Raw genomic sequence first — 101,387 nt, 5'->3', positions numbered from 1 at the left:
AGGAAATGATTCGGCCCATCGAGCCTGTTCCAGAATTCTGTTCAGACATGGACTGAAAGATGGAGCACTGCAGGATATCCTAATCCCAACATCCTAATCCCAACCCCTTGGAGTTTTAAGGGGAAACGGGCAGTTGAATTGTTTTTGAGATAACCCGCCCATGTCCCAGGGAACTGCACCAACTGAAATCAGTAAACTTAACGGCCTGTGTGTTATCATCTGCTGGGGGATGGGGGGAGGTAGAGATGGACAGATTCAAATTCAACTCTGCTGTTCAAACAATAATATTAGATTGAGATGATTCCAAACCCGGGCAATTTATCTGGTCTGATCACTTTAATGAATTCACTGCCCTGTAATTACTCGCATACCTGTTATTTTTCATTCAATGGTGATGAAATGTAATGAGAAACACTCAGTTGTTTTTTCCCTCAAGATGCTGCCTGACCTGATGAGTATTTCCAGCGTTTCTGTTTTTATTTCTATCGTTTCCTTCCGTTTAGTCTCCAGCATTTTACCAGGACCTAACTTTCCTTTTTAATTATCTGAAACTAATGAGATATAATTATTTGCATGTTCCTTACATTCTGGATCGGGAGGTCGCGAGTTCAAGTGCCGCTCCAGTAGCTTGAGAGCACATAACTTAGGATGACACTCCAATGCCTTTCTGAGGGAGTGCTGCATTGTCTGAGGGGCAGTACTGAGGGAGTTTTTTACTGTTGGAGGGTGAGAACTGAGGGAGTCCTGCATTGTCAGAGGGTCAGTACTTCCTTCCTTCCATCATAAGGCCAGGTGTGGGGATGTTCGCTGATGATTGCACAATGTTCCGCACCATTCACGACTCATGTCCATGTCCAATTGCAGCAAGCACCTGGACAATATCCAGGCTTGGGCTGACAAGTGGCAAGTAACATTTGCGCCACACAAGAGCCAGGCAATGACCATCTCCAACAAGAGAGAATCTAACCATCACCCCTTGATGTTCAATGGCATTACCATCACTGAATCCCCCACTATCTAAATCCTGTGGGTTACCATTGACCAGAAACTTAACTGGACTAGCCATAAAAATATTGTGGCTACAAGAGCAGGTCAGAGGCTGGGAATCCTGTGATGAGTAACTCACCTCCTGACTCCCCAAAGCCTGTCCACCATCTACAAGGCTCAAGTCAGGAGTGTGATGGAATACTCCCCACTTGTCTGGATGAGTGCAGCTCCCACAACACTCAAGAAGCTCGATACCATCCAGGACAAAGCAGCCCCGCTTGACTGGCACCCCATCCACAAACATTCATTCCCTCTACCACCGACGCACAGTAGCAACAGTGTGTGTACCATCTACAAGATGCACTGCAGGAATTCACCAAGGCTTCTTCAACAGCACCTTCCAAACCCACGACCACTACCATCTAGAAGGACAAGGGCAGCAGACACATGGGGAAAATCACCAGCTGGAAGTTCCCCTCCTAGTCACTCACCATCCTGACTTGGAAATATATCGCCGTTCCTTCACTGTCGCTGGGTCAAAATCCTGGAACTCCCTCCCTAACAGCACTGTGGGTGTACCTACACCACATGGACTGCAGCGGTTCAAGAAGACAGCTCACCACCACCTTCTCAAGGGCAACTAGGGATAGGCAATAAATGCTGGCCCAGCCAGTGACATTCACATCCCGTAAATGAATAAAAATAAGTGCTGAGGGAGTGCTGCACTTTCGGAGGGTCAGTACTGAGGGAGTGCTGCACTTTCGGAGGGTCAGTACTGAGGGAGTGCTGCACTTTCGGAGGGTCGGTACTGAGGGAGTGCCGCACTGTCGGCGGGGCTGTCTCCTGTCTACAAGTATTTCAAATTATCTTTGCAAATTCCGGCTTCCTGAGCTAACTCTGATATTGGTAAATAAATGAAAATATCCCTTACTTACATTAAAAAGTGACAGACAATTCTGGTCCGGAATATGTGAGTCCCGCGCTGAACCTGGAGAGGATCAGAATGATCTTTTCTCCTTTAATACTCTCCACACTTAATCTGCTTGAGCAGCCTGTGCTGCACACACTGACTGTTTAGTAACTGCCTGATTGACTCAACCTGATCTCCACTCCCGCCTCAACTCAGGTCAAGTTTAAAGAATCGTTTTGGCAAATGTGCTGCCCCCTGGACTCTGCAGTTTACTCTCGGACCGAAGGGAGGAGCTGATGTGAAATTAGCTTTTAATCACTGGTTCCTGGGACACAGGATTTAGTCACTGGTTCCTGGGACACAGGATTTAGTCACTGGTTCTTGGGACACAGGATTTAGTCACTGGTTCCTAGATCACAGGATCCGAATCTTGTAAAGATTGATAAGATCAGCCGAATGAAACTCCGAACTTGTCCAGATGCATCTCTGAATGTTTGATTTGAAAGCAGGAGCTGGGCGATTGAGTCTGGAGTAAGATCACCGTGTGAACTGTGAAAAACTGCACATGCCGCTGTCTGAAATGTTTTTAAATTCCAGTGTAGTCCGGGAGCGATAGCCCAGTTTATCCACTGTTACTGCTCAAAAGATCAGGAAAGGAGTTCAGGCATTTCCCTCACAACAGTGTGTGTGCCATACTAACAGTGTGATACTACTGTGGGTGTCTCTCCGCTCTGATAGTGTAACACATTCCATACTATAGCAGGAGTGACACTAGTGACTGACTCTAATGAGTGTGACGGTGTGACACTAGTGATTGTGACACTAATGAGTGTGATCATGTGACACTAGTGATTGTGACATTAATGAGTATGATCATGTGACACTAGTGATTGTGACACTAATGAGTGTGACCGTGTGACACTAGTGATTGTGACACTAATGACTGTGACCGTGTGACACTAGTGATTGTGACATTAATGAGTGTGACAGTGTGAACTAGTGACACTAATGACTGTGACCGTGTGACACTAGTGATTGTGACACTAATGGGTGTGATCATGTGACACCAGTGATTGTGACATTAATGAGTGTGATCATGTGACACTAGTGATTGTGACACTAATGACTGTGACAGTGTGACACTAGTGACACTAATGAGTGTGACGTGTGACACTAGTGATTGTGACACTAATGAGTGTGCTCGTGTGACACTAGTGATTGTGACATTAATGAGTGTGACTATGTGACACTAGTGATTGTGACACTAATGAGTGTGACAGTGCGATGCTAGTGATTGTGACACTAATGAACTGATGCCTCCTATTCATGCTTCTTAATGGAAGGAGATTGGGCGAGGAAACACACTGGACTATTTACCTCATAAGGTCTCTGCACTGGTGCATACGGTACAATATAAATGGTCCATGTGCCTTTAATAAGGTTTAACTGTATTCTGTGCATTGTGTTATATTGACTTTATATTGGGATTAATATTGTGACGGAGGTTCTGATAGTATCTCTGTTAGTCCGTTTACAGAGGATTATTGCTGAGATGATCACTTTATAGTTCAGGAAGATTAGTGATGTGAAGCTGCTGGTGATTAGTTTGGGCTGCACTCTCAGCAGCTCAGGAGAGGAAATAACTGGTCTAAGAAACAGAAAATCTCCAGTAGACCAAATAATGGCTGTAACTGTAGGGCCACCTTCAGTGAGGCCAGATAGTGGAAGATGTGAACAAGTCACTCTGGTAATGAATTGGTACTAAATCCTGAATCATTTTGTCTAGTGGTCTCAATCTCACTAAATACAAGAGTAGCGGCATTCCTGTAAAGAGATGAATAACTAATGGAGACTGGCCAGGAAACTCTGCTCTTTGCTGTAGGACCTTACTGTCTATCAGGAACATAAGATCTGGCAGGAGGTTTAAGGCTTGTCTGAGGGGCAGCACCTCTGACAGTACAGCATTCTCCCACTGCTGGACTGAAGTGTCATCTTAGACTAAGTGCTCAGTCCTGCAGCGGGATTCACATTAATGGCCATCTGTCTCAGGAAGGAACTGTGCAGTATTTCAACTGTTTAATTCTGATGTTTGCCAAGAACATCCCTAAATTCATGAAATCTGTCTGGATTAATGCAAATAACAGCAGCTCACAGGATAGTATAAACATAGGATAGGAATGGAAACTTAAGGAAATACAGGCCCTGAAACAAGCAGCAGTAATAATATAAAGACGGAGACACAGGCAGTGGCACAGGCAAAGATGCAGACATAGACAAGGACAGTGATGTGGGCAGACACAGACAATGATACAGACAGAGACACAGACAATGATATAGAGGTACAGACAGAGACACAGACAATGATACAGAGACACAGACAACTTACAGACAGAGACACAGACAATGATACAAATAGAGACACAGACAATGATGCAAACAGAGACACAATGATACAGAGTCACAGACAGAGACACAAACAATGTTACAAACAGAGACACAGACAATAATAGAGTCACAGACAGAGACACAGACAGCGACACAGACAATGATACAGAGACACAGACAATATTAGAATCACACAGAATCACAGTGCGAAAGAGGCCCTTCGGCCCATCGAGTCTGCACCGACACGTGAGAAACACCTGACCTATCTACCTAATCCCATTTACCAGCACTTGGCCCGTAGCCTTGAACGTTATGACGTGCCAAGTGCTCATCCAGGTACTTTTTAAAGGATGTGAGGCAACCCGCCTCCACCACCCTCCCAGGCAGCACATTCCAGACCGTCACCACCCTCTGGGTAAAAAAGTTTTTCCTCACATCCCCCACAACCTCCTGCCCCTCACCTTGAACTTATGTCCCCTTGTGACTGACCCTTCAACTAAGGGGAACAGCTGCTCCCTATCCACCCTGTCCATGCCCCTCATAGTCTTGTACACCTTGATCAGATCGCCCCTCAGTCTTCTCTGCCCCAATGAAAACAACCCAAGTCTATCCAACCTCTCTTCATAACTTAAATGTTTCATCCCAGGCAACATCCTGGTGAATCTCCTCTGCACCCCCTCCAATGCAATCACATCCTTCCTATAATGTGGCGACCAGAACTGCACACAGTACTCCAGCTGTGGCCTCACTAAGGTTTTATACAACTCCAACATGACCTCCCTACTTTTGTAATCTATGCCTCGATTGATAAAGGCAAGTGTCCCATATGCCTTTTTCACCGCCCCACTAACATGCTCCTCCACCTTCAGAGATCTATGGACACACACGCCAAGGTCCCTTTGCTCCTCAGAACTTCCTAGTGTCATGCCATTCATTGAATACTTCCTTGTCAAATTACTCCTTCCAAAGTGTATCACCTCACACTTTTCAGGGTTAAATTCCATCTGCCACTCATCTGCCCATTTGACCATCCCGTCTATATCTTCCTGTATCCCAAGACACTCAACCTCACTGTTAACCACCCGGCCACAGGCAGAGACACAGGCAGAGACACAGACAATGATACAGAGACACAGACATAGATGCAGACAATGATACAGACGTAGACACAGACATTGATACAGATATAGACACAGACAGAGACATATGTATCCTATAAACCTTTGAGCTGTCTCATTATTTCTCCTTTTGGCTCATGTGAATATATTTTCCTCCTTTTAACCATTGCCTGTTCACTACCTTTCTGTGGTTGCTGTGTTTCCCCTCTCGCTTCCCACTGTTTCTTTTTAAATGTTGTTCATCTGTCAAATCTCTCAGTCATGAGGAAGAGCCTATACCTGAATTGCTGAGAGGACTCCATCCCCTCCTGGGCTACTGTCTCAGGCTGAAGCAGACTCCCCACAATCTTACCCCCAGCTGAGCCTCCAAACTCATCTCGGCTCAGTCACAAAGACCCCCTGTTTCCATCTCAACAACATCAACTGACCCCACTCCTGTCTCAGCTCATCTGCTGCTGAAACCCTTTATTACTTCCAGACCTAACTGCCCCACTCTCTGCTGGCCAGTCAGCTTCATTCTACCCTCCGTAAACTTCATCTCATCAAAAACTATCCTAATTCACACCAAGTTCTGTTCATCCATCATCCCTATGCTCGCTGATCCGCATTGGCTCCTGGTGAGTTACCCCTTCAACTTTAAAATTCTTGTCTTGTTTTCAAATCCTAACATGGCCTCCGCCCTCCCTATCTCCAGCCCTACACTCCTCTGAGATCTCTGCGTTCCACTGACTCTGGCCTCCTGTGCATCCCTTTTCTTCTTCACTGGTGCCTCCCACACTCTGGAATTTCCTCCCTAAGTCTGTCCGCCCTCATAAAACCTCTCCCTTCAAGGTGCTCATTAAAAACAAACTCTTCCACCAAATTATTGGCTACCTGTCCTAGCATCTTCCTGTCTCAATGTCTTTCTTTGACTGATTGAGTCTGGAAGTGCTTTGGGATATTGAAGTCACTATATAAATGCAAGTTAGATTTGTTTTTCTATCTCCAGAGATGCTGCCTAACCTTCTGAATATTCCCACATTTTCTGTTTTAATTTCTCGGTTGAGATTATCTGATAGTCTTTGGCAAAGTTTGTGTGGGAGGAGTCTGAATTTGGTGACTGTAAACAGCAGGTGCCTGCAGCTTCCCCAGGACAGCAGACGTATAAAGATAATTGTTTTGGAACTTCTTTTTAATGTCAAAGGTAACTTTAACAAAGTGAAACCTGCACAGCCAGATATAGGAAGAATCAATTTCACAGCAGATTTATATAAATTTAAACAGAAGCAAAATACTGCAGATGCTGAAAATTTGGAATAAAAGTATAAAATGCTGGAAACAGTCAGTGGGTCTGGAAACACCTGTGGAAACAAAGTTAACCTTTCAGGCTGGTGACATTTTGTTTTTCTTTCCACACACGCTTCACACCCTTGGGGTGTATCAGTCATTTATTATAACATATAACATTATCATATATAACATGTGTGCATCAAACAGCATCAACACAACCATGAAGCTCTGACTCTACATGTCCATAGTAGTACCAATCGCAGTCTATGCCAGTCAGACATGGAAGAGAACAGCAAATCACGTCTTTCACTAGCGCTGTCTTCATAAGATCTTGGGCATCACATGGAGAGACAGCATCACCCATGAGGAGGTACTTCAGAGGACTGGTTAGAGATTCCTGTGGGACATCATGATGGATAGACAACTGAGGATAGCAGGCCATATCCTTGGTCTCCTGGATGTACACCTTGCCAGAGTGGCAGTAGAATGGACACCAGCAGGCAGGAAAAGAAGAAGATGGAGCGACCAAAGAAGAGCTGGCAAAGTACACTTAAGGTGAACCTCCAAGAGCAGGACACCAGCACCTGGGCTGGAGAGAACGGGATTGTGATGGGCTAGGGCCGGTGGCAGAGTCTTGCTGCCCATTGTCCCACATGGGACCAGAGGAATTAAGTCTAAACAATAACATTATTGGGTATAATTATATAAATATATATATGAACAAGGAGTAGGAGTAGGCCTTTCAGCCCCTCGAGCCTGCTCCGCCATTTAATACGATCATGGCTGATCTGATAGTAACCTCAAATCTGCATCCCGCCCACCCCCAATAACCAATCACCCCCCTTGCTTACCAAGAATCTATCCACCTCTGCCTCAAAAATATTCAAAGACTCTGCTTCCACCACCTTTTCAGGAAGAGAGTTCCAAAGGCTCACGACCCTCTGAGTGAAAAAAATTTCACCTCATCTGTTTTAAATGGGCGACCCCTTATTTTTAAACAGTGACCCCTAGTTATAGATTCTCCCACAGGTGGAAACATCCTCTCCACATCCACCCTGTTAAGACCCCTCAGGATCTTATATGTTTCAATCAAGTCGCCTGTTACTCTTCTAAACTCCAGTGGATACAAGCCTAGTCTGTCCAACCTTTCCTCTTAAGGCAACCCACTCATTCCTGGTATTAGTCTGATAAACCTTCTCCGAACTGCTTCCAATGCATTTACAACCTTCCTTAAATAAGGAGACCAATACTGTACACAGTACTCCAGATGTGCTCTGAACAACTGAAGCATAACCTCTCTACTTTTGTATTCAATTCCCCTCATAATAAATGATAACATTCTATTAGCTTTCCTAGTTACTTGCTGTTCTTGCACACTAGCCTTTTGTTTTTCATGGACTAAGACACCCAGATCCCTCTGCATCTCAAAGTTCTGCAATCTCTCACTATTTAGATAATATGCTTCTCTTTTATTCTTCCTGCCAAAATGGACAATTTGACATTTTTTCCATGTTTGTTTTTTTTATTTGCCAGATCTTTGCCCACTCACTTAAGCTATCTATATATTTTTGCAGCCTCCTTATGTCCTCTTCACAACTTACTTTCCTACCTATCTTTGTGTCATCAGCAAATTTGGCAACCATCCCATCCATCCCTTCATCCAAGTCATTTTTATAAATTATAAACAGTTGAGGTCCTAGCACTGATCCCTGTGACACACCACTCTTTACATCTTGCCAACCTGAAAAAGACCCATTTATGCCTACTCTCTGTTTAATGTTAGCCAGACAATCTTCTATCCATGCCAATATGTTACCCCCTACACCATGAGCTTTTATTTTCTGTAATACCCTTTGATGTGGTACCTTATCAAATGCCTTCTGGAAATCAAAGTACAGCACATCTACTGGTTCCCCTTGATCCACAGCACATGTTATTTCCTCAAAGAACTCCAATGAATTGGATAAACATGATTTCCCTTTCACAAAACCATGTTGACTCTGCCTGATGACCTTGAACTTACCCAAGTGCCCAGCTATAGCTTCTTTAATAAAAGCTTCTAACATTTTCCCTACGACAGATGTTAAGCTAACTGGCCTGTAGTTTCCGGTTTTCTCTCTCCTTCCCATTTTGAATAATGGAGTTACATTCGCTATCTTCCAGTCTAATGGGACTTTCCCCGAATCTAGGGAGTTACGGAAAATTAAAATTAAAATTTAGTTCAGCCTATACCAATTGACCTTAGTTCTTTCAACTCCTTAATGTATAACTGGTAGCAGGGGCAGGCTGATTTGCCCCTTCTTGGCCCAGGGACACTGGTATTTGTCACCTATTCGAATTGGGAGGGATTTTCAAAGGTTTTTGTCGCAATTTCGCGGAGCGGATTCGAGGCAGCGCCGTCTGACAGTCTGAATGACCTGATGGGCATCTTTCCCTTTGTTCATTTAATAGCCCTGCCAGAAAGATGTCAGGAAGATGTCAGAAAGATCCCACAAAGATGTCAGGCTGCAATTCCCCGACTGTCCACTCGGCGGCAGGGTTCAGCAGCTCTGCAGTTCCCGTGGTGGCCGCTGGTGGCGGGCTTGAGCTGGGCTGCAGTTCCCGTGGTGGCCGCTGGTGTCGGGCTTGAGCTGGGCTGCAGTTCCCGTGGTGGCCGCTGCAGGCGGGCTTGGGCCGGGCTGCAGTTCCAGGGATGGCCGCTGGAGACGGGCTTGGGCCGGGCTGCAGTTCCAGGGATGGTCGCTGGAGGCGGGCTTGGGCCGGGCTGCAGTTCCGGGGATGGCCGCTGGAGGCGGGTTTGGGCCGGGCTGCAGTTCCAGGGATGGCCGCTGGAGGCGGGCTTGGGCCGGGCTGCAGTTCCCTGACTGTCCACTCAGTGGCGGGGCTCAGCAGCTCTGCACTTCCTGGGGTGGCTGCTGGTGGCGGAGAGAACCGGGCTGCATTTCCGGGTGTGGCCTCGGGTGGTGGGCCTGAACCGGGCTGCATTTTCCAGGGTGACCGCTGGAGGCAGAGCTGAGTCGGGGCTGCAATTCCCGGGGTAGCCGCGGGTGGCGGGCTTGAGCCAGGCTTCAGTTCCCATAATGGCCGCTGGTTGCGGGTTTGAGCCGGACCGCAGTTCTAGGTGTGGCCGCGGGTGGCGGGACAGAGCCGGGCTGCAGTTCCCGGGGTGGCCGCGGGTGGCGGGACAGAGCCGGTCTGCAGTTCCCGGGGTGGCCGCTGGTGGCGGACCTGAGCCTGGCTGCAGTTCCTGGAGTGGCCGCGGGTGTCGCGCTTTCCCACTCTCCGCGGACTCGCCGCCATTTTGTGACCGTGTCTCCGCCGTGGCCCCGGATCCGGCTTCTTTCGCTCGGTAAGTCCCGCCACCACCTTCCAGGGCCTCGCCTCTCCGCAGCCCCAATACTCTCTGCACCCTGATTGTCCCTTTGAACCCGAGCCAGGCTCATTGGCCGCTTGGTTGTAGCTCTGGGCGGCTCATTTTGGGCTCCCGGGATGAGGGAGTAGGAGAGCCCGAGGCTTTGTGGCCTGGGCCCGAGCCTTGGCCAATTTGAGGAAGGGGGGGAGTGAGGAGGAGAAAGGCCAAGCCCTGGGCCTGGGATTGAGCACAATTCTGCACCCTGAGTGTGGGCACCAAGATTCACCCCGTATGCCAACACGCTGTCGCCTTGGCAACGGTGCCTTCGAATCTGGGGGCTATTGTTACCGTGGGCAACGGCGATGGGGGTCTTACCGCCACCGTCTCGCCACCGCCTCCGTTGCGATACGGTAACGACAAGGAATCCGTGCTGGATAAACACAGGGACAAAAGGAAGGGTTCGGCCCTTAAAGGAAATGAGCCAATCTTGGCCATTTCTCAACGTCCTGGGTCCTTTGGCACCCAGCTTCAGCATCGGGTAACTTAGGCACTTTGTTTTACTTTTTCCCGGTGAGGGACAGACGCTCAGTCTGAGGGATAGGCACTGGAGAAAGTAGAGAGTGCATGGGCTCTGCACTGGAAGCCTGAAGGTCTTTGTGCAGTTTCTGCATTTGTGCTGATTGTTTGAGTGAAGCCGGGAACAATAAGAAAGAAAAGAGAAATACTGGCAGCCTGTGCATTCATATCGCATCTTGTTGCCTGGAGAGATCTCAAAATATTTCATGTAAAATTAGTCACTTTCTATAATGCAGCTGCTGCTGGGAAAACCAAAGCTGACAAAATCCATTCTGTGCATTGGCAAGTCACCAATGAGCTAGCACTACATTTGCAATAATTCACCATTTTCAGCAAGTGATTCGTAAGCATGCCCTTTCTCGCCAAGTGTAATGAACAGCATGGAACAGTAATACGCATTCTGATTGTTTACCGTGCGGTTTGGAATCAGAATTTTTCTCCCTCAATATGATTTGGTTCAGTAAAATTGAAACGTCCACTTATGAAAGTTTGCTAAAGGCCCCTACTGCACTGGACAGGCACCCATCAGCGACAGTGAACTGTGTTGCTCAGTACTGCTTATTCTTCATTCCTACTCTTTGTTTTACAGTATACAGAAGGCGTCCTGCCCCTGTAACACTCACTGGGTAGAGTCTCATGACGTTTAAAGATGAACCTCTGCTTCTGTGCAACAACTTTTGCCAACATCTTAGCATCAAGGCTTTTCTCGTGTTATGAAGTAAAATCGGTGTTTTGCTCAGGGTTTTGTAATATTTCGGCATACAGCGGTTAGCTCTGCAGCATTATCCTGTCTGTAAGAAGCAAAAGTTTGGATTTGATTGATTAGGATCACAGCCTGGGGAGGTGGGGGGAAGTCTGAGACTCTCCACAGAAACTGACACCAGTTTGATTTCATACCAGTAGACGCACAAAAGGTGACTTACATGGGCAAGTAGTGAGAAAGAGTATTCAGAGTGGACTCATGGTTCCTTCAGATATCTTGCTGATGGGGAGGGAGGGGGGGGAATGGAACACAGTGCTAACCTGTGGCATCACGTTTAGCGTCTGGCACCCTATTTGACATTGTGAACCTCTTAGCACCAATCTCTCATTGTTTTATTGGATGTGCTTCAGATGAGAGACTGCTGTCTCATTTGTCGAAGAATTCTCCAGAGTAAGACCCAAAGTGCCTGTCCTTCAGTGTTTCTGCTTTGAGAAAAATACATGCCTGTTTTCAGGGGAAGAAAGGGGTGAAGATGCAGGGTTATTGGGAACTGAAATGAGCAACAAACAGTCTAGTGAATGGACCTGTGATTACTTGTGGAATATAGCAACCAGAGCAGTGATTTTCAATGGTTTACTCACATACCGTAAAAGATTCCATAGTACTATTCAAAGATCAAAAACCTACAAATGAACTGTTAATTTATTTCAACACTGTTTATGGGATTTTGCTCTGCACAAATTGACTGCTGCCTTTCGTACGTTACAATAGTGCGTGCCCTTCAAAGCAATAGCATTTCATTGGCGGCAGACGGACTTCCTGAAGCGCTATGCAAACAAATTCATTCTTTCTATTTGACATGGTAGCTGAGTTTAATTGGTAGTATCCCATAAAGTGAGTTGTGTTTACCTCGAGGTAGTCGGTAAAGTGACTGTTTTCTGGAGTAGTGAAAAGGAACTTTGTTTACTTTAAGAAAGCTTGAGGTGTATTTACTGGTGGTATCCAAGAAAGATGTCGAGAACAACACTAGGAATTCTTCATTGCATTCATCGACCTGACCAAAGCATTTGACTCAGTAAATCGCAAGGCTCTGTGGATTGTGCCCCCAAAATTTAGTTGTCCAAGAAACTTAATCACAATTCTGCAATTGCTTCGTGACGATGTGACTGAAACTGTCTTGAGTGGGAAATCTGAAACAGACGCCTCTAGAATACAGACTGGGGTCAAGCAAGGCTGTGTAATAGCCTCCATCCTGTTTACAATTACTGAACATTGACCATTCACCTTGTCAAAGATCAACTACCCTCTTCTGTCAGTACTAAATACCGTCTAGATGGAAAACTCTCTCATCTTGGTTGTCTTCATGCCAAAACTAAACTGACCATCATAGGCATACATGACCGACAATTTGCGGATGATTGCAATGTTGTTGCCCTCTCCTGGTGGATGTGCAAGCCACTCTTGATCTTTTCAATTCTGCATACAGAAACTCGGCCTGTCCTTGAATGTTGCTAAAACAAAACTCCTATCAACCCGCACCTGGTCAGCCAAATATTCCACCTCCCCCATATATGTTGAAGGAGAGATTCTGGAATATGTTGAGCACTTCCCATACTTTGGCAGTTATCTTTTTCAAAAGGCCAAGATTGGCCAAGACACGCAAGAGTTCTAGAGAAATTCCACCCCCAATTCCTCTGCCGCATTATCTGGACTCAATAGGAGGACTGTTAAACAAATGTTAGTGCCCTTCTTGAAGCCACCCCTATGAGCATTCAGGCAAAACTCCTACCAAATCAACTGCGATGGACTGGACACTGTCCAGATGGTTAAAAACTGTCTCCCCCTCCATTTCCTGTTCTCTCAGCCCTCAAATGACCAACATTCTAGGGGAGGACAAAGAAAACACATCAAAGACAATCTGAAGCTCTCCTTGAGGAATTGCAGCATTGACCTTAATGATTGGGAGGAGCTTGTTATCAATCGCTCAGTGTTGAAACCTGTCTACCGAGTTTCAACACATTTTGGGTCCCAGCGCCTTAACAATGAGGCAGAGCAGTGGTAGCGAAGGAAAGAATAGGAAGAAAATCCTGCACTCTGGATCCCACTATCCCATGGGTATGCCCCATGTGCCCCAAGATCTGTGGGTTGGGAATTAGCCTGTTCAGTCACACGAAGACCCATGGCAGAAACTCACAACCCTGAGTGGACATCATCCTCAAATCGATGGTAACTTGTGATGGGAGCTGTGATGAATAGTGACATCTGGTGATTGGAGATGTCTTTACTGGGCATATTTATCGAGGGGAATTGACAATTGCCACTCCATCCAACACCTTAAACATTCACTGCCTCCACATTGGCTTTAGTGTGTACCGTCTACAAGATGCACTGCATCAACTCGCCAAGGCTCCTTCAATAGCATCTTCCAAACCTGCGATCTCCACTACCTAGAAGGACAAGGGCAACAGGCACATGGGAACACCACCATCTGCAAGTTTCCCTCCAAGCCACTCGCCATCCTGACTTGGAACTATATCGTCTTTCGTTCCTTCACTGTCACTGGGTTTAAATGCTGGATTTCCCTAACAGCATTGTGGGTGTACCCACACCACACGGACTGCAGTGGTTCAAGAGAGTGGCTCACCACCACCTCCTCAAGGGCAATTAGTGATGAGCATTAAATGCTGGCCTAGCCAGTGATGCCCACATTCCAAACATACAAAAAATAATTAAAGGAAAAGATGGGAGGTGAGAATGAGGAAGATTAAAAGCAGTGATATGAAAAATGAAAGACAAACAGATTAGAAGTGAAGGAGAAAGTGGAAATGGAAAGACTGATGGCTGAGTGAATGAGACAGAAAGACTTGTTTAATATCCAGCATCTTGATCAGCCATGATCTTATTGAATGGCAGAGCAGGCTGGAGGGACTGAATGGCCTACTCCTGCCCCTATTTCACATGTTTGGGTGTAGTTTACTGCTGTGTGACTATGTGAGTCACTGAAGGAGCCTTTGCAACTATCGAGCTTTCCAGGGAGGTTGGGTGCTGTGGGATATTTTGTCCTTGAATTAATTTGTGCAGAAGTTTCACCTGGATCCAATTGCACATGAGCACCATCACAAAACAAGTACTGTTCGAGCAGTGACTGGAGACCGTACATCACACTAGTTACTTATGAGGGGGGTTCTCAATTCCACTGAAACGTGCTGAGGTATTACTGCTGTGGGAATACTTCATATTGACCCTGAACAAAAGAAATAAATATCCTGAATTATTTGAAAATCCCCTCACTTCAACCCAAAATAAACCAAGAAGGGACTCTTTTGTCTATGCTGGGAAGATTTTGATGCTGAATTAGAAAGTGAGAGAGTTATGTCTGGAGATATTGGCTCACCCTTCCCTCGGCACATTCCTACACCATCAGCAGAGCAGCTCATTGTTCAGGCACCATATCACCACTTAAAAATGACTGGTTATTTTGCAGCACCAGTGTGCCTTAGACACTGCTCATAATACAGAATAAAGCTACGTACACTTACGATACACAGAGGTGCGCTGTGATGGATTAGGTAGAAGCTTCCACTCCGCCATAACGCCCAAAAACATTACACCCAGAGATCTCTGTTTACATTCTTTACAATTCTCACCCTTGGCTCAGTTGGTGGCAGTCTCATCCCTGAGTCACAAGGTTCCAGGACTTGATCACAAGTTTACTCTGGTGCTCCAGTGCTGCACTGAGGGAATGCTGCACTGTCAGAGGTGCTGCCTTTGAGATGAAACGTTAAACCGAAGCTCCATCTGCCGTCTTGGATTAATGCAAAAGATCCCATGATACAATTTAGAAGAAGAGCAGGGGAGACCAATATTTATCCCTCAAGCAACATCACAAAAAACTGATCATTTGGGCTATATCACATTGTTTTTTGTGGGATCTTGCTATGCACAACTCGGCTGTTGCATTTCCTACATTACAACAGTGACTACACTTCAAAAATACTTAATTGGCTGTAAAGCACTTTGAAGATGTCCAGCGGTTGTGAAAGGTGCTATAGAAATGCATGTCTGTATTTCTTTGAAATGCATTATTTCCAGGGATGTCTGTTTATATTCTGTACAAATACATCATACCCAGAGATTATATTCTCTACAAATACACTATATCCCGGGATCCCCGTTTAATTACTTTGCAAACACACTATACCAAATGTCTCTGATCCCTCAAATTTGTCGGTTGATGTTTTTGTTGAAGATACCAAAACTCTCAGAAGAACCATTGTAATATTCTTGCTAATGATTGTGTGCGTGTCTCTCGTATGTAGATCCACTTTGCCCCTTGATAACAGGAAGCTCATGACCAAAACATTCATCATGCTAGCTTCACTTTCCTGGCCTCAGTTTTATTCAAATTTTAACAATTTCAATTCGAAAGATACTGAAACACTAAAAAAACGCTGATTTTGATCAAACTAGGAATCGGTAAAACAACCCTCTGCTGCTTGGAAGCCTAACTTTATACCACCCTGACAGGGTAAATGAAGAAATAGAAAGAAACTAACTCTTCACTCCAGCTCAGTGAGGATACAGAGGGGAAGAAGAGTGTGGATTACAGTGTAGATTTGTGAATTGGATTATATTGCCCTGAAATGTGGCAGCCAACATTTCTGCCTTTTTACCAACAACAGTTTGCATTTATGTAGCACAGGCCTGCTTCAGCAAGGCAGATTCAGACAAACTGGACGGCGAAGCAAAGAGGAGATCGATATTAGATATTAGGAGAGATGGACAAAAGCTGAATGATAAAAATGGATTTTATGGGGTGGTGGAGTAAGCGAGAGGTTTTGAAAGAGAGTCACAATGTGTGACTTAAAGCATCTGAAGGACAGTGACAGAGGATCAGAGAGTTCTGGAGATTACAAAAATGGCAAAGGGGCGAGGCTGTGAAGGGATTTAAATATGAGGATGAGAATTTTAAGGCTTTGGGAGCCTGATAGCCATTATCAGTTAGCAGAGACAGAGGTGATGTGTGAGCGGGACTTGGTGTGGAATAAGATCAAAGCAGCAGAGCTTTTGATGAGCTGAAGTTAATGGAAGGTTCAGGATTGGAGGTGGGCCAGGAGAACATTGAAATAATTGAGTGTAGACATGTTAAAAGTGTGGAAGAGGTTTCCACTGGCTGCTGAGCTGAAGCTGCAGCATTGGCTGGCAAAACATTGGAGGTGGACATTGCTAGACATTCTCTGGTTACAATCAGATTGAGAAGAATGGAATCAACTGAGGGTAGTCCCACTGGATGTTTTCGAGACAGTTTTTTAGAGCAGCACATCTGGAACCAACCAGAGAGCAGGTTATATTAGACTTGGTGTTGTGTAATGTGACAGGATTAATTCATGACCTCAGAGTAAAAGCGCCCCTAGGTAGCGGCAACCACAATATGATTGAATTTTACATCCAGCTTGAAAGAGAAAAGTGTGGGTCTAAGACTAGTATTTTAAACTTAAATAAGGGCAACTATGTGGGCATGAGATCTGAGCTAGCTGAAGGGAACTGGGAAACTAAGCTAGAGGATAGATCAATAGAGGAGCAGTGGGAGACATTTAAGTGGATATTTCAGAATAAGTATATTCCTTCTATAAAGAAATATTCTAAGGGGAGGACCCACCATCCATGGTGAACTAAAGAAGTTAAGGAAAACATCAAACTTGAGGAAAAAGCGTATAACTGTGCAAAGATGAGTGGCTGGTCAGATGATTGGCCAGAATATAAAGAATGGCAGAGAATGACTAAAAGGTTAATCAGGAGAAAGAAATTAGAGTATGAGAGGAAGCTAGCTAGAAATGTAAAAATGGATCGCAAGAGCTTCTTCAGGTATTTAAACAGGAAAAGTAAGTAAAGTGAGTGTTGAGCGCCTAGAGAGTGAGATTGGGGAGTTAATAGATAATAAGGAAATGGATGAAATGAACAAATATTTTGCTTCTGACTTCACTATAGAGGATTCAAAAAACATTCCAGTAATATCTGTAAATCAGGAGGTGGAAGGGAGAGGGGAACTTGGTGAAATGACAATCACTGGGGAAGCCTTACTGAGCAACCTGAAGGAGCTGTGGGCTGACAAGTCTCCGGGTTCTGGTGGACTTCATCCTAGGACCTTAAGAGAGGTGGCTAATGAGATAGTGGATGCATTGATGTTAATTTTCCAAAAGTCGCTAGATTCTGGAAAGGTTCCATCAGACTGGAAAGTAGCAAATATAACCCCTCTATTCAAGAAGGGAGGGAGGCAGAAAACAGGAAACTATAGACCAGTTAGCCTGGTGCCTGTTGTGGGGATGATGCTAGAATCGATCATTAAAGAGGTTATAACTGGGCACTTAGAAAAACTCAAGGGAAGAGTCAGCATCGTTTTGTGAAAGGGAAATCATGATTAACCAATTAATTGGAGTTCTTTGAAGGATTAACTTGCACTGTGGATAAAGGAGAGCCTGTAGACGTGCTGTACTTGGATTTCTAGAAGGCATTTGATAAGGTGCCACATCAAAGGTTATTGCAGAAAATAAAAGCTCATGGTGTGGGGGGTAACAAATTAGCATGAATAGAAGATTGGCTGCCTGGGAGAAAACAGAGAGTATGCATAACTGGGTCATTTTCTGATTGGCAGGATGTAATGTGCAGAGTCCTGCAGGGTACTGTGCTAGGGCTGCAAATTTTTACAATTTATACCAATGACTTAGATGAGGGGAGCGAAGGCATGGTGGCTAAATTTGCAGATGGCACAAAGATAGGTAGGAAAGTATGTTGTGAAGAGGACATGAGGTTGCAGACCTATATAGATAGGTTGAGCGAGTGGGTAAAAATCTGGCAGATGGAGTACAATGTGGGAAAATGTGAAGTTGTTCACTTTGGCAGGAAGAATAAAAAAGCAGAATATTACTTAAATGGAGAACAACTGCAGAATTCCGAGGTGCAGAGGGATCTAGGTGTCCTTGTGCATGAGTCACAAAAAACTAGTATGCAGGTACAGCAAGTAATTAAGAAGGCTAATGGAATGTTATCCTTTATTATGAGAGAAATTGAATATAAAAGTAAGAATGTTAGGCTTCAGTTATACAGGGCATTGGTGAGACCAGATCTCAAATACTGCATGTAGTTTTGGTCTCCTTATTTAAGGAAGGATGTAAATGCGTTGGAGGTGGTTCATAGGAGGTTTACTAGATTGATACCTGGAATGAGTGCGTTGTCTTATGAGGAAAGGTTGGACAGACTGGGCTTGTTTTCACTGGAGTTTAGAAGAGTGAGGGGTGACTTGATTGAAGTATATAAGATCCTGAACGGCCTTGACAAGATGGACGTGGAAATGATGTTTTCTCTTGGGGGTGAGTTCAGAACTAAACTGTTATAAAATTAGGGGTCACCCTTTTAGGACAGAGATAAGAAATTTTTCCTTTCAGAGTTGCACAACTCTGGAACTCTGCCTCAGAAGGTGGTGGAGGCGGGGTCATTGAATATTTTTGAGGCAGAGGTAGATAAGTTTTTAGGCAAGGGAATCAAAAGTTATTGGGGGGTGGATTGGAATGTGGAATTAGTAATACTAACAGATCAGCCATGACCTTATTGAATGGCCGAGCAAGCTTGATAGGCCGAATGGTCTACTTCTCCTATTTTGTATGTTCGTGTGTTCATAACCCGTATCACCCAGTGTCTCCCTCTAACCCATATCACCCAGTGTCTCCCTCTAACCCGTATCACCTAGTGTCTCCCTCTAACCCGTATCACCCAGTGTCTCCCTCTAACCCATATCACCCAGTGTCTCTCTCTAACCCGTATCACCCAGTGTCTCTCTAACCCGTATCACCCAGTGTCTCTCTCTCTAACCTGTGTCACCCAGTGTCTCTCTAACCTGTGTCACCCAGTGTCTCTCTAACCCGTATCACCCAGTGTCTCTCTCTAACCTGTGGCACCCAGTGTGTGTCTCTAACCTGTGTCATCCAGCATCTCTCTCTAACCTATGTCACCCAGTGTCTCTCTAACCCGTGTTACCCAGCATCTCTGTGACCCATGTCTCTCTAACCCGTGTCACCCAGTGTCTCTGTGACTCAGAGCAGATAAGTGATGATTTTTTATTGTCAAGGGTTTCATGTTCACTGTGTCTGGGTAGAATATGCTCAGTTACTAATGTTTTACTATAGCTGGGAAGCTGAACACTGAATGAGCTTCCATGTAACATTATATGACTTACTCTGCAGATCATTTTGGTGGGAAGCCAAGAATAAGTTCAGTCCTGCCGAGAGATCCCTCCATTTCACTTGTAAATACATGGCAAATTTCACTACAATCAGAAATATTTTCCAATTATATTCCTATTTCTTTGAATCAACTCTCTGTGCAGGATAGTGGCATTTATCCAGTTCAGAATGGGGAAGCACTTGATTTAATGCTATAAAATATTCCATACTTTCAACTCCAAGCAATGGGAAAGGGGATTCTGTGCAGTGGATGAATGAATGGGAAAGGGATTGGTCCATTCAAAATCAGCTAAATATTGTTTGTTTCTTTTGGAAATGTTTTGATCAGCACATGATAGAATTTGAGAATATAGGAACACAAAAGTTCTGTTGTAATTCTGAACTTGGACCAAATGGAATTAAAAGCTGTCATGGGAGTGAATGGGAATGTCTGTGGTATACCGGGTTTGACCGGGATACACCTGGGATTGACAGAGTTGTGTGATGTACTGGCATTGACAGCATGATTGTGTGGTATACCTGGATTGGGGGTGTGTGGGGGTCGGGTGTGTGTGTGGGGTGTGTGTATGGTGTGTGTGCGCGCGCGTAATCGAGACAACATTAGGAATGTGATTGGCAGGAAGAGATTTCATTCTAATTGATTCTTTACTCTGCAAAAGCCTCATATTTCAGTGTACAGTGACAGCCGTAGAGTCTGGTAATGGAGGGAGATGAGAAAATATATCAGGCGACCCACAGAGACATCTGAAGATGGACACAGGAGCTTACATCAGTGAATGTCCCATACATTAGAAGTTTGTGAAGCCCTCTGTGTGTTTGTTTGGGACAGTGGGGATGGGGGATATTTGAAACTTTCAGAAGCAAACAACTCTAGAATCACGAGAAATACAAATGAACTATTTTTCCACACTCCTCTTACATGTTTGACTATTTGAAGAATGCTTTTAATGTGGATAGGGGATGATTTTCATTGAGACTGAGTTGCTTTGTATGTTTATAAAAACAAAAAGCTAAAAGCTACTGCGGATGCTGGAAATCCAAAACAAAAACAGAATTGCCTGGAAAAACTCAGCAGGTCTGGCAGCATCGGCGGAGAAGAAATCAGTTAACGTTTCGAGCCTTCATGGCCCTTCGGCAGAACTGAAGCATAGTTAGGAGAAAGGAGAAATATAAACTGGTTTAAGGTTGTGGGGGGCGGTGGGGGGGGGGAAAGAGAGAAGTTGAGGGTGTGGTGATTGTGGAGATAAGCAAGCCATGATAGGAGCAGATAATCAAAAGATGTCACATTTTGTCTGTGACATCTTTTGATTATCTGCTCCTATCACGGCTTGCTTATCTCCACAATCACCACACCCTCAACTTCTCTCTTCACCCCCCCCCCCCCCCCCCCCCCCCCCCCCCCACCTTAAACCAGTTTATATTTCTCCTTTCTCCTAACTATGCTTCAGTTCTGCCGAAGGGCCATGAAGGCTCGAAACGTTAACTGATTTCTTCTCCACCGATGCTGCCAGACCTGCTGAGTTTTTCCAGGTAATTCTGTTTTTGTTTTGCTTTGTATGTTTGTCAGTTTGTTCTAAACACTGTTCATTGTAACACTGTTGAACTGAAGCAAGAATCTCCAGGGCAAGGGGGACCCCAGTATGGGGAGTGGGATGTGATCGCACAGGCTGTCAATCCAGGTATACCCCACACATGCTGTCAATCCAGGTATACCCCACACATGTGCTGTCAATCCAGGTATACCCCACATACACACACGCACACACACATATGCTGTCAATTCAGGTGTACTACACACACACACACACCACTGTCAATCCAGGTATACCACTCACACACACAGACACACATGCTGAAAGCCAGATATTCCCCACACACATACACACACACTGCCAATCCAGGTATACCACACACATACACACACAAACACACACACACGCTGTTAATCCAGGTATACCACACCCACAACCGCTGTCAAGCCAGACCACCATACCCACAACCACTGCCATCCAGGTATACCACATACACACATGGCCAATATAGGTATACCACCCCCACACACATACCGTCAATCCAGGTATACCACACGCACACACCCCTCCCCCACATCAAATCCCAGTATACCCAATGCATACACACACATACACACACACACACTGTCAATCCAGGTACACCACATGCACGCATGCTGCCGATCCAAGTATACAAAACGCATACACATAGGGGGAGGGTTCTGGTTTCTGGTTGTGAGGGGTGGGGGGGGAGTCAATCGTGAGGAGGGTTTTGGTTGTGGGGAGGGGTTTTGGTTGTGGGGATGGGGGCTGGTTGTGGGGAGGGGTTTTGGTTGGGATAGGGGTCTGGTTGTGGGGAGGGCTTCTGGATCTATGGCTGAGGGTCTGGTTGTGGGGAGGGGGGGTTTTGTTGTGGGAAGTGGGGGTTTGGTTGTAGGGTGGGGGTTCTGGTTGTCGGGGGGGGGGTGTCTGGTTGTGGGGAGAAGGTCTGGTTGTGGGGAGAGTGGTATGGTTATGGGTAGGCCCATTTTTCTGTTTTTTTACAGACCACAAGTCTTTGTTGTAAGAAATTGCAGGCAGGAAGAATACAGGAAGAATATGTTTGTTTACAGAAAGGTTCTCTCTCGAGCTGTGCTGGAGCCATGAACTCTCATTACCCTGCTGTGCAAAAGAGGAAAAGCCAATCTGTGATCAACTGTGCAATTTAACCTGACTTCCAGCAGGAGACTGTTTTGTTGATGGAGATCAATAGTTGTAGCATTGTACCCGTGAGATATTAGCTTTGGAATAGATGTACACTTTTTTACATGTGAGCTCTGTAATCAGAGCAGAGAATCACCTCGAGCAATGCAGCATCTGCTTCATCTGTGAGAAAGATTGTAATAGCAAATCCTGCTACATAAACATTCAGCAGTTCATCATTTGCCTTTTAATTAGAAATTTTTCAGGAGGCTAGAATTACCGTAAAGTTTTAAGGGATATATGTAAGTCAGGTGAGGACAGGAATGAGTTATTCTTGTGTTGTTTCCATGGTTAACTAGCAGTTAAATATCCAGATAACTTTTTGGTAAACGGGGAGACTGATTAGTTCCTGGGTGATTGGCAGCAGCCACGGAACTGAGTCAGCTTTGGGAGAGCGAGAGAGGAGGGAATGGGGAAGCAGCGATGTACATAAGCTTGCAATGGGCCAGCTTGTAGAGACAATGCTGTGTGTTTAATCAGATTCTAGTGGCTATCATTAAATAATTAAAGGAGATTAGAAAAGAAAATGTATAGACAGTGATTAGAACGTGGAGCTGTCTGTTACAAACTGTTGTTGAAACTGAGTCCAGGGTATTTTTTTGAAGAGAATTAATGCAGGTTTTTTAAGGGGCATTAGACCAGATGGTTCGTTTGGCATATCCTTCATGAACAAATGGCCTTTTCCTGTGTTGTAACATTCATTTATTGTATGATGTGTGTAACTGGATCTCAGCTACAATCTGTGTTTAATTAGATGCTGATGTTAGTGGGCATGCAATACCAGTGATCTGTTAGCCGGACTCCACACCAGCCTAATTAAGATAACACACAGCTCCAAGAAAAGCCGATGACTGCAAAACAGCTAACAGTGCAAAGGCAGCTAGAAATATAGGCTTGTGATAAAGACAACTGATTTGCAGCTGAATAACTCATGCTCCATTTATATTATGTGGGGACTTTACAGGTGTTCTGGAGGTTGCAAAAAAAAAAGTGGCATGTAAATACAGACAGAGCTTTCTGCTTAAACTGCAGACATACTCAATGACCCCCTCGACCTTAATGCAGGAAAGAAAATCTAGTTTACCCATCATATACAGTCCGAGATCTAGAAATTTCAGACAGTCAGCATGTGTTGCAGAAATTAGATTTCTCAGTTGCTGGTTTTCCTCCAGATTCACTTCCCCCCTCCCCCACCAACCCCAGAAAATATTTCTGTTGATGCAATTGCAGCACTTTCAGGTATACTTACACACACACACACACACACTTTAACATTAGAGCAAGCAGAGTTTACTAAAACTAGTTTGCAACAGGGAAATTTCTGTACAATCACACTCCCAATTACACAGGAGCAGTGAGCTCAAACCATCCATCAACTAACTGGGGATTTCACATCCAAACCACAGGCCAGACTACTTTGTTAACAGAGGAATTGAAAGTGCAGGCTTGTAGTTGGGGTGTATATGTGCCGTGATACACATGCCAAATATTTTGTGTTAACTCACTGCCATACCAATGCACATTTTGGAATAAAGGCAGGTTAACAATCTTGTTTTAATAATTGAACAATTTTTGCTCTACTTCAATCAAGGACAGGAAGTGCAATGACATCATGAGGAGTAATACTGACTTAAATACCAGGAAATAAAGAGGCAGTGTAAATTGTTGCTTTAAACCTGAAACAGAAACTATTTGTTGTTGGTCAGTTTTATGGAAACTCAGTGCACCCTTGCAGAATTCTGCCTTTACACTGAAAGGATTAAGATATTTTTAAAGTCAGATTATTTGCCTGAACATCCAATACAACATTACAGGACCCAGTTACTTCTATTGGGAATGTAACCCATATGGTGAGTGTCTATATGTCATAGAGAATTGCCATTCAAACCCAGTGTCTATTATATATGAACAAGGAGCAGGAGTAGGCCATTCAGCCACTCGAGCCTGCTGTACCATTTAATAAAATCATGGTTGATCTGATAGTAACCTGAAATCTGCATCCCACTTATCCCCAATAACCAATCACCCCCCTTGCTTACCAAGAATCTATCCACCCCTGCCTTAAAAATATTCAAAGACTCTGCTCCCACCACCTTTTCAGGAAGAGAGTTCCAAAGACTGACAACCCTCTGAGTGAAAAAAATTTCGCCTCGTCTCTGTTTTAAATGAGTGACCCTTTATTTTTAAACAGTGACCCCTAGTTCTAGATTCTTCCATGAGAGGAAACATCCTCTCCACATCCATCCTGTCAAGACCCCTCAGGATCTTATATGTTTCAATCAAGTTGCCTTTTACTCTTCTAAACTCCAAGGGATACAAGCCTAGTCTGTCCAACCTTTCCTCATAAGACATCCCACCTATTCCAGGTATTAGTCTGATAAACCTTCTCTGAACTGCTTCCAACGCGTTTACATCCTTCCTTAAATAAGGAGACCAAAATGTGGCCTCACTAGTGCCCTGTACAACTGAAGTATAATGTCCCTACTTTTGTATTCAATTTCCCTTGCAATAAATGATAACATTCTATTAGCTTTCCTAATTACCTGCTGTACTTGCACACTATCCTTTTGTGATTCATGCACTAGGACACCCAGATCCCTCTGCACCTTGGAGCTCTGCAATCTCTTACCATTTCAGGACGTGCAAATTGGCATAGGGACGCGAGAATAAGGGAAGTAAACACATGGCTAAAAGAGTGGTGCAGGAAAGAGGGGTTCCATTTCGTGGGGCACTGGCATCAGTATTGGAACAGGAGGGATCTGTACCGTTGGGACGGTCTCCACCTGAACCTGGGACCAGTGTTCTAGCGAAAAGGGTAAATAGAGTGGTCAACAGGACTTTACACTAGAAAGTGGGGGGGGGAGGGTAAAACTCCAAGAAGCATGACTAATGGAAAACAAAGCAGCAGGTTAGCGTGTCGGGGGGTGGATTCAACTTCATGGAAAATTATGAAAAAACGGAAAAGAAAGAGCCCAGGCGAGGCTATTAAAGTCTCCAGAACACAAAATAGGACACAGTGTTTGGAAAGGGCTAGGAATCTAACTTCAAGCACATCAGATAAAGGGACGACAATGAGAAAGGGGACAGGAAATACAGGACTGAAGGTGTTGTATCTGAATGCACGCAGTATACGAAATAAGGTAAATGAGCTTATGGTGCAGATTGAAATTGGCAGGTATGATGCGGACATCACGGAGACATGGCTGCAAGGGGATCAGGACTGGGAGCTAAATATCCAAGGATATACATCCTATCGAAAAGATAGGCAGGTTGGCAGAGGGGGTGGGGTTGCTTTGTTAGTAAGAAATGAAATTAAATCGATAGCAAGAAACGACATAGGGTCAGATGATGTAGAATCTTTGTGGGTAGAGTTGAGGAACCGCAAAGGTAAAAAAACCATAATGGGAGTTATGTACAGGCCTCCGAACAGTAGTCAGGATGTGGGGCACAAGATACACCAGGAGATAGAAAAGGCGTATAAGAAAGGCAAGGTTACAGTGATCATGGGGGACTTCAAAAAGTAGGTAGACTGGGAAAATCAGGTTGGTAGTGGATCCCAAGAAAAGGAATTTGTGGAATGTCTACGAGATGGCTTTTTGGAGCAACTTGTGGTGGAGCCCACTAAAGAACAGGCAATTCTAGATTTAGTGATGTGTAATGAGGCAGATTTGATAAGGGAGCTTAAGGTGAAGGAACCCTTAGGAGGAAGTGACCATAATATAATAGAATTTACCCTGCAATTTGAGAGGAAAAAGCTGGAATCAGATGTAACGGTATTACAGTTGAATAAAGGCAACTACAGAGGCATGAGGGAGGAGCTGGCCAGAATTGACTGGGAGATGAGCCTAGCAGGAAAGACAATGGAACAGCAATGGCAGGAGTTTCTGGGAGTAATTTGGGAGACATAACAAAAATTCATCCCTAGGAAGAAGAAGCATACTAAAAGGAGGACGAGGCAACCATGGCTGACAAGGGAAGTCAGGGACAGCATAAAAGCTAAAGAGAAAGCATACAATGCGGCGAAGAGCAGTGGGAAACCAGGGGATCGGGAAGCCTACAAAGTCCAACAGAGGACGACTAAAAAAGAAATAAGGAGGGAGAAGATTAAATATGAGGGTAAACTAGCCAGTAATATAAAAGAAGATTGCAAGAGTTGTTTTTAGATATATAAAGGGTAAGAGAGAGGCAAAAGTGGACATTGGGCTGCTAGAAAATGACGCTGGATAAGTAGTAGTGGGGAACAAAGAAATGGCGGAGGAACTGAATAGGTACTTTGTGTCAGTCTTCACGGTGGAAGTCACGAGTAACATCCCCAAAGTTCAAGAGAGTTGGGGGGCAGAGGTGAGTATGGTGGCCATTACCAAGGAGAAGGTGCTAGGAAAACTGAAAGGTCTGAAGGTGGATAAATCACCTGGACCAGATGGATTACACCCCAGAGTTCTGAAGGAGATAGCTGAAGAGATAGCGGAGGCGTTAGTGGTGATCTTTCAGGAATCACTGGAGTCAGGGAGGGTCCCAGAGGACTGGAAAATCGCTAATGTAACCCCCCTGTTTAAGAAGGGAGTGAGGGAAGAGATGGGAAATTACAGGCCGATTAGCCTGACCTCGGTCGTTGGTAAGATTTTATAAGGATGAGATTTCAGAATACTTGGAAGTGCATGGTAAAATAGGGCAAAGTCAGCATGGTTTCACCAAGGGGAGGTCATGCCTGACAAATCTGTTAGAATACTTTGAGGAGGTAACGAGTAGGTTAGACAAAGGAGAGCCAATGGATGTTATCTACTTGGACTTCCAGAAGGCCTTTGACAAGGTGCCGCACAGGAGGCTGCTCAGCAAGATAAGAGCCCATGGTGTTAGAGGCAAGGTACTAGCATGGATGGAAGATTGGCTGTCTGGCAGGAGGCAGAGAGTGGGGATAATGGGGTCCTTCTCAGGATGGCGGCCGGTGACTAGTGGAGTTCTGCAGGGGTCAGTATTGTGACCACAACTTTTCACTTTATATATTAATGATCTAGATGAAGGAACTGAGGGCATCCTGGCTAAATTTGCAGATGATACAAAAATAGGTGGAGGGGCAGGTAGTATTGAGGAGGCGGGAAGGCTGCAGAAGGATTTGGACAGGTTAGGAGAATGGGAAAAGAAGTGGCAGATGGAGTACAACGTGGGGAAGTGTGAGGTCATGCACTTTGGTAGGAAGAATAAAGGCATAGACTATTTTCTAAATGGAGAGAGAATTCAGAAATCTGGAGTGCAAAGGGACTTGGGAATCCTAGTCCAGGATTCTCTTAAGGTTAACTTGCAGGTTGAGTCGGTAGTTAGGAAGGCAAAAGCAATGTTGGCATTTATTTCGAGAGGACTAGAATATAAAAGCAGGGATGTGCTGCTGAGGCTTTATAAGGCTCTGGTCAGACCACATTTAGAATATTGTGAGCAATTTTGGGCCCCGTAACTCAGGAAGGATGTTCTGGCCCTGGAGAGGGTCCAGAGGAGGTTCACGAGAACGATTCCAGGAATGAAAGGTTTAACATATGAGGAATGTTTGAGGACTCTGGGTCTATACTCGATGGAGTTTAGAAGGATGAGGGGGGGATCTGATTGAAACTTACAGAATACTGAAAGGTCTGGATAGAGTGGACGTGGGGAAGATGTTTCCATTAGTAGGGGAGACAAGGACCCGAGGGCACAGCCTCAGAGTAAAGGGAAGAACTTTTAGAACAGAGATGAGGAGAAACTTCTTTAGCCAGAGAGTGGTGAATCTATGGAATTCATTGCCACAGAAGGCTGTGGAGGCCAGGTCATTGAGTGTATTTAAGACCGAGATAGATAGGTTCTTGATTGATAAGGGGATCAAAGGTTACGGGGAGAAGGTGGGAGAATGGGGTTGAGAAACTTATCAGCCATGATTGAATGGTGGAGCAGACTCGATGGGCCAAATGGCCTAATTTCTGCTCCTATGTCTTATGGTCTTTTAGATAATATACTTCTCTTTTATTCTTCCTGCCAAAATGGACAATTTCACATTTTTCCATGCTTGTTTTTTTAAAATTTGTTCATGAAATATGGGATTTGCTGGCAAGGCCACCATTTATTGCCCATCCCTAATTGCCCTTGAACTGAGTGGCTTGCTGGACCATTTCATAGAGCAGTTAAGAGTCAACTACATTGTTGTGGAACTGTAGTCACGTGTAGACCAGACCGGGTAAGGACGGCAGATTTCCTTTCCTAAAGAAAGGGATTTTGTGAACTGGATGGGTTTTTAACGACAATTGATGGTAATTTCATGCTGGTTTCATTTTCTTTTAATTGAATTTAAGTTCAATTTTAATTTGAACCCATGCCCCTAGACCCTCTGGATTACTAGTCTAGTGACATTACCACTACACCACTGTCTCCCCATTCATTGAGAAAAAAATATCAGGGTACATTTAAATGTACTTTCCAAGCTTGTCATTTCAAAACAACCTCTCTGGAACCACCTTGGAGGGGCGAAAAATTCAACAGAAGTAAACAGAATATTAAATTTAAACGTGCTGTCGTGAGTTGATAGGATGGAATGGGCAGGACATCTTTGGGAATGCCAGAAGAGGAGGATAGGATAGGATGAAACAGAATGGTGACTGATTTTTTTTGTAAGGCTGGGGGAGCAGTTGTAGTTCAATGTTGAGGTTAACAGTCTATACAACAGCTTCCAGCTTTTGCAGTGTGAATGGTTGTGATGCCACCAGGAATGGATCTCTCAGGGCAGAAGTTCAGTTTGTGGGCAATGGTCTGACTTGGATGACCACAATCACAATTTGAGCTGTTTCTCATGTTCCATATCCTCCCTGCCCTATCCTCAAATGGCTGCTGGTTGCCCAGATTTTCTGTGGAAGGTTGAAAGCTGGAACATCACTGCTCGGGTCAGTTACAGGTTGCAGTTGGTCATATTTTCAGTCAAATGGGAGGCGTGCCATCGCGAGCGGGGCTATCATTTGTAGTGTGTGTTCCAGTAGGGGCTATGGGATTTCAGGCGATTGTGTGGATTTTATTTGAGGTCCTATGTCAATGGGAGTGATTGTTAGCTGTCAGCCAGTGATGTTCTTTGAGGAGGATATTTATCCTTGGATATCAGGATGTTCAATGTGTGCCAGCACAGGAAGCCACTCGAACTATATTGGTCTCTATGCCCCAGAAATAAACCTCATAACTTCCCGTAAGTGAATATCTACCGTGTTTGTGTGGCGGCTCCTGAGCCAGGTTGAGAAGCAGGACTCCGCTGTTGGGTAGACCAGAGAGAGTGAAGCAGTGCATAGTGTATTGGCTCTGCTGCCCCACATGACCAATATAACAGGCACATAGTCGGTAGAGGCTGACAAAGAGAATAAGATATTGCTTTTCAATTTGCACTATTAAATACAAATCACAAAATACTTGATAAATGATCTGCCCAATGGGGGAGCCAGCATCATTTCCTCCCTCCAAGATGCAGCAGGTTTCACCCGGGCTATCCCTCGCAAGCTGACTGTAACATTTCACACAAATCTGCTCGGGATCGAAATCTTATTATTCAGAGAAACTCGTGTAACTATTTTATGATAATACACCCAATACACATCATTTAATTTCATGACATTGAGCTTGTGTGAAAAGCAACTCAGTATCGTAATCCATTTCCTTACAGCACACTCAGGATCTTGCAGGAAGCTGTTGCAATTTAAATTTCTTTTTGCACAGCTGTATAGTCATCATGAATGACTGATTATTTACAGCCTCACTGTGGAGGACCCAGACTGGATTGGGCATTATATTAGGTTTTGTTTCACTGATTGATTTCTGTACTGCGAAATTCAATTGTGACTGCCCTGTGCCTGTATCTCTGACTCTTACGCCTTCCACCAGGTTGTCTACCAAAGACAGCTGTTTTTTTCCCATCAAGTTCAAAAATCATGTAGCCCAGCAGTTTTAGAAGAACTAAGCATAGTAGCTCAGGAGATGACACTGGAGGAGCACAGAAAGTTTGAACATGCGCTAGTTTTTAGCGACAGATACAGGTATTGTGGGTGATATGTGCAAACACAGACAATTGGCTGGCACCTTTGATAGGTGGAAATATATAAGCGGGTTCTTTTCACAATATGTGTCTTTCTAGATTCCATATATAACCTGTGATTAACAAGATTGATTATGGTGTGTACTTAAGCAGATTTATTGATGATGGTGCATGTCTAACTAGATTCATTGATGTTGCATGACTAACTGGATTCATTGATGACGGTGCATGTCTGACCGGATTCATTGATGATGGTGCATGTCTGACCGGATTCATTGATGGTGCATGTCTAACCGGATTCATTGATGGTGCATGTCTAACCGGATTCATTGATGATGGTGCATGTCTAACCGGATTCATTGATGGTGCATGTCTAACCGGATTCATTGATGACGGTGCATGTCTAACTGGATTCATTGATGGTGCATGTCTAACCGGATTCATTGATGATGGTGCATGTCTAACCGGATTCATTGATGATGGTGCCTGTCTAACCAGATTCGTTGATGGTGCATGACTAACTGGATTCATTGATGATGGTGCATGTCTGACCGGATTCATTGATGATGGTGCATGTCTAACCGGATTCATTGATGATGGTGCATGTCTGACCGGATTCATTGATGATGGTGCATGTCTAACCGGATTCATTGATGTTCGTTAACAGGAAGCTATAATAATTTCCACAATGTTACTGGAATTTATTGTAAAATAGAGTAATAGTGGAATGTGTTTATTTGTGTGTGTTGTCATGACTTGCTGGGGATGGTGCGCTGCAATATCAAGTCCCACTGCTCCCCGAGCCATGACAAATGTGAAAAGTTTGATCAAACCACCTAATTGTTTAATTTAGGTTAACAGAATATGAGCACCAGGTTTGTAAACTTAATAAGTAAATAACTGTTCATTAAACAAATTGTCTTTAACCAGTGGCAAAAGAAAGAAATATGAACTGCTAATTTCTAACTCTATAACCTAAACTCTACCCCTTCTTAATTCCCTATACAAACATATACAAGACACATAAAAACATGGATTTTAAGGGTGGGATAAAACAGTTCAATAGGAGCAATTCCGGAGTACAGGATTCAATGGGTTGATTTTGATCGATGTCTTCCAAATTCCTTTTAGTTCTTTGTTGGTGACACATGGTGGTCTTCCCAGCACTTCCAGTATTTAGTTCACTGGTTGAGCACTTGCTTTTGAATGTTTTTTACGGTGATTTTCCCCTTTTCCTCTTGATGGGTTTTTCAGAGAGAGAGCAGGCTATAGAGATATGAGGGGGAAAAAAAAGCTAGCCATTATTGTAGAATTACTAGAATATTACACACACAGGAGAAAGAGGTTTTAGGTCTTTTCTCTTTTTAGGCTTGGAGCTTTATTTTCTGACGCACTGCTCTCACACAAACTCTGGTCACCTGGTTAGGAGCCAATTAAAATGTTCTTGCCAGGCAGTTCCCTGTTAAACTGGACGACTCCTTGGCACCATCCTGTCTTTCATGGCACATTCTGCTCCAGGACAGCAACATTTTATATATCCCTCATTTTGTTCCAGTAGACATGTCTTTCAAACTGCAGCTATTATTTTAATTCACAGTCCAACAGAAATAAAAAGATATGTTATTTACATGCCTCCATCCTTAAAAGAGAAGAAACGCCATCTCAAAAATGTGTTTCATCACAAGGTATGTGACACATGGACAACAAAACACGAGACTTACTTCAATTCATCCTTCTTCCCCCTTATACAATCTTCAGCATTTCTTACCCCTTTAACTTATTTCAGCATTTTCTGCCTGTGACATTGCATCCGCGATCACATTATCTTTGCCAGCAATGTGAACAATCTTTACATTGAATGGTTGAAACGATAGACTCCATCTAAACAGTCTCGCATTTCGAGTTTTAAACTTTTCAATGAACGCCAGCGGATTATGGTCAGTGTAGATTAGTGTTTCTTTGTTATCGTGTCGGACATAAACTTCAAAGTGTTGAAGAGACAATAACAACGCTAGGGTTTCTATTTCTACTGTAGAGTACTTCCTCTGATATTAATTTAGTTTCTTGGAAAAGTACCCCACCGGCTCTCTATCCCTAATTGATCACCTTGTAATAGGACTGCACCTACCCCCAAGTCACTAGCATCAATTGCCATTTTAAAAGGTTTGGTAAAGTCAGGGGCAGCCAACACTGGTTCATTTATTAAGACTGCCTTCAGCTTTTTAAAGGCTGTTTGGCATTCTGCTGACCATACCACTTTTGCCTGTTTTCTTAACAAATTGGTGAGAGGTACAGCTATTGTGCTGAAGTTATGCACAAACTTCCGATAAAACCCATACATTCCCAAAAATCTCTTGATTTCTCATTTAGTTTTAGGAATGGGAAATTCCATTGGAGCATTCACTTTTGCTGCTCTTGGCAACACTTGCCCTTGTCCTATGATGTGACTTAGCTAAGTTACCCTTGCCTTTGTAAATTCGCTTTTGGCCAGATTTATGACGAAGCCAGCCAACTGTAATTGCTTAAACAGGTCTTCTAATTGCTTTACATGTTCTTCCCATGTGTTACTATCTATTACCGCATCATCTAAATAAACCACACAGTTATGTAGCTGGAGTTTTTAAAATCCAAATGGCATGATATGACATTGATACAATCCACTCGGTGTAACAAAGATGAATCTTTCTTTATCCTTTGATGTTAATGGCACTTGCAAGTACCCCTTCAATAGATCAATTTTACAAAGAAAGAGGCACTGCCAACCCTATTGATGCAGTCTTCTAACTGAGTACTTAGGTACGAATCTGTCCTCGTTACTGCATTCGCTTTCCTGTAGTCTGTACAAAATCTAGTCGATCTATCCGGCTTAGGAGCCAACACTACTGGTGAACTCCAGCTACTTTGACTAGGCTCGATCAATTGATTTTCCAGCATATATTGGATCTCTGTTTCTACCTGAGCTTGTTTCTCTGGGCTCAGCTGATAAGGATGTTGTTTTATTGGCACTGAGTCTCCTACGTTTACATCATGTTTAGCTAATGTAGTATATCCAGGTATATCCCTACAAATCTCTTATACTTCCGAAGTAACCAAGTAACCTTATTAGATCTTCCTGTGGTTCTTCCTCTAAATATGAGAACACAGTGTCTAACTGTCCCAGTATTGTTTTATTGGCTAGTCGAATTGTAGGAGGTTCGCTCTGTGCACTGTCTATTTCTTCTTCTACCTTATTCTCACTGTCTCTGTCATCGTGCATTACTCCAACACCTGGCACACTTGCTCTTTCTTATCATCTTCCCTGCAGTCATATTGCTTCAACATGTTTATGTGACAAACCGTTTCTTCTTCCTATGCTCAGGAGTATCTATCAGATAAGTCACTTTACTAACTCTCCTAACTACCTTGTAGGGGCCACTGAATTTCGCTTTCAGGGGTTCACCCTGCAAAGTCAATAATACCGATACTTCATCTCCTCCTTGGAACGTTCCAGTTGTAACATGTTTGTCTGCCCATTCTTTCATTTTTGCTTGTGAAATTTTTTAATGCTCTTGTGCTACTTTACATGCTCCTGTGAGTCTTTCCAGAAACATGGACATGCAATCTAACATGGAGGAATCGTCTTTCTGCTTTAGAAACTTTTCCTTAATTGCTTTTAATGGACCTCTTATTTCATGACCATAGATCAATTCAAATAGACTGAATCCAGTCGATTCAATTGGAAAATTTCTGGTCGCAAATAGTCAGAAATCTAATCCTTTGTCCCAATCTTTGGGTATTTGTGGCAATAGGTCTTAATCATGGTTTTGAGAGCCTGATGGTATCTCTGTAAATCCCTGTGTCTGTGGGTGACAGCTGGTAGACTTTAGTTGTTTGATGCCCAAACTGCTGATTATGTCCTGGAAAATTTTAGACATGAAGTTAGAACCGTGGTCATATTGTATTTCAATTGATAGCCATAACGAGTGAAAAATTGAAACTTTTCCACTACCACTTTAGCTATAATAGTCCTGAAAGGAATAGCTTCTGGAAATCAGGTTATATCCATGATTGTAAGGATATACTGATGTCCTGCTTTCGTTTTGGGTAATGATCCCACACAGTCTACTAATACCTGACTGAATGGTTCTTCAAAACTGTTATGGGTATTAAATGTGCTGGTTTGATTACATGTTGAGGTTTATCTACTACCTGACATGTATGACACGTTTTACAAAATTGTAGTACACCCTTTTGAAGCCTTGGCCAGGTAAAATGCCTGTTTATCGATGCTTGGGTTTTCCATATTCCTACATGTCCTGCCATAAGAATTTCATGTGCTATTCACAATATCCCCTTACGATATTTGGGCAGTACCACTATCTGACGAACAACCATCCAAATCTCATCCGCAGATCTGTGAGGGTGTCTCCACTTCCTCATCAGAACTCCGTTTTTAATGTAGTAGCACTCCGGAACTCCGTCCACCTCAGCTTCAGTGTGAGCTGACTGTGCTAACTTGTTTAACTCCGGATCTGCTTTCTGAGCCTCAATTAATAAAGACATGCCAAACACTTCCTTTGAATTATCCTCATCCTTAAAAAATGTTTTGGCTACTCTTAACATCTGCTCATGGTATTACTTTGACCTCTGGTGATGGACTTTGTTTAGCCATTGCTCTGGTCACCACCCTCGAGTGAAAAATACCAGGAACTTGTTCTTGTAACTGCTCCATCTCTTAAGGCTCGCTCGGACTTTCCATAATTGTGGGTGAAGCTATAACCTTCACTCCAGCCAAATCATTCCCCAGGAGTAAATCAACTCCGTCCACGAGTAATTTCTTAACCACTCCTACAACCACCGACCCAGATAACAAATCATACTCCAATTGCACTTTGTACAATGGAACCGGGGCACATTCTCCACTTATCCCGTATACCAATACTTTAGCTTTCATTGAACTCTCTGGAGGGAAAACTAGGTCCTTCTCCAACAAAAGAGTTTGAGTAACTCCTGTGCCCCTTAATATAGTTATGGGTTTAGCTGCATCATTTGATGAAAAGGAGGTTATCTTTCCTTTCGACAAAAACCTTTTATATCTCTCATCTACTTTATTCACTTCACCTGCATTCACAGCAGTGGTTACCTCCAGTCCCTTATTTGTAGTTAAAGCTACAATTTGATCTGTGGCATTTTCTTTCTGAGTTCTCTCTTCGGACTCCCTCTTTCGAACTCCAATAAGTCCCATGGGCTTCCCTCACAACTTCCAGCATTCTGAACGAATGTGTCCAATTTATTATAATGGAAACACTTAGGCTTTCGAGTTTCACCTCCAAGCTCAGTACCTTCCTTCCTAATCTGGGGAGGAGGTCTCAAGGTATTCCCAGCTATCCATTCTTTACCCTGGTTCCTTGCCTTCCTTTTACTCTCCCACTTTCTATCCTTTTCAAATTTATGGGGTGATGAAAAAAAGGTTTAGTTTTATGGATCAGCTCATAATCGTCAGCCATTACTGCTGCCTGTCTAGCAGTTGCAACCTTTTGGTCTTCAACATGGGTTCTTATTACAGAAGGTAGGGAGTTTTTAAATTCTTCCAAGATAATGATCTCTCTGAGAACCTTAATAGGTAGTTTCAACTCCTAATGCTCGTATCCACCTATCAAAACTACTTTGCTTAATCCTTTCAAATTCAATGTAAGTTTGCCCAGGCCGTTTCCTTAAATTTCAAAACTTTTGTCTATGCTTCAGGGACCAACTCATATGCACTCAAAATGGCCTTTTTCACCACATCATAATCCTTAGAAACCTCCTCTGACAGTGAAGCATAAATTTCCTGTGCTCTACCTGTCAATTAGCTCTGCATGAGCAATGTCCAGTTTTCCTTTGGCCGGTTCATCTGTTTAGCTATCTTCTCAAATGAAATAAAGAATGCTTCAACATCCCTTTCCTCAAACTTTGGAAGAGCTTGTACAAATTTAAACATCTCCCTATTGGGTTCTGATCTGGAAATAAGTCCTGCCTCACCTCCTGGTGTCTCTATTTTAACTGCCAGCATTCTAAGCTGAAATTCTCTCTCTCTTCTCTTTCTTCCTTTTCTAACCTCACCATTTCTAATTCCCTCTGGAGATCAAGTTTTCACTTTTCCATTTCTTGTTTTCTTTCTCTCTTCTGCCTTTCTGCCTGTTCCTTTTGGAATGCCCTTTCTCTTTCCTTTTCTGCTGCCTCTGGTTCCAATTTTTTTTATTTGCAACTGAATTTAAGCCCATTCCAATGAATCACCCCTTGGAGAATTTGATCTCTTAGGTATTCCTTCCAGTGTTAAATGCTGTGCTATCTCTTTGATTATCTTTGCCTTCCTAGCTTTGGCAGGCAATCCTACTCTTAATTTACTTGCCAATTCGATTAACCTGACTTTTGAGATCCCTTGTAAAATCGTCAGGGACACCTGTTCCACCTGCAGGAAAGCTTTAGCAGTTTCCAGTACCATCTTATTTTTTGATAGTACAAACCTGGTGTTTCCTTTTAGCTTTTATTACTTATCAAATCTACACCCAAATCATCATTGTCTTTTGTTCCAGTATATCCCAGGACGAGCCCCCAAACGTTGTCACAACTCGCTGGGGAGAGTGTGCTGCAATATCAAGTCCCACTGCTCCCCAAGCTGTGACAAATGTGAAAAGTTTGACCAAACCACCCAATTGTTTAATTTAGATGAACAGAATATGAGCACCAGGTTTGTAAACTTAATAAGTAAATAACTGTTTATTTAACAAATTGTCTTTAACCAGTGGCAAAAGAAAGAAATATGAACTGCTAATTTCTAACTCTATAACCTAAACTCTACCCCTTCTTAAATCCCTGGACACACATATATAAGATGCACAAAAACATGGATTTTAAGGGTGGGTTATAACAGTTCAATAGCACCAATTCCGGAGTACAGGAGTCGATGGGTTGATTTTGATCGATGCATTCCATATTCCTTTCCGTCCTTTGTTGATGACACATGGTGGTCTTCCCAGCACTTTCAGTCTTTAGTTCACTGGTTGAACACTTGCTTTTCAATGTCTCTAATGGTGATTTCCCCCTTTTCCTCATGACAGGGGTTTTTCAGAGAGAGAGCAGGTTATAGAGATATGAGGAAAAATAAAACAGCTGGCCATTAATGTAGAATTACTAGAATACTTTACACACAGGAGAAAGAGGTTTTAGGTCTTTTCTCTTTTTAGGCTAGGAGCTTTTTTTTCTGCTGCACTGCTCTCACACAAACCCTGGTCACCTGGTTAGGAACCAATTAAAATGTTGCCAGGCAGTTCCCTGTAAAACCGGACTCCTCCTTGGCACCATCCTGATTTTCATGGCACACTGTGTTCCAGGACAGCAACATTGTATATATCCCTCATACTGTTCCAGTAGATATGTCTTTCAAACTGCAGCCATTGTAATTTTAATCCAGAGCCAAGCAGAAATAAAAAAGATATGTTCTTTACAGTGTGTGAGACTTAACTGAATTAGAGGCAGCTTGTCAGGGTGCTATGATAAGAGAAGTTAGGATTGAAATGTTAATTAGGTGAACATGGGAAGTTTTAGAATGTGAAGTGTAAAAGGAAGATTTACATTTTTAAACAAACTATAGTGGCTTAAGTTCAAAGGAGGGATGAAATGTGTCACCTAGCCAGGTGACGTTTAGAAACAGTATGTTTGTTTTTCCCAAAGATTATTGGCAGAATTGGTACTATGATAGATTTTTTATTAGTAGAGAGGTAAAGTTGAAAAGACTTAATGAAACAATGGGAATTTGCATTCAAAGGGGAAACTATGTATAAAGGAGTGAAAGCATTTTGAGATCTAACAAGTGTGAAAAACCTTCAGCATCTGTGCCTCAAGCTGCTGTCTTCAAAGAACTGATGTTAAGAAAACTCACTTTGAATTCGACTTGTTCAGAGTATCATGTTTCTTTGCGTGGGTCTTTTAAAATCTTTGTGTCTTAGTGTTGCCTTAATGAAAGTGTAACTGGGAGTTAGATTGATTAGGGGATTTAGAAGTTATCATAGTAGTAATTTGAAGGATCTATGTATGTATTTAAAAATCACTTTTAATAAATATTGAATCTAGTTTTGTAAAAACTACAAGACATGGTGGTCTTATTACTACTGAATTCAAGGCACGCCTCTTGAAATTTATACAAACTGCAAGACGGTTGATGATGGTGCATGTCTAACCGGATTCATTGATAATGCTGTATGTCTAACCGGATTTATTGATGATCGTAAATGTCTAACCAGATTCATTGATGATGGTGCATGTCTAACCAGATTAATTGATGATGGTGCATGTCTAGTCAGATTTATTGATCATCGTGCATGTCTAACCGGATTCATTGATAATGGTGCATGTCTAACCGAATTCATTGATAATGGTGCATGTCGAACTGGATTCCACAACACTCCCACAACACTCAAGAAGCTTGACACCATCCAGGGCAAAGCAGCCTGCTTGTTTGGCACCACATCCATGAACTTTCACTCCCTGCACCACCGATGCACAGTAGCAGCAGTGTGTACCATCTACAAGATTCACTGCAGGAACTCACCAAAGCTCCTCCAACAGCACCTTCCAAACCCATGACCACTACCATCTAGAAGGACAAGGGCAGCAGATAGATGGGATCACCACCACCTGGAAGTTCCCCTCCAAGTCACTCAGCAGCCTGAATTGGAAATATATCGCTGTTCCTTCACTGTCGCTGGGTCAAAATCCTGGAGCTCCCTCCCAAACAGCACTGTGGGTGTACCTACACCGCATGGACTTCAGTGGTTCAAGAAGGCATCTCACCACCACCTTCTCAAGGGCAACTAGGGATGGGCAAGAAATGCTGGCCTAGCCAGCGAAGCCCACATCCGTGAATGAATTTTTAAAAATTAATTGATAAAGATACATGTCTAATCAGATTCATTGATAATGGTGTATGTTTAACTGGATTCGTTGATAATGGTGCGTGTCTAACCTGATTTATTGATGATGGTGCATGTCTAACCGGAGTCATTGATAATGGTGCATGTCTAACTGGATTCATTAATAATGGTGAATGTCTAACTGGATTCATTGATAATGGTGCATGTCTAACTACATTCATTGATAATGGTGCATGTCTAACCTGATTCATTGATGATGGTGCATGTCTAACCTGATTCATTGATGATGGTGCATGTCTAACCGGATTCATTGATGATTGTTCTTTGATGAAAAGCTTTGATGAGGGTAATATTGTGCATACGGACTTTCAAAAGGCATTTGACAAAGACTTGATTTTGCATAATAGACTTGTTTGCAGAAGTAAATCTCGGGGGATTAAATGGACAGTGACTGTCCGGAAATGAAATTGATTAAGTGATGGAAAGCATAATAGTGGTGAATTATTGTTTTTCAAACTGGACTGGGTATATAGTGATGTTCCCCAGGAGCCACTGCACTTTTGATAGACTGGTTTGGGTTTACAGGGCATTGTTACAAAATTTGTTTATGATACTGAAACTCGGAAATGTAGTAAACATTGAGGATAGTAGTAACAGATTTTAAGAGGACATAGACAGATGGGTGAAATGGACAGACATATGGCAGATGGAGCTTAACGCAAATATGTATGTGGTGCTACAATTTGGTTGGAAGACTGAGAGGAAATATAAATTGAACATTACAGTTTTAAAGGGGAAGCAGGAACAGAGAGACTTGGGTATGTACACAAATCTTTGATGTTGGCAGCACAAATTGCTGTTTAACAAAAACGCATGGACCTTTTGTTTCGTTAATAGAGGCAGAGAATATAAATGCACAGAAGTTGCATTAAACCTTCATAAATCACTGGCTCGGCTTCAACTGCAGTATTGTGCCCAATTCTGGGTACCACACTTTACAAAGCCATAGAGAGGGTGCAGAAGAGATTTACTAGAATTGTACCAGGGGCTTTAGTTATGTGCAGAGACTGGGTTGTCCTCCTTAGAGCAGAGAAAGTTAAGAAATTTGATAGAGGTGATCAAAATCATGAATGCATTTTGATAGAGTAAATAAGAAGAAATTGTTTCCACTGGCAGGAGGATCAGTCACCAGAGAAAGCAGATTTTGATTTACATTGAACTGTCTAAAAGGAGGTAAGACAGATTCAATAAATAGTAACATGTAAAATGGAATTGGATAAATACTTGAAGGGAAAGGTTTGCAGGGCTGTGAGGAAAGAGCAGAGCTGTAGGACTAAGTGGATCGTTCTTTCAAACAGTTGGTGGAGACGTGATGAGCTAAGAGGGCTCGTTTTGTGTTGTAACATTCTATGATTCTATGTTGTGTATCCAGGCGAATTCATCGATGATGGTATGTGTCTAACAAAGTGAGTTGATACGTACTGAACCATATTCCATTGATGGGGCGGGTTTAAATATTCTAGGATTGCGAATGTACATCTAACCAGAATATAATGATGATTTTTAAAAAATTTCATTTATGGGATGTGGGTGCCACTGGCTGGGCCAGCATTTATTGCCCATTCCCAGTTGCCCTTGAGAAGGTGGTGGTGAGCTGCCTTCTTGAACTGCTGCAGTCCATGTGCTGTAGGTACACCCACAGTGCTGTTAGGAAGGGAGTTCCAGGATTTTGACTCAGCGACAGTGAAGGAACAGAGATACATTTCTAAGTCAGGATGGTGAGTGTTCCCATCTATCTGCTGCCCTTGTCCTTCTAGGTGGTAGCGATCATGGGTTTGGAAGGTGCTGTCTAAGAGCCTTGGTGAGTTCTTGCAGTTGGTACACACGCTGCTGTCACTGTGCGTCGGTAGTGGAGCGATTGAATGTTTGTGGATGGGGTGCCAGTCAAGCAGGCTGCTTTGTCCTGGATGGTGTCAAGCTTCTTGAGTGTTGTTTGAGCTGCACTCATCCAGACAAGTGAAGAGTATTTCATCACACTCCTGACCTGTGCTTTGTAGGTGGTGGACAGGCAGGAGGTGAGTTACTCTCTGTAGGATTCCCAGCCTCTGACCTGCTCTTGTAGCCACAGTATTTATATGGCTAGTCCAGTTCAGTTTTTGGTCAATAGTAACCTCCAGGATGTTGATAGTGGGGCATTCAGTGATGGTAACACCATTGAATGTCAAGGCGCAATGGTTAAATTCTCTCTTGTTGGAGATGGTCATTGCCTGGCATGAATGTTACTTGCCACTTGTCAGCCAAGCCTGGATGTTGTCCAGGTCTTGCTGCATTTGGACATGGACTGCTTCAGTATCTGAGAAGTCGTGAATGGTGCTGAACATTGTGCAATCATCAGTTAACATCCCCACTTCTGATCTTATGATGGAAGGAAGGTCATTGATGAAGCAGCTGAAGATGGTTGGGTCTAGGTTACTACCCTGAGGAACTCCTGCAGTGATGTCCTGGAACTCAGATGACTGACCTCCAACAACCACAACCATCTTCCTTTGTGTTAGGTATGACTACAACCAGCGGAGAGTTTCCCCCTGATTCCCATTGACTCCAGTTTTGCTAAGGCTCCTTGATGCCACACTCAGTCAAATGCTGCCTTGATGTCAAGGGCAGTCACTCTCACCTCACCTCTGGATTTCAGCTGTTTTGCCCATGTTTGAACCAAGGCTGTAACGAGGTCAGGAGCTGAATGACCCTGATGGAACCCAAACTGTGTGTCATTGAGCAGGTTATTGCTAAGCAAATGCCACTTGATAGCACTGTTGATGACCCCTTCCATCACTTTACTGATGATCGAGAGTTGATTGATGGGGCATTAATTGGCCGGGTTGGACTTGCCCTGCGTTTTGTGTACAGGACATACCTGCGCAGTTTTCCACATTAGCAGGTAGATGCCAGTGATGTAACTTGACTGGAACAGCTTGACTAGAGGCATGGCAAGTTCTGGAGCACAGGTCTTCAGTACTGTTGCCGGAATATTGTCAGGGCCCATATCCTTTGCAGTATCCAGTGCCTTCAGCTGTTTCTTGATATGATGTGCAGCCTGTGATGCTGGGGACCTCGAGGGGAGGCCGAGATGGATCATCCACTTGGCACTTCTGGCTGAAGATTATATCGAATGCTTCAGCCTTAACTTTTGCAATGAAGTGCTGAGCTTCTCCATCATTGAGGATGGGGATATTTGTAAAACCTCCAGTGAGTTGTTTAATTGTCTACCAGCATTCATGACTGGATGTGGTGGGACTGCAGAGCTTAGATCTGATCTCTTGGTTGTGGAATCGCTTAGCCCTGTCTTTCACTTGCTGCATATGCTGTTTGGCATGCATGTCGTCCTGTGTTGCAGCTTTAGGTTGACACCTCATTTTTAGGTGTGCCTGGTGCTGCTCCTGGCATGTCCTCTTGCACTCTTCATTAAACCAGGGTTGATCCTCTGGCTTGGTGGTAATGGTAGAGAGGAGGATATGCTGGGCCATGAAGTTGCAGACTGTGGTTGAGTACAGTTCTGCTGCTGCTGATGGCCCACAGCACCTCATGATTGCTCAGCCTTGAGTTGCTAGATCTGTTTGAAATCTATCCCATTTAGCACGGTGGTAGTGCCACACAACACGATGGAGGGTATCCTCAATGTGAAGTTGGGACTTTGTCTCCTCAAGCACTGTGTGTTGGCCATTCCTACTGACACGGTCATGGACAGATGCATCTGTGGCAGGCAGGTTGGTGAGGATGGGGTCAAGTATGTTTTTCCCTTTTGTTGGTTCCCTCACCACCTGCTGCGTATCTGGTCTAGCAGCTATGTCCTTTAAGTCTCAGCCAGCTCAGTGAGTAGTGATGCTACTGAGCCGCTCTTGGTGATGGACATTGAAACCCCCACCCAATGCGCCCATTGCCATCCTCAGTGCTTCCTTCAAGTGGTGTTCAACATGGAGGAGTACTGATTCATCTGCTGAGGGAGGGCGGTGCATGGTAATCAACAGGAGGTTTCCTTGCTTATGTTTGACCTAATGCCATGAGACCTCATGGGGGCTGGAGTCGATGTTGAGAATTCCTGGGTTAACTCTGTCCCAACTGTAAACCCACTGCACTGGTGGGGCATGATATTATCTGTATGTTTCTGTGAATATTACTATGTCAGGCCATTGCTTAACTAGTCTGTGAGACAGCTGTCCCAATTTTGGCACAAGCTCCCAGATGTTAGTAAGGAGGATCTTGCAGGGCTGAGTTTGCCTTTGTTGTTTCTGGTGCCTAGATTGATGTGGTTGGTCCGTCCAGTTTCATGTTTCTTTTTGACTTTCTAGTGGTTTGATACAACTGAGTGCCTTGCTAGACCATTTCAGAGAACATTTAAGAGTCAACCACATTGCTGGAGTCACTTGTAGGCCAGACCAGGTAAGGACGGCAGATTTCCTCTCTAAAGGACATCAGTGAACCAGATGGGGTTTTAGAACTATCAACGATGTTTTTCATGGTTATCATTAGACTCCTAATTCAAAATTGAATTCAAATTCCACCATCTGCTGTGGTGGGATTCAATCGCAGGTCCCCAGAACATTATCCTGAGTCTCTGGAATACTAGTCCAGTGACAATGCCACTATGCCACCACCTCCCCTATGATGGCATAATTCAAACAAAATCCCATTGATGATGATGTGTTTTTAAGTTACAGCCTTTTACGATAGTTTTAGGATGGTAAATGGGCAAAGAACACAGAAAAATTATATTTTATGGAATTTATGTCCTATAACCAGGGACCTCTCTGATGATTTGTATTCCAGATATGGTAGTGGGTCGAATTCCTGGGCGTAATCCACTCATTCAGAACCTAGAGTGCACACACTGGAAGCATCTGGACACCTTGCCCCTTAATAAAGCCAGCAGAGGGTCAGACGTAGTGTATGTACAATGTGGTTATATATTGATCTGATGTCACGGATTACTTTATCAACAGCATCAGAATGTAAAGACACATTGGAATATTTTTCAACATTAAAGATATGAATTAAATTCAAGTTGTTGTAGAGACCAGAGGACCGATGAAAGGCTTTCTACTATGAGGCCTTCTCTGTTAACTAGAGACGTGTTTTTACTTTCACTGTATTTGTAAAAAGTAAGACGTGCAAAAATCCCAGCTGTTCAAGCTCTTTGTGGGGCAGATAAAATTATCACTGAGCTGTGGAAAATTAGACATCACTGAGCTTCCTGTTAATTTGAAAACTTCCTGTTTTCGAACCGTCAGCTGTGAAAGCAGCCCACGGCTTCTACAATTACATGCTTAGGAGAAAATGTAAACCTCTGCCGTATTGCAGTTAATTAGCTGTTTAAGTCTAGAACCGAGATAAATGTTGAGTTAATTGGAGAAGCATCCATTATTGACTGCAGTGTAGGTAGCCTGTTACAGGTACACAACATTAGAGGGTTTTTAAAAAATGGAGACATTGCCTTTGTTTTTTTTATTCATTCATGGGATGTGGGCTTCACTGGCTAGGCCAGCATTTATTGCCCACCCTTAATTTCCTTGAGTAGGTGATGGTGAGCTGCCTTCTTGATGAGCTGTAGTCCATGTGATCCGGAATCTTGTCAGGGCCCATAGTCTTTACAATATCCAGTACCTTCAGCTGTTTCTTGATATCAAGTGAAGTGAATCGAATTGGCATCTGTGATGCTGGGACCTCTGGAGGAGGCTGAGGTGGATCATCCACTTGGCACTTCAGGCTGAAGATTGTTGCAAATGCTTCAGCCTTATCTTTTGCACTGATGTGCTGGGTTCCCCCATCATTGAGGATGGGGATATTTGTGGAGCTTCCGCCTCCGGTGAGTTGTTTAATTGTCCACCACCATTCACGGCTGGATGTGGCAGGACTGCAGACCTTAGATCTGTTGGTTGTGGAATAACTTAGCTCTGTCTTGCTGGTTATGCTGTTTAGCACACAAGCATTGTAACTTCACCAGGTTGACACTTAATTTTTTGGTGTGCCTGGTGCTGTTACTGTCATGCCCTTCTGCACTCTTCATTGAATCAGGGTTGATCCCCTAGCTTGGTGTTAATGGTAGAGAGGAGGATATGCCCGGCCATGAGGTTACAGATTGTGGTTGAGTACAATTCTGCTGCTGCTGATAGTCCACAGGGTTGCCCGGTCTTGAATTGCTAGATCTGTTTGAAATCTATCCCATTTAGCATGGTGGTAGTGCCAAACAACATGATGGTGGGTATCCTCAATATGAAGACGGGACTTTGTCTCCGCACGGATTGTGCATTGGTCACTCCTACCAATATTGTCATGGTCAGATGCATCTACGGCAGGCAGGTTGGCGAGGATGAGGTCAAGTATGGTTTTCCCTCTGTTGGTTCTCTCACTGCCTGCCTCAGACCCAGTCTAGCAGCTATGTCCTTTAGGACTTGGTCAGCTTGGTCAGTAGTCGTGCCACTGAACCACTCATGGTAGTTTGCTACAGTGCCGCAGATGGTAATTTTAACGTGGTGTTGCCTGTTTTTGGGATATGGTGGATGATGATGGTACTCCCACAGTATTGATTACATAATGAGTCTCAGTATTCACTGATGATGGGATCCAGGTCCTGATGTAAGCTAGCATAAGCTGCTTCATTATAGGAGGAATTGTGAGTGGAATCACTAGCCAATAACCCATACTGAGGTCATTGATGAAGCAGCTTTAAATGGCTGTGCCAAGGAAGTTTCACTGATGAACTCATGCAGTGCAACTCCTGTAGTTATGAAGACTGGCCTTCAACACCCTTTGTGTCAGGTATTAGCCCACCTCAATGGTTTCCACTTGACCTTCATTGAGTTCATCTTTCAGATGAGATATTAAACTGAATTCTTTTCTGCTCAGTGACTGTAACTGATCCTTTGGTATGATATGAAGTTGAACAGGGGAGTTGTTTCGGTATCCAGCCAACATTCCTGCCTCATCCTATGCCACAAGAACACATGAAATAGGAGCATGAGTAGACCATATGGCCCTTCGAGCCTGCTCCACCATTCAATACGATTTTGGGCTTCAACTCCACTTCCCTGCCCATTCCCCATATCCCTTGATTCCCTGAGACACCAAAAATCTGTCTATCCCAGCCTTAACTGTATTCAACCATGGAGCATCTACAACCCTATGGAGCAGAGAAGATTCACAACCCTTTGAGAGGAGAAATTTCTCCTCATCTCAGTCCTAAATGATTGGCTCCTTATCCTGAGACTCTGCCCCCGAGCTTTAGATTTCCTCACCAGCGGAAACAATCTCTCAGCATCTACTCCGTCAAGCCCCTTCAGAATCTTGTATGTTCAATGAGATCGCCTCTTATTCTTTTAAACTCCAGAGAATATAAGCCCAGTTTACTCAGCCTCTTATCATAGGCCAAACCCCCCACCCAGGGACCAATTTAGTGAACTTTTGCTGTATATCTTTCTTAAATGTGGAGACCAAAGCTGCACACAGTATTCCAGATGCAGTCTCATCAAAACCCTGTTCAGCTCTAACAAGGCTTCTTTATTCTTGTACTCCAATCCCCTTGCAGGAAAGGCCATTTGCCTTCCTAATTGCTTGCTGCCTCCGCATGCTAACTTTCAGTGTTCCTTGTAAGAGCACATCCACGTCTCTTTGAACATCCAGACTTACAAGTTTTCACTTTTAAAAAAAATATTCAGCTCTCACATTCTTTCGACCAAAGTGAATAACTTCACACTTCCCTATATTATACTCCATCTGCCATCTTGTTGTCCACTCACTTAACCTGTCTCTATCTCTTTGCAGTTTCTCTGTGTCCTCCTCACAGCTTACCTTTTGACCTAGCTTTGTTTCATCAGCACAGTTAATTATCTGGTCGTTCATCTAGTTTCTGTTTATGGGATTTTGACTGACACTTTTACCTGTAAAACAATAGTGGCTGCACTTCAAAAGTAATCCTCTGGTTTAGAATGTGCGGAGGACATGAGAAAAGCTACTACATAAAGGCATCTTATTTATCTATTAAACAGCTAGTGTTGCTCTGTTCAATGAAAGGTTTGCTAATGCCTGTATTTTCTCAGGTATCAGGCTGCTAAATCTGGCTAATTGGCAGCTAAAAAGTTTGATTTAGTGTTTAGACAAACTAGGAAATGTCTGAGAGTGGGTGACAGCTGTTTGTCTGGAGAGTAAATGTTTTTATGTATCTTTATACTGGGAATCAATGGGAAAAGGGTGAGATCACATGGGAGTAGATTAGAATCATAGAATGACATAGTCTAGGTGGAGGCCGTTTGGTTCATAATGCCTCTCTGATAGAGCTAGCCCCCTGTTCTTTCCCCACAGCCCTGTCATATTTTTATCTTAAGTATTATTCAATTCTGTTTTGCTTGTTAACTTTTGAGTCTGCTTACATCACCCTTTTAGGCAGTGTTTCAAATTGCAAGAAGTCACTGTGCAAAAAATGTTTCATGTTGCCTCTGGTTCTTTGTCAATCTCCTTACATCTGTAACCCTTGTTACTGACCCTTCTACCACTGAAGGCAGTTTCTCCTTATTTACTCCATTAAAAATGTCCATGATTTTGAACTCCTCCATCAAATTCTCTGTCCTGAGGAGAACAACCCGAGTTACCCCAGTCTCTATATGAGCGAAGGCCCTCATCTCTTATACCATTGTAGTAAATCTCTTCTGCAGCATCTCCAAGACTTTGGCACCCTTCCTACAGAATTGAATTAGATCCAGCTTTATTGAACACAATGAGAAGGGTTACTGTATGAGCTAATTATAATTACCATGGAGGTCTTGTGGCTACCTCTGGGCTAGAAGCTCTGGCTTCAAGTCCCATGTTAAGACTTGATGGCCACGGAAGGAGCTAACATGCTGTGGTTCAACAGGCTGATAATCAGTGCAGGAATCCTTCCTCCGCCTCCCTATTATTCCCCAAAGGGAAAGAAGTGTGTGTGAGACACTAAAAAAATTATAGTTACCCAGAATTTGCTCATTGGGATCAAGGAGTCACTTGAAAGGAACAATAGTTTGTGGGAGAATCTGCCTACACGTATCTAATTGTAATTTCTCTCTATGTCACAACATCTGCAGGGCTACAGAGAAAGGGCAGGGGAGTTGGATGGTTGGGCTGTTCTTCCAGAGAGCCATGACACAGCAGGCCAAATGGCCTTTTTTTGTGCTGTAACCTTCCTATGAATACAATAGAACCCAGTAACTAACCAAGATAACCTGGGAATACTGCAGCATCCATTGTGATGCTGTACAACTTTAGGTTGAACCACACAACCGAGACTGACTCAGCCTTTGCAGCACAAACCCAACTGCAAGGCATGAGGGAATGAATGTTATCGGAAGTATTAGTCACCTGGCAGGAGGTAAAGGCTCTCAATCATTTCTGGGTTCAGATGAGAGCCATTGTAAAAGTGGGAAATCAATTGAGGAGGCTCAGGTAGTATCATATCACAGGTTTTTGATGCCACTTGAATCCCTGGTTTGATTACCAGACCCCAGGAGATAGCAGAGAATGCTCCAGTGTATCTCTCTCTCCTTCTGTTTTTCTTCCCTACCAGTCACTGCTCTGCTTGAGGATTCAAACCCACATCTGTCCCATTCCAAGTCATCTCACACACAGCTTTATGGTGTAGTTAACAGTGTTACAGAGCATCTGATTAGTGCATCAGTACTAAATGTATTAAATCTTTCCTCTATTCTAGTGTATCTGATTGGAAATTTCACTTTCGCTCAGTCCTCATGTCTGTAATCTGTTTGCCTAGTTGTAATCTATCTGCTAAGCATGTTTACATATAATTGTGGTAGGAGTCCCTATGGAATATCGCCATGTTTCTGTGGTAGGAGCCTCTGAGTCTGATGGTTGTAGGTTCAAGCCTTACTCGAAGACTCAAGTGAATAACCTGGTCTGTCACTCTGGTGCAGTGCTAAGGTCCTGTCTTCCTGCTCTGGTGATTCAGGTGTATGTGAAAAGTCCCAAGGAACAATTTGAAGATGATCAGGGAGTTCTCATGGGGCCTTGACCAACACTTTTCCCTCAATGAACATCATTGTTTTTGTGGGATCTGTCTGATTTGCAAACTGTTGCAGTATTTGCTTTCTTGGCAAAGTTATTATTTTAAAGTGATGTGAAGTAATTGAAGATGTTTCTAAGAGGAATGAATTGTTATATAATTTTTTTAAAATAATGTAAAGTCTATGTTGTGTGTCAGATTGCAGTGTCGTTCTGCCTGTTACATTGTGTCTGGCTGTTGTGTCTGTGTTGTAGTGTGTGGGGCTGTGTCTGTGTTACGGTGTGTCAGGCTGCATTGTCTGTGTTACAGTGTGTGTCAGGCTTTAATGTCTGTGTTGCAGTGTGTGTCTGGCTGTAATGCCTGTGTTACAGTGTGTCAATCTGTATTGTCTGTTTTATAGTGTGTTGAGCTGTGTCTGTGTTAGTGTGTCAGGCTGTAATGTCTGCGTTACAGTGTGTGTTAGGCTGTAATATCTGTGTTACAGTGTGTGTCAGACTGTAATGAATGTGTTACAGTGTGTCAAGCTGTAATGTCTGTGTGACAATGTGTTAGGCTGTAATGCCTGTGTTACAGTGTGTCCGGCTGAAATGTCTGCATTACAGTGTGTCATGCTGTGATGCCTGCATTAACAGTGCGTCGGGCTGTAATGTTCATGTTACAGTGTGTCGGGCTGTAATGTTCATGTTACAGTGTGTCGGGCTGCAATGTTCGTGTTAGAGTGTGTTGGATTGTGTCTGTGTTACAGTGTGGTGGTCTGTGGTATCTATGTGACAGTGTGTCAGGCTGTAATGTCTGTGTTACAGTGTGTTGGGCTGTGTCTGTGTTACAGTGTGTTGGGCTGTGTCTGTGTTACAGTGTGTTGGGCTGTGCCTGTGTTACATTGTGTTGGGCTGTGTCTGTGTTACATTGTGTTGGGCTGTGTCTGTGTTACAGTGTGTTGGGCTGTGTCTGTGTTACATTGTGTTGGGCTGTGTCTGTGTTACAGTGTGTTGGGCTGTGTCTGTGTTACAGTGTGTTGGGCTGTGTCTGTGTTACAGTGTGTTGGGCTGTGTCTGTGTTACAGTGTGTTGGGCTGTGTCTGTGTTACAGTGTGTTGGGCTGTGTCTGTGTTACAGTGTGTTGGGCTGTGTCTGTGTTACAGTGTGTTGGGCTGTGTCTGTGTTACAGTGTGTTGGGCTGTGTCTGTGTTACAGTGTGTTGGGCTGTGTCTGTGTTACAGTGTGTTGGGCTGTGTCTGTGTTACAGTGTGTTGGGCTGTGTCTGTGTTACAGTGTGTTGGGCTGTGTCTGTGTTACAGTGTGTTGGGCTGTGTCTGTGTTACAGTGTGTTGGGCTGTGTCTGTGTTACAGTGTGTTGGGCTGTGTCTGTGTTACAGTGTGTTGGGCTGTGACTGTGTCACAGTGTGTTGGGCTTGGCCTGTGTTATAGTGTGTTGGGCTATGTTTGTGTTACAGTTTGTCGAGCTGTGGTGTCTGTTACAGTCTGAAAGATTGTGCTGTCTAATACAGTGTGTCAGGCTGTAGTATCTGTGTTACAATATGTCGATTTGTGCTTAATACTGATGCTTGTTTTTTAACAATGTTCTCAAAAGTCACTGACTACAAATTCTCTGTTACAGCGCACTGGAGCATGGTTTTAAGGCACTGACTGGTCGTTCAGTCATGGCTGATAAAAGGAAATTACAAGGTAAGAGATCAGCCTGTAGGTAATGGTAATTTGTTGGAACAGGAGCGTATTGGCTCCTGTCTTCCTGATGTGAAATTTGACTTGTGATGCTTGCATATATGACTGTGCAAAAGCTGTGATAACAGGTTTCTGAATTGGTTGGAGAATGGAGCAATTTATTGGTCTCTCTGATTTTGTGTGGGATGTTCACTCTCAGCTTCAGAAAGCGCAGGCAGTGTTAGAAGATAATTGTAGTGTGTCTGATCCTCTTTCTCACAACATTCATGCCCCTTGGGATTCTTGCTACATGTGATCCATTTGCAGCTCTTCCCCACCCCATTCGCCAGCTCCCTCTGTAATGACTGGATTTTATTCCCTTTAATTAAAGTAATTGACAAATAAAATGTTAATTTAGGCTGGTTTTAAGAAATACCAGCACTGATTCCTAATAGTAGATAATGGGATTCTCGGATTGATATCTTAATATTTGCATACCTAGATTTCAAGCTCCACTTTGGTTGCTAGGCAGTGGTGTGACTCTTTTTGCCAGTGAGCTATACTGTACTCCAACGGGGCCTGTAGCTATTGTGCTGCCTTGTTTGTATTCAGGCCTCAGCAGGCTCAGCGATAATCTACTGTATTTTTATATTGACAGTAGGTGCCAGGTGAGGCGGTGGCATAGCGGTGTTGACACTGGACTAGTACTCCAGAGACCCAGGTTCGAATCCCACCAAGGCAGATCTGGAATTAAAAGCCTAATGATGACCATGAAACCCATCTGGTTCACTAATGCCCTTTAGGGAAGGAAATTTGCTGTCCTTACCTGGTCTAACCTACATGTGTTCCAGACCCACAGCCAGCAATGCCCACATCCCATGAACGGATAATAAAAAAAAAGGTGTTTTGGACTCTCTCTGCAAATACACACTACACACTAAATCCTGATTTACAAATGTAGCAGTCAATATAAAACAAAGATTTCAGTTAGATCGAGGGGACTCTGAGCAGGGGTTGCGAGGACTCTGAACAATGGGGTGCAAAGGTTTTGAGAGGAGGGAGCAGTAAAGAAAGTATAAGGTTCCAATAAAGAGAGGCATTGTGTGTGTAAGAGTGACACCTGATACTATATCATATTGCCTGGGATTACTGTGTATCTGTAAACCTCCAGAAAATCCGTCTTCCACCCTTTGATTAAAATGAGTAAGGGCACACTTGTAATTTTGCTGTGTGTACCTGGTTATCTGAATACGTCCTTTAAGGATTTGATTGAGGTTTTTTTTCCATCAGTTTTATAGTTAGTTTAAAATAATTGGCCATTACGAGCTCACAATTGAACACTGCAATTCAAAGGAAACATTAACTCCTTCAATTTGCTGTCCTGCAGGGGAAATTGACCGCTGTCTGAAGAAAGTCAGTGAGGGTGTGGAAACCTTTGAAGACATCTGGCAAAAGGTAGAGTTGGTCAAAGCTTCCAGGTTGAGTCGGGTTCCTCTAGGTTACTTAGAGACTGATGTACTCGTTCTCTGTTTATCTGTGATCATTTCTATTTTAAACTGGGAGAAAACAATTATTAAAGGTTTTACATCTCACACTGCACTTATTTCATTTACTTGTGTGTCCTCAACTGTGACACCTCTTAGTAAAAGTAAAGTCAAAATTTGTTTTGGTAATCTCACTTGCTTCCATCCATCCAGTCACCTTGGTCCATCACCAGCCACCTTTGTCCCTGCTTCTCAATTAATGCTTCATGAAGGATTATGAATTTTGAAATTTAATTAATATTTGTTTTTGACAGTTAACTACTTGTACAAATCACAGGCTCCGTTGCAGCATTTTCTGATATTTCTTTCCTATAACATTAAGATGAAAGTTTATATGAATTTTTTGTTTGTTGCAAAACATAAGGAATTAAAATTGCACAAAGAAACTAAACTGAATGCAAAAGGCAGAATAGGGAAGGGTGACCATGTTTGAAGGAACCTCTTGTTTGGCTGAAAAAAGGAAATTTGACTGTATATAGATCTCAAAAGCCAATGTAGATTTCAGCCAAGTTTAATTTGACTGGGGCAAACTAAGCCAGACCAGAATCCCTGGAGATAACCCCAGGCTTGTAGTGTGTACTTTATCTCTTTTAGATCTTGCAATTGCCCTGTGATGATCAAATATTGCGCTTAGAGGGCAAAGGGCACTGTTATTGGCGAGTCCAGGTTTTCTTGACCTCTGTATCTCCCTTTTCTCTCTTATTTCTCTTAAATCTCTACTCTTTTCATTCTTTCTTTTTGCTTCACCCTTTTTCTCTCTCTCACTTGGGCTTGACATTACGGTGTGGGGCCTTACCCGATGACGGTGAGATTATGAGATCTGAGGGCAGAAAGAATAGTTGGCATTGTTAAAATGCCATTTTGTTTGCAGCCCTTTAATCTTCTCTTGAAATTACTGTATGAATGTTCATGTCATGTTCCTGCAGGGGTACTGCTTAGCTGGTAAAACTAACTGATTTTAAGTGGTCACCCATTACCAGTGACTATTAGCTTTATGTTACTGTATGATGGTATTCTGTGGTTCTTTCCCCTTTTTAAAACTATTTCTTATAGAATTTGCTGGTTTGACAATTCATGATTATATTTCACTTATCAACCTGAGTAATTTTCCAAATACTCACCATTTCATGGCTTCCAGGTTTATGTCCTCCCAGCTGCAGATGATGTTACTCCCTAGTGTGGGATGAAGTCTATCCTCTTCTGTCCAGAAAATGCTCCACAAATTCTAAAATAAAGGCAGGCAAGTGATAGTCAGTCTGGGGATGCAAAGCCACATCTAGGATTATAACTACTGGGACCCCATTTATTGGGCTGTATTCAGTGCCATAACTGGAAGGGAGCAAGAGGTGACCATCAAGTATGGATATGAGAAGAAATGTTCTTTCTAAATATTGCGGTCAGTAAAATAATCCAAATTCAGCTGCTGGGTACAGAGAATATTATCAATTTACGTTGTTAGCAAAATAATCAGCAAAGTGAGCACTCAGTTAGGTACTGACAGCTCAAGACTGCAAGCTAGCATCAGTGCAGTGAAGCTCCCAAACTGTCGGTCTGGACAACTTAGTGTCAGTTAAAGGAAGTGAGAGTTCTAGATTGAAATACATAATTCGAGAAGTGGCTGAAAGTTGAGGAAGCCCAACTGGAAAGCTTTGAACTAAACGTTAGTTAAAAGGGACAGTAGCTGTTACTATAATACTGAAGAATTCTTTTAATCCCAATTTCTTAAATACCATTGTTGAGGTTTTTATAATGTTTAACGATAGCACAGACTAAAACACAGAAATCGGAATTGACCAATGCAATGCTTTTCTCAGTGAAGGTAGATGATCTTTTCGAAGCAGAGCCTTCTTGACCTGGATTGTCATCGCAATTCAGCTGTTCCTATTTCCTGGAGCAAACATAAACATTGAGCTAGTGACGTGTGGGCATTGTGGGTTTGGTGAGCAATGACAGCAATGCCCATTTTAATGGCATCTTCTTGCAAACAGGTTCACAGTGCAGCAAATGCAAACCAGAAGGAAAAATATGAAGCTGACCTGAAGAAGGAAATTAAGAAACTACAGGTGAGAGAAAGGGCCCAAAGTGGATGCTTTTATTTTGCCGGAGTAATATGCAGGCTGCTCTCTGGTGGTCACAGGATTTGGTTCAGCACCCCATGGCTAAGAATGGAGATCACTAGTGTGAATAGATGGACTGTGCATTTACTCAGCTGATATCTTCAGAAAAGGCTTGTGTGTTACTGCAAAGATTGTGTGTGTCCCCCCGTCCCCCGCCGCCAAATTTGGGAATTAAAAAAAGTATTTCATGGGATGTGGGCATTGCTGACGAGACCAACACTTGTTTTCCATTTCCAATTGCCCTTGAGAAGGTGACAGTGACTGCCGTCTTGAACTGCTACAGTCCATCTGCTGCAGATGCTCCCTTGGTGCTATTAGGGAGGGAGTTCCAGGATTTTGATTCAGTGTCACTGAAAGAATGCCGATATAGTTCCAAGTCAGGGTTGTATGTGGCTTGGAGGGGAACTTGCAGGTGGTGTTCCCACACGTCTGCTGCCCTTGTCCTTCTAGGTCGTGGAGGTCATGGGTCAAGGTGCCGTTGAAGGAGCCTTGGTGAGTTACTGCAGTGCATCTATTATATAGCATACACTGCTGCCACTATGCGGAAGTGGTGGAGGAAATGCCGATCAAGCAGGCTGATTTGTCCTCGATGGTTGAGCTTCTTGAGTGTTGTCGGAGTTGCACTCATCCAGGCACGTGGAAATTTTTTCATCACACCCTGGCTTGAGCATTGTAGATGGTGAGCGGGCATTGGAGAGTCAAACGGTGAGTTACTCAGTTTACAATTCCAATCTCTCACCTGCTCTTGTAGCCACAGTATTTATATGACTGGTCCAGTTCAGTTTCTGGTCAATGGTAAGCCTTTAGAATGTTGATAGCGATGCTAATGCCATGGAATGTCAAAGAGGGATGGTTAGATTCTCTCTTGTTGTAGATGGTCATTGCCTGGCACTTGTTACTTGCCATTTTTCGCCCAAGCCTGGATATTGTCCTGATCTTGCTGCATAAGGAAATGGACTGATTCAGTATCTGAAGTTGCTCATCGTATTGAACATTGTGCAGTCATCAGCGAGCATCCCCCACTTCAGACCTTAAGATAGGAGGAAGGTCAGTGATATAGCAGCTGGAGATGGCTGGGCCTAGAACACTATCCTGAGGAACTCCAGCAATGATGTCTTGGGACTGAAATGATTGACCTCCAACAACCACAACCATCTTCTTTTGTGCTAGCTATGACTCCAACCACTGGAGAGTTTTCCCCCCGATTCCCATTGACTTCAATTTTGCCAGGGTTCCTTGATGCCACACTTGGTCAAATGCTGCCCTGATGTCAAGGACAGTCACTCTCACCTCTACTCTTCTTCCCCCCCCTCCAGCCCTTCACTTCCAACTTTTATGTTGGGGCATGTTAAGGTATGCTGCAGCTGAGAGCAATCATTTTTTTACTTTCACAATCATTGTTGCTCTTCATATAAAATGATTATGTTGAATGAAGTTTCTAGGTAAATGCAGCAGCTGTTTTAGGCACAACAAGATCCCAACAAAAATTGAAATGAGGCAGGGTGACAAGCTGGCATAGTTAAACGGCCTACATTTCACGTGAAGTATATTTCATTTTCTAGCATTGTCTTCCTGTTTTTCTTCCAATGCCAAATGCACCTTTACGCTGGTCAGTCACGATAATAATGGTGAAAAAAGAGTGAAAAAGCTCAGCGTGGAGAACTCAGCAATGATACATAGTGCTGGATACGTCACAAAGGAGATTCCTGGGTTAGAGTGTTGAGCAGAGATTCAGGCTTCTCTGACCTTCAGTCGCTTGACCTTTGTTGGAGTTAGTGAATTGTGACACAACAGAACAGCCTCTTACCCTCCTGTCATTCTCTCTCAGACTCATTGTCTTCATGTGTATCAGAGGCTGATGCGTTTTGCTGAGGTGCTGCACTTGCAGATTTGCAGACCTCACTCACCCTCTTGAAACCACTAGGTGGCAGGTCACATTATTCTGAGGAGTTAGAATTGATTTGGAGATGGATTTAATAAACAGGTCAGATAATGACTGGATAATCTTTCAAAGGTAACATATTGAACGAGTAATTTACAGTTCAAACCAAATTACTAATCTGATTGCAGTTTCTCGTATAACTTTCCCTGCATCAAAGGGAAGAATAAAATGTAAAGTTGAAGCCAATTTTTTTCAAGGTTGAACCCATTTGAAACTTTTCTATTGAATGCTGGCTCTAATAGTCGATGCTGTACACAGGGCAGAGAGAAATCTGACATCACATAAGTAGTTCTGCTTCATTAAATCCTGATTTTTAAAAATATAAAACGTCTAACTCAACTCGAGGAGATATATTTTGGAGTTGCATTCCCAATGTCTGCATTAAAACAATTGAGATGCTGGCAAAACACTGAAACAGTGTAGCAGAAATATTTGTCAACGTGTTAATCCGTTTGCTAAAAATAGCATGCAGAGGGAATTATTGGCATTCAAACAAAAATACAAATAAGGAAACTTTTAAGAAGTCATGCCAGTACAGAAGTGTCATCCCAGGAATCCCCAGTGTTGGAACCAGTTTCATCTGATTTTTTTGTTCAGTTTTAAAGTTCTGATGCAGTGCCTTTATGGACTTCCCATTTCTTGAACAGGCCCAGGATCAATCTGTTGTAAGTATTGGTCCCAATACAAAAGCAACAGGTCATATGTCATTCTGTCTTCCTGCTGATGGTTTAAATTTGTTGTATTGTGTTCTCTTTCATCTGCAGAGGTTGCGAGACCAAATAAAGACATGGGTGGCCTCCAACGAAATCAAAGACAAGAGGCAGCTACAAGAAAACCGAAAACTCATTGAAACGGTAATGTACCACCCTGCACCCTTGCAGTGCCATTGCTGCACTGTACAATGCCTGTTTGCTCTATCACATCATTTGTGGTACCTCCTGGCACCATTCTGTACCACACTGATGTCACGTGTTCTGTACAACAGCATGTCATTACTCCACTACCAATGGTCAGGGCATTCCCACCAGGTCTTCCTGTCGCTTTGCTGTGATTTTTGTATATATCAAACAGTAAGGGGTAGACTGGTTGGTTGACTTTGACCAAACTTCTCTCTGCACATTTTTAACACAGGTACTAAATTTGATATGCATGCGTGAAGTATTCAAATGAGCATAGCACCAATCAAAAATTTGCCGTTTCTTTCTGCTCTTGTCTGCTTTGGACTTTATAAATTCTGTCCTCGCTTTTCAGCTGTTGCATAAGAATACCTTCCCTTTAGTTCCACTATCTACTCTGATATTGGACCATGTTGTGTGATTGCTTCATTTTCTGAAATACTGAGTACATTTTGTGCATTTTGCCCACTGTCTTATTTAACATAGCTCACTCTGTTCAAAGCCCCACATCCTGGTTCTCTGCAGATTCACACAGACTTGTTCCTGCACTTTCATATAAAGTACAATGAAAGAGATGCATTAGTAAAAGACAATGCCAATTTTTAGAAGTCAAAATGGAAACTAAAACAGGGCGACTGTGGTTCTGTTGTAGATCTCTCTGAAAGTATGAAAAATACCCATGAACACTTGGGTGCTGAGTACTGACTGCATAGTAGTGTGTGCATGACATGGTCACATGCTGAACTTTGATGGTCTGAAGTACTGGGATTTCTTTCATTTCTGCATGTATTTTTAATGCTTGATTTTTATTGAAGGAAATTATTAGTTTGATATGTTACCGTGATGATAATCAATGCCCAGGGTTTTAGTCCAGTGCAGGCATGGCCTGAACTTACTGTGTTATCCAAAAAATTCAGGTTTGAGTTCTGGGTCACCATGACACTCGAATCTGCTGGCCTCAGTTATTGGTCAGTTGTCCTGTGTTGCTTTGTGATTATTGAGCGAGAGGAGAAAAACTTATCACCTCACTGCAATTGTAGCTCCGTCAGCCAGTCACAGAGGAGTCTGTGGCTTGTCTTGGTCAGCCGATCGGAGGCAAGTGAGCAGGGCCAGGGTGTAGAGAATGCAGAGTGCGATTTTTAAATCTAAATTTGAGGTTCAAGTATTTAAATCTTTTCTATAAAGCAAATGGAAAGGTTCAAGATAGTGGAGAGAGAAACAAAGACCAAAGCCTATTCTAAAGAAGGGCTGGGATCAGCGACGAAGGTGGATCCCGCACAGAAGGAAAAGGAAGAAATCTGTCAGTGGCTAACGGTGAGTGATGGCAGTGTAGTCCAAATGCTTTTCAGAGGATCAGTGCTGACACAACTCAGGCCAGTTCAAGAACTCCTGCTGTTGCTCCCAGAACTTGTCACACTGTAGGCGAAAAGAGGAGAGTACGTGGCAAGTCATGAACTCCCACCTCGTCGGGAATACTGCTAGATTCTCTCATTTTCTCTTCTTTACATTTTTTAAATTTGTTTTTTTAAGGTTGCTTCCTTTATTTTTTTCAGCGTTATTTTTTGCATTTCAGTTTTGTTTATCTTCGGTTTTTGTTAAATTAATATTTTTTCTTGTGCAAGTTTCTTTGGCCTCACTATGTTGCCTCCCACCTGCCTGGGATGCTTCACTACATTAACGCTGTATAAATGCAAGTTGTTGTTTATGCGCAGGCCTCAATTGCAAACCCTGCTGATGGTGGCATTGCAGCAACACTGTCAGCTTTGGGGCAGTTCCTTTGCTGCTGTCACTCAAAATGTCTTATGGCTTCACTCACTGAAATCAGCCACACCTGGTTTTCCTGCAAGTGCAGTTGCAGAGGACAGTGACCAGCAAAGCGTGTGCACGAAAGATGTGATGTTAGACTATCAGTCAGAGGCCAGGGGGGAGATTTTGGTTGTATTAGCTGCCTGAACTGTTTTGGAATATTTTGGGATTTGAAGCCTGGCCTATCAGGAATTCTATCTACAATATGACTCACAGTTAAATGGTCCATCTCATCATTGTTATTATATTACCTTCCAAATAGCTGGAATTGTTAAAGCAATATAGATCAAAAGAAATGTCAGACTAAAGACACAAACTCACAAACTTGGTATTAAAGAGGGCAGCCTGAAAGTTGTTGGCCTGCAATTCACTGATTCCAAGACTAGCTGGGGTATTGGGATGTTGGGTTAGTGCTTTGTTGTGACTGTGTTGCAATTATGTCCCTACTGACTGTTGACCAAGTGGCAAATTGACAGCATGATCTGCTCCCCTCGCCTCTGCCACGCTTCACCACCCTCTAACAGGCGCTCCTTGATGACAAGCAGTCTTGTGAGTAAAATGGAGATTCATTTAGAAAGAGATTCTAATTAATCATGCAAATCTATTTTTTTTCATGATCTGTCTTCTATTTCAGAATACGATAGATACATTAAATATGCAGGTGAGTCATCTTTGCTAATTTTACTTTGAATTTTTTAAAACCCAGTAATCGCAATTGATTTACTTTTGAGTCTCATGCTACGCCATGCAGATCAGTGAAGGTAATCAATCATATTGCTGTTCCCAGGTCGACCTCTTCGAAAGTGAAATGGAAACTTTGTCAGCGGTGACGAGGAAAAAGAAAGGTGAAAAAGAGGTAAGAATTAAATGCTTTAGTTCTCAGCCTACAGGTATAGCTCTGACTGTACCTGTCAGACACCGTGAATACATTTCATGTTCCTGCTAATGTAAAACCTAGTGCATAAGTGCCACCTCTGAGAGGTAGTGGTAATGGTATTGTCACTGGACTAGTGTTCCAGAGACCCAGGGTAATGCTCTGGCGACCTGGGTTTGAATCCCACCACGGCAGATGGTGAAATCTGAAATCAATAAAAATCTGAAATTAAAAGTGATGAAGACTACAAAACCATTGTCGATTGTCGTAAAAACCCATCCGGTTCACTAATGTCCTTTAGGGAAGAAATCTGCCATCCTTACCTGGTCTGGCCTACATGTGACTCCAGACCCACAGCAATGTGGTTGATTCTTAAATGCCCTCTGAACAAGGGCAATTATGGATGGGCAATAAATGCTGGCACCTGCATCCCATGAACAAATAATAAAAAAAATACACCAAGCTTCCTGCATATTTATTTCCCAGCTGCAGTATTCTTCACCTTGTTGACCTTGTCTCTTTGTGGGGATTGCAGCAAGTCACAGTTTCCACAAGAATGTATTGTTTTTGTCTCACTTTTCTCCGGTTAAGCATTGAGGAGACTGAAGCCATCGTCTTCGGTCCCTCGCTGCATTTTCTGTCCCCTCACTATCGATTTCAACCCTCCTTTCTGACCATCATCTTAGACTGAACCAGACTGTTTACAATCTCGGCATCATATTCAACCTGAAGCTGAGCTTCTGCCCTCGTACTGTCCATCAGAAAGATTGCCTATCTCCACCTTTGTAACAACGCCCATCTGCCGCTGAAGGCCTTTATTATCTCCAGACTCCAATATTGGCCTCCCATTCTTCACCCTCCATATGCAGATGATCCAAAACTCTGCTGCCCAAATCTTATCCTTACCAGGTCTTGCTCACCTATTGCACCCTGTGCTTATAGCTCCAGGTTCCCCAATGCTTCATTTTTAAAATTCTCATCCTTAGGTCTAAGGAACTTATCCTTAAATCCCTATCTACGTAACCGCCTACAACCTTGAAGTGTATCTCCCCTGCCCCCATCCCAAGCTCTTTTGTTTCTTTGATTTTGGCTTTTTGTGTATTACTCCCCTCTGCCCGTTGCCGACCGTACCATCATCCTTCTTGGTCCTGTGTTCTGGTCATCCCTCTCTAAACCTTTTTACACCCCATGTCTCTTTTTAAGGCTATCTTCTTCAATGAAGCCTTTCGTCACTCCTTCTAACATCTCCTCCTTTGTTTCATAAAATCATAACTACATAGGAGACATTCAGCCTGCCATGTGTGTGCCAGCTCTCTGTAAAAGCAACTCAGCTAGCCCCCTGCCCTTTCCTTATGGCCTTGCAATTTTTTTTCTCTTCAGGTGCTGCTTATTCAAGTCCCTTGGTGTTCATTTTTATCCAATAATGCCTCTAAAGCACTGTAAGATTTTTTTTCATTCTAAAGGTGCTATATAAATGCAGTTGTTGATAATATTAGTTCATGCAATCACCAAGACTACTGTTAAAAGAGCCTTAAAACTTTCTTTACAAGACTTGTTTACTTCAGTACTTTTAATGAATGTGTTTTCGAACAGCTTTTAGGTCAGCATTGTGATTGCTGTACATACTGTTTGGTATGTCATATCCAGTTTAAAAGGTGCATCGTGACTTTTCTGCCTGGCAGCCAAGCAACAGAAGATTGTTCGCAGAGGTGCGTAGGACCTCGCCCAGGGATCCATGTCAGAAACTCCCTGTGAAGCAGGAATATGTCGTGGATTTGAGGCTCTGTCAGCTTGGCACAGATAGTGGCACCCTAATCTTTGAGCAAGAAGGTTGTGGGTTCAAGCGCTGCTGCAGGCCTTGAGCACAAAATCTAGGCTAACACTATAGGGCAGTACCCAGGGAGTGTCGGAGTGTTCGATGTGCTGTACTCTGGATGAGACCTTGAACTGACTTAACGTTTCCCGATTCAGGTAGACATACAGCACTTTTTTTGAAGAAGAGCAGAGATTTCTTCCAGTGATCTGGCCAGAATTTGACCTTCAACTAAGCCCCACCAAATGGATTAATTGATCATTTGTCTCACTTCTGTTTGTGGGACCTTGCTTTGTACAAATTAGCTGCTATATCTGCCTATAAAACCCACAGTAAGAGCACTCCATAAGCAATTACATTGGCTGAAAGTACATGGAAAGTGAAATAAACACATTGTTTACACAATATTGATCATAATCCATGGGCTAATTGTATTTTCCCAGCCTATCTCATTAGGGATATAAAGTGCGTAAACATGCACTGATCTTGAAATTATATTTGGAGCCTTTTTCAAGTCTGATCTAAATCTGAACTGATTGCTTAGCCCTTGATCTAACGAATGGCAATCTTTCTGCAGAAACAAGACAGGTTAGAAGAATTGAAGCAACACATCGAGAGGCACAGGTACCACATTAAAATGTTGGAAACTCTGCTGCGCATGTTAGACAACAGCACGATAGAAGTGGACCAGATCAAGAAGATCAAAGATGATGTCGAATACTATGTTGATTCCTCTCAGGACCCGGACTTTAAAGAAAATGAGTTTTTATACGATGATCTCGATCTTGAGGAGATAGGTAAGAGTGTTCACATTTTGTTGCGTGTCAGGTGACTTGCCTACAACCAATGGCAAAGCTACTTCAAATTAACCAATGGGAGGCAACTTTCGCTGGTAGAGGCATGTGTGTGTATTAAGCTGCTCTCTTTAGTGGAAGACCTGGAGATCCAGGAGTTTCTACCACCTCAGTTTGGAACTGTCTGAGTTAGAATTCCCTGCTTCAGAGAATTTATTATTTTTTTTTGAAGAGATTTGGCATATTTTATCCTCGTCATACCATGTAAAATGACCAGAAAACGTTCTTCTTGTTGGTGGAGCTGGTAACAAATGGTTTAGGATGAATAAGAAAGGGTAATTGGTGAGTTCCAAGGCTTTTACTCATTAAAGAAGCTAATTTCTATAAACCCGCTGAATATAGTGGATCTGGTCACAGCTGTAGGCTAGTACCTCATTACATTGCAATGGATTCAAATAGTTAACTTTTTTTTAAAAAGTAGTAATGGTAAGGTTAGAAAATACTCTGTGGCATTGGTCATCCCCCTGAGAGACAGAGCATTTGGAATAGGGAGCAAAGGAATAGATATTCCATGGATTAATAGATGTAGCAACTAAACATGAAGAGTAAGCAGAGTGTGCTATTTGAAAATGTATGGTCACCTCTGATTAAATTCTTCATTTGAAAAAGCACCTACAATACAACTGGAGTTTATTACTGAATGACACGAGTCTAATGGAGTGGTTGACTGGACATGTTAATAGTTTGAGGACATTAGTCGTGTTGCAGTTAACACAAGTGTTCTTTAATAATATGGTTAGCAAATGGCTGGCAGCTGTTTAGAACAATTTTCAGCAGAAGTTAAAGGTTCCTGTCAGTTGAGCACAGAGTTACATTAGTCTTCCACTCTATCAAGACTAAAGTTGAGAGGTTAACGAAGAAAGGAGCTTCTAAACTACCATAGCATGTGATATAACAGGACTCTAAATTGGATGGTTTAGCAGTTTTATGAAAAGTATTGAGTGCAGAACTGTGATTGGCTGGTGTAGAGTATCACTGACAAACCAGCCATTGTTACTCATTACAGCTGAGCCCTGCTGACAATCAGGGCTGACAATCAGGGCAAACAATTAGAGCAACTGGTTTGGTTTAGAATGTCTAAATTGACGTGGAGTTTAGAGCAAGCTTCACATGCTAATTTATCCCAGGAACTAAGGGTGTGTAGGCAAGCCAGCTAACAATATTGAGTTAGGAGGAACATACACCCTCACTGCTGTGCTTCAGTAGGATTACTATGTTTTGTAAATGGACATGAGACTGAGCAATTATATCTTCTGTTTTTAATGGACCTCACTCCATTATTTCAGCACAAACATCAATAATGGCCACATCACCAGCAAGTAACAGTAACAGCAATGTGGAAGATGAGCTTTTTAACCAATGTAACAGCACTCCCACCTCTACAACGTCAAGTTCTCCTGTACCACTCAGTCCAGCCAATCAGTCTGTGGTGAGTAATGATGCTTTATGATAAATGTGGGCATTCAAACAGAAAGGATAGATCTTCAATAGAAGAAAACATCTTAACAAATACACTGACACCTGCCCAAGACCAGAATGAGATTGTGCCCATGTTGGAAATGGGTATAAATGCTGATCAGAAGTACAGTGATCAGATCATTGCATGCATCATCAGACCTCCCCACTAACTCACTGGATCACTGGGTGGTGGGTTAAAATTACATTTTCATTTCAGCTGATCTGATGATGAGTGATGTGAAGTGATCAGCCTTGTAATTAATTGCCCTGTGTAAGATTGTGATTAGACGCGGGTTTGCAATGTAATAATGGATGCCAGAATTACTTCATTTTAATTTAGAATTGTGCTACTACATTTAGAGTAGTGTTTTCCACAGCTCTCCTGTTGATGGCTGTTAGCTGGGACGTTCATCTACAGGTAGTGTTCTACTTTGGCCTCACCCAAATAATCACACTGTGCAGCTGGGTATTGAGTGTTTTATCATTTGATTGCGAGTCCATCGCAGGCAAGCCTGCTCTTATCTAGTCATGGCTTTTTTCCAACATGAGGGAATCTTCTAAACTTGCCCCCAATCAGTGACATTGAAGCCCATTATCCAACTCCTGCCACCATTCCTGAGATAATCTAACTCAGGACAGAATATGAATTGAATTTGGAGTTTCCTGTTCTGTGTAGCTTGGTTTTTTCAGAAAGGTGTTGCATTAATCCATGGAGTTATTGTGATGTTGAAATTTTTACCAATGCCTTCAGTGCTAATTTTGAAATGCTTCATCTGCAGGAAAATCATGAAGATGAACGGAAGCGGAGTAGGTCAGACAGCGAAATGAGCTTGGTCAGTTTGCTTTCCAAAGGAGTAAATTGTACAGTTGTGTTATAAAGAATGTGTTCCATCAAATCCACCTAAGTTCCATCTTGTACTGTATTGTATAAGCAGCAGCTTTGGGGAAACAAACTTTGTTGTAGATTGAATTTGTCACAGTATGATTACTCCATCCCTCATTTCTGGAGGAACTAAAGGTATTAGTAAACGAGAGTTGATGGTAACTAGAGTTTTTAATTTTGTCAGCCACTTAACTATTTCTTATTTGAGGGTTCAGGCAGGAGGCTATAACTTTTCCTATAGCAGCTCCTTTAAATGGCTGCTGGGGAATATAGGTCACCAATCCAGGGGCAGTTTTTTTTTTCATTCTCCGTGCCTGAGTAAGCATTCACTTTTCCATTTGCTGTCTCCCCCAATGGGCTGCTTGATGCACAGAATTTGCAATATGGAGAATTTTAGACCAGAATGTCTGAGTGCTCCTCCCTTGGATGCAGGCTGAAATTCCTCCTGCTTTAGGGGCCTGCAATGACTGTTAGACTTTGCCATGTTTCTGCTGTTGTCACACAGCATAGACAGCAGAGTGAGAACTTCAATGTTTCCCAATTTTCTCATTGTGAAATTAAGCCTGGCTTAAAAATATTGTGGATGCTGGGAATTTGAAATAAAAATAGATTATACTGGAAATGCTCAGCTGGTCAAGGAGCATCAGTGGGACGAGAGAGAATTCGTGTTTTAGGTTGGTGATCTTTCAGCAGAACTGGGAGGTGAGAGATCAATAGCTTTTGAAGCAGGACAGAGCTGGGGAAAAGTGGGAAAGGAAAGAACAATGGAGAAAGGCCTGCGGTAGGGTTGAGATCAAGATTTCTTGTCCTCTCTTCCCATTCAACTTATATTCACACCACTTCTCTGCTCTCTTTTCTACCCTCAGTCCCCTGCAAAGGTTCTAGGCAGCAAGACTCACCATGGTAACAATCTCCCTCCATCCATTTCTATTTCCCAGAGTGCGCAGGGGTTGAACAGCACAAAAACACCGACCCTGCCCTCGAATGGATCCAGCAACGGGGGAAACAAGCTGCTGCAATCCAACAAGAGCTATTCTCTGTAAGTACAGACGTTTTGGCCTGACCCAGTGTCAGCCTTTAGAAATTAGTTTAACCCTGTTTCTGGCAGCCTTAGTGTTTAGGTACTATAAAATATCTCATACTTTAACATGCCCTTACTAAGTATACAAAGGACACCATATCAGTAAAAATACTTGTGGTGTCCATTGGAGAATCTGTGCTCCATTGTATTAAAGAAGACAAAGTGTGCACAGGTCTGGGTCCATAGTGGCTTTAGTTCAGTTCAGTTTGGATCAGTGGATAACACTCTTGCGGGTTAGGTTCAAGCCCTGCTCCAGGTTCTACCCGTAATCTAAACTGATGTTCCAGTGCAATGGAGGAGCTCTATGCCTTTAAAGGTGTCACCCTTTAGGTGAAAATTTAAACTGAGACCCTATCTAGTCTGGTGATTCAGTTGTCATTAAAGATCCAATAGCATTATTAAAGAAGAATGTTCTCCTGATACCCAAATAACTTTCCTCCTTCAAGCAACACAACCAAAAGTGGTCATTCATCTCTTTGCTGTTTGTGGGATCTTGTTATGTAAAGTAGTTGCTGCATTTACCTGTATAACATTAACTGCACTTCAAAGGATTTCATTGTGTGGCGTTCTTTTAGAGATGTGATGAGGCCTGAAGGATGACACCACTGACAGTGCAGGATCCCCTCAGCCGGCCTAGATTACAGGCGAATCCTGGAGTGTGGCTTGAACTCGCAACCTTTCAATTCTCTGGCGCGCTGGTTCTGAGTCCACCCCAGACTAATGATTGCAGTCTTTTCCTCTGCCAGTAATTGTCTTAAGTGAGATGAGTTTAAGCGTTTGATCCAGTTCCTGGTGGAAATGAATCCACTATCTGATCCCAGCCAGCATTTTAGATATAGCTAGGCCCATAGTACAGAGCCTGCCACTGGTCAGCATTAACTTGGCAGCTTCAATTATGATAAAAGGATATCTGAGATGGGAAAGATTCACTGATGCATTGGGAGTACGTTTTTATGTCCAGGCTGTTTGAAAGGGAGCTCCTGATTTGTTTATGGTCTACCTCAGTTGGGGAGTGTTTTGACGTTGGCACTGGGTTTATACATGGTGAGTCCCAGAGTGTCTAGAGGAATCCATGTGCTTTCCCCAGAGGGTGTGGCCATCCATGATCTTTTAACTCACCTATTGGACTGGTATGGAACGGTGCTTACAGAAAACTTGCAGCCCACCCTCCTTTGGTCAATGAAATGTGAGCAGACACCTGTAAAAGGAGAGAGAAAGGAATGAACTTGTAAAAATGTACTCATTGTTTGTGCTGTTAATCCTTCTTGAGGATAGTCAGAAGCCCTGTTGTTTTAAGAGATTGAGAGTATAAAATAGCTGTTTGATGTATAGTGCCCTCTAGAGTCATTAGTGGGACCGAATGCATTGTTTTTCTTTTGGAATGTTTGAACTCTGGTCCAAATTTGTTCTTGTGTAACCTCAGTTCAATGTCCTTTCTTCCAGCCCAAACCTGTGACCTTCCTTTTGTATGAGAGGTTTTGAAGATTACATTAGCTCTTCACTAAAAATAATTCACACTCTGATCCCAATCCAGGGGCAGGGTGGGGTGGAGTGGGGTGGGGAGGCAGTGCTGAAGGGGGTGAATTGAAAATTTCAAAACTGATATAGCTTTTTGTTCAGATAAAAGTTATGAATCCAAGGTGGTTAGATTGAGTAAAGACGGAGATCAACCACAATCTCATGTGGAGCAGGTAAGAGGGGTTGATTGGCCTCATTTTGTTCCTATGAAAGGTGATGACTAAGAGGAGACTTTGTTGAAGTAGACATGGTTGTAAGAATTTTTTGAAGAAGGCAGTTGAAGCCACGTTTATTCAGTTCCTATGGCACTGGAGCAAGGGGAGCAATAGTTCAAAACAGCGAAAGGCACATTTAGCCAGTTGCCAGGGAATTCATTGCACAAATTGGAATGAGCTAGGTAGGTAGGGTAGTGGAGTCAATAAACCTGGGACCACTTGAGGAATAAGTTGTTTTTCTGGTTTGTTTTCCAGGACGCAGGGAACAAATTCAGTTTCTGCCTATGCAGCTGCTGTGGCAGCAGGAACCACCACAATCAATACCACCAGCTCATTCCAGTCAAGACCTGCCAATGCTGTGCCCATTCCCACCAGCAAGCAGCAAAACGGAACTGCAAGTATGTAATAGTGCCTACTCTGGCTGCAGTTGTTTAATATGATAAGCATACATTTTCACTGTTTTTACCTCAACATCAGTGGTGTAAAATGGATTGGGGCTGTGCAACGAAGTGGGTTGTACACTAACCTTTTCATCTCTGGGACACAGCCTGGTCTGACAGGCTGAAAGTTTCTTTTGCCTGCTGACTAAAAGGGTCCCACATCAAATCCATTTAGAATGGTCTCAATCCATTACATACAACTAGCTCTAATTGACACAACGTTAACCACCTCACTCAGTGGTTACAAGAGGATGTCACATTGGTTCAGAGAGGGATCTTGATAGGAAGTTTGAGCCACAGTACGTTGTTGGAGCAAATCAGAGGAAGCATTACTCTATCTAACCCATGCTGCAGCTCTGTGCCTTATTTCCCTGAATAAAATGTGCCTTGGCTCAGTGGTAGCATTTTCACCTGAGTCAGGTTGTCCATATTTATTCTGACGTCACTAAAACAGATTATCTAGTCATTTATTTTGTTGTTTGTGGGAACTTGCTTTGTGCATATTGGCTGCTGCATTTCCTACATTACAACAGTGACTACCCTTCAAAAGTGCTTAATTGGCAGTAAAGCACTTGGGAACATTCTGAGATCATGAAAGACACTAAAGGAAAAGGCAAGTTCTTTCTGTATAGCATTCATCATTGTGCAGTTTTCATACTTAAGAAATTGTGAGCCCCTCTTAACAGTGAACTATTCACAGTAACTGTGGTAACTTCAACTCCTCAAACACACATCCCAAGGCTCATGCTAAACCTTCAGGAGTTGCTGCTGAACCTGTACTGCCATGTTTTGCTGTATTTTTAAAATATGTGAATGATACATTTACTGAACCTATTCCTGAATAGATGCTAAAGGCAAAATACAGTGGATGCTGGAAATCTGAAATAAAAGCACCAAATGCTGGAAATACTCAGCAGGCCAGGCAGCCTCTGTGGAGAGAGAAAAAATTCATGTTTCAGGTCTGGGATCTTCCATCAGAACCAGTTCTCCCGATAGGTCAGAGACCTGGAACATTAACTCTGCTTCTCTCTACACCAGTGTGCCTGACCTTCTAAGTATTTGCAGCACTTCCTGAATATATACAATCTGGGATGTTACAGATACTGGATCTATTTTCTGGGGGAGTTGCTTATATTGAATTGCACCTTGTTATTTCAGGTTATAGTGCAGTGGTTGCTGAGAACAGTGTGGAACATCAGAACAGCTACAGTCTTCCTTCTAGTACAAACAGCCAGCCAACTGGTACTACCCCCATACAGAATAATGTGTGAGTACCGCAGCACAAGCTTGTTCTGTAAGATCTGGCAATGGTGCTATGGAAAACAGCAGTGACACCGTGAACAGCTCTCTGCATGGACTGTTCCAGTAATCCCTTTAATACTGTACTCAACATCTTCCCCACATCATCCCTGTCCAATTATGCCAACCCTGACAAAAAAGGACTAAAGGAAATAAGCTTTATAAGTTTTGAGACCCGGAGGAGCCGACTCCCTATTGTGGGGTTCCTGGTTCAATCCTACCAAGTTGTGAAATCAAATTCAATGCATCTATTAACTTGATTTACATCTCTACATCTATTACCAGATTTAGTAATAACACAGATGATTCAGGAAAGCTACCCTTACCCCTCTTGGCCTCCATGTGACCCAGTTACACACTTAAGTGCCTGATTCTTTATGAACTTACCTTGCAAGTTGTTCAGTTGTTAGGGTGGCATAGTAAATGCAATAGTGACTGCATACCGAGAGCAAATTTACAAAAACATTTGTTGTTGTTCTTGAGACACTGCTTTTAGCTTTGCTGCTGAATTCATGGCTGTCTCTGTCGTTAAAGCAAATGAGGCATAAAACTGTCCAGGATTCACCCAGCTTAATACAATGAGAAGACCGGTTAATGTAGATTGGAGTTAATATAACATTTTTGTGTGTTGTCAAAGTCTTTTGATCTAGTTTATGAATGATTGCTCTAACTGCCTATTGTACAGGAAAGAGCCAGTCAGTGTATCTGTAGCCAGCACGACGAACATCATCCCTGTGCTTGCAGCTAGTCAAGTCAACACTCAAGCCTCCAACTTCTCTGATCTTAAACCAACACCAGCCATGATGAATGGACCCTTACCATTTGTCTCCCAGGATTTAAAGGTATGTACAGAATAGGAGAAGATGGGCCATGTGGAGAGGTTCCACAGAGGCTTGTTTCAATGAAAAGCTGTAAACTTTAAGAAGATACCTGCAGGTTACCAGAGCGCTGGCAGGGAGAGGCCTTCACTTGTTGTTTTACTTGGGTTTTGTGAGGGATAGCATTGCCATCAAATTTATTTATTGCAGCTATTGATGTGTTGATGTGGCGCCACTAGTCCTGAACTTAATCTCCTATCTTGCCCTCCACCGTCTCCCATTCACAACCTACCCCATTTCCCCCCCACCCCCATACTGACTTTACACTGATCATAAGAAATAGGAGCAGGTGTTGGCCATTCAGCCCACCAAACCTGCTCCACAATCTGATAACATTGTGGCTGATGTGATTGTGGCCTTAACTCCACTTTCCTGCCTGTCCCCCATAACCCTTAACTCCCTTGTCAATCAAAAACCTACCTTTAATTTATTCTTTCACAGGATGTGAATGTTACTGGCTAGGCCAGCATTTATTAACCATCCCTAATTGTCCTTGAAGGTGGTGGTGAGCCGCCACCTTGGACCGCTGCATTCCATGTGGTGTAGTTACATCCATAGTGCTGTTAGAAAGGGAGTTCCAGATTATTGATCAGTGACAGTGAAGGAATGATGATATAGTTCCAAGTCAGGATGATGTATGGCTTAGAGGGTAACTTGCAGATGGTAGCATTCCTGTGCCTTGTCCTTCTAGGTCATAGAGGTCACGTGCTTTGAAGGTGCTGTTGAAGGAGCTTTGGTGAGTTGCTGAGTGCATTTTTTATATAGTACACACCTGCCACTGTGTGGATGGGACACTAATCAAATGGGCTGCATTATTCTAGGTGCTGTCAAGCTTCTTGAGTGTTGTTGGAGCTGCATTCATCCAACCAAGTGGAGAGTGTTCCATCACACTCCTGACTTATGCCTTGTAGATGGTGGACAGACTTTGGGGTGTGAGGGGGTGAGTTACTCACCTCAGAATTCCCAGCCTCTGATCTGCTGTTGTAGCCACATTTTTTATATGGCTAGTCCAGTTCGGTTTTTGGTCAATGGTAACCCTCAGGATGTTGTTAGTGGGGGAGTCAGCAATGAGATGGTTGGATTCTCTCTTGGAGATGGCCATTGCCTGGCACTTGTGTTGTGCAAATGTAACTTCCCACTTATCAGCCCAAGCCTGAATGTTGTCCATGTCTTGCTGCATATCGGAGAGGACTGCTTCGTTATCTGAGGAATTGTGAATGGCACTGAACATGGTGCAATCATCTGCAAGCACCCCACTTCTGACCTTATGATAGAGGGAAGGTCATTGAGGAAGCAGCTGAAGATGATTTGGTCTAGGACACTGCCCTGAGGAACTCCTGCAGCGATGTCCCAGGACTAAGAAGATAGACCTCCAACGACCACAGTCATGTTCCTTTGCATTAGATACGAGTCCAAACAGTGGAGAGTTTCACCCTGATTCTCAGTAATTCCAGTTTGGCTGCGGCTCCTTGATGCCACTCCCAGTGAAATGCTGCCTTGATGTCAAAGGCAGTCATTCTCGCCTCACCTGAGTTCAGCTCTTTTGTCCATGTTTGGACCAAGGCTGTAATGAGGTCAGGAGCTGCTGAGCCCCCCCCCCCCCCCCCCCCCCCCCCCCCAAACCACCACCTCAACCAGCTTATATTTCACCTCATTTCTATATTTCTTCAGTTCTGAAGAAGAGTCATCCGGACTCCAAACGTTAACTGTATTCCTCACCGCAGATGCTGTCAGACTTGCTGAGTCTTTCCAGCTATTTTTATTTTTATTTTTGTTTCAGATTTCCAGCATCCGCAGTATTTTGCTTTTATCTTTTATATATTGCTGAGTCAATGCTGCTTGATAGCACTGTCAACAACACCTTGAATCACCTTGCTGATAGAGAATATACTGATGGGGTGGAAATTGGCTTTATTTTATTAGTTTAGACCTCTTTGTGTACAGCACATACTTGGGCAATTTTCCACATTTCCACATAGCGGGGTAGATGCCAGTGTTGTGGCTGTGCCGGAACAGCTCGCCTAGGGGCGCAGCTAGTTCAGGAGCACAAGTCTTCAGTACTAGTGTCGGAATGTTGTCAGGGCCCGTAGCCTTTGCCGTATCCAGTGATTTCAGCCATTACTTGATTATCATGTGGAGTGAATCGGATTGGTTGAAGACTGGCATCTGCCCCGCTGGGGACCTCGGGAGTCCAAGATGGATCATCCACTTGACACTTCTGGCTGAAGGTGGTTGCAAATGCTTGTCTTTTGCACTGATGTGCTGGGCTCCCCCTTCATTAAGGATGGGGATTTTTGTGGAGCCACCTCCTCTTGTTAGTTGTTTAATTGTTGTCCACCATTCGCAACTGGATGTGGCAGAACTGCAGAGCCTAGATCTGATCCATTGGTTGTGGGATTGCTTAGCTCTGTCTATCGCATGCTGCATATTCGATGACTCAGCTCTTTGGAAGAGAATTCCACAGATAAATGACTCTCAGAAGAAATTCCTCCTCAACTATTACTGATCCCTGTGACACCTCTGTCTAAAATGTTAAATTGTGTCCCCCTAGTTCTAGATTCCCCCATGAGAGGAAACATCCTCTCCTCTCCCCCCGCCCCCATCAGCATCTACCCTGTCAAGCCCCCTCACAATCTTGTGGTTCAATAAGATCACCTCTCATTCTTTTAAACTCCAGTGAGCATAGGTGCAATCTGCTCAACCTTTCCTCATAAGACAACCCTTTCATCCCAAGAATCAGCCTAGTGAACCTTCTCTGAACTGCTTCCAATGCAAGTATATCCCTTAAGTAGGAAGGCCAAAACTGTACACTGTCCTCCAGGTGCGGTCTCACCAATGCCCTGTACAGCTGTAGCGAGACTTCCCTACTTTTACACTCCCCCAGGCAATAAAGGCCACAATTCTGTTTGCCTTTCTAATTACGTGTTGTACCCACATGCTAGCTTTTTGTGAGTCATGTAAAAGGACACCCAGGTCTCCCTGTACTGAAGAATTCTGCAGTCTGTCTCCATTTAGATAATCTGCTTTTTTATTCTTCCTGCCCAAGTGGACAACCTCACATTTTCCCATAATTTACTCCACCTGCCAATTTTCTGCCCACTCACTTAACGTATTGTATCCCTTTACAGACTCTTTATATCCTCCTCACAACTTGCTTTTGTATCTTCAGATTTGGCTACAGTACTGTCGGCCCCTTCATCCAACTTAATATAGATAGAGCTGGGGCCTCAACTATTTACTGATCCCTGTGACACGCCACTGTTTGTCAACCTGAAAATTAACCATTTATCCTGTTTCCTATTAGTTAACCAATACATATGTTAACATATCACCATTGTCATGACTTGCTGGGGAGAGTGCGTTGCAATATCAAGCCCCATGCTCACCGAGCCACGACAAATGTGAAAAAATTTGATCAATGCTCCTAATTGTTTAATTTAGGTTAACAAAATATGAGCATCAAGTTTGTAACCTTAAGTAAATAACTGTTTATTGAACAAACTGTCGTTAACCAGTAGCAAAAGAAAGAAATATGAACTGCTAATTTCTAACTCTATAACCTAAACTCTACCCCTTCAATCCCTATACACACATACAAGACACAAAAACATGGATTTTTAAGGGTGGGATAAAACAGTTCAATTGCACCAATTCCAGAGTACCAGATTCGATGGGTTGATTTTGATCAATGTCTTCCAAGTTCCTTTTGGTTCTTTGACACAAGGTGGTCTTCCAGCACTTTCAGTCTTAGTTCACTGGTTGCTCTCAAAACCCTGGTTAGGAACCAATTAAAACATTGCTGCCCCGCGGTTCCCCATTAGACAAGACTCCTCCTCGGCACCATCCTGTCTTTCGTGGCACACTGTTCCAGTACAGCAACATTGTATATATTCCTCACACTGTTCCAGCAGACATGTCTTTCAAACTGCAGCCATTGTAATTTTAGTCCACAGTACAACAGAAATAAAAAGATGTGTTCTTTACCATCAACACTGAGCTCTTATGTAGAAACCTTTTATGTGGCATCTTATTTGAATTCCTTTTGGAAATGCAAAGACATTACCTTCCCCTTTATCCACCCTGCTTGTTACATCCTCAAAGTGCAATTTGTCAAACGTAATTTCCTTTTCACAAAACCATGTTGACTCTGCCTGATTGTATTATGATTTCCTGAACACTTCCTTAATAACAGATTCTAGTATTAACCCAATGAGAGATGTTAACGAACTGGCCTGCAGCTTCCTGCTTTCTGCCTCCGTCCTTTCTTGCGTAATGGTGTTACATTTGCTGTTTTCCAATCCAGTGGGCTTTCCTAGAACCTGGAGAATATATCATCTATATCCTGGTGTAGCACTGTTGTATGTAACACTCTTGTCTTAAAGGTGTAATTGGTTTTGGAAATCAAGAAAGTTTGCACATTGGGAGGGTTGGAGTGGGTCAAGTGCAGTGCAGTGAGCTGTCTCCATTTTAGGAGTTATTCTCCTAAATGTCATTTCCGAGAGGGACTGATCTGGATTCAGGATTACATTCGTATCCTGGGGCTTGAGTTTGAGACTGCTTGCTACATGATCCACTTGGAACTTGGAACGAACATTTGAAAGGCTTGGTGTATGCCTTCTCTGGGCAAGATTTGAACTTGGGGCTCCGATGAAAAGTCATCGTTACCATAGATCACAGAACGCTACCGAAGAGGGACACTCATTCGGGTTTGATTTAATGAATAAAGTTCTGGACCTGGTTTCCCAACATCTTTCAGTAAAGGTTAGAGCACTAAAAACATGTGAAAAGATAGGATATGTCAGAGTTGATGTTTTGGAGCTGAGGTGGCATGGTGGTTTTGTATGTGCTTGGCTTAATTCCGTGACACATTCACAGCAACCTGGCCCTGGATCAGAAGAAAATACACAAAATGGATTTGCTGCTTGTGCCTGCCATCTACAGGCCAGCAAAGGTGTGCTTGTTGCTGGTAAGGAGAGTTGTTTATATTTGGTCAGACATCTGGCCTGCTACCGAGGCCTTGCTGCAAGGAGGAAAATGCCTGAAACACAGATGTTTTGTTTGAAAGTGAAGTTTGTCTTGGGCTGGTCAGGGTGCAACTGCAAATGTAACCTTTCCAGTTAAAAATCAATCTGCATCAGATATTGTAACATGTTATGCATCTTGTACTATCTGTGGTTCCAACAAGTACAAGAAGAAAAATTAAATGTCTCTAGTCTATTACAAGGGAGTACTTCGGTGCTTAAAGATTGTGCTTGGATGCGAATTAACTGATGGGAAACGGGATGATGATTCAATACCATTTGTTATGGAAATAATGGTCTTTTTCTTTGAGAAAAATTGTTATATTTTAATGCAGCTGAGCTGCATCCTTTGGCTTACTACATTCCCTTCCCCATCTCCTCCACACCTTTTCACCTTCTGGCCCCAGCGCTCTACCCCAGGCCTCCCACATTATATCTTATACATGTTCCACCTGCACCAACTCCCACTCATCTTCTGCCCTTACTGATGTACCACTGGCTTCCAGCCCCCATTGCATTGATTTCAAAATGTTTCTCTTCGTTTACACCCCTTCTTGCCCTTCAATTAAAATCTCTCCCAGCTCACACCTTTGCATATCAAGCATAAGCCTATTGTGTGACACCCCTCCCAATCTCACCATGCCCTGAATTTAGTGCCAACAGATTTTCAAAAATCTTTTCAAGTGCCCCAGATCCAGAGGTAAAAGTGATTTGCTTGAAATTCCCCTGGTCGGAGTATTCTCAATGTCTAAAACATAGGAACTAGGAGCAGGAGTAGGTCATTCGGCTCTTCGAGCCTGCTCCGCCATTCAATATGACCATGGCCGAACCTCTATCTCAACGCCGTACTCCCGCGCTCTCCCCATACCCCTTGTTGCCTTTAGAGTCCAGAAATCTATCTAGTTCCTTCTTAAATAAATTCAGTGGCTTGGCCTCCACAACCCTCTGTGGTAGGGAATTCCATAGGTTCACCACCCTCTGAGTGAAGAAGTTTCTCCTGATCTCAGTCATAAATGTCCTACCCCATATCTTGAGACTGTGACCCCTTATTCTAGACCTCTCCAGCCAGAGGAAACATCCTCCCTGTATCCAGTCTGTTCGTCCCTGTCAGAGGTTTATACGTTTCAATGAGATCCTCCCCTCATTCTTCTAAACTCCAGTGAATACAGGCCTAGTCAACCTAATTTCTCCTCATACGACAATCCTGCCATCCCAGGAATCAGTCTGGTGAACCTTTGCTGCACCTCCTCTTTTGCAAGTGTATACTTTCTGAGGTAAGGAGACCAAAAACTGCACACAATACTGCAGGTGTGGTCTCACCAAGACCCTGTACAGCTGCAGTAAGACATCCTTGCTCCTGTACTCAACTCCCCTTGCAATGAAGGCCAACATACCAATTGCTGCCTTAACTGTTTGCTGCACCTGCATTTTTGCTTTGTGTTTGGTATACAAGGACACCCAGGTCCTTTTATACGTCAACATTTCCCAATCTATCACTATTTAAATAATACTCCGCCATTCTGTTTTTTCTAACTTCACACTTATCCACGTTATACTGCACCTGCCATGTATTTGCCCACTCACTCAACCTGTCTAAATCGCCTTGAAGCCTCTTAACACCCTCCTCACCACTCTCATTACCACCAAATTTCATGTCATCAGCAAACTTGGAAATATTACATTTGGTTCCCTCATCCAAATCATTGATACATATTGTGAATGGCTGGGGCCCAGGCACTGATCCCTGCAGTACCCCACTAGTCACCGCCTGCCATTCTGAAATCCAGTTTATTTCTACTGTTTCCTGTCTGCTAACCAGTTCTCAATCCACGTCAATATATTACCCCAATCCCATGTGCTTCAATTTTACACACTAACCTCTTATGTGGGACTTTATCAAGAGTTTCCTGAAAATCCAAATACACCACATCCACTAATTCTCCCTTATCTATTCTGCTAGTTACGTCCTCAAAAACGTCCAGTAGGTTTGTAAAACATGATTTCCCTTTCGTAAATCCATGTTGACTTTATCTAATCTGTGTGTCCTGTTATCACATCCTTTGTAATAGACTTTTAGCATTTTCCCTACTACTGATGTTAGGCTAACCAATCTGTTGTAATTTGCTGTTTTCTCCCTCTTTTTAAATAGTGGGGTTACATTTGCCACCCTCCAATCTGCCGGGATTGTTCCAGAATCTACAGAAGTTTGGAAGCTGACGACCGACGTCTCTACTATTTCCATGGCCACCTCCAGTTAGTACCCTGGGATGTAGATTATCGGGCCCTGGCTTTCAATTCCATTAATTTCTCCACTATTGGTTTACTAATACTAATTTCCTTAATTTCGCCTCCTCACTAGACCCTTGGTTCCCTAGCATTTCTGCTAACCTTGCCACCTTATCCAGTGAGGCTCACTATAGCACACTACTTTCAACTTTTAAAATTTTCACAAGATACTTAAGTATGACGTAGTATAAAGGTGGAGATTGAAAATAGTAAACCTCACTGCCCCCAGCCCACCAATCCACCTCGTAAATATACTTGAACGTCAACTGTGTTTACTCAATTTAGAAATTCCCATAAATTAGTATTTAAAATCATTGTTTAATTATTTATTTCATGAATAAAATATTTGAATTAATTATGACCAATTAAATTTTTCATCTACATTGTGATTTGAAAAATTGTAAATTTAGAATATGTATAATTTGAGATGTTGTGATGAGGCAAGAGAAATGAGCATATGCAGCTGACTTTCACTGCTGAGCACTTGTATGGTTTCCAAATCCGAGAGACTCTGGCAATTCACACTTCTTGGCTTGATTTGCAGCTCTATATGAATGAAATTTGTTTGGATCAAAATTGTTTGGATCAAACATGGACAAAAATGCTGAATTCCAGAGCTAAATTGAGAGTGACTGCCCTTGACATCAAGGCAGCATTTGAGAAGAGTATGGCATCGAGGAGCCCAAGCAAAATGGAAATCAATGGAGTTGGGGAGAACTCTCCGCTGGTTGGAGTCGTACCTAGCACAAAGGAAGATGGTTGTGTTTGTTGGAGACCAGTAACCCCAGGATATTGCTGCAGGAGTTCCTCAGGGCCAGCATCTTCAGCTGCTTCCCGAATGATCTTCCCTCCCTCCAGGTCTGAAGTGGGATGTCTGCTGCTGATTGCACCTTTCTCAACCCCTCCGATATGGAAGCAGGCTGCACCCACAAGCAGAATGACCTGGACAACATTCGGGCTTCGGTTGATGGATGGCAGGTAACATTTGTGATGCACAAGTGCCAGGCAATGACCCACCTCCAACAACAGTGTGTCTAACCATTTACCCTTGACGTTCAATGGCATTATCATCACTGAATTTCCCACTATCAACATCCTGGGAGTTACTATTGGCCAGAAACTGAACTGGACCAGCCGTATAAATACTGTGGCTACAAGAACAGGTCAGAGGCTGGGAATTCCTGCGGTGAGTAATTCAGCCCCTCACATCCCAAAGCCTGTCCTCCATCTACAAGTCAGGAGTGTGGTGGAATACTCTCCAGTTGCCCGTGTTGAGTGCAGCTCCAGCAACACTCGAAGCTATGCAGGGGTACGGGGAAAAGACAGGGCATTGGCACAGTCATAATGTTCATTTGGAGAGTCGGTGCAGAAATAATGGGTCGAATGGCCACCTGTGCCATTAAATTTCTGATTCTATGAAGCTTAACACCACCCAAGACACATTAGCCTGCTTGACCAGCACCACATCCACCACCTTAAACATTCACTTCCTCCACCACTGGTGCACAGTAGAAGCAGTGTGTACCATCTATAAGATGCACTGCGGCAACTCCAAGTTTCCTTCAACAGCTCTTTCCAAACCCGTGACCTCTACCATCTAGAAGGACATGGGTACGTCACTACCTGCAAGTTTTCTTCCAAGCCACACACCATCCTGACTTGGAACTATATATCTGCTTCATTGTTACTGGGTTAAAATCATGTAGCTCCCTTCCTAACAACACTCTGCATGTACCTATAACTATAGAATGGTTACAGTGTAGGAGGAGGCTATTTGGCCATTGTGTCTGTGCTGGCCCTCTGAAGGAACAATTCACCCAGTGCCACTCCCTTCTGCTTTTTTTTCTGTAGCCCTGCAATTTTTTTCCCTTTCAGATAATGATCCAGTTCCCTTTTGAAAGCCTCAGTCGACCCTGATACCACCCTACATTCAGGAAGTGCATTAACCACTTGCTGTGTGAAAAAAATTTTCTCATGTTGTCATTGCTTCTTCTGCCAGTACCTTCAATCTGTGCCCTCTTGTTCTTGATCCTTCTACCAATGGGAACCATTTCTCTCTATCTACTCCGTCCAGATCCCTCGCGATTTTGAATAAAAACAGAAAATGCTGGAAAAACTCAGGTCTGGCAGCATCCGTGGAGAGAGAAACAGAGTTAACGTTTCAAGTTCAATATGACTTCTTTGGAACTGAAGAGAGGTAGAAATGTGATGGGTTGATTTTACACATCTCGATTAAATCTCAGCCTTCTCTTGTCCAAGGAGAACAGTCCCAACTTCTACAATCTTTCAATGTAACTGAAGTTCCTCATCCTGGAACCATTGTCATGAATACCATGTGGACTGCAGTGGTTCAAGAAGGTGTCTCGCCACCACCTTCTCGAGAGCAGTTAGGGATAAGCAATAAATACTCACCATGCCAATGATACTCACATTCCATGAATGAATTTTTTAAAAAATTGGCCGTGACTGTAACTGATACACAGGATGCTCTGATCTGTTTACTGCATGTCATTAATAAAACCTTTAAAAGCGCTGGAAATAAGCCCAACAAGTATCCCTCGGAAGCTGGCTGGCTAGCCTGGCACTGAATATTTGAATGCTGAGAATCTTGGATCGATTCACAACATTGACAGATGTATCAAGAGAGGAATTTGATCTGTGTACACAAGTACTTGTCTACGTATTTGAGAACAGCCATCAGGAAGAATTTCGTCATAATTCTGATAAGTAGCACTAGAATACCTGTAATTTTCAGTGTCCGTATGATTGTGCTGAAATGCCAAAAAAAGCCAAATGTTTTATAAGTGATATCACTAAAAAAAATCACTGTTCAGTAATTATTTAATGGTATACTGGCTAATGAGTGTAAATAAATATTTAGATTAATTAAATTTCTGGCTATATAATAATAAACGCAGGGTTTCTGCATAAATTTATCCATTTTTCTGTAAACAATGGTCCCTGAAACAGCCAGGCAATTGTTATGGTTGCTTTACTTAGTGGTGCAGCATCAAAGAACATCGCTCAAATTCAACATCAGAAACTCCTGGTTTAAAGTTTCTTTTCATACCAACCCATACAATGAGCATCATTTCCATCTTTGCATGTTGGATTCTTTCTTCTTCCATCAACCTCACTAGAAGAGATAAGTTTCAGAGTTTTTGTTTCTGAGCTCCCAAAGTTGGTTTTCTTTGCTGACCACAAATCTGTTCGAAGCATCGATCAGGGCTGCAGCACCATGTGTCTTGGTGTATAACCCTCTAGCTGAGGGCCTTCTCAAGCTGGGTGGAGTTACCATTCTTGTTATCACAGCCGAGCTTTTAAACAAGGTAGTTTTACAGGTTCCCTTTGCTGTTTTTGAGAGGGTTGTAAATAAAAAAACCTGGCAGCGGTTTTTGTTTGAAAGGGTAAGGACTGTTGATTAGAATGTTATGGTGTGTTAGGTCACAATCTGTGCCTCTACGAGGGTTGCAATTTGAAGGTAAACTCCAGTTCATGACCAACTCGCAACTAATTCAGAGTGGGTGTTCTCCCAATAACCAGCAGCAAGCTTGCTGCACCAAAGGTTTACTCTTCCAAATGGTTTGCTTCATGTTTTTTTTGTGAGAAAACTTGTACATCTGTTTTATTTGAATATATATATTTTAGCTTCGCCCCCCCTCTCTTTCCACCCTGCAACTCCCTGCCCCATTCAGTTTTCTTCATTCTCGTTCTGAACTTGCTCACTTCATTCTCTGCCCTCCTCTCCTGTGTGTGTTCCTGGGTGCTCCTCTGCAAAGTGCTACATGAGCTGGGGCTACCAAATTTCAGTAACATATTTGGCTGTGACAGTGTTACTTTATTAGGCATGCATTTAAAGACTTTTAGCACCAGCACTTAGCTTGACTGAGTTGGTAATATTTTCATGAGTGAGAAAGTTGTAAGTTAAGGATCCACTGAAGAACTTGAGTGCCAACTCTAGGCTGACATTCCCAATGCAGTACTGAGAGGATTCTGCATTGTCGGAGGTGGTGTCTTTTAAATAGTCATTTAGGTGTTAAAGATCCCATGACGCTATTTGAAGTGCATAATTCCTTCCTCAGCTAATGTCACAAAGATCAGATTGATTTATTTTAATTGCTGTAGGTGGGATGATGCTGTATGCAGAAAATCATTTCAAAGTCACATAACAATTCATTGTATGTGAGGCACTTTGAAATGTTTGAGACCTTTTAAATTTTTGCATTTCATTCGTTTCAACATTATTTATTTCTGTGCATACAGCAGGCTCCAGAGACACTCAGCTCCTTAAAAAGCATGGCGGAACGAGCAGCTGTGAGTGCAGGATTGGAAGAACAGGTTCAGTCTTTGCATTTGAATGAGAGAGGTGAGTAGCTGCCTATTAGCAGTTCTCTGAAGGGGGCAGCAAAATCTCCACTGTCATTCTTGTCTCGCACCATAATCTGGTTGTCAAAGGTTTTCATCTCAAGCTAAACAATCAAGAATTTAGTTCCCATGGTGTTAGGTGGCCAAGGGTGGGGGGAGTTAGTTGGCTGTGGCCAGGGGTGGGGGTGGGGGGAGTTAGTTGGCTGTGGCCAGGGGTGGGGGTGGGGGGAGTTAGTTGGCTGTGGCCAGGGGTGGGGGTGGGGGGAGTTAGTTGGCTGTGGCCAGGGGTGGGGGTGGGGGGAGTTAGTTGGCTGTGGCCAGGGGTGGGGGTGGGGGGAGTTAGTTGGCTGTGGCCAGGGGTGGGGGTGGGGGGAGTTAGTTGGCTGTGGCCAGGGGTGGGGGTGGGGGGAGTTAGTTGGCTGTGGCCAGGGGTGGGGGTGGGGGGAGTGGAGTTAGTTGGCTGTGGCCAGGGGGTGGGGGGGGAAAAGAACGTATAGTGCCTGTGCAAAGCATCCACTCACCAAAGGCAAAGATACTGTCTGTATGTTAGACAGGAGCTGTTTGGGGTAACACCTGCCTGTAATCCACATCAAAGCAAAGGTACCAGAGGATCCAATATAACCTAGCATGGTCTAAATGAGGGGAAGAAACAGCTGAGAAATTCCTGGGCAGCCCTGCCATATTGGTTACCCTTGCATGCAACCCATCGATTCCACCATCCTTCTGATATTGCAAGTTCAACTCGTTCTGTTTCTCTATCTTTTGCATCTCTAGATTTTAAAGAGTGAATATTTATTTTTAACTGTCGGCTGAACTGTGTACCCAGGCAGCCTGCATCGTTTTGAGCCTATAGGATTGCAGGAAACTGAGATTAAGAAGATGGAACTGTTGTGGGCAAGAAAACAGTGGAGTGACTGGTTTTGAGGGATCACCTGCTCTTGTTCGTACGTCTCCTACAATCTGTTTCTAATTGGAACATCTGCAAAAATACATTTTGGCAAATATTAAAACGTTTGTAGATAATGCCTGGTACCCCAAAATTGACAATAGTTTGAACAATGTGGTGGAAAATCTAGTCAAGGTAGCTGTATAAATTGTGTAATAGGCAAGTCACGATGGTTTCCTAGCCTCTGTGCCATTATCTGAGGCACAGCCAGAGGGTTGACCCTTCACAGGGTGGCAGGCTGAGATCCAAGGCACATTTGCACCTTCCTTGCAGCCATTTCAAAAGTCCGGTTAGAAACTGGGAGCCTCTAAGATGGGGAGCAGCTTGTGTAGTGTAAGAAAAAAATATTCTTTGTACTAACTGCTTGGATATCACTGAATAGATTTGATACGTTTTCTAAGTTGTTATGGTTGTGAATGTATGTTGGTAAAGATACCAGTTGGTTTATGTGGGTATGATATGGCTTCTGTCTTTCAATTATCAGTTGTATGAGCTGTTTGAGTGTATACCTGATACCTCATGACCAGACTGACTCCTGGCCAACGGTGCATCCATTGTTAGTCATCCTAGGGGAAGGGTGAAGATACTATGTAGGCTTTGGTTAAATTCTGTTCTATTCAAAATCTGTGTTAAAAGTGGTGGGGTTTTTTCCCCCAGATCTCTTCAGCACCCCATCGTCACAGAGCAACTCAATGACGTCTAACGTTCCACAAACAACAGAAGTTCACCTTCAGCCTATGCTGGGTGTTTGCCCACTGAGCCCAGTACATCTTTCTAAGGACCAAGAATACCAGCTGCACATGGTGGAATCGGCCTGGCTTCATATGCCTCACCCGTCAGACTCTGAGAGGATACGGTCAGTAGCAGCTTACGCTGGGAATAAGCAATAAGATGCGTTTGTCAGCCGGGCATCAGTCCTTATGATGGGTTTGAGTTAATTGAAGTAATATTCTTTCGAATGGTGAATCTCCTGAGCTTTGTACCGTAGACCATGAAAACTTCATCCATTTCTGTGTAATGTTTTTCAGGGATGTTGCTACAGTTATTCTTGGTATTACAGTAAAATCTGAGTAGATAAACTGAGAAATTACAATTTGGATATCTTCATTTCCAATGGCTGTTTTAAAGATCCTGTAAATCCAAACCTTCACGATGTAGCTTTGCTTTTTTAAAAAAAAATCATCTTTCTGTTCAGCAAATGATTATTAGTTAATACATGAGCAGGAACAATGCACAGGTAAAGGTGGCTGAATATCCCAGTGAACAGTCTTGCCTGCTGGGTGTTGATCTGATCAAGTCAAGTGTGGCCCTGGTAATATAGATAAATGGAGGCCATTGGCACAGTTAGTGTCTCGGGTATGGGATTCCAATTTTCAGAGCCCTTGGTTAGCTGGGGTGAGGCTATGCTGCTATAGTTTTGTCTGTATATGGCTTATTGGAGATGACATGGGGGAGGCAGGGTTTGTTTTACAGTGTAGTTAAGTGTGTTGTGGAATTTCAGCTGCTCTTGCGGTTGGCGATATTGATTTGGAATTTATTAGACCTCCTGTTGTTTCTCCTGGGTTTCCACAGTAAATTATTTTGTTTCCTGGCCTGTTTATATGTGAGTATAACTTAGAGAGTGTGATTGTGAGACTGAGGGGAGGTGGAGAATTCTAGTGTCAGTGGATTGGTTTGCTTTTGCCTGTACTGAACACTCAGGTTCCAGTCAGTACCTTCACGCTGCAGTTGTTGTTGGTCTTTGTGTATAGCCACAGCCAGAGCTGGCTCCAGAGAGGCCCTATTTAACATTGTGAAACATTAATAGACTTTGGCTCGTGTTTCACCGTGACCACGATCCCAGGATTCTGACAATGTCACTTCTTCTAATAGCCGGTTAAGTTTATGGTATTATCGGAAATGCATTGATTTTTCTGCCCAATGCAATATTTTAAAAAGTACTTGCTGTAAATGCTTTCACTATGGAAGTGTAATAAATCAGTTCCAAAATTTCCACAATAAAAGTGTTTTTAATTTTTCTGTTTTCCCCCACAGACACTACCTCCCTCGTAATCCATGTCCCACACCGCCTTATCACCATCAGATTCCCCCAGTCCATTCAGATACTCTGGAGTTCTACCAGCGATTGTCCACTGAAACTCTCTTCTTCATCTTTTACTACCTAGAGGTGGGTATTTGTCTGACTATGTTGTAACAAGTGGTCAAACAGCATTGCTCAGGTTTTCCATTGGAATTATGCACTGAGTTTGTGGGTTAAGCAGAAATTACACCCATTGACTTGGTTCGAGGGAATTTCTGACTGACTAGATTCCATTTATTGGTAATTTCACATGTCCACAGCTTACCCATCTGTCCTTGTGCTCTCTACCTCCAAAAGGGGTGGAAAACTATTGCCAGGGATTTAACAGTAGCCCTTTGACCTCTGTCCTGGCCTAGGGCGTTAAATCAGCCTGATTGAAGCCCATTTGTTTGGTCAATTCAGGATGTGTGATGCCCCTTGTAGTTGACCAACCTGCCAGCACTCACCACCCAGCCTTACAGATGGAGCTTGGGCATTTGTGGGGCTCAAAGGAACCCTGTAACCCATTAACCTCACAGCAAGCCCTCTCCTTTGAGATGAGAAAGGAATAAGGTTCAGGAAAAGGGAATAAAGGTAAGGCCCAATCTCTTAAGACTGAGAACTCTGCCATTGAGTCTGTGTCGAATGTGCATCTCACTGCTCTGCCCCCAAGTGTTGCATTCCAGGCATCCACAAACTGCCAGGAGGAATTCCTCATCTCAATGACTTGTCTGTTCTTTGTGGCTCTCTAATTCAAACTGTGAGCTCTAAATTAGCAAAAGGTGCTAACGGTTAATGTCATTCAGCTGCAAACATCTGGTGTGCCTGCACTGAAGACTTGGTGTTATATATCCCCATATCCCACGTCTCGAACACAACTCATCTCAAACACAATTCAGTGCCTCCAGTGCAATGAATTAGTGCAGTTAGTTCTGTAGGTAAACATGAAGCTATTTTGCACAAAATAGGGGGAGGTGATGGAGTAGTGGTATTGTCAGTGGACTAGTAATCCGGAGACCCAGTGTAATCCTCTGGGGACCCAGGTTCGAAACACACCATGGCAGATGGTGGAATCTGAATTCAATAAAAACCTGGAATTAAAAGTCTAAATGATGACCATGAAACCATTGTCGATTGTTGTGAAAACCCATCTGGTTCACTAACGTCCTTTAGGGATGGAAACCTGTCGTCCTTGTCCTTACCTCACGGAATCATATCTTACAGATAATGTCCCAGATATCACCATCCAGAGGTGGTGGCATTGGGATACAGGGAGTTGCCCTGGGAGTCCCCAACATTAACTCTGAACTCCATGAAGTTTTATGGCACCTGCTGATTACCATGTACCACCCCCCCTCAGCTGATGAATCAGTGCTCCTCCATATTGAACACCACTTCGAGGAAGCACTGAGGGTGGCAAGGGTGCAGAATGCACTCTGGGCGAGGGACTTCAACATTCATCACCAAGCGTGCTCGGTAGCACCACTACTGACGAAGCTGGCCAAGTCTAAAGGACATAGCTGGGTCTGTAGTAGATGATGAGGGAACCAGCAAGAGGGAAAAACATTACTTGACCACATCCAAAACAACCTGCCTGCAGCAGATGCATCTGTGCATGACAGTGTCGGTAGGAGTGATCATTGCACATTCCTGGAGACGAAGTCCCGTCTTCACATTGAGGGTACCGTCCCTCGTGTTTTGTGGCACTATCACCGTGCTAAACGAGAGAGATTTCGAACAGATCTAGCAACTCAAGACTTGTCATCCATGAGGCGCTGTGGGCCATCAGCAGCAGAACATAATCTGTAACCTCGTGGCCCAGCATGTCTGCCACTCTACCATTACCATCAAGTCAGGGGATCAATCTTGGTTTAATGAAGAGTGCAGGAGGGCATGCTAGGAGCAGCACCAGGCATACCTAAAAATGAGGTGTCAACCTGGTGAAGCTATAAGGACTACTTACATGCCAGACAGCATAAGAGCAAGTGATAGAACTAAGTGATCCCACAACCAACAGATCAGATCTAAGCTCTGCAGCCCTGCCACATTCAGTCATGGATGGTGATGGACAATTAACTTACTGGAGGACGAGGCGCCACAATATCCCCATCCTCAATGATGGGGGATCCCAGCACATCAGTGTAAAAGATAAGGCTGAAGCATTTGCTACAATCTTCAGCCAGAAGTGCCAAGTGGATGATCCATCTCGGCCTCCTCCCAAGGTCCCCAGCATCACAGATGCCAGTCTTCAGCCAATTCGATTCACTCCACATGATAACAAGAAACGGCTGAAGGCACTGGGTACTGCAAAGGCTATGGGCCCTGACATTATTCCAGCAATAGTACTAAAGACTTGTGCTCCGGAATTTGCCATACCCCTAGCCAAGCTGTTCCATACAGCTACAACACTGGTGTCTACCCGGCTGTGTGGAAAATTGCCCGGGTATGTCCTGCACAGCACACGCACAGCAGGACAAATCCAACCCTGCCAATTACTGCCCCATCAGTCTGCTCTCCATCTCATCAGTAATGTAATGGAAGGGGTCATCAACAGTGCTATCGAGCAGCAATTGCTGCAAAATACCCTCACTGGCGCTCGGCCTGGGTTCCGCCATGGCTACTCAACTGCTGATTTCAGTGCAGCCTTGGTTTAAACATGGACAAAATAGCTAAACTCCAGTGGTGAGGTGAGAGTGACTGCCCTTGTCATCAAGGCAGCATTTGACCAAGTGTGGCATCAAGGAGCCCTAGCAAAACTGGAGTCAATGGGAATCGGGGCGGGGGCGGGGGGGTGGAATACCTCCACTGGTTGGAGTCAGACCTAGCACAAAGGAAGATGGTTGTGGTTGTAGGAGGTCAGTCATCTCTGCTCCAAGGCACCACTGCAGGAGTTCCTCAGGGTAGTGTCCTCGGCCCAACCATCTTCAGCAACTTCATCAATGACCTTCCTTCCATCATAAGATCAGAAGCGGGGATGTTCGCTGATGATTGTACAATGTTCACCATTTGGTCGTCTCATACTGAAGCAGTCCATGTCCAAATGCAGCAAGACCTGGACAATATCCAGGTTTGGGCTGACAAGTGGCAAGTAACATTTGTGCCACACAAGTGCCAGGCAATGACTATCTCCATCACCCCTTGACATTCATTGGCATTACCATCACTGAATCCCTCACTATCAACATCCTGGGGGTTACCATTGACCAGAAACTGAACTGGACTAGCCATATAAATACTGTGGTTACAAGAGCAGGTCAGAGGCCAGGAATCCTGCAACGAGTAACTCACCTCCTGACTCCCCAAAGCCTGTCCATCTACAAGGCACAAGTCAGGAGTTGATGGAATACTCTCCGCTTGCCTGGATGGTTGCAGCTTCCACAACACTCAAGAAGCTTGACGCTATCCAGGACAAAGCAGCCCACTTGATTGACACCCTATCCACAAATATTCACTCCCTCCACCACCAACGCACAGTAGCAGCAGTGTGTACCACCTACAAGATGCACTGCAGGAATTCACCAAGGCTCCTTAGACAGCACCTTCGAAACCCACGACCACTACCATCTAGAAGGACAAGGGCAGCAGATGGGAACACCACCTGCAAGTTCCCCTCCAAGTCACTCACGATCCTGACTTGGAAATATATCGGCCGTTCCTTCACTGTCACTGGATCAAAATCCTGGAACTCCCTCCCCAACAGCACTGTGGGTGTACCTACACCACATGGACTGTAGTAGTTCAAGAAGGCAGCTCACCACCATCTTCTCGAGGGCAATTAGGGATGGGCAATAAATGCTGGCCCAGCCAACGAAGCCCACATCACTTGAATGACTAAAAAAAAAAATCTCAGCAACACCTGGAAGCAGGTTTTAAAATATTTTATGATCTTAATTTAAAATTTGATCTGCATAGCTGATTGCGTATCCAGCAGGTATGAAAAGCAGAATGTGCTCTGTGGTACAAGGTCTTTGCACCAAAAGCTCGTCAAACAATTCAGCTTGAATTCTGAGACATTTTAAAAGCTTAAACTTTTGTTTAAACTTTCTCCCACCTTCACCCTGAAGGCACTTTGCTGGGAATAGCTCCACAGTCTGTGTCTGTCCCGTACATCACCCACATGCCCTTTCACTCTGCGTCTCTTGTGCAGTGAGCATTGGCAGGCCACTCAAGCATGGAGGCAGCACAGCTGGGTTCAGCCTACTGACTCAGCATTGGTATACCTTCCTGTTCCGGTGGATAGTAAGGAGGTGGATTTTCCCGCAGCTCACCATTCCAGTGGCTGTGGCCAAGTGTAGCAGCCCCACTGCAAAGCCAAGGATCAGCTAAGTCCAAAGGGATTGCACTTGGACTGTACCGCTCAAGTTGTTGCACTAACTCACTTTTTAAATAAATATATTTGGAAGCTCAGTAATAAAGGAAGGAAGTGATCCGTTTTTCATGTTTTTAATGCCTTAATTGTTGAAATGGCAGTTGCTGTATTCTTGGTTTGCTTTGCTGGTTTATCAAAGGTATAATGAAAAGTGAAGGTCTTCCCTGATGGTTTTTGGAAAGACTGAGCCTTACAGAACATGAATGATCCAGGTACAATCCCTAGTTTAGCTGCTAAGACAGATGCTGATGCCGTATGCGGAAAGGTTGGATAGGCTGGAGTTTAGAAGAGTAAGAGGCAACTTGATTGAAACACAAGACCCTGAGAGGTCTTAACAGGGCCAATGTGGAGAGGGTGTTTCCTCTTGTGGGAGAATCTGGTACTAGGGGTCACTGTTTTAAAAATAACGGGTCGCCCATTTAGGACAGATAAGAATTTTTTGAGGGTTGAGGGTATTTGGAACACTGTTCCTCAAAAGGTGGCGGAAGCAAAGGTAACTCTTTTTTTGAGTCAAACCAAATAAATTAACAAATCAGAGGACATATTAAAAGGCAGCCCCTTTAAAGGGAAACTGCAAAAACAAAAGGCAAAATTTCAAGGGAACTTTACAAACATGAAGCCAAAATGTGGTTAAAGGACTCCAGTGTCCGCGGTGCCCACTGAGCACGGAAGGCCTCGACCTTCTCAGCGGACACCTCTCCAGGGACACCCAGCCATGAACGTAGCCGTGGAAAAGGAGCAGACAGTCGGGCCGGATGACCCCCTTCATCGCCCGCTGCCTAGACCTGTTAATGGCCAACTTGGCCAGGCCCAGGAGCAGGTTCACAGGGAGGTCCTGCTCCCTCCCTGCCCCCCTCTGCACCAGGTGCCTGTAGATCAGGAGCATGGGGCTGAAGTGCAAACATAACAACAGTAGAAGGCTTTTCAAATAACTAAAAAGTGGGTGTAGCATAGAACAGCCGATTATAAGCGTGGTCCACGGACTCCTTGAGGCCTCAAAAGACAAAGGCGTCGTGGGAGTCCGTGATCCGACACAGCCTATGGTTGTATGGAACTACTGCATGCAGGACCCTCCACCCCAGGTCCCCGATGGAAAGGGAGAGGGCTGCCATGTAGAGAGCCCCCCCTGCTGGGGACCTCCGCATCAGATGGCAACAAGGCAAGCCAGGGCGTGTCCAGACAGGGGCAAGGAAATGAAGGGTGTGCAACAGCAGCCCATACAGGAAACCACTTTGCGCCGTGCTAAGGGGCATGGAGGGCATTTCCGCAAGAGAGGTAGGTTGATTCTTGATAAGCAAGGGGGTGAAAGGTTTATCAGGAGGAGGTGGCATGCGGAGTTGAGGTGACGATCAGATCAGCAATGATCTCATTGTGGGAGCACAACCGAAGGGCCAAGTGCCCTACTCCTAATTTGTATGTTCTTACAATTGGTACTGTAAGTGTTGGGGGATTAACTGGGCTTCAGCTGCAGATAAATAATCCAACTGGGAATGGTCTGTCGAAGTCAGATGAAGACAATTGGGGGCTAAAATGATGCTTAAATAGCCTAATGACAGTTTGGTCAGGTATGGGAGGGCCCATCACTTATGGAATTGTACCCTAAAGGGAATCAGTACCTTCAGGAGGGGAGGCAGGAGATGGAAAAATTGTTTCTAAATGTTTCAGAAGGTAGAACCGGCTGGCAATGTTCTCTTCAGAGCAGAGAAGGTTAAAGACCATAAGACGTAAGAGCAGAAGTAGGCCATTCAGCCCATAGTCTGCTCCACCATCAGTAAGATCATGGCTGATCTAATGATCCCCAACTCCACTTTCCTGCCTTTTCCCCATAACCCTTGATTCCTTACTGATTAAAAAATCTGTCTATCTCAGCCTTGAATATACTTAATGACCCAGCCTCTACAGCCCTCTGTGGTAAAGAATTCCACAGATTGACTAACCTCTGAGGGAAGAAATTCCTCCTCATCTGCCTTAAATGGGCGCCCCTTTACTCTGAGATTTTGCCCTTTGGTCCTAGACTCTCCCACAAGGGGAAACAACCTCTCAGCACCTACCCTGTCAAACCCCCTAAGAATCTTTTATGTTTCAATAAGGTCGCCTCTCATTCTTCTAAATTCCAATGAGTACAGGCCCAACCTACTCAATTCTCTTCATAAGAAAATCCCTCCATTACTGGGATCAACCTAGTGAACCTTCTCTGGACTGCCTCCAATGCCAGTATATCTTTCCTTGGATAAGGGGACCAAAACTGTTCACAGTATTCTAGATGTGGCCTAACTAGTGCCTTGTATGGTTTTAGCAAGACTTCCCTATTTTTGTACTCTATTCCCTTTGCCTTCCCTATTACCTGCTGAACTTGAACTTTTTGTGATTCATGCACGAGGACCCCCTCCATGCTGCAGCTTTCTTCAGTCTTTCTCCATTTAAATAATATTCAGCTCCTACATTCTTCCTGCCAAAGTGCATAACCTCACGTTTTGTTACATATTCCATCTGCCAAGTTTTTGCCCATTCACGTAGCCTGTCTATACCCCTCTGTAGACTCTGTCATCCTCACCACTTGACTTCCTGCCTATTTTTGTGTCAGGGAGATTTTAAATGGGAGATGTTAAGGGGAGATTTAATAGAACTTTTCAAAATGCTGTATTTTGAGATTTTGTTTTCAGTGCTAGGCGGGTGGGTCAGTAACCAGAGAACATAGATTCACGGTGATTGGCAAAAGAACCAGAGGGCAGATGAGAATGATGTTTTTTGCAGTGAGCTGAGAGTCCTGGAATGTGCTGCTGTAAGAAAGGTGGAAGCACATTCAATAGTAACTTTCAAAAGTGAATTGGATAAATATTTAAAGCAGAAATTTGCAGGGCTGTGGTGAGTGTGTGGAGAGTGGGACTAATGGATTGCTCTTTCCAAATAGCTGGCACAGGCATGATAGGCTAAATGGCCTCCTTCTGTGAACTGATGCAACCCTGTTTTCAGTCACCTTTTATGTTTTCTTTTACTAGGGGACCAAGTCCCAGTATTTAGCTGCTAAAGCTTTGAAGAAGCAATCCTGGAGATTCCACACCAAGTACATGATGTGGTTCCAGAGACACGAAGAGCCAAAAACCATCACTGATGAATATGAACAGGTATGGATCTTCTCAGGGTTCTTGTCGATGGAACAAGCCACTTATCCCTCTGGGGGTGGCGTGTGGGAGCCCCAGGGTAAAGCCTGAAAGTGTTTCGAATCATTTGGCCTCTAACAAATCTTTGTGAAGAAAGCTGGCTGGTTTCTCTGCAGAAAATTGTGCTTTTAATGATCCAGTATGTTTCATCCTTTACTCATCTCTTTTTTAAAAAAAATTCTTTTATGGGATGTGAGTGTCACTGGCTGGGCCAGCATTTATTGCCCATTCCGTGAGAAGGTGGTGGTGAGCTGCCACCTTGAACCGCTGCAGCCCATGTGGTGTGGGTACACCCACAGTGCTGTTAGGGAGGGAGCTCCAGGATTTTGACCCAGCGACGGTGAAGGAACGGCAATATATAAGTCAGGGTGGTGAGATGAGGGGAACTTCCAGGTGGTGGTGTTCCCACATATCTGCTGCCCTTGTCCTTCTAGATGGTAGTGGTCGTGGGTTTCGAAGGTGCTGCCTCAGGAGGCTTGGTGAGTTTCTGTAGTGCATCTTGCAGATGGTACACACTGCTGCTACTGTGCGTCGGTGGTGGAGGGAGTGACTGGCACCCCTTCCACAAACAATCAAGTGGGCTGCTTTGTCCTGGATGGTATCGAGCTTCTTGAGTGTTGTGGGAGCTGCGCTCATCCAGGCAAGTGGAGAGTATTCCATCACACTCCTGACTTATGTCTTGTAGATGGTGAACAGGCTTTGGGGAGTCAGGAGGTGAGTTACTCACCCCAGGATTCCCAGCCTCTGACTTGCTCTTGTAGCTAGTATTTATATGGCTAGTCCAGTTCAGCTGCTGGTTAATGGTAATGCCCAGGGTGTTGTTAGTGCAGGATTCAGCGATGGTAATGCCATTGAATGTCATGGGGTGAAGGTTAGATTCTCTTATTGGAGATGGTCATTGCCTGGTACTTGTGTGGCACAATTGTTACTTGCCACTTGTCAGCCCAAGCCTGGATATTGTCCAGGTCTTGCTGCATTTGGACATGGACTGCTTCAGTATCTGAGGAGTTGTGAATGGTGCTGAACGTTGTGCAATCATCAGCGAACACCCCCACTTCTGACTTTATGATGGAAGGAAGGTCATTGATGAAGCAGCTGAAGATGGCTGGGCCGAGGATACTACCCTGAGGAACTCCTGCAGTGATATCCTGGAACTGAGGATGACTGACCTCCAACAACAATAACCATCTTCATTCACGCTAGGTATGACTCCAACCAGTGGATCGCTTTCTCCTAATTTCCATTGACTCCAGTTTAGCTCGGGTTCCTTGATGCCACACTCAGACAAGTGCGGCCTTGATGTCAAGGGCAGTCACTCTCGCCTCACCTCTGGAGTTCAGCTCTTTTGTCCATGTTTGAAGCAAAGCTGTAATGAGGCCAGGAGCTAAGTGGTCCTGGCAGGAGACAAACTCTGTATCGGTGAGCCGGTTATTGCTAAGCAGGTGCCGCTTGATAGCACTGTTGATATGACACCTTCCATCACTTTACTGATGATCAAGAGCAGATTGAAGGAGTGGTAATTGGCTGGGTTGGATTTGTCCTGCGTTTTGTATACAGGACATACCTGGGAAAATTTCCAAATTGCTGATTAGATGCCAGCATTGTCACTGTACTGGAACAGCTTGTCTAGGGGCGCAGCAAGTTCTGGAGCACAAGTCTTCAGTACTATTGCTGGAATATTGTCAGAGTCCAGAGCCTTTGCAGTATCCAATGCCTTTAGCTGTTTCTTGATATGACACAGAATGAATTGAATTGGCTGAAGACTGACATCTGTGGTGCTGGGGCCCTCCGGAGGAGACAGAGATGGATAATATCTTATCTTTTGCACTGAGCAAAGGGATACTTGTGGAGTACTGATTCATCAACTGACTGGGGCGGGGAGGAGGGGCGCAGCAGTACGTGGTAATCAGGAGGTTTCCTTACCCACGTTTGACCTGATGCCATGAGACTTCATGGGGGCTGGAATCGATGTTGAGGACTCCCTGGGCAACTGTGTACCACTGTGCTGCCACCTCTGCTGTCCGTCCTGCCTGTGGGACATGACATACCCGGGGATGGTGTCGCCTGGGACAGTTTGCTGCTGTTGTTTCTGGTGCCTAGGTCGATGGCTGTGTGGTCCGTTCGATTTCATTACTTTCTAGCAGCTTGATACAACTGAGTGGCTTGCTAGGCCATTTCAGAGGGCATTTAAGACTCATATAGGCCAGATCAGGTGAGGACAGCAGATTTCCTTCCCTAAAGGACATTAGTGAACCAGATGGGTTTTTACAATAGTTTCATGGTTTAATTCCAGATTTTTATTGAATTCAAATTCCATCATCTGACATGGTGGGATTTGAACCCGGGGGGTCCCAGAGCATTACCTTGGGTCTCTGGATTACCAGTCCAGTGATAATATCACTACACCACTGCCTCCCCCCATCTCCTTATGTGGGAAGATTAGAGAAGCGGGGGTTGTTCATCTTACAGTAAAGGTGAAGCGGAGATGGAATACACGTGTTCAAAATTGAGCAATTTTGATGCATCAAATAGGGAGAATATATTTCCACTGTCAATGATCAGTGACCACAGGGCACCGATTTCCGCCAGAAGAACTGGGTGGGGAGGTAAGGGAAATTTCTTTCTGAACAGTGGTTTGTCATGATCTGGAATATATGGCAATAACAAGTTGTTGGAAGCAGATCCAATGGCAACTTTGAAAAGGGGGAATTGGATAAATACTGGAAGTTGAAACATTTACAGAGCTATGGGAGCTGGTCAGTGGGTTTAATTCAATGGCTCTTTCAAAGGTTGCCACAAGCACACTGGGCTGAATGAGCACCTCCTGTACTGTGTGATTGTATGATTCTACTCGTTTGCACACATCCTGTGCTATTTCCCTTAACGGCATCAGCTCCTCTGAGACCTGGAGGCTTCAGTCTGAGGTCTGGTGGTTCAAATGTTGAGAATTTGCTTAAAATTTTAAGGTTAAGTTCTTTGCATAGTCAGCCCAGTGTAACCAACAAAAGGCAATTTTTGTGCTTTCAGGGCTGAGAACTGCAATAACCTCAGGGTTACAATGGGGATGTGGTGTGGCTGAGATGGCTTCCTGTGCTTTTTCTCAAACTTGTTTCCCTATCATTATTTCTATCTGAACATCAATCACATTGATTTTCTCATTACTGTAAGGTGTGAGTGTAATTTTTGATGTTGAGCTCTCTGTTTCAGTCCTCAGGTTCCCTGCATCTCTCCTCTTCCCACTGAACACAGGCACTTTTTTGTACTTGGGGCTAGAGTTTACATTTACACAGTATAATGAGAGGTTAGATGTTGCCAGTTCTTAGCATTATGGGTAAATGATGCAAAGAGCGTATGAAACTACTTACTAAATGGCAGTCAGTAGCAGGAGAGATGCTGTGGATTGTGAGAGTATATAGTGGGGGGAGGGCTTCTGTGGTTTTAGTGGTTGAGCTGCAATAGTATGTTAGCGTGTGTTGGATTTGTTTCCAATGACCTCAATGAAATGGGCATCAGGTGGCACTTGAATTCCATTTCCTGATACGCAAGCTCTGAGCAACAAGGGTGGGAGTGAGGTAACCTCTGCTCATCAGAGGCCATGAATTAGAAATCAATTAAATATTAAAATAGCTAATCAGGGTGGGTGAGCAACAAACTGAACAAATAAAGTTTCAGACCCTTGTGTATCTCTCAGAAAATGTTATCTCTGTAAACTTATGCCCCTGTACAGATGTTTACATCTTACTAGGCTTTTTTTCTGACCCAACAGGGAACATACATTTACTTTGACTACGAGAAATGGGGCCAGAGAAAGAAAGAAGGCTTCACATTTGAGTACAGATACCTGGAGGACAGGGACCTGCAGTAACCAGGACATGTACATCCTGTGTCAGGGTGGAGTTCTCTTCCCCAAGCTGCTGATTGACCTTCAGTAACCCAGTGTTGGGCTCACAGTCTGAACACACAATTGTTCTTGGAAGAGAGCTTTCGTTTAGAGACCTTGTACAATTTTGAGGATGAAAAGAAAGGAGAAAGAAATCAGAAATGTTGTACATCATGTATTTTGTTCTAACCTGTGCATAAGATATTGTATTGGAAAATACTTTGTCAGGAATCTGTACAGTTCTGCGTTTAAAAAGCAGTTAGTGCTTGTATGAAACAAATAAAACATTTTTCATGTATATTTGTGGGTGTTTATTCAGTGCCAGGGTTGGACCTTCCTGTTTTTTATGAACTGTTCCAAGTTGTCCACTTGTTAGACTCCAAGATGAACTTTGCATTTCACTGTGGGCCATTTAAACCAGTTTACAAACATATGTATAAGACCAGCTGTAGGGCTTCTGTCTATCTAATGTCTCGCAAGAACATTGTTCTTTATTCTCCTCTCAGGCACCACATTCCTGTCTGCTTCCCCAAGGCTGCAGTACCGGAATAAAGCCCTCCCTGTTTGCAGCCTTGCCACCACCTCATTTCTAAGCCTCCTGTCTCAGTATCAATCCCGTTGGGCTTTCTCTCACCTTGTGCCGGCAGTAAAACTTGCATTAAAATCAGTGCTCCGCCATGTTTAACATCACTTGGAGGAAGCACTGAGGGTGGCAAGGGTGTAGAATGTACCTCTGGGTGGGGGGGCTTCAATGTCCATCACCAAGAGTGGCTCGGTAGCACCACTACTGACCGAGCTGGCCAAGTCCTAAAGGACATAGCTGCTAGACTGGGTCTGTGGCAGGTGGTGAGGGAACCACAAGAGGTAAAAACATACTTGACTTGATCCTCACCAACCTGCCTGCTGCAGAAAGCAGCTATATAAATATTCCCATACTCAAGGAATGGAGCAGGAGCAGGTAGCTATCTGTAAGGGGCTTCTGGGTCTGTATTGTCCTTGGAGAGTTGCTGTTGAGTATTTTCAAGGCAGAGATCCTGACGTTAAGGGAATTGAGAGTTTTGAGGATAATGTGAAAAGGTGGAGTTGAGGTAGATCGTTAGCTGTGATCTAATTGAAGGTGGGAGAGGGCTCTCAAAACTCTATGACCTCCCCACTTTTTTTAGTTCTTATGTAGAAACTAGTCCACTAGAAATTAGCCAGAGGGAGATGCCTGCCCACTCCCACTTCATTTAGATCCCCAGCACAAGTTTGGCCATCTGAGTTTTATTGGTGTTTTTATAAAACTTTACACCTGAAAATGGTAAAGGTTGGTCCAGTACTGTACTCCATTCGCCTAACTAAGTAAATGTTCTTTTATCAAAGCCCTTAATTTTAAAACCTTTATTAAATCTCAGACTTCTCTGCTCCAGTGTAAATTGTATCTCGAGTCTTGTCTGTCTTTCCCAGGCCATTGTATCATCCCGGTGAATCTGTTTGCGCTATGGCTTTAATATTCTTTCCAAAGCTGCACACAACTTGCTTAACAATCAATCTTATGTTTTGTATAAATTATATATTTTTACTCTTGTGTGCTTTCCTACTTATTAAACCAAAATATGCTGTTGGTCTAGTTATGCTGTCCTGGTATAGTCCATTACTTATTAATATATAACTTAAATATACTAAATTGTATCTGCCACCTGCCTCTCCATGCAACCGACCTGCTGACTTGTGCAGGCCTCCTCAGCAAACCCTCTACCTTTTGTGGTGTTAGCAAATTTTGTGATTGTGCTTCCTGACAATGATTTGTGTACACAACAGAAAAGCGCAGACTCCTGGAGTGCGTCACTTGCAGCATACCTCCAACCCTAGCAGCAACTATTTGCCAGACTCTTATTTTCTGACTCTTACCATCTTGATCTAAATAGAATCTGGAATAAATAGATCAGGATTAGAGATGTTAATCAAACCTCCATCCATGGACCCAGAATTACAGCCTATTGTAGACTCAGCCACCATTAACTTTAAAGATGCTGCTTCAAAAATTACATACTGTTAATATCTATTGCCCTTAGTCCCCTTGATAGATATTGATCCATTTCTATGGTGGTAGCTGACCTGTGTGATTAAATCTGTTCTTTTTCCCCTCTACTTCCCAGGGTTGGTTTAATTGCTCGCAATCTGTAACAATGGTTTTTCTGTTTGCCAAATATTGTTGAATTGTCAGGAGGGTAGCAAGGTAACACTTTTTTACTCTAATACAAAAACAAAATATCGTAAATGCTGGAAATCCGAAATAAAACAGGAAATATTGAAAATGCTCAGGTTGATGAAAGTTTATCAATCTGAAACGTTAACTGTTTCTCTTTCCATAGATGCTGTCAGACCCGCTGAGTGTCTCCAGCATGTTTTGCTTTTATGATGCTACTTATTTCCCATTTCACCTGGTATTGGATTAGAAATAAGTCTGGTGTGATTGGAGTAGGTGAATATTTCCAGAATTTTACTGCTTTTGTTTTTGAATGCCTGCTGTCCTAAGAGGAAAGATTGCTGTTTATTGGTGTGTGCAATCTTTCATCCAAAGTGCTTCTGAACAAGAACTGCTGCAATGATTTGTTGTATCACTGTCAGGGCTCCCCACATCTCAATCCAGAAAGGATAGTTGGAAGTACCCCCCTGGTTGAGGTCCAGCACGGACGGTGACTGAGGTTTTGTTCTGATTAAATTGGGATTGGTGATGGTCAGTACTTTTTCACCGCACCACTCCCAGTGTAATCTGTGCACTGACTCTGATTAAGTGGACAAATCAAAAGGTAGGGGGATGTACAATGTGCTTTCTGCCAGGGTACACAGTTAATAAGTGGGTGTATGTGGGTCTGGGTGTTATTCTCTGGGTGTGTGTTTGTACAGTGGGGTTGCAAGCAGGCATAATCTGTTATGGAGCTGATGAATTAAGTGTCAGGATAGCCCTATGAATGCTTATTTAACTTTGCCATATTTCATCTATTACTTTACCAGAGGTTGTTCTGGATAATAACGTTCTGGATTCTCAATTCCTGGACCTGATGTCTGTAAGAGAGTAAATTCTGCTGCAGTTTAACCAAATCAAATCTAGTTAATACTGAGCATCAAATTTGGTGCTGTCAGGAGCCAATTTGTGAACACCAGCTCGTGACCAGATCAAGAAGTGGGGGATTCGGTTCTGACCAGTGCATTCAAGCTGATATGTGAACATGCAGGGGCTGCCTACAGTAAAGGTGTTCCTCCTGTGTGAATTAATGCATCTTAATTTTTGATATATTTTAGGTAACGCTGTGGGTGAGTAGAACAGTGTTATGTCCGTCATCGTACTGTTGACTAAAACTGGTACAGATTTTCATAATCCTCATTTTGGAGCAAGGCAGAAAGTGGAACGAGGGACTCCAATCGAACAAAACCTCAGGGAACTCCACAAGCTTGGTGAGAGTCTGAAACAGATTTCAAATAACTTTTTTTGTTTTCCCCTATTTCTTGTTACCTTATCTGGAAGTTGAAAAAATAGTTAAATATTTTAAATCCTTTCTAATGTTTGAAATAGAAACACCAGACATCTATTACTTTTTTAATGTAACCTTTTCAACATATTACAGTATTACTGCACCAGAAACAAAATGTGCAGCTTGTATTAATATGGTACCTCAGTAAGATGTTCCAAGACACAACAGGAGTGTAAGCAAACAAAATTTGATACTGAGCCACGTTAGATATAAGGATAGGTGACCAAAGGTTTACTAAAAGAGGAAGGTTTTAAAAATCGTCTTAAAAGAGGGGGGAAAAAGTTGAGGGAGGAAATTTCAGGCCTAAGCAGCTGAAGGCACAGCTGCCAATGGTACAGTGATGGAAATCAAAGGTGCAAGAGACCAACATCGAAGGAGCGCAGAGATCTTGGAGGTTTGTAGGAGTGGAGGAGATTACAGAGATAAGGAGGGGCAAGGTCATGGAGAGATTTGAAAACGAGGGTGAAGAATTTTAAATTGAATAGACTAGGAGCTAATGTCAGCCAACATAGGAGTGATGGGTGAACAGAACTTGGTGAGAGTTAGGACGGACAGCAAAGTTTAGTGTGAACTAAAGTTTATGGAGGCTGGAAGGTAGCTGCTAGGAGAGCGTTGGAGTAATCAACGCGGTGGGGTAACAAAGGCACATATGAGGGCAAGGCCACCTCCTCAACTAGGGATGGGCAATAAATGCTGGCCCAGGCAGTGAAGCCCGCATCCCATGAATGAATAAATAAAAAAAAAAGTTATAATTTGGAAAAAGGCTTAAATAGTGTTGTTTAATTGGAAAAGGTTAAGGGAGGAGTGGGACCTATTGAAAGTTTCAAAATTCTGCAAGATTTTGAGGGGATAAATAATGAAAGGCTGCTCTACTGGTTGATGGGAATAAAATCAGAATTTATCATGGGGTGGGGTTTGAAGAAATGTTTGAGTTATTAGAACAGAGTGCATTACCACAAACCGATTGTGTAACATTTAAAAGGGAATGGGATACAGAATTGAAAAGGAAGAATGAGGAAGGATAGGCGGGAGAAGTGCAGGGCCATTAGCCAGGTATACAGAGCTCTTCAATCATTATTGCAAGTATGGCAATTTGGAAAGAAAAAGGTAAATTATTTGGAGTCTCACACTAAAATGGACAATAAGTAATTGTCAGTGAAAGCTGAGCGTATGAAGCATAACAGGACATCACTTGAACTAAAACAAAAAACAGAATTAGCTGGAAAAACTCAGCAGGTCTGGCAGCATTGGCGGAGA

The 101,387-nt window shown here is 43.5% G+C and overlaps 1 protein-coding gene across 4 annotated transcripts; it reads left to right on the top strand.

Moving 5' to 3' along the window:
- The first annotated feature begins 9,930 nt into the window (after nt 1-9,930).
- On the top strand, nt 9,931-96,913 carry LOC144669456 (CCR4-NOT transcription complex subunit 3-like). 4 transcript variants are annotated; one of them, XM_078531902.1, is made up of 22 exons: nt 9,993-10,018; nt 43,557-43,647; nt 44,035-44,152; nt 50,867-50,934; nt 52,298-52,365; nt 54,443-54,517; nt 57,278-57,367; nt 58,595-58,723; nt 59,850-59,876; nt 60,003-60,071; nt 62,480-62,699; nt 64,043-64,185; nt 64,994-65,047; nt 65,964-66,136; nt 68,167-68,309; nt 69,510-69,618; nt 70,336-70,492; nt 82,099-82,201; nt 83,804-84,002; nt 85,181-85,313; nt 92,574-92,699; nt 96,502-96,913. In XM_078531902.1, the coding sequence occupies exons 3-22, from the start codon at nt 44,037-44,039 to the stop codon at nt 96,598-96,600; spliced, it is 2,301 nt and encodes a 766-aa protein (XP_078388028.1). In that variant the 5' UTR covers nt 9,993-10,018; nt 43,557-43,647; nt 44,035-44,036; the 3' UTR covers nt 96,601-96,913. The 4 variants fall into 4 exon arrangements, with proteins under 4 accessions (XP_078388030.1, XP_078388029.1, XP_078388027.1 ...); XM_078531903.1 differs by lacking the exon at nt 43,557-43,647 and having other exon boundaries at nt 9,965-10,018; nt 66,036-66,136; XM_078531901.1 differs by lacking the exon at nt 43,557-43,647 and having other exon boundaries at nt 9,965-10,018.
- Nucleotides 96,914-101,387: the final 4,474 nt, after the last annotated feature.

The sequence above is a fragment of the Cetorhinus maximus genome, chromosome 29 (genome assembly GCF_964194155.1).
Source record: "Cetorhinus maximus chromosome 29, sCetMax3.hap1.1, whole genome shotgun sequence".
Lineage (NCBI taxonomy): Eukaryota > Metazoa > Chordata > Chondrichthyes > Lamniformes > Cetorhinidae > Cetorhinus > Cetorhinus maximus.
Note: the sequence above shows the minus strand (reverse complement) of the source record. Positions and strands in the feature narration are given on the sequence as shown.

What these genes read in the sequence shown, in the direction of transcription:
- LOC144669456 (XM_078531901.1), top strand. Translation starts at nt 44,037, where the DNA reads ATGGTAGTGGGTCGAATTCCTGGGCGTAATCCACTCATTCAGAACCTA. An exon ending in AGGAAATTAAGAAACTACAG is followed by an intron (nt 54,518 to 57,277) that starts GTGAGAGAAAGG and finishes TTTCATCTGCAG; the next exon opens with AGGTTGCGAGACCAAATAAA. An exon ending in TCATCTTTTACTACCTAGAG is followed by an intron (nt 85,314 to 92,573) that starts GTGGGTATTTGT and finishes TTCTTTTACTAG; the next exon opens with GGGACCAAGTCCCAGTATTT.